Source organism: Gopherus evgoodei, chromosome 1 (genome assembly GCF_007399415.2).
Source record: "Gopherus evgoodei ecotype Sinaloan lineage chromosome 1, rGopEvg1_v1.p, whole genome shotgun sequence".
Classification (NCBI taxonomy): domain Eukaryota; kingdom Metazoa; phylum Chordata; order Testudines; family Testudinidae; genus Gopherus; species Gopherus evgoodei.
The window spans coordinates 227,240,108-227,357,670 of record NC_044322.1 but is presented as its reverse complement, the minus strand read 5'-3'; the positions used below and the strand labels follow the sequence as shown (position 1 = coordinate 227,357,670).

Genomic DNA, 117,563 nt, shown 5'->3' with positions numbered 1-117,563 from the left:
TGGGTACACGTCTGGCTCTGTTGATCTGTTTCCTTATTTCCTCATGTGGGTATTGTAGTTTTGAGAATGCTTGGTAGAGATTTTGTAGGTGTTGGTCTCTGTCTGAGGGGTTAGAGCAGATGCGGTTGTACCTCAGTGCTTGGCTGTAGACAATGGATCGTGTGATGTGTCCGGGATGGAAGCTGGAGGCATGAAGGTAGGCATAGCGGTCGGTAGGTTTTCGATATAGGGTGGTGTTAATGTGACCATCACTTATTTGCACCATGGTGTCAAGAAAGTGGACCTCCCGTGTAGATTGGTCCAGGCTGAGGTTGATGGTGGGGTGGAAGCTGTTGAAATCGTGGTGGAATTTTTCCAGAGTCTCCTTCCCATGGGTCCAGATGATGAAGATGTCATCAGTGTAGCGTAGGTAGAGAAGGGGCGTGAGTGGACGAGAGCTGAGGAAGCATTGTTCCAGGTCGACCATAAAGATATTGGCATATTGTGGGGCCATGCGGGTGCCCATAGCAGTGCCACTGATCTGGAGATATATATTGTCATCAAATTTGAAATAGTTGTGTGTAAGTATAAAGGCACAGAGCTCAGCAGCCAGTTGTGCTGTGGCATCATCAGGGATAGTGTTCCTGACAGCTTGTATTCCATCTGTGTGTGGGATGTTTGTGTAGAGAGCCTCTACATCCATGGTGGCTAGGATGGTGTTTTCTGGGAGGTGACCAATGCATTGTAGTTTCCTCAGGAAATCAGTGGTGTCACGGAGATAGCTGGGAGTGCTGGTGGCATAGGGTCTGAGTAGAGAGTCCATATATCCAGACAGTCCTTCAGTGAGAGTGCCAATGCCTGAGATGATGGGGTGTCCAGGATTTCCGGGTTTGTGGATCTTGGGTAGTAGATAGAATAACCCTGGTCGGGGCTCTAGGGGTATGTTGATTTCTTCTGGTGTTAGTGTAGAGAGTGTCCTGAGTAGATGCTGTAGTTTCTTAGTGTATTCCTCAGTGGGATCTGAGGGAAGTGGCCTGTAGAATTTGGTATTGGAGAGTTGTCTGGTGGCCTCCTTTTGGTAGTCAGACCTGTTCATGATGACAACGGCACCTCCTTTATCAGCCTCTTTGATGATAATGTCAGGGTGGTTTCTGAGGCTATGGATGGCATTGCGTTCTGCATGACTTAGGTTGTGAGGCAAGCGATGTTGTTGTTCTACGATTTCTGCCTGTGCACGCTGGCGAAAGCATTCAATGTATAGGTCCAGACTGTCATTTCGACCCTCAGGAGGAGTCCATGTGGAGTTCACTTTCACAGGCCTTGGGTGGCAGGCCAGTCCTTGCCCACAGACAACCTGCCAATCTGAAACATATTCTCACCAGTAACTTCACACCGCACCATAATAACTCTAGCTCAGGAACCAATCCATGCAACAAACCTCGATGCCAACTCTGCCCACATATCTACACCAGCGACACCATCACAGGACCTAACCAGATCAGCCACACCATCACTGGTTCATTCACCTGCACATCCACCAATGTAATATACGCCATCATATGCCAGCAATGCCCCTCTGCTACGTACATCGGCCAAACTGGACAGTCTCTACGGAAAAGGATAAATGGACACAAATCAGACATTCAACCTCCCTGGCCACACTATAGCAGACCTTAAGGTGGCCATCCTGCAGCAAAAAAACTTCAGGACCAGACTTCAAAGAGAAACTGCTGAGCTTCAGTTCATCTGCAAATTTGACACCATCAGCTTAGGATTGAACAAAGACTGTGAATGGCTTGCCAACTACAGAACCAGTTTCTCCTCTCTTGGTTTTCACACCTCAACTGCTAGAACAGGGCCTCATCCTCCCTGATTGAACTGACCTCGTTATCTCTAGCTTGCTTGCTAGCATATATATACCTGCCCCTGGAAATTTCCACTACATGCATCTGAGGAAGTGGGTATTCACCCACGAAAGCTCATGCTCCAAAACGTCTGTTAGTCTATAAGGTGCCACAAGATTCTGTGCTGCTTTTACAGATCCAGACTAACACGGCTGCCCCTCTGATACTTAACATTATTAAGGATCACTGCTATTCATTGTTTGCAGTGATGTTGTAGCTGTGTTGGTTCCAGGATATTGGAGCAACAAGATGAGTAAGGTAATATCTATTACTGGACTAAATTCTGTTGGTGAAAGAGACAACTTTTCAAGCTACATAGAGCTACTCCCTAATTCCGCCCCACCCCCCTTTTTTTGTCCTATGATTGTAGAGGTGTTAACAGGCCACTTCGCCTTGAATGATCCCTCAGAACATATGTTAACTATTTATGCTAAACAATCTATTCCACTATGTATTTAGCTCTGACATTCTCAGCCTGGCCTACACTAGGAAATTAGGTTGGTTTAACTATGTCAGTCAGGGGTGTAAAAAATCCACACTCCTGAGTGGCATACTTACTTAGCCAAACAAAATCCTCATGTAGACAGCACTAGGTTGATGGAACATTTCTTCTGTCAACCTAGCTACCACCTCTTCGGGAGATGAATTACCTACTCTGACTGAAGAAACCCCTCACCCATCAGCGTAGGTAGTGTCTACACTGAAGCACTACAGTGGTGCAGCTGTGCCACTATAGGGTTTTAAGTGTAGGCAAGCCCTGAGTGTCTTTCCCAGACAGGAAGAAGAGCTCTGAGTGTCTCAGAACCTAGTCTCTCTCACCAACAGAAGTTGGTCCAATAAAATATATCACCTCACCCATCTTGTCTCTCTATTGTTATTCATTGTCATTTAGCTTGGAGCTGACAATGGCTTCATCCCAAGATCAGAAGTATTAGAGACAGAGGCTTTGGACGAAGCTAAAGCTGAAACTGCTAGATTCAAAAGTCACGGAAAAGCTGGATCCGGGATTGGCCAGTGCTTTTAAAATAATTTTTAATGCATTATAGGGAATATTTTAAAAAACTAAATATAGGTGAAAATATCCCAAATTATTTTTCCTTTGTTTCCTCCACTCCTTTCCTTAGCTGTTTAAATTACTCAATGAGTCCAAAATTGCTAAGTCTTCTTGGGCCTCTCTGTGTTGCTCTACGTTTGTTTATATCAAACTTGCATTATATAAGCATGTTACTTCCCCCATCGAACTTAGTTTTAGATATAAACAAAAAACATATGAGTATAGCTGTCTTTATTTTTCTTTACATATACATTCTATTTCCTAATAATAATTAGACAGTCCAACTGCATATTCAAATCTGACTATTGTATCTGTCCATTAATTTAAACTACATTTGCCATATATCTTACACCTCATATGGCCATACCAGACATGATACGATTGCCAAGAAATGCAATCCCTGATTTGTTTTGTTGGTTGAATCTTGATTTCCTCCAGTTCTGGAGTTTTAATAGGATATGAAAGATTAACATTTTCAGGTTTTTGCATGTGTACTTTGCAGTTTCCTGTTGTTCACTATGAATTGGTGCTTAATTATCTACTTTGCTCAAGCTTTACATTTGTAGCTTAGCTGGACTATTTTGAAAATGTTATCTCTATTGTTAAATCTGATCATTCAGTAACTTTCTCGAAATGCTTCTTGCTACAAAACCCTACCAATCAACCATGGCTATGCATGTGGTAAGATGTGATTGCGTCTTACTGTGAAAAACTTAATTGTTTCATTATTACCTCATCATCCTCCCCATCCCACCCTTCTGTTTGCCTCATCCTTACATTTGTACGTGAGATTGTAAATTTTCTGGGACAGGGACTTTTGTATTTGCTTAATGTCAATATAGCACCTAGCAAAAGTGCCACTGTAATTCAGAGAATACATAATAACTCCAATCAATCATAATAAGTGAAATTAAATAAAAACTCAAGAAACTTGGACAGCAAATCAAATGCAATATAGGCCATAATACACTGAATGTATCTGAATTACTTGTGTGTGCATTCCTTATTCCACCATGTATTTTTATGAACCCTACCACTATTATTTTGTTAATTATAATTATTTTATTAATTGTTTTTGCATCACCCAAAAGTGTGCTAGGTGTTTTACAGTATAAATAAAAAGATGCAGTCTCTGCCCGGAAGCACTTACAACCTCATTTGAGACACGACTTGACAAGAGGGACTAGCAGACAGTAGTCAGGGAACTGGTTGAGGAAGAACAGTTATATAGTAATAAAATCCCCTGGTTACTGCTTTTAGACATGAGTACATATAGCTATCCACCTACCAGAGAAATGAGTTTGATATAATTCCCTGTGTAACTTGAGTGCACTATTATTTCACGTTGTTCTAATGAATTTAGTGCCCTCTGTATTGATATTCCATCCAACAGGAAGGACTCCTAGGGGAGATGTGTGTCATTCAGTATGCAAAGGAAAAACAGATCAAAACCCCTCAAGTGAGACAGACTGTATTCAAGTATCCTTGGTAAGCAATGAAATTATAACAGCTATACACAATAATTCACTGGATACATGACCAACCATAAGAGCCTTACTTCTGTCGCTTATCCATACAGAAGAAGCACATTCCCTCAAAAGTAAAACAACATGTTTTTGTTCATTTAATAATTTGGAAATATATGCATAGAGATACAGATACAAAATAGTGTGATCTGTTCTCATTACAGTCTCTACTAGACCAGACACCTGCAGTCCAAAGACAGAATCAGATAAAGTCTTATATCAATGAAGACAATTACCCGATATACAAAATCAAAAAAGGAATCTTGCTGCAGACAAATCAGAAGTACCTACTTGAGAAGGTTAGAGAGAATGGGAGATCAGTGGGCCAATTCTACTTTCAGTTACATTGGTTTAAATCCAGAGTAACTCATTTGGCTTTAGTGAAGATATTGTGGATTTACACAGGTGTGATTTAGAGTAGAATCTGGTTCTCTGAGATTATATATAGCTTAAAAGGACATAATCAACTGAAATTTGTCCCAAATTTTAAATTGTCTAAACACAATTTTTTTTATAAAACCAAAGACCAATAGAAAATGTATGTCATTTTTTAATCTAATGAAAACTTGTATTTTAAACAAATAAGCTCTCCTCTGCAGTATTTGAAACACAAACATTGCAGTACTGAGGGCCTGATCCAAATCTATTGACGTCAGTGGGAGTTCTTCCATAGATTTCAGTGAGTTTTAGACTGGACCTTAACAATGTGCAAGTGAAAATTACCAGAAACAAATATGACACTGACTTAATTTCTTTTTATTTTCCACCTAGGGGTAAATGCAAAAAGAAACAGAGAATAAGCAGTGATATGTAAATTGAATTTTAAAAATATTTCATTTTTAATAAACTAAGGTGATAATATAATAATAGAAAGATGTTTGTTTAAAGTATATACAATTTAAACTGACAGCACCCCTTTAAAACTTTCCATATTCTGACTAGGCATAAGGTAGATACTCTAGTTTGAAAGCAGTCCCTTAGAGTTCCTGGGATCCGCAGTATAGCCACAGTTTCTCAGCCCTACTAGGGCATGGTTTGTCCTACCAACATTTGGTTACAGAGTGACAAGCGGCATAGATTTCCTGAAGGGGTGGCTCAGCTTTCAAAAGTTTGGAAAACATTGGCCTTAGGGATGGAGCTGACTGGGAGTCAGGAGCTCTGGATTCTGTTACCAACTCTGGCTCTAATTTGCTGTGTGACCATGGGCAAGTCACACTAAGTTAGATTTTCAAAACATGTCAGTTCCCATTAGGCAATGAAGTGGTAGGATTTTCAGAAGTGCTCACCACCCAGCAGCTCCCATTATTTTCCTATTGGGAATGATTTCAGTTACAGCAAAATATGATGTTATGTCATTGTCATATGATAGAGTTTCTGGTATGGTAGAAGTCCATGTAGACTCTTTGACTTACCGCCCCCCCCCCAAAAAATCTATTTAACCATTTTGATCAATAGTCTGAAACTATAGATTAATTCCATCTGGGTTCATTTGAGAGATATTATAACCTATCATGAGGTAATCAAACCTGGTCTACACTACACATTTAAACCGATTTTAGCAGCGTTAAACCGATTTAATGCTGTACCCGTCCACACTACAAGGCCCTTTATATTGATATAAAGGGCTCTTTATATCGGTTTCTGTACTCCTCCCCAACGAGAGGAGTAGCACTAAAATCGGTATTACCATATCGGATTAGGGTTAGTGTGGCCGCAAATCGACGGTATTGGCCTCCAGGCGGTATCCCGCAGTGCACCACAGTGACCACTCTGGACAGCAATCTCAGCTCGGATGCAGTGGCCAGGTAAACAGGAAAAGCCCCGTGAAATTTTGATTTTCATTTCCTGTTTGCCCAGCGTGGAGCTCTGATCAGCACAGGTGGCAATGCAGTCCCAAATCCAAAAAGAGCTCCAACATGGACCGTACAGGAGATACTGAACTGATCGCTGTATGGGGAAACAAATCTGTTCTATCAGAGCTCCATTACAGAAGATGAAATGCCAAAGCGTTTGAAAAAAAAATCTACAGGCTACACAGTGCTGAGTGACAAGCATAATGGGAAGCCAGAGACTCAAACAGACGCTCATGGAGGGAGGGAGGGGGTACTGAGGACTCCAGCTATCCCACAGTCCCCTGCAGTCTCCGAAAAGTATTTGCATTCTTGGCTGAGCTCCCAATGCCTGTAGGGTCAAACACATTGTCCGGTGTGGTACAGGGAATAGCTCGTCAAATTACAGGGAAAGAAATTGTTTCTTGATTTTTTCAATGTCACCCTATGTCTATTGAATGCTGCTGGTAGACGTGATGCTGCAGCAGTGAAGAGCAGTATCCACTCCTCTCCGCTCCCTGGTGGCAGACGGTACAATATGACTGATATCCGTCGTCACCATCAGCCCGTGAGTGCTCTTGGCTTGCCTCAGGTGAGGTCGGCTGGGGGCGCCTGGGTAAAAATAGGAATGATTCCTGGTCATTCCCAGTAGATGGTACAGAACGGCTGGTAACCGTCTGCATCATAGCAACTGGGGGCTGAGCTCCATCAGCCCCCTCCCTTTCCTGTGTAAAGAAAAGATTCTGTCCTGCCTGGACTATCATAGCAGTGGGATGCTGGGCTCCTCTCCCCGGCACCACTTAATGTCCTGCCTGGACTGTCATAGCACGGGGAGGCTGCCTCCCCCTCATTTTATCTCACTAGCAAGTCACTGTTTCTTATTCCTGCATTCTTTATAACTTCATGACACAAAGGGGGGGACACTGCCATGGTAGCCCAGGAAGGTTGGGGGAAGAGGGAAGCAACGGGTGGGGTTGTTGCAGGGGCATCCCCCGTGAATGGCATGTAGCTCATCATTTCTGCGGGATCTGACATGGAGCAGCTGTACTCTCTGATACACTGGTTCTCTAGTACACTTACCCCAAATTCTAGGCAGGGCTGACTCTATTTTTAGAAACCATAAAGGAGGGATTGACTCAGGGAGTCATTCCCAGTTTTGCTTTTGCGCCCCTGGCCAATCTCAGCCAGGGGCACCCATGATAGCAGCAGACAGCACAGAAGGACAGATAACCGTCATCTCATTGCCAAATTACTCTGGCAGCAGACGGTACAGAACAACTGGTAATAATCTCCGCTATCATGCAAAAGCAAATGAATGCTGCTGTGTAGCGCTGGAGTATCGCCTCTGTCTGCAGCATCCAGTACACATACGGTACGGTGACTGTAAAAAAAAAATGCAGAATGGGCTCCATGGCTGCCGTGCTATAGCGTCTGCCAGGACAATCCAGGGAAAAAGGGCGCGAAATGATTGTCTGCCTTTGCTTTCCCGGAGGAAGGAATGACTGACGACATTTACCCAGAACCACCCGCGACAATGATTTTTGCCCCATCAGCCACTGGGCTCTCAACCCAGAATTCCAAGGGGTGGGGAAGACTACGGGAACTATGGGATAGCTACCCACTACAACACTCCGGAAATCTACGCTAGCCTTGGACCATGGACGCACACCGCCGAATTAATGTGCTTAGTGTGGCCGTGTACAATCGACTTTATACAATCTGTTTTATAAAACCAGTTTATGTAAAATTGGAATTATCCCGTAGTGTAGACGTACCCAAGGTACACCAGAGTTTCAGCAGCATCTTGTTGTCAGATTCATAAAGAACTTGACACTTTTGAAACATCCCACTAAGAAATGTTTTGTGTCATGGAAAATTAATGTGAACCTACCCAGACTGTCAAAAGCTCCTTTTGAACCACCTAGTAGGTGTGAGTTCAGATTTCTTTCGTGGAAGGTTAATCTCCTGGTGTTAGTGAATTAAGCTCATAGTGTCAGGGCCAATCAGAGGTGGGGGCCAGGAGGGCTATTTGGCCTGGGCCTCAAGCTCAAAGGGAATCTCAAATTTAGATACTTATTAATTTTTTGGCATTTGATAAGTTTCACAATTTATTTTTTATGCATATCCGTATCTGACCAAAATGTGACACACTCTCTCAGCTTAGAGCTGCAAATTTAAGCAAATAAGAGATGCGATTTGGTAAAAGACATAATTTTTTTTTGTTAACTGGTATAGATATTGTCATATTAAAGAGTTTAAAATGTTCATAAATATTAATAAAAATATATTGGTTCTGATGGCACAAGATTAGACCATGTGTCATCATTTGTTATTTTTATTATGTCTAGGAGCCTCAAAAGCTGGAAGTGGCCCGGGCTCTCTGGAGCTCTGAGAGGGCCTGCATAGAGTCAGTTTGCTTCAAGCCCTATTGATTGATCCACCTTATACTAAATATGGTGTTACAGTCATCCAAGATTCTTCTCCAAGATAGTGATAGAATTCCACTTTAGTTAGTCTACTGTCCTGCCAACATTCTTACGACAACTATGTGCACATCCCAGAGGTTTTTCTTTACTATACTCAGCTCTGGAGAATCCTTATGGTTCTATCTGGAGTTGGCTAGAGAGGACTTTAAACAGATAGCAAAACAGTTATCTTCATCATTGTCCTGTGTGAGGGAATCATATCACAGCTCATTCTGGCAGAGGCAGAGCAGCTTCCTCTGTCAAGTTCTGATGATAAATAGGCAAAAAGAAACTTTGTGTTCTTCTGTTCTGCTTTTGCAAGTCTTAGTTTCTTTCATCTGAAGGCTTCTGGATTATTGCCTCTTAGACACAGATGTCATTAACTCAGACCTCCTAGACAACAGCTTTCCTTAACTGAGGCCTGCTGGCTGTCTCAACATTTTCTGGGTCAGCTACAGGCTCAGAATGTTCTCAAACTCAAGGCTGTCTCAAGCTTGAGACAATCTCAAAAGCAAAAATTCTATCAAACTGCCTGTCAACTCAAATACTTATTTCAATTGTGTCTTTACAATGAAATACTTAGATCCTTATTGGGACAGGCGTTATATCTTTTGGGATCATTCATTTTTTCCCCATTTTTCCCAGCTGTTTTCCTGACCTCTTCCAAACCCCAAATACTACTTTTTGTGGCACAGAGCACCCACTGACTTCAACTGGAGCAACATGTGCATTGATAGGAGGAATCTGGTCTTTATTTTGGACCTTATAGCTTACATCATTGCATTTGTTATTTTTCATTAGTAACTTTTCAGTAATGTAAAGGAATTAGATTTCTAATCCTCTAAAATGTTTTGCATGATTTGAGATTCCACCTGTCAAAAAAATTCTAAATTTGTTTTATGGAAAAAATGTTGAAAAAATTAATTTTCTTGGAATATTTCAATTTTTTATAATAGTAAATAGTAATTTTTTGGTTTTCAGATTTTGGATTTTCCCTCCTTTCACTCCCTATTCTCACCACTTTTCTTTTTTTCCTTCCCCACTCCCCTTTCTTTGATTTTTTTCCATTGCAAAAGGGGGAAGTAAGACAGGGAAAGACAAGGGGGGGAAAACAAAACAAACAACTTTCTTGTTTTGGGGGTTTCATTTTTTCATCAAAAGAGCAGATCATTTGAAAAAATATTCTATGAAAATTTTCATTTTTGACAAAAGGCCATTTTTTGTTGAAAAAAATAAAGTTTTGAATGGAATATTTTGACAGCTCCAATTTCAACATTTCATAAAGACTGTCCATGTGACTTGGATATTTTGTTTTTAATCTAACCTAGAAATGAGCTCAGAGTCACATTATTTGTGTTGATGTTACCCTTTTTTTGGTTTTGTTTTAAAAAGACCTTGTCCATGCATTGTCACCTTATAAAATTTGCTATTATCATCTTCAGAAGGAAAATACAGGGACAAGATGAACTGAGACTGATAGTTATTCCCTGCTGGATCCTGCTGAGAATATAAAAATAGATCTCAGAGATTTGCTAAAAAGATCACTGAAGTCTGTTTCCTTAGTATTCCAAACCTAAGCTGCTTGCTCTCTGCAAGCATTTGTTTTGCTAATGGAAAGCCTAAAAGGCTGTCAAGGCTGGTGGAAGATTAAACCATAAGCAGAAGCGGGACTACTGAAAAGCAGTCATTTCAATTTTCTGTTTTAAGGGCAAGTGGGAAGTGATAGATGGGATGCTGGAGGGGGGTGATAAATTATTTGAAACTATGAATCAAGGAGTTTTTGTTTACAGCAGTAGAGCCAAAGCTAAGGATGCTTTTAAAAAAAAAATGGAAAGAAATTGATGCACCTTGCATCTCGAGGGACAATTTTGCAATCATGCTGAGCCTAATTGATGAACATGTTGTGCTGGCACTAAATCCTCAAAGACTTCCTAGCACCTCAGCAAATATGCTAATGTTCACAGTTGTGTTGGATACTTGGTTCATGGCACTGCTGAGGAACTGTAGTAAAGGAATATATAATTGATACCAAAGAACTCTGCTGTAAAAGTGGTCAAATTATTAGTTGTAGGGATGGGCCTGCTTGACAGATTTGGATTAGGCAAATGATGGTATGGGATTTAAATGTTAAAAGTGAAAAATGTCATGGAGACAGGTTTAAAACATGGAGAATTGCCAGTATGGGGGGAGAAGGGAGTGGCAAAAACTGTTGTGATCTCAGCTTCTTCAATGAGTGTTGTTTACAAATGAGAAGAAACAGAAGAATACAGCCTAAGGTAACAGCAGTGGCATTTGTTTATCTTTTATTCTACAATACATGTGTTTGCATTATGTTTTGATATAGCTATTGTATGGAATAGACAATAAATGACAGAAGAGGGGAAGAAGACAGTTTTATCATTTGTACTGTGTACAGTCAGTTCTGTATGTCTTTTCTAATGGGTTAATTGTTACACATATTTCATATAGATTGAGGAAAGGGGAAATTGAGAAGAGGCAAATATTTAAGAAAAGTATTCACACTGTTAATGTTGGAAGCTCAGGCAAGGTTTGCATCTTTAAATAAAGATTATTTCAAAGGGGTTCTGCTTAAGCTGTAGATAAATTATTGATTTTTCAGGTTCCCAATCAGTGCAGGGTCCTGCAAGATCATTTCAAATTGTTCTTGTGGCTTTCACAAAGAGTTTGTGGCTAAGAAAATGTTTTGACAGCTTCATCTAATATTGTATTGGAGGGAGAAGTAAAGGGGAAGTATAGAAACCCCAATGTGTGAAAGCAGTCTGAAATCAAATGGTATGCCTTTAAAAATGATATCTTAAGTGTTTAACTTTTAAATATAACTTTTTATAGTTGTATTGACTTTCTGGCTGTCTAGAAGGAAACTAATGTGGGGCCTCATTCACCAGTGCCAGCTCAAGTTTTATGCCAGTGTGTACCTCCACTGAAGTAATTCAGTGGTCAGTCAGGCCTGTTGTCATTAATTCTGCACAACTGAGCATTTTAGGAAGTCATCTAGGCATACAGAAGCAGCTGACTGGCTGAGGTTGGCAGAGTCTGTGATGGCCCTGTGTAAGGATATGGTGGAAGGATGGTAAATACAATGGCGAACCTGACTGGGACAGAGAGGATTTGGCTTCACTGGGTCAGCCTCTCTAGCTCCCCCTTCAACTCATTACAAAGGTGATATTTGGCTTCAAGAGTAACTGTGCCTCTGTATGAACTTGTGCTTCCGTGAGGGGAAGGAAGTTCTTTTAAGGCTCGTAGATCTTGTCAGGAGGGTGAAGGGTGCCTTTTCCTTTTGGCCTATCTTGCCTGCCGTCTCTTTCCCCTGCATTCCCACATCTCCACAGCATAGTCAGATGCTGCACTGCAGCTCCTACTCTCTATTCTACTCAAACCAACTCCCCCCTGTCCCTTTCCACTGCCTGTCTCTCACTGGACATTTCTTTAACTTTTGCCTCCTGACACACTCCTGCCTCAGGAACTACTAATTTTTGAGGGCCTGGAACAGTTCTTGAGAATACCTTGATGCTTTTGAGAATGCTGTTTGTGCACTGTTTCTCCAGACCAGGCTCTTCACCCATTCCTGGAATGATCAAGGTGCTGGGCTCTCAAAAATACTGGAACAGCCATATTCCAGTTTGGAAAATCCACTAGTTGCCAGCTCCCATTTGAGCCCCTTGCTGGGCACCCAGATGGTTAGAGGTACCTACCCAAGCTTTTGAAAATTGTGGCCTTTCTGTGTCTCAGTTTCTTCATATGTAAAATGGGAATAATGATACTTATCAGACTTAATAAAGTTCTTCAGGCTCAACAGATGAAAAATGTTCTTGAATTGATAAATATTATTAATTTATTACTGTTGTAGGAGTAGAAGCGACTTCTAGTTGTAGCAGGCATTGTGAGTAAGTTCTATAGGAATGGGTTATTGGCAAATAGTTTAAGTTTTACAAACTTTGCTTTTATTTTGTCATATCCAACCCATCTGCTGGCACTCTAGAACATAGCTGGGCAAGTATTCGGAAATCTAGTGGCTGGCAATTCTTTTTCAAAGTAGCTGGGATTTATTGACAGCATTTTGTTTTGGATTTTGTGTTTTGTTTTTGTTGAGGTAAATCTTAGAATTCATGGCTCCCCTTCAAAAGCCCTAAATTACCATTTATTTATATTTTTGCTTGGGCTAAGAAGTGGATTTAACATTCTTGTTCACATATTCTATTACAGCTAATAGGATAGCAGTAGTTTTAAAAGCATTGCCTGTATTCTCTAGCAGCTAGGCTCATGACACTCTATGAGGAGTGTTGTTTTTAACCTTCTCTGCTTCACACTGTGGTCTGAGTATAATGGCAGTGGCAGCATTACAATACAGCAGTGATCACATCCATCTCTCAGCTTGCTGTGGTCCAGTTGGTGCCGATGGACCTGATTCATTGCTACTCAACACCTCATGCAATCATTTACACACTGCAAAAGAAGTGCAAAGTGGGTGTAAAATGCTTTCAAAAGAATGGAAGCATTTCATATTCACTCTGCACTGGAGTTAATGACTGCGCAAAGGTCAGGACCGTGATCAACTGGGCTCAAAATTTCAGAGAAGGATACAAAATGAGTGACATAAAAACTTACATTACCTCTAGGTGGTCCTACCTGGAGGCTGAATCTCATATTTCAGGCTCTGTACAATCTTCCCTTTGAGTCTAAGATGGAAGTCCTATTTGCATTTTTAACCTATAGATCACTTTTTTTGGTAGTAATTATTTCTACTCTCTGGGTTTCTGAACTATGAGCAAATATGGTGCCCATATTTTAAAAAGGGAAGAAAGAAAACCCTGAGAACTACAGACCAGTCAGCCTCACTTCAGTCCCTGGCAAAATCATGGAGCAGGTCCTCAAGGAAACCATTTTGAAGCACTTGGAGGAGAGGAAGGTGATCAGGAACAGTCAACATGGATTCACCAAGGGCAAGGTCTAGGTTAGATATTAGGAAACACTATTTCACTAGGAGGGTGGTGAAGCACTGGAATGGGTTACCTAGGGAGGTGGTGGAATCTCCATCCTTAGAGTTTTTTAAGGTCTGGCTTGACAAAGCCCTGGCTGGGATGATTTAGTTGGTGTTGGTCCTGTTTTGAGCAGGGGATTAGGCTAGATGACCTCCGGACATCTTCCAACCCTAATATTCTGTGATTCTATGAACTAACAGCCCTTGCTTACAAGCCCCCTGTTTTACTTTTCAGTAAGCACAATGCTATCCTATCTTCAGTATCATCTTTTGTTCACACATACCCCACTGAATCCCATTAGAATCAAGAGCTTGTCCTTCCGACAACCCTTTGCCTCCAATGAGGCTGATGGATGTCTTCAAAATTTGGATATAAGAAGGTATAATAAATTAGATCTGAATAAAACATAAGATTTCCAAATGTCTGAAAGTTGTCCAAAGAAATATCAGATGTAAGGCCCACACAAAATGTGCTACTGTCATAGGTTAGGTTTTTACATGTGCTCTGAGCTTGAAGGAAGGTCATAAATATACTCTATAAGGAGCACATGAATCCGCTGGGTTGAGAGGGAAAGTACTTCACAAGAAAAGATTTTCATTGTTTCCATTTGGTCCTTCACAAACACTTCTACTAAATGTGAATGAATAGAGACGTGCCTCTACAGATGCACTGTTAGCCAAGACTGCTGTAGCTTCTAGTTTTGAAAAGCAATGCTACACTGTTGGTTAGTTTGTAATATTCTATCTATCTATCTATCTAATTCTAGCTCAAAAGTTTGTCTCTCTCATCCACAGAAGTTGGTCCAAAAAAGGGTATTAACTCACCCACTATGTCACTTTAATATCCTGGGACCAATGCAGCTACAGCAACACTGCAAACATCTAATAGAAGCTGATCACGTCCACTTGGAGGACAGGCAATTATTTGTACTTGTACATAGCATTTCTCCAATGGCAGATGGCAGTTTCTTACATGTTCCACTTATGTTCTGTACTGTGTTACTGTCACTGCGTCAGTAATGTTGTTTTCTTACTATTGTCCTGTTTCTGACAGGTTATCTTTTGAGGACAATTTCAGGGGATGAAGGATGAGCTTGTGCTTAAGGCACACTCCAAGGAATCAGGAAACATGGCTTTATTTTTGTTATTTCACAGACTCCTTATGTGATCTGGGCAAGAAATATAACTTCTCTGTGCCTCAGTTTCCTCATTAGTAAATGGGGAATAATAACACTACACAAGAATAGGTGCTCCGATATTGCAGTGGTGAATCTCATCGAAGTATCAGTAAAACATTTATTTAAAAATCTGTTGATAGTTTATAGTTTGCTCTTTCTGGAAACAACTTTTTACTTTAATGAAGCTTGTGTGAGAATCAGTTTTATTTCAAGCAGGTGCCTGTCACCTGCTATCCTCTAAGTATAGCTCTTCATGGTAAGTGTCATGACATTCGCTACTGAGGAAGGGAAGAGCAGTCTTGACAGGACCCATTTGATGGTCAAAAAATCTGCTGTACATTTGGTGACTTGTGTCTTTTCAAGTTTGATTGAAGAATCTATCTAGGGAATGACTTTGTCCACTGGAGAAATACCACATATACATCAGAAAATTGTGTGTTCTGTCAAGAATAATGTAAAATAATAAAATGTGAAAAACAAAAGGGTTTATGTGGTAAATCAAGATAATACCACAGGAGACATCATTTATAATGAGAGACAGTTGAAAGGCATGTCCAGATCCTTTATTGTTCACTTCTTCCTAAACAGCCCCTTGAGAGTCCTGTCAAAGTATGGACATGTTAAGGGTCAAAATTTGGGAGAGGAAGGTGAGGCTTTTGATGCTGTGGAGACCTGTAGAGATGTATTATAAATCGTTCTAATGACACTAAGTAATGTGCTCCAAACAAACTGGGAGGAAATCAACATGTGATATTTTTTGATCACTTGCCCTGCCTGATGTGCCTGGTATTGTAGGTCACAAACAAAATGGTGGCTTATAAAAAAATGTTCTTGCAAATAACAGCTGTGAGGGGGGATAAATAGTATTTACCCTAATGTTAATGTAACCCTTCTGCCCCTCTGAGTTGGCAGCAACAAGGGCCGGGTTCAGTATCGAGGGGTTCCGTTTCAATAACCCAATGCCAAACCAGCTCGAGCCCCCACCCAGTGACCTGGGAAAATCTTACACACACCCCTAGGCGCCTCAAAGAGGCAATGCTTCCCCTCTCGCAAGCACAGAGTCTCGGTGTAGCAGAAAAGATTTAATACATGAGATAAACAACAAACTCTAAATTGGGAAAAACACCTCAACTAGAGTTCATAGACCAAACCGTGAGCAAAGACCCACCCCAGGAAATTGGGCTGTGTCCTCTTTCCTGGGCTCTTGAGTCCAGCAACCCCTCAAATCACCCACAGTCCCAAAAGTCTCTGTCCTGGGTCAGTGCAGCCCCAAAGTTCGAGAGTCTATCTGCAGAGGTCCCCCCCGCCCAGCCTGGTAGAAAGGGGCACCTTACATGGTCCGGGGCCAACTGCCCTGCCTCTCCGTGGGTTCTGCTCCCGCCTTCTCCACGAATTACTCCGCTTTACCAGCCGCTCCACTCTGCTCCTCCAGCCGTCCTCAGAAACTGCTCCGCTCCGCCAGCTGCTCTGCTCCACCAGCTGTCCTGTGAGCTTCTCCAGTTGTCCCTGCAAACTGCTCGGCTCTGCTCACTCTGTGGGCCACTCCACCCGTCTCACAGCTACTCTGCTCTGCCAGCCGCTCCGCTGCCACCAGCTGTCCCGTGATCCGCTCCAGCCGTCCCCACAACTGCTCCACTCCACCAGCAGCTCTGTTCCACAGTATAGCTTTGGGCTCCCCACTAGTTAGCACAATACTCAGTGCTCTCAGCTCAGTGATTTTAGCTTTTTAGTGATTTTCAGCTCTTAGTGATTCCAGCTCATAGTAGGGGAGCCCCAGTGCTAGTGCACCATTAGCCCAAAGCGATTTCAGCTCAGTAACCTGTATTTAAATTCTTGAGGGAATAAAAAAATCCACTCTGACATTCCACAGTGGAGAGAGGAGGGGCTAGAACTGGTGCTTCTGGCTCCACAAGGAGACTGCACCACCAGGCACAGATACCTGTCCCCAGCCTCTCTCAATTCTCTGGGTTTTGGAACCCATGTCCCTTGTCTAGCAAGTACCACCCAACTGAGGGTGAGCAATTTGTCACCAAGCAGTCCCACAGCTTGGCAGTCTGGGATAGGGTAGGCGTGCCTATGCAAATACACTCTCTGAAATTCTTTCCACCAGATGTCAGTGTAGAGCTTATCCTGACTCTGCTTACATTAAAAATACATTACATGTATACAGACCTTTTTCTCTGAGGCTCACGACCTATTTCACATCAGGAGGGGTACTGCACAGGTGCCAGCCAGTATCAAAACTGAATTTTTCACTATTAAAATAAATGCTGAGCTAATTTCTTTACTGAGTAGCCTTAATGGAAGTTACTTATGTAAATCCTTGGTACACCAGGGAGAGATGAGATTTGGAGTCTAAATACTCAATGTGTTAATGTACATATAAGCGTGCTTGTTTGTGTGCACACATTTGTGTGTGCAGGTTTGAAGTTAGACCCACCTGTTGTGTCTTTTTACCATTTTCTTTGAAGCCTGCTATTTGGATTCTCTGTGTATTCTCACTGGTGTTGAAATTGGATTACTATAATGACAGCACATGTTCTAATTGGAGTGTAAATTAGGGAGATGTGTCCCCTTTGAATGAGGATTTTATATTGGTGGGGATTTTGTTGGCAGGAGAGATGGAAGAAACAGAAGAGAGGTATGCCTATAGCTTAGTGTGAGTGCTTTGTTCCCAGGGGGCACCTGATAGAGCTGTGTATACAACAGTGAACCTCAAGGATAGTACCTGCCATGGGAATTGCTTAGACCTCTGAGAATATGGAAAGACATGTGCTTGTTCTTTGACTGTGTTGTCAGAAAATAATTTGGGGCGGACTGGTAAAGATGATAGCTGTTCAGAAGAGTAGCTGTTGTAGATGACTGCGTATTTTAAGTTTGAAAGACCAACCCCTAATATTATTACAGGTGATACCTGACTGTTCCTGTGGTCTTTAGGACTGATGCTATGTGTTATGTCCTCTAAATAAAGAGTAATGGGGTGAGGTGGAATTTGTGCATACATAAAAAACTGCATCATTATTTGCTAAAGAGTAAAGGAAGGATGCAGGGCCAGCTCTAGGTATTTTGCCGCCCCAAGCAAAAACATTTTTGGCTGCCCCTCACCCCAGTCCTGGGCTCTCACCCCCCCACCAATGCCCTCCCCCACCCACACCCCCTGCCGCCCCAATACTGGGCTCTCCCTCCCCACTCGCACCCCCTGCTGCCCCAGCCCTGGGCTCCCCCTCACCACTGCTAACTCTGCCCACTCCCCATTTGCCTCCTGCCGGTCCGGCGCTGGCAGGCTCGGGGTAAGCAGTGGGCCTCCCGGGCCATGCATCAGCCCAGGGTCCCTCCAGCCGGGGCTCCGGCCTCCAGAACCAGCCTGGACCCGGGAGGGCAGAGCCAGGGGACAGGCCCGGCAGGAGGCTGAGGAGCCAGGGCACAGCAGCCCCAGAGGGAGCGGAGCCCCAGAGAGCAGGACACGGGCCCTGCCCGGCAACGCCCCGCCCTCTATGACCCCGCTGATGATGATGATGATGATGATTCTGAGTGGCTGGAGCTGCTTCGCCCAGCCCTGGCTGCAACACTGGGGGGCAGCCACCCTGCGGCACCTGCAGACGGCTCTGTGTGCCCCGCGGGGCAGCCCCCCAGCCTGAGTGTCCCCCGCTCAGAGCCTGCCCAGCCCAGCCACAAGGTGCAGGTGCTGCTCCCCCACGGTGCGAACCGCAGTGGCCCCAGGGCACCCCCCGTTCACAATGTGCTGCTGCTGCCAGGGCTGGCTCTAGGCTTTTGCTGCCCGAAGCACTAAAAAAAAAATTGCCGGAATGCCACCCCTGAAAATGTGCCACCCCAAGCACATGCTTAGTTTGCTGGTGCCTAGAGCCGGCCCTGGAAGGATGGCTAGTTTTGATACAAGAAGTGCTGTTCTTCTTTAATAATTCTTGGCCTTTTAGTTCTGTAAGGTACTTCTTTAGCTCCCAGGAATCCAGGTGCCCAGGGGACAATGGCAACAACCTTCACATAGAAAAGGAGTATTATTATTCATTATTTTTATTATATAGCACTATAAATATGCACAGCCTTTACAGAAAGAAGAACAAAAAGACAACACAACCTAAGAGACAGATGTCACTCCCACAGAAGTCAATGAGAATTGGATTGGGCCCTAAATTTGACAAGAGTCAAAATAGGGTGCAGAGAAAGAAAGGGTGAGTTTTTAAACAACCGAAGAGAATATGTGATCTCACATATGCAGTGTATAGTTTTGCAATGGATTATTAGATGCAAAAAGCTGGAGTTTAATATTTTGAAAATTCTCAATTGGTATTAGTAGAGATGGGTCCCCATTAGCTAAACAATTGAAATGGTGGCGTGTGTAGGGCAGGAATTGTTCTGTACTCACTGCGAATGAGAGATTGGGTTTTATGTACGTTGATTTAGTCATTGATTTCTAAGCAAGAACCAGTTCATTCTATTTTGTTTACAGAATCAGAGTCATACTGGGAAAGGCCATTACTTGGAAGTGTTGGGGGAGGGGGAGTGTATACAGATCCTTCCCCATTTCATAGCGCATCAAGAGACACTCACAATTACAACCTCTCCTCTGGGCGGAGTGCAGAAACTCCTCCCTCAGTGAACCCACAAGGGTTCATGTCACCCCAAGGGGGCAGACAAGAGATGGGACCATGGTCTATCCTCTTCCCATCTTGAAATGGAAGAAGCAGGCTGCACCATTCCCAGCTTGTAACACTAATTAAATGCAACAATTTGGTCCTCGGTAAACAAAGTACAATGCCAAATTGGAAAGACCATTCTGAATGTACTAATTGACAATCATCATCCAGGCAGGCAGTCTTGATGAAGAAAGCTCTCTGTGACTGAAAATTTTACAAATAAATTACTCAGATACAACCGCTTTTCAGTGTCACAGGCTCTAGATGATTATTCACTGAAGAACAAAGTTGGAAAGCAAATATAACAATTAATTCTTTTCTATTTGCCCTTCCTGTTACGGTTTCCTTGCCATAATAAATATGGAGAATTATGTTTGGTCTAGTGAGAGGTGGAGAAATGGAATAGGTGGCCCCTGAAAGAATTCTGCAGCAGCTAATAGTCACTGTTGGCACATTTTAGAAAGAAAATTTAAATCTGAAGCCAAGCAGAAGGCTTATCCATTTCAGATCAGGTGTGGTATGTAGATGAAACTGATCTTTATATGCCCTGACTAGATGAAGGTGGATTTTCTAAAATCCTTTTTGAAATGGAATGAAGAATCTGTCAGGCAGTTAGCAGCTCTAACAATTTTGCTGCCACAAATAACTGACAAGGTAGGAGAAATTTTTGTATTCCTGCTGCATTTTGAGTGAATGAGTGGCAGTGCATTTGTCCTACTTTTAAATGCATTGCTGGATTTGATATTTTCTGTATTATGTTGGCTCTGTGTATTCTTACAGTCTTCATTCGGCTTTGATAGAGGCCTTAGTGGATAAAACACCCATTTAAAAAAGGAGAAAATGGATTATGTATTTGATGCAGCTGTATATTTTATATGAGCTGTATAATTCTAGTATGTTCAGGGTTTTTTGTACTAGAATTGACTTGCATTTTAATTATTGTGCTTGCAGAAATTTCATTATTCTGCTTAAAACAGTACTAAATTATATGAGTTAATGAGAATAAGCCAGTCTTTTAGACTATGTACAATTATGTTGCAATTGCTGTTAATTTTTTATCGAATGAGAGAATAATCAGTACACGAGTCTCTGTGTTATTGGTGCAGATGGTGGACAGCACCATGACCCTCTTTAGGTAACTGAATGTGGCTAGGTGAAAATCAATAAGATTTGATTTGAAAGGGCTGGAATAGCAGGAGGGGTATGGGTTGGGACTGAAGTTCAATAATAGAGCTGCATTGTGGCTTAGTACTAAAATAGCAGAGTAGAACTGAAGTGACGCCAAGGGAGTAGGAACGGGAATAATGGAAGCTAAGAATTGTTGAGTAGAGCTAAGAACTTGATGACATCTGGAAGGCTGAGGTGTTTAATGCCTATTTTACTTCAGTCTTCACTAAAAAGGTTAAAGGTAACTAGATATTAACACAATTAATATTATATACAATGGGGGAGGAACGCAAGCCAAAATAGTGAAAGAACAGGTTAAAGAATAATTAGATAAGTCAGAAGCATTGAAGTCAGCAGAGTCTGAGGAAATTCATTCTAGAGTGCTTAATGAACTACCTGATGTGGTCTTGGAACTGTTAGCAATTATCTTTGAGAACTCCTGGAGGACATGTGTGTCCCAGAGGACTGGAGAAAGGCAAACACAGTACCTATCTTTTAAAAAGGGGAATAAAGAGGACCTGGGGAATTTATAGATGAGTGTACCTAACTTCGATACCTGAAAAGATACTGAATCAAATTATTAAACAATCAATTTGTAAGCACCTAGTGGATAATGGTTATAAGGAATAGCCAGCATAGATTTGTCAAAAACAAATCACCTCAAAACAGCCTAATTTCCTTCTTTGACAGAGTTACTGCAGTAGACATGGTATATCTTGATTTTAGTAGGGTTTTTGACACAGTCCCATGTGATATTGTCATAAGCAAACTAGGGAAATGCAGTCTAAATAAAATTATTATAAGGTGAGCACATAACTGGTTGAAAGACCGTATTAAAAGAGTAGTTATCAATGGTTTGCTGTCAAGCTGGGACGGCATATCTAATGGGGTCCTGCAGGGATCAGTCCTGGGTCTGGGAATGTTTAATATTTCCATTAATGACTTGGGTAATGGAGACAATGCGTATAAAGTTTGAAGATGAAACCAAGTTGGGAGGGGTTGCAACCTCTTTGAAGGACAAGATTAGACTTCAAAACAACCATGACAAATTGGAGAATTGGTCTGAATTCAACATAGTAACATTTAATAAAGACAAATGGAAAGTACTACATTTAGGAAGGAAAAGTCAAATGCACACCTAAAAAATGGGAAATAGCTGGCTAGGTGGTAGTCTTGGGGAATAGGATTTCGGGGTTATAGTGGATCACACATTGTCAACAGTGTAATGCAGTTGTGAAAAAGGCTAATGTCATTCTGGGGTGAGTGTCACATGTAAGGCATGGGAAGGAGTTAATTGTCCAGCTCCGCTTGGCATCAGTGAGGCCTCAGCTCCAGTGGTGTCCAGTTCTGGGTGCCGCACTTTAGGAAAGATGTGGACAAAGTGGAGCGAGTCCAGAGGAGAGCAATAAAAATTATAAAAGCTTTGAAATCCTGATTTATGAGGACAGATTGAAAAAACTTGGCATGTTTAGTTTTGAGAAAAGTTGACTGAGGAGTGGACCTGATAACAGCATTCAGTTATGTTAAGAGCTGTTTCAAAGAGGACAGAGATCAATTGATCTCCATGTCCACAGAAGGTAGGACAAGAAGTAATGGGCTTACTCTGCAGCAAGGAAAATTTCTGTTGGATATTAGGCAAAGTTTTATAACTATAAGGGAAGTTACGCTCTGGAATAGGTTTCCAAAGGAGGTTGTAGAATCCCTGTCACTGGGAGGTTCTAAGAACAGGTTGGACAAACACCTCTCAGAGTTGCTTTGGGTTTACTTGGTCCTGCCGCAGCACAGGAGGCTGGACTTGATGACTTGTCAAGGTCCATTTCAGCCCTATATTTCCATGATTCTATGTATAATAGCGGTTGCTGCATGTTGGCTTTAAAGTGCATGTGCCAGCACTTAGCCAATTGTTGTTGCCCTTACTATCTTACTTTCATTAACTCCAAATTCAAATTCTGGCTCTTACAGTCGAATTGCTTGTTCATTTATTTTTGATAGCTCTTGTTTTGATTTAATTATGTATGAGAATACTTCATAATGTGTTAGTAAATGTGTCATGGTGTATTTGTAAAACCAAAGAAGATTCGGTGATATGAGACTTCACTACACACCCTGCTATTAAATCTTCACTAAAAACTAGGAAAAATGCCATTTTTGTGCAGCTTGAATAGCTTGAAGATTAGAGAACTGTTGATGTGTGAGGTTCTGCTGCATCTCTGTTTCTCTCTCCTATTTTGACTTCTTTCTTTAAAATCTTGCTTTTACAGTAAACTCATGGATTGACTAATAGGTCACAAAATACGGTAGTTAAGATGTTTTCTATAATTATGACCTTTTTCTACCAACAATTGGTTTGGGTTATCCCAAGAATTTTGTTGAGTTAATAAATGTTTAATTTTTTCACTGAGTCAGGAGTATGCAAAATTGAAAATAAATGAAAATAAATTATTCCTCTTTGACTGCGTGTCAGTCTATATCCCACTGTAAGGTGCTTGTGCCCGTCATGTTCTTAAGATTGGATTCTTTTGAATAGCAGTATTTCTCACCTCATCATATTCCTTATCAATGCTTACAGCTGAAAATAAGCTGCGAGGAAAAACCAGGTCCACCATTTATTCTGAAACACGGTGCAAGCCCTGGTACCAATCCCTTGGCACTACCCATTAAGGAGGTCTATTCTTCTTCTCCATCCCTGCAACATACATTCTCACCACTTTTGAGTGGAAAACACTCTCCTCTGAGATGTGTGGTGGACATCACTGAAAGGGCTGTCTGCTTTCTTTATAGGGCTCAGCTGCTTGTATGGCAGGAATGGCACTGGATTAGCCAATATCAAACAAGCCAGCCATACCTCACAGGCCTCTAGGAGCCATTTGATAGTGCATTCAAGGAAGAGCAGGAGATTACTCTCTCCACCAGCTTCTCTGACCAGACTGCCTATGCCAGACTAGCAGGAAGAGCTAGACCTGGAGGCAGAATAACAATGTCATAGAATCATAGAACTGGAAGGAACCTCAAGAGGTCATCAAGTCCAGTCCCCTGCACTCATGGCAGGACTAAGTATTATCTAGACCATCACTGACAGGTGTTTGTCTAACCTGCTCTTAAAAATCTTCAATGATGGAGATTCCATAACCCCCGTAGGCAATTTATTCCAGCGCTTAACCACTCTAGCAGTTTCAAAGTTTTTCCTAATGTCCAACCTAAACCTCCCTTGCTACAATTGAAGCCCATTTGCTTCTTGTCCTATTCCCAGAGGTTAAGAAGAACAATTTTTCTCCATCCCCCTTGTAACAACCTTTTATGTACTTGGAAACTGTTTTCATGTGCCCTCTCAGTCTTCTCTTATCCAGACTAAACAAACCCAATTTTTTCAATCTTCCCTCATAGGTCATGTTTTCTAGACCTTTTATCACTTTGTTGCTCTTCTCTGAACTTTCTCCTATTTATCTACATCTTTCCTGAAATGTGGCATCCAGAACTGGACACAATACTTCAGTTGAGGCCTAATCAGAGTGGAGTAGAGCAGAATTACTTCTCGTGTCTTGCTTACAACACTCCTGCTAATCCATCCCAGAATGATGTTTGTTTTTTTTGTAACAGTGTTACCCTATTGACTCATGGTCTTGGTCATGTTATGGTCCACTACAACCCCCAGATCCCTTTCCACAGTACTCTTTCCAAGGAAGTCATTTCCCATTTTGTATGTGTGCATCTCATTGTTCCTTCCTAAACAGAGTACTTTGCATTTGTCCTTATTGTATTTCATCCTGTTTACTTCAGACCACTTCTCCAGTTTGTCCAAATAATTTTGAATTTTAATCCTATCCTCCAAAGCACTTGCAATCCCTCCTAGCTTGGTATTCTCTGCAAACTGTATAAGTGTACTGTCTATGCCATTATCTAAATCATTGATGAAGATATTGAACAGAACTGGACCCAGAACAGATCCCTGTGGGACTCTACTCATTTTGCCCTTCCAGAATGACTGTGAACCACTGGTAACTACTCTCTGGGAATGGTTTTTCAACCAGTTTTTGTCCCACCTTATAGTAGCTCCATCTAGGCTACATTTCCCTCATTTGTTTATGAGAAGGTCACACGAGAAAATATCAAAAGGTTTACTAAAGTCAAGATATACCATGTCTACCGCTTCCCCTCCATCCACAAGGCTTGTTACCCTGTCAAAGAAAGCTATCATCTTCTAAATGTTTGCAAATTGATTGTGTCATTATTTGCTCCATTATCTTTCTGGGTACAGAAGTTAAACTGACTGGTCTGTAATTCCCTGGGTTGTCCTTATTTCCCTTTGTATAGATTGCACTATATTTGCCCTTTTCCAGTCTTCTAGAATCTCTCTCATCTTCCATGACTTTTCAAAGATAATTTCTAATGGCTCATATATCTCCTCAGTCAGTTCCTTGAGTATTCTAGGATGAATTTCATCTGGTCCTGGTGACTTTAAGACATCTAACTTGTCTAAGTAATTTTTAACTTGTTCTTTCCCTATTTTAGCCTCTGATCCTACCTCATTTTCACTGACATTCACTATGTTAGATGTCCAATCACCACCAACCTTCTTGGTGAAAACCAAAACAAAGAAGTCATTAAGTACCTCTGCCATTTCCACATTTTCTGTTATTATTCCACCCCCGTCATTGAATAATGGACCGATCCTGTCCTTTGTCTTCCTCTTGCTTCTAATGTATTTGTAGAATGTTTTCTTGTTCCCCTTTATGTCTTTAGCTAGTTTGATCTCATTTTGTGCCTTTCTAATTTTTTTCCTACATACTTGTGTTATTTGTTTATATTCATCCTTTGCAATTTGACCTAATTTCCATTTTTTGTAGGACTCTTGTTTTATTTTTAGATCATTGAAGAGCTCCTGGTTAAGCCAGGGTTGTCTCTTGCCATACTTCCTATCTTTTCCTATGCAGTGGGATAGTTTGCTCTTGTGCTCTTAATAATGTATCTTTGAAAAACTGCCAACTATCTCCAATTGTTTTTTCGCTTAGACTTGTTTCCCATGGAATCATACCTACCAACTTCCTGAGTTTGCTAAAGTCTGCCTTCTTGAAATTGTCTTTATTTTGCTGTTCTTCCTCCTACCATTCCTTAGAATCATAAACTCTACCATTTCATGATCACTTGCACCCAAGCTGCCTTCCACTTTCAGATTCTCAACCAGTTCCTCCCTAGTCGTCAAAATCAAATCTAGACCAGCCTCTCCCCTAGTAGTTTTCTCCTCTTTCTGAAATAAAAAATGTTTCACCACCAAAGGCCTGTCATCTTTGTCGCCCAATGAGGCGGTGTACTCAGCACTGATATCAGCATGAGGTTATTTTGAGGCATTCCAAGAGCTGTTTAAAAGAATTGCTGAGACTTTGGAACTAGAAACATGGGTCATATCAGAGAAATCTGATAAGTTATTTGACATCCTAAAAACTCTTGGTCCAATCAGAATCACCCTCCCTATAAATGAGGCACTGTGTGACCTAGCTAAGGGTCTGTGACAAATGCTGGCCATGAAGCATCTGTCACCAAGAGCAGAATGGGTAGAGAACAATACCAGGTCCCTAAGTCTGGGTTAAAGTACTTCTATGCCCACCATAACATAGAGTCTGTAGTCATTTCACTGATACAGGAGAAATCTAAATCAAACAAGAGTACCCCTAAGGAGAAGGACACAAAAAGGGTCAAATACTTGGGAGAAAATCTTACTTCTCTGTCTCATTACAACTCACTGTGGCAAATTGCCAGGACTTCCTGGACAAATTGAACTTTTTAACCTAGTATACAGAGATGCCCTTTCTCTGGAAATTCCCACATGACAAAGGGGGTGGGAGGACTCAGGAGAACAATGAAGGAAGGCCAGTTGGAGGCCAGGATGGCTACACAGGTGGCAATGGGCACCTCCAACACTGAGGCGAGATCTATGGTGTGGCAGTGACTATAAATTGAGTATCCTGGCTCCAATCCTCAGGCATCCCTAGGGAGGTACATGTAGTGATCAAGGACCTGTCCTCTGAGGGCAGTGAATTATTTAGCAAGTGAGCTGACAGCACTCTCTAAAAGACTGAAAGGCCATCTTGCACTCTTTGGGGATTTACACACCAGCCCTGTATCTCAAGCCATGCTGTCCTCAGCCCAGTCATGATAACAGGTGCCATGTTATCACTCCATGTAACCTGAGTACCATGCCAAGAAGATGATGTACAAGAGGAGTCTCCAGGCTTCTTCCTCCCCAGTGATGCATCCTACTCCTATGGCATAGCAACTAATTTGACAGGACTCTTTGGAGCCACACCAAATCCACGCCAGAAAGCACCACCTTTGAAAGCTGCCTTACCCCATTCCAGCATTGGATGGATGCGTGTTGAAAATCTTCACCCATGGCTATCTCATACAGTTCCACTCTTTAACCCTACTGTTTACCTACCACCCTTCAGGGACCCTTCTCACAAGCAGGGCTTTAGAGCTGTGCTCTGGCTCTGCTCCGGCTCCTAGTAAAAACCTGCAGCTCCTCTGCTTCTGAGCTGCTCCGTGCTCTAGCTCTGGGCTGCACTCCAAAGCCCCGCTCACAAGAGGCTGTTACAAGCAGAAGTCGCCTCACTGGGGAGCAATAGAGAAGGTGTCACCACAGTTCAGGGGGAAAAGGTTTCTACTCCCTGTATTTTCTGATTTTGAAGGTGAAAGAGGGTCTTCATCCTATCCTAGACCTAAGAAGATTCATCAGATCCATACATCATCTCAGGTTCAGGATGGTAACACTTACCTCCATCATTCCATCTCTTCAAACTCAGGACTGGTTCATGGCTCGGACCTTGCAGGATGTGTACTTCCAAATAACCCACAGGAACATTCTAAGATTCACAGGGGGACCCAACCATTACTAACCCAGGGGTCTGCCTTTTGGACTCCCCCTGGCAAGAGTATTTGTAAAATGCCTGGCAGTGGTGGAGGCACACTTAAAGAGAAAGGGAATTCATATCTACTTATGCCTGGATGGTTGGCTGATCAGGGGCAAATCCCAGAGGAGACCACAATGTTCCTGTACTATGTCTTCTAACTTTTCTCCAGACTAGGACTCCTTGTGCGCTATGAGGAGGCACTTAGATATTCCTGTTGTGATTATTGGACCTACTAAGTTACTCTAAGCTAAACTATAAAAAGTATGTAAAAGTTCATAAAATGTTACAATAAATGTGAAAAATAGGTCAAGCTGTTTACAATGATGAATGTGCAAGAAAACCAGACTGAGAAATTGTATTAGTCCAAACAATGTGGCCTACTAATATAAGTCTAGGACTGTGTTGAGATCATACTTGGTAAACAGAAGAAAATTACCTATGTCAACTTTGGCCTCATGGAAACAGATTTAATTGATGGACAAAATAACGAGGACATAATCTGCCCTGCTTTTACCTCTTTTTGGTTTCCTTAAAAAGACAATGAAAAAAAGAATCATCATCCCCCAGCTCATGTCCTGACTTACCAGCAGTTGGTAACTCAATTCATCTTGATATATCTAAACAACGTTCTTCCTAAGAAGAAGGTTGGCTGGGCTTGCTCTTCTTTAAGGAATTTTGTTTTCACTTGTGAGTGCTGGAAGTTATCCCACTATCGTGACATCCAGTCCTCCGCCCAGCAGTGAGGATATCTAATTGCCAGCATGACAAAAGCATGTAAGATCCTGTATAGTAATCCCTTCCCTTGTTGTGTGACTTTCTGCCTTCCATTTCTTTCCTCCTATCCTGTCTCGCTCTCTTGAATTTTCGAATCCTGAAGTCAGATATACTGCACTCATCCAAACCTGCTTTGTCTAAAGAGAAAAGATCCAACTAGATGATGGTCCTCACCAGATTGTAACTAATCAAGGTCCAAGCAGCAAGTGTCTTGGTAAACTTTCCAGCCAAAGCATCCACTTGTAACTAACTAGCAGTCCCGTGTTCCAAAAACATCAACAAAAACCATGTTTCACCCATATTTTCTCTCCTGTCCCTCCTTACCTTGTGTCTGTGAATGCCCTGCACATCAGGACTAAGAATAAAATTAACCATTTCCTTTTCATCAATGAAAAGTTGTTCTTAAACTAAAAGACTCCAATACTTTAACTCCAAAAGGAAAGAGACTTTAATAAAATCTGAAGTTTGTTTTGCATAATCACTCAATCATAGTGTCAGTATAAATGCTTGTTTTAATTTCCTGTGGGTTTCTGTGGGTGTATTTAATCAATAAACTTTCAATACAAATAGATGCTTTTAGGTGTTTGCTAAGCAACAGGGTAAAACCAAGGTCTCTATTTAATATTAGCCCTGAATCCCCTATCTATCACTGTTTCATGGTAGACAGTGAAAGTGTTTATAAACGCCTTTAACTTTTTAGGCTTTTGAAATGTATATTGATATAGCACTCCCTCCTTTCACTTCATTATTTATAGGGCAAGTTAATCCCATGTGATGTTCATTTTCTTATCCTCTCCTCAGGGAGAGAACTGTGTGCAGTGGCATTTCTTGTTTTGGTAGGGTTTTTGTTTTGTTTTGTTTTAATATATATGTTGCTCTGTATTTATGTTAGAAAAGGGCAAGATCAAAGAAATGCACCTTGTACTTGGAGCAGAGGGTGGTGAGGTTTGTGACGGTTCTTAGTTCCTGGGGGAATTCATTGGACTGACCCTGGAAAAAGTTTTGTCTCCTGCACAATAGTTGTTGACCACTGTCTTCATCCTGGGGTTGAAGATCTAAAATCCATAAAGCAGCAACATAAAGCAATCCATTGACTTTTGTCAAGCATTATGCCCTTGATATGGCAGCTGGCCTGATGCCAAATTCCAGTGAACAATACTTCAGTCATTATTTGTCTAATACAGCTGGCAGTCTGTCAAGGTTTTTTTCCCCACTTTGAACTTTAGCGTCCAAAAAGTGGGGACCTGCTTGGACCCTACTAAGCTTAATTCCTAGCTTAGATCTGATAACGCTGCCACCAGCCAAAAATATAGTGTTTGGCACACTTCCTGTTCCCCCAAAACCTTCCCTGGGGAACCCAAGACCCGAACCCCTTGGGTCTTAAAACAAGGAGAAATAAACCATCCCCCCTCCTTTCCCCCCAGACTTTCCCCTCCCTGGGTTGCCTTGGGAAGCTATACAGATCCAAACTCCTTGGATCTTAAAACAAAGAGGAATTAACCATTCCCTTCCTCCTTTTCCCCCCACCAATCCCTGATGAGTTCAGACCCAATCCCCTTGGGTCTTAAAACAAGAAAAAAAATCACTCAGGTTCTTAAAAAAGAAAGCTTTTAATTAAAGAAAGAAAAAATAAAAATTATCTCTGTAAAATCAGGATGGTAAATGCTTACAGGGTATTCAGATTCATATAGACTAGAGGGACTTCCCCCCACCAGCCTGAGATTCAAAATTACAGCAAACAGCGGTAAAAATCCTTCCAGCAAAAAGACACATTTACCAGTTGAGAAAAACAAACTAATCTGCCTTGCCTGGCTATTACTTACTATTTTGAAACATGAAAGACTGATTCAGAAATATTGGAGAACCTGGAATGATGTCCTGTTCCTCTCAGTCCCGAGAGCGAACAACGAGCCAAACAAAAAACACAAACAAAGACTTCCCTCCACCAAGATTTGAAAGTATCTTGTCCCCCTATTGATCCTCTGGTCAGGTGTCAGCCAGGTTCACTGAGCTTCTTAACCCTTTACAGGTAAAAGAGACATTAACCCGTAACCATCTGTTTATGACATAGTCCTCATTCCCAGCATATAGAGGGTATACTGCTTACTGTCACAGTGGGAAGAAAGAATGGTTACATATGCTACAGTCACTGTGCTTCTTTGAGATGTTGTACTCTGTGTGGGCCCCACTACATGCTCTCCATCCCTGCTCTTCAACGTCCACAGCAACATGAGCTTTGAATTGTGAAAGAAATGAGAGAGGGTCAGCCATGCCTTTATGCCCTCGTATGGGAGCACACGGAGGCACATGGTGCATGCATAGCCCCGACAGACACTGCTATTCAAAAGAATCCAATCTAACACACAAGGCACACCTGCACCCTACAGTCGGAGCCACATTGACGACAACATTTTGAAGAACCACAGTTGCTGTAGGATATGTAGCCATTCTCTCCATGTTGTAACATTGTTTTTTTATGAGAGAAGTTCACGCAGTAACATAGAAGCTCTGGAAAGCCTCCTGTGGCAGAAAACTTGTTGTGCTCGTCTCCTGCTGGGTGAGCAACTGTGTTGTGTGATTATGTGGGAAAACGAGACTCTGATCCCAGCAAGAAGAGTGAGCTGGTGCAACAATGGGACTATGGCTGATAAGTCTGCTGCTATACAAATCCAGTGGGGAAAAAATCCTTTGTTTGGGGGCGGGACGAGGGCTGCATGGATCCCAGTCCCTATTCCAGCCCATCTGGATTGTTGAGTGAATTCCATTACTCCCTGACCCTACGTTGCTCCATCACACAAAGGTCATTTACTTGGGCTTTTTGTTGAATTTCACCCAGTTTGCAGCTCTCCGAGTATTTTGTGTGGAACATTAGGGAAGATAGTACCCATTTGTTGGTCACACGAATAAAAAATAGTGCATTAAGAAAGTGCCTTTGTGCAGCTGAGCACAAGTAGTTACTGGAGATTCAGCCTATTGACATATATATAGACCCCCTGTTCCACTTCCATCAAATAGGATCAACTTTCCATTAAATATGGTGAAGTGAAAAGGAGAAAGTTTTAAAGAGAGAGGAGACAAAAGGAGATAGTATAAGAACAATTATTTGGCTGCCCCTCCCCCATATATCAACCACTCAAGGGGAAATAAGCTGCACCCCACTGCTGAATCCAGTAACAGGCATGTTGTCGCTGCATTTCCAGTGCTGGGAGGCATTGCGCCACAGGGAGGTGACGGGCTAGAATCTTGTCTCATTTATACCAGAAACTCCACTGATGTCAAAAGAATGACTCCTGCTTTACATCAGTGTAACTGAGACCAGAATCTGGCCTCATAACCTACACTTTTAAATCTGTTGTTAAACAGATGTTTACAACAAAAGTATTTAATGTTATTTTGATAAAACGACTGCTGAAAGTCCCATCAGAAAATGAAAAACTATTAGCTGCTTAGCACCTTACAGGCTGTTTTTTTCAAAATGCAGTGACTGGTAATCTAAATAGCTGTGCTATTTTCTGAATGACTAATGGATGGTATTTTATACGTCTGAATAAATGGAGCAGTACATGCCCTCATTACATTTTTACTATAGATACAATTATTGTAAGCAATTTAGTACTAATAGTGCTGATGACACCAAAACATTGTAATGTAACCTTTCTGAATCACTTTATTGAATAAAATGTCAAACCATCTTTTTCAGTCTTCCCAAGTAGATTCATTTTCTCAGTCTCAACTGCCAGCTCAAGAGAGCAATCATCTGGGATCCAGCAAAGTCTTCCGTCAGGTACGTGAATCTTCCATCAATGTTAAAGAATGTCCTGCTGCTTGTTTTCCAGGAGAGCACCTCACATATAATAAACCTAAGTAGATGATTTCCCACAATGGGGGGGGGGGCAAGACAAATAGTCCTTTTCTTCCTCACCTTCCCTCCCCATGCAGCTGTGAAATTTTGTGTCTAGCACCTGTGAGCAGTCTGTGGTTCCACTAGTCATTCAGTAGTATTTTGAGCTATGTCTGCTGCACACTGGGGGACAAACATCCTCTCCCTGCCCCATACGTTCTCATGGGAAACTCTATGAGTTTCAACTCTTAAGAATTTCCAATCTCTTCCATAGTATTTTCTGTGAAAGGGACAACTTATTCATCTCAGAAGCTTGTTTTGGGTTTTTTAAGAAAATACAAGAAAAACCCCTTGTCATTATAAACGCCATAGGAACCAGACTCTCTCCTTCTTCAGAGCTTTGACATTCTACAGGTGTATAAAACTTTGAATACAGAATCTATGGTCCTGATCCTACTATTGATAGCACACAGGCATCTCTTTCAGGATCAGAACCTATTTTTACACTCAAATCTGTCTACAAGAGGAAGGTTTCTTCACTGACAGCATTCTTTGCAGATATCAGATTGGGTGCAAACCACTTGGATACCAAATATGATAGCTCCCACCAGTCACAAAAGTTATTACCACACACATCAATAACTGAGTTTAAAGCACTTGTGATGCAGCAGTGTTTTGCAAATAACAAAAGGACCTATACCTGGATGTACAAAAGGCATTAGGCACCTAAGCCACTTTTTAGGCACCTAACTCCCAGTGCGATACACAACTCTTATGGAACCCTGTAGGTGCCTAAACTCACTCAGTGCCTATATTTTGGCCCCTGGGCATTTGCACCGTTGCCTCCTTCTAGGGTTCAAGACACTTAGCCCCTGCCTAAATGTCACAGCAGTTCACAAACCAGGGGAAGATAGGCATTTGGCTACTTAAGTCACGAATGGGGTCCAATCCTGTAGGCATGCTCAGAGACTGCCTACTGGATTGGGCCCCTCAGGTGAGTTCACACAAAACTGGGGAGGAGGGACCTCAACCTCCCTCATAGCTTTTAGCCCAGTGATTTAGGTACTCACCTGGGATATGGGAGACCCAGGTTCAAGTTCCCCCTCCACTTGGAGGGGGAGAAGGGATTTGAACAAGAATCTGCCACATCTTAGGTGGGTGCTCTAGCCCAGTGGTTCTCAAACTTTTGTACTGGTGACCCCTTTCACATAGCAAGCCTCTGAGTGCAAACCCCTTTATAAATTAAAAACATTTTTAAATATGTTTAACACCATTATTAATGCTGGAGGCCAAGCGGGGTTTAGAGTGGAGGCTGATAGTTTGCGACCCCGCAAGTAATAACCTCGTGACTCCCTGAGGGGTCATGACCCCCAGTTTGAGAACCCCTGCTCTTGCCACTGGGATAGTCAGAAGTGAGGCTTCCGCGCTCTCTCCTTTTGAAGGTATTGCACTCTGGATAAATAATGAGAAAGTTGTTAGAGTGGGGAGATTGGATCCTCCCGCCTCCCAGACGAGTGCTCTAACCACCAGGCTAGAAAGCCATTCTGATGTCATTGGCGATGGGAGAGGGAGGGAGGATGGAGAGCGAGAGCGAGCACAGTGGGTATTCACCCATGAAAGCTCATGCTCCAATACGTCTGTTAGTCTATAAGGTGCCACAGGACTCTTTGCTGCTTTTACAAGCATAAGAATGACTCAATAGTCTGGTGGTTAGAGCCAGGATTTTTTTTCTACACTTAACTCAGAAATTACTGACTGAATTTTGCTCTGGTCTTCCAGAAAAAATATAACATTTTGGCTGAAAACATATAGCAAAATTTCAATTCAGAAGGTGAAATTTAAAAGAAAAGTTACGAGAAACTAAAATTAGGTAGTTCTTAAGAAACTCATGACATGAATTTATAGTGGAAGCTAGTGCTGCTGTTTTAATGTATCTGTTCATCTATTAATAATTGTGGTCATGTACATTTTTATATGTTTTTGACAAATCAATTTTAAAAGCTTAGAAAAGCTATAGAGGTCACTCCTTCAAACTAAGCTGTTTTTTTAAAAAAAAAATCTTTACCAACTTGCCATGTAATTTTTATTTATTTGACTGCAGAAATTCAATAGCAGTGTCAGTTCACTCCCTCATCTGGAAGGCCAAACGAAGAACAATTTCATTGTAAATGCCACCAGACCTCATCCACAAGACAGCAGCCTTCCTCACATAACAAAGAACCTGTCGAATGTGAACCTATTGCTTCAGGTGAATTAAAGGGCATTTTTATATGGAGTATAGTTGTAGACATGTCTGTTCCAGGATAGCAGAGAGACAAGGTGGGTGAGGCAATATCTTTTATTTGACCAATTTCTGTTGGAGAGAGAGACCAGCTTTTGAGCCACATAGAGCTCTTCTTCAGGCCCTGAAGATATTATCTCACTCACCTTGTCTATCTGATTGTTAAACACTTTTGTTTCATGTTAACCAATGTGTTTCTAATGGAGCTAATGGAATTTTAGCGAATCTGATTAGTGACCTATCTGGATGTTTGTATATGTGGAGATAGATATAATTTACTGAAGTTTTTTTTTTCAGTTTCTGTTTTCACTAGCACAGCTCCAGTTTAAGAAAAAAAAAAGAATTAGTGATGGGTGAATACCTAAAAGGTGTGGTAGCTAATTTGGGATATCCCTATAAGTTTTGATGATTATCCAAAGTTACTTCAACCTTTTGAAGTCATCTTCAGTGTTGGCATTTAAAAATCCAACCAGTTCCTTCTCTCTTCCTCATTCTTCCCAACTGCTCTGTCCTTCTCTGATCCCTGCTCTCTAAATTCCTGTCCTTTTTCTTCAATAAATCAGATCTCTGATCTGAAGAGGTGCCTCACATTCTTTACGTCTACCATGTTGATCCTTTTTCCTTCCTATCTGCGATGTTACTGTAACAAATCTATGGTGGAGTCTCTGCAGATTTGGCAGGTTCTACTGGTCCCTGTTCTGGTCTATCTTCAGATCTTATGGGCTAGAAGTATTTCTGGACATAGGTGCTGACTCTCTGGGTGCTCCAGCCCTGGGCTGGAGCACCCACAAAAAAGAATTAGTGGGTGCTTAGCAGCCAACTCCACCCCTCCCCCCAACTCCTCCCTGCCGCCAGCAGCCTCACTGATCAACTTCTCCCCCTCCCTCCTGGCTGTTCTGCAGCGTGCAGGAGGTGCTGGAAGGGAAGGGGAGGAGCAGGGATGGGGCGTGCTCAAAGGAGGGGGTGGAAAGAGGTGGGGAAGAGGCAGAGGGCAGGGGTGGGAAGAGACAGGGTGGGAGTGGGGACTTGGGGGAAGGGGTAGAGTGGGGGTGAGGATGGGGCGGAGTGAGGATGGGAAGAGGTGGAATGGGGGTGGGGACTTGGGGGAAGGTGTGTGGTGGGGGCAGGACGTGGGGCGGAGGGAGGGGTCAAACACCCTCCTCCCCCCGAGTAGAGAGGAAGTTGGCGCCTATGTTTCTGGATCAGAATAACCCCAGAATGCATTTTGCCTGAGATGCCATGGAATGCCTGGAGAATGCAAGCTTTATAAACAGCAGCTTGTTAGGTAGAGGTTTACTGAGACACTGCCATGGGTTGTATAACCTGTTTAGAAATGTTTGCATAAGGGTTGATTGTAGCTCTAGGGCTCACAACAGCATACAGAATGGGGTAGAGAGGCTGCTTATCTGAAAAGATTCGAACTATCAAAAATGTTAAATTTCATGGCCTGATGCAGCCAAACATTCCTGCACAGACACGTGCTCAAGTCCATTGCAGTCAGTTCTTACGTTTCAACTCTAAGAATTTCTGGTCTCTTCCCTAGCATCTTCTGTGAACAGGTTCATTTACTAATCTAAGGGTTTGGAGAGATTGTCTTGTGTTTTAAGAAAACACTTAAAAGCCATTGTTATAAGAAGATACATAAAGGCCAGACTCCTTCCTAAAGCAAGGCTTAGAAATTTTACTGTAAAACTTCCAATATACAAATCGTGTTTAAATGCTTTGGTAAATCAGGGCCCCTGTTAGGATGAGGTTTGAGCCAGTGTTCTTTTGTTTTTTTCTAAACCCGTTTGCTCAAGCTTAGAAGTAAAGAGGCACACTTTGACTCCTGGAATCACGGAAGTCAGAAACGAAAAACATCTCTTAGATCATCTTGTCAACCTCCTCAGCAGAAAGACCAGGGCCAGATCCTCAACTTGTGTAAATTGTCATAGCTTAATTGAAGTCAGTGGAGCTATGACAGTTCACACCAGCTGATAATTGAGCCCCAGGTATTGAATAGACATGTAAACTGAATTCCCCCTTTTCCCTTAAAGGTGTCTCTCTCCATGTCAGAATGAAGGCACATTGTAAGGGAAGTTTCCACTGTTGTTGCCCAAGCTGTACCTGTTCTGTGGATAAATGAAGGACTATAGTCTCCAAGGCTTCCAGGCCTCTTTTCAGCCCTAAATTAACTTTAGAATATAAGAATAGCCATACTGGGTCAAACCAAAGGTCCATCTTACCCAGTATCCTGTCTTTGGACAGTGGCCAATGCCAAGTGCCCCAGAGGGAATGAACAGAACAGGCAATCATCAAGTGATCCATGCCCTGTCACCCAAACTCAGCTTTTGGCAAACAAAAGCTAGGGACACCTGTCCTGCTTGTCCTGGCTAATAGCCATTGGTGGACCTAACCTCCCTGAATTTATTTAGTTCTCTTTTGAACCCTGTTATAGTCTTGGTCTTCACAAGATCCTCTGGCAAAGAGTTCCACAGGTTGACTTTAAACTTTAAAATCCCTAATCCAAAGCCTCCACAGCTTACTTCTAAGTGGGCTACAAGCAGCAGTTTTTCTGTAACAATAGGGATGAGCTGAAAACGAGTGAAAATACAAGAAAGTAATATGAAAATCTTTGTTGTTTGGCAGGAAAACAGATCTCGAGGCCAGCCACATGTTTCCAGATTTAACCTTGCAGAAAACCTGCCTGAAGGTGCTACTAGAGTCCAGCCCAATAGGCCTGAAATAGAAGGAACCAACACCAGTCTCAAGTTGCCTCTGACAGCTCCAGGTACAATATGAGCAGAAACAATGCATGCTAGAGAGAATGATGTAACAAAGAGCGCTCACTAAGAAGGTGAATTGCTGTTAGAGTTCACTGAAATGCCTTTCTTGGGGAGGGGATGGAGAAAGGGATGCATTAAAGGATTTTTAAATATAATTTAACTGTTGATATTAAACAAAATGTGGAACAAATAGATTAGTGCAAATAAATAAGTGACAAGAGGATCATAGAATCAGTCACAGAACCATAAGACTGCAAAGGACCTCGAGACATCATCTAGTCCAGTCCCTGCAAAGAAACCATGGCATGTGTGACCTTGTTGTGTGAAGGCAAGTCACTAAGGGTCTCTCTACACTTGGAACTGGGAGTGTGATTCCCACCTTCAGAAGACATACTTACTTGCACTGCTCTCATTGAGCCAGCACACTAAAAATAGAATTGGCAGTGTGAGCTGCAGCACGCTCTAGCCTCCGTGAGTATGTGCCCAGGGTCTCATTATTTTTTCAGGTATTTGTTAACCTTCACAATTATTTTTAACAGGTTTCTAAGTGAAATGTCACTTTGAAATGAAAAGTCAAAATGTTTCATTTTGAAAATGTCAAAAGAAACAGTTTCAACTTTTTCAAAAAAATCTATTTTTACATTTTTTTATTTGGCTAAAATTATTCACTGAATTCTACCCTTATTTGTGAATAATTCCATTTAAGTGACAAATGCATTTTTTGGCAAATAAACCATTTACAAAAAAAAATTCACTTGGTTATGGCTGCTAGTTTAATCTCTTTACAAAAATATTCCCCCTAACAAGGGAGTGGCAGAAGGACAATATTCTTCTGGAAATCAATCATCAGTGACTAAATAAAAATAAGGGCATGGTAAAGCAAATACATCCCCACACTGAACTGAACTCACTGCTGAACCTTTGTTATATAAACAGTGCCTAGATACTACTAGACAATAATTATAGCCTGGTGATAGATCCATTAAAATATACAAACAGATAGTCATAAGCAAAACTAACTGTCCAGTATATGAGGTCAAGTATCAGAGTACCTGCCCCTGGAAATTTCCACTACATGCATCTGATGAAGTGGGTATTCACCCACGATAGCTCATGCTCCAATACGTCTGTTAGTCTATAAGGTGCCACAGGACTCTTTGCTGCTTTTACAGTATATGATGACTAACAGTAAATTCTCCCTTCTGATCAGAATGACAGATCTCAGCTCTGATATTAGGATTTCCTCAGGTTCAGGAAGCCTGTCATATATGGCACAACATAAACGTACAAGACATGGGGACTGAAATTGCCCTGTTTTTTCAAGGAGAAGCTCAGCCTCTTTACAGTAAAATTCCATGTGCAGTTGTCAATAGAAAAATATGAACCTGTATTCCCTTTTATTCAAAGGCACTGGTACCAGTGATTTTGAATGAATAGGGTAGGTAAGCTATAGTCTTTCACCTTCTGCTTTCCTTAAGTTTAGACTTGCTGAAGTAAACTTTTTAAACAAATTGACTTGGCACAAGGGGACAGGAACAATTCTAGGCTCTTCATAGATTATTAGGGTTGGAAGGGACCTCAAGAAATCATCTTGTCCAACCCCCTGCTTAAAGCAGAACCAACCCCCAATGGCCCCCTCAAGGACTGAGCTCACAACCCTGGCTTTCGCAGGCCAATGCTCAAACCACTGAGCCATCCCTTCCCCCTTCAATTCCTGAGAATTTTACTTAAAGTAATAAAGCTGGCTTCAGACCAATATGCAGGCAAAATTAAGACAGCTAAAATAGCCCATTGATTTGACAGTTCAACAGAGTTCTTCTGTAGCACTAGAGCAGTGGTCTCCAAAGTGGGGTGCGTGCACCCCAGGGGGTGTGCTAGAGGATCCTTCAGAGTGCGCGGCAGGAGAAGCGCCGCCGGTGCAGCGCCGCTTTGTTTTTTTCCCTTTGGCAGTTTGGCCGGGAGTCCAAGCGGCTTTTTTTTTCTTTTCCCCTTCCTCGGCAGTTCGGCTACATTTGGACTACATTTCTGCAGTGCTGACAATTTATTGCCACATCATGCAGTATATTTAGATTCAAACCCCATAAAGGAAATACCTGAGAAAGGAACAGGGCTGCTAAGAATAAATTCTACTTGATAGTACAAAATGGTGAATTTCAGAAGTAAACTATTCATCATAAATCTGTTCTGTTGTCATTTTGTTAATGATATGGTTAAAACGAAAGCTACCATGTCCAAATTTTGACACCCTCACTCATGTTGCTTATCACTTTACTCTAAGAACAGTCCCATTGCAATCAATGATGCTACAAAACATAAGAGCTGAGTAAGGGGATCAGTATCTAATCCTCAATAAACATCAGTATGATAGTTTTGTATTCAAATTTTGATTAAAATTAATTAGATAAATTTAAGAAATTACAAAAAGCCGCCGTAAATTCTTAAGATTTTGCTGTTTTTTTTTAAACTAAACAAGAGGATCCTTCTGGGTGCGTGGCAGGAGGAGCACCGCCGGAGCAGCGCTGCTTTCCCCCCCACCCTCCCTTGACAGTTTGGCTTTTTTTTTTCTTTTTCTTTTGCTTCGACAGTTCGGCCAGGAGCAGGGGGTGCGTGCTCAAAATTTTTTTTACTGATGGGGTGTGCGATCAAAAAAGTTTGGAGACCACTGCACTAGAGGACTGATGCTAGGCTTAATCATTATAAGGACTAAATCCATTTGTTTTCTGAGTCCTTTGCCTGAGGGATGGAAGACTGTTGGACTATGCATTTAGCTATTTCTAGGAGGTGAAAGCATCTGACTTTAGTCAATGTGCTATTGTAAATATGCCTAGGAACAACTCTGAAAGATGCTTTTTTTAGAAATTCAGGCTGGGATCTTCAAAACTGCTCAGCTTTGGCCTTGGTCTGCTCACTCTGAAGTCAATGTAAGTTATACCATTGAGCTCCATGGAGTAGAATTAGGCCAGTGCTGCGTGGATTTGAAATTTCTGCCCCTAATAAAGAAGCTAAAGCATAACACAAAGCAATATTACAGTACCTTCTTACAATATAACAGATCGCTGGGCTCCTGTTTTTCAGGGTTTATTAATTTTGTTTGGGAGAAGGGAGTTATTGTTACCAATTTTTGAGTTTTATGTAGATGGCTTTTGGGACTTTCTTTTTGTATATACTGTAATGAGTAATGTATATTATTTACTTTACTCGTTACAGTAGTATATATTGCAATAAGTAATATCTTTGTAATGCTCCCTAATGCTCTTTAACAGAGCACTGTTTCTAATGATACTTCATTAAAGTGCCCTTAGTGTGTACCAGCAGGATCTGCACCGACTAATTAGTGCTCAACACATTTGTGCACTTCAAAAATCACACCCCCGTAGTCCGCATTACTGCTCCGTATAGACAAGCCCTTAGATACAAGTAACCATTTCTGGTGTTTTTCCAGGGTTTATTGGATAAACATCAATTTCATTTATATTACATTATATTATTTATGTATTTATTTGTATTGGGGTGTTTTATTGCTATTTATGAGTTAAAACCAAAAAATCAAAGCCCTACAGATAGAATAAGGAGTGTGCAAATGAAGACAAACTTCCAAAGACCAGCCACTCTGTGGACACACGTTGGCCACCCACATTTTCCACCCACAGGTGCATCCAGACACTTAATGAACCCACGGTTCAAAAATGGGAACCAATCACACTAACCAAACATCTGCCTATTTAACTGTGGGTGCAGATTAAGTAGTTAAGGCCAAAAAGGAAGATCAGGCAGCAGTGGCAGCTGCGGCTCTCTTCCTTCCTTGGCCACCCAAGAAGAAGTATTAGCGGGTCTCCCAGATACTTCCCAGAGCACCCGGGCTAAATCCATAGAGCCCTTCTGTGGAGCGCACTGCTTCAGCATGCTCCAGGCCAGGCAGACTAATCCTCCAGCTGCAAATGATGTCAGTGACCTCACAATGTGACATCAGAATGGGGGCTCTAGTGCGTAATCAAGAAATTTGCTTAGAAATACAGGGGATAGGGCTGACTTCTTTCCTCAGCTCATGCACAACTTCTTTCTAATTAATACATTTAGCAGTTTGCACTTAACATCATATTTCCAAGGAGCAACAAATACTTTGCAAACTTTACTTAGCTGAACCTTGCTCATGGGAAGTACATAAAGCCATTTTACAGGTAGGCAAACCAAGGCATTAAGGGCCCAATTTTTAAAGGAGATATTTAGGTGCCTAAAGAATCAGATAAGCACCTACTGGGATTTTCAAAAGCATCTAGGCTCTTAAATCCCATTGAGATCAATGGGAGTTAGACACATAGGTGCTTTTGACAATTCTACCAGGCACCTAAATGTCTTTAGAAGTCTGGTTCTAAAAGAATAAATGATTTGCAAAGGGTCGAACAGCAAGGCAGAGTCAAGAAAAGAACACAGTTGATAGGGCAGAATAAAAATAACAATTAATCACTTTACATTTAAAGAAAACTTTTACTGTAAGAATCACAATTGAATTGCGTGATCAAGTTATTCCACATTTTCACTGTTTTTTTTTTCAATGTAGAAGCCTTGAAATATTTTAGAAACCAGTTAACAGTTTATGAGCAAGAAGAAATTCTCAACTATGCAGAGCTGTGGTTTCTTGGGCTGGAAGCTAAAAAGATTGAAGGGTTACCTGAAACACAGAATAATAATTGTTATGATGACGAACACGGCACTTACATAAAGGTAAGAAGGAAAATCATGGTACCGGTATTCTGGGCAACAATATTTGCAGTGACTATTTGTCCACTGCTAGCTGGTCTAGATGAGATAAATGAAGGTCTAAGATGACTTGCTAGCAGTTAAATGTCCACATTGCAAACCCATCACTATTGACAACCTGTTTGAATCTCAAAAGAGTAGCTCTGAATGGAGACCCACCTTCCCTTGACACAAGGTGCATTAGTTGAGGGCTTGTACCACTTCTGCAAGTGCACTTCTGTGGCCTCTCTCAACTTGTCCTGTGGGCAAAAGACTTCAGGTTTTGCCAGTCCAGCACCTTTCATGAGCAGTGAATTCACAGACATATACACCCCTCTAGAATATGAATCTTGAATTTGTGCTGGCACCAGAACCTTGCATTTTGTTTCCTTGTCTACTGCAGGTCCTACATGACCATATCGCATACCGCTACGAAGTGCTAGAGGTCATTGGGAAAGGGTCATTTGGACAAGTAGCAAAATGTTTGGATCATAAAACCAATGAACTAGTGGCAGTGAAAATAATAAGGAACAAGAAAAGGTATATCAATGGCACGACTTCAAGAGGTTAAAGAAGTGTTTGATAGGCTGTTACTTTTCTATGCATGAGAATGATCATCCCCTGCATTATTAGGGATAATTTACAAGTAATGATCTGTGTATGCTGTAAGAAAAACGATGCTTGCTTATTCCATTTTTATAAATGCTTTTAAAAATTTTGCATGTGTTTGTTGGCAATAAAATTGGAAGGATGCTACATCTTGGCAGAGTCAGGCGTGATGTGGGTGGGAGTGGTGCAAGTTCCCTGCACGTAGCTTGGCCAATGCACCTCATTTCTGACCAACTGCATCCCCCACAATTCCAGTTATATTCCCCCCACTTCATAACTCTGCCAATTCACTTCTATCCTGACTTGCAAAACTGCATTTTATTCCAATATTGGGCTCCCAAAGAGCTTTGTTATAGAGTTATCCAGTGCTTAGGGCTTGTTTACATGGGGAAGTTAGTGTGAAAGGGTTAGGATGTGAATTTAAAGCACAATAGCTATTCTGCACCACCTCCCCATGTGGGCATTCTTATTCTGCACAAAGAATGCCTCTTTGCAGTTTATCTTAATCCACTTCAAAGTGAATTAACCTAAACCACAAAAAGGCACTTTAGTGTGGAATAAGAATGTTCACACAAGGAACTAGTGCAGAATAGCTGTTCCATACTAACTATTCTAGGCTTTTTTCCCCGGTACACAAATCCTTAAACCAGGACTACACTACAAAGTTTTGTCGGTATAGCTATGTCAGTCAGCGGTATTAAAAAAACACATCCCTGACCGACTTAGCTATGCTGGCAAACCCTCCCCGTCACCAGTGTAGATTTAGCTCTACCAGCAAAAGAGTCCTTTGTCCAGTATAGTTTATGTCATGTGGGTAGGGGGTTTAACTATACCAACAAAAGAACTCCTTTTGCTGGTATAAGCTGAGTTCCACTTGGGGGCTCTGCCAGGATAGCTATACTGGTATAGCTGTATTGGCAAAGCCTTTGTAGTGTAGATTAGCCCTTTTAGTCTGGAAAAATCCAGAAGTGCAGAAAAAGCATAGGAATGGCAGACTTATTTGTAAAAGAGATTAAAAACCTTATAACTATTAGTTTGGAGAGGAGAAGAATAAGAAGAGGAAAATGTAATAAAAGGAATGATATGCGGAAAACCGGGATGGTGCTTTTATTCATTCCTCCTCGTAGCATAAGAACAAGAGAGCACAATCCAAAGGTAGCAAGTTTAAAACTGACAAAAAGGGAGCACTTTATTTTCCCAGTGTAGAGTCAGTTTTGTGAAATACGAGCCACAGGAAATCATCCAGGCAAACAGCGTAGTGTGATTTTAAAGGGTTTAGCTGTTGATACAGAAATGTATAAAATGTACAGGGAATATCCATGCCTATGTGAGGGCAAAGCAGAGCATCTTCAGAGGCTGAGAAATTCCCCCCTCTTCCAACATGATATAATGTTGCATAGTTAGAAAATATGTGCGGGACATCAAGCATTGCTTGATGCTTCCTATGAAGCATCAAGCAATGACCCATTGTTGGAGACGGCATACAGCATTAGGAGGACCAATAGCTGGCTTTGGCATAGGAAATTTTACAGTATAGTCCTACAATTTTTCTTTCCCTCTAACTAATGGCCAGGCTTGTTCTACTAAGCAGTGCTGTTGGATCAGGCCCAGAGAAATGTTACTACTAAAATTCTTTGGGCCTGATCCAGCAGCATTGGAGTCAGTGGGAGTTGTGCTATTATCTTAAGCAGGAGATTAATAGGCCCTTTCATTGCATGCTTTCTTCTTGCTTCAGTGAGCCTCTTGTACAGGTACTATAGAAAACTGAAGACCTTGCTACTCTTGGGGTGAAATCTTGGCTCTGTTGAAGTAAATGGAAAGAATCATAGAATATCAGGGTTGGAAGGGACCTCAGGAGGTCATCTAGTCCAATCCTCTGCTCAAAGCAGGACCAATCCCCAGACAGATTTTTACCCTAAATGGCCCCCTCAAAGATTGAACTCACAACCTTGGTTTAGCAGGCCAATGCTCAAAAAGATTCCCATTGACTTCATTGAGGCCAAGATTAAACCCTAGATGCTCAAACATGTATTGTTTGAAACATTTTTTCATTCAATTATTTTGCCAGCCAGGTTCAAAATAACCAGAATAGATAGTGGTTAGCATTGTGAAGTCAGCATTTGCCAATAATTACCACACAGTATTTCTCTCTATTTAGACTAGGAAATAACTCTTGTAGCTCAGATTCCACTGTGTGGTAATTACCAGTCACTACTGATTCTTTAATGAGAGCCATTTGTTTAGTAGCAAGATAATATTGGTTGTAGTATTCCATTTACAATTAGATTAAATTAATCAGGTCCTCACCATATCATGTGACTTTGTCCTGTGCATGTAGATTTCACAATCAGGCTTTGGTAGAAGTGAAGATTCTCGATGCTCTTCGGAAGAAGGACAAAGACAATACTCACAATGTTGTCCATATGAAGGAATGCTTTTACTTTCGCAATCACTTCTGCATTTCTTTTGAACTTCTAGGGTAAGGCACATAAATATTCTTCTACATATATCATGACCAAATTATATAGGATCGCAGACCCATACATGTTATGAAGATAACTTGGCTGTTATTTTCTTTCTTTTTAGTGTTTTTGAGTAGGGTTGCCAACCCTTCAGGATTGTCCTGGAGTCTCCAGGAATTAAAGATTAATCTTTAATTAAAGATTATGTCATGTGATGAAATCTCCAAGAGTACATCCAACCAAAATTGGCAACCTCATTTTTAAGTTGGTCGGTTGGGTTTTTTCTGTTTCACACCATGTAGTGTTTAGTTTACAGACGTCTGTGTTAATTTGCACATCATTTCCTCTCCCCACCCAATATCAAGAGCCCTCAAAAAAGGATGGGGAACAAAGTAGAGAAAAATGGCCTGAGAATGTAGAAAGGACACAGCTGATCTGTTTACTTATAGGACCAGATTGTGGTACTTAGCCACAGCTCTGAGAGGGATACTTTCTTGTCCCAAGAGGCACAATCCTTCCCCTAGCTCCCCAAAGCATAGAGGGAGCATACCTGATGCACCATCCAATAAGATGTGCTGAGGCCCCTCCCCACCCTTTTGGGGGGCAATTTGCATCCCTGAATGGTGCGAAGAAGAAGCAATCTCTCAGCACAGAGCCTGGGATTGACCTTAGATCTTGGTGCTCACGGGCAGATTGGAAAAGGCTCCTTATTAGAGTTCCCCCACCACACACATGCATACACACCATGTGCACCATTATTAGAACCAGGGACAACCTGGTGCATAATTTTTGTTATGTGCGTGTTACATTTCTTTAGCTGATGGAATGAAATGGAAAAAAATTAAAAAGTGAATGTAGGGGTTGGTGAACTTTAGAGTTTGTTATGCTGATCTGCCCTCTTTTGTTTCCCTTGAAAACTCCTGATAATATATGGAGATATACCTATCTCTTAAAACTGCAAGGGACCCTGAAAAGTCATCAAGTCCAGCCCCCTGCCTTCACTAGCAGGACCAAGTACTGATTTTTTGCCCCAGATCCTTAAGTGGCCCCCTCAGGGATTGAATTCACAGCCCTGGGTTTAGTAGGCCAATGCTCAAAGTACAGGGCTATCCTTCCCTCCTTAAGGGCCTCCCCCTAAAGAACATATAGTTTAGGTTTGTCCTAATATTCAGTCTAATGTTATATAAATAGTGCACAGCATTGTAATTGTTAGCAAAGGAAAACAAGCCGTGACAGACTCCCATAGGATACTGAGCTGAAAAAATCCCATGATTCCCTCAATAGTAAGCAAGTGGAGATGATAGAAAAATATAGGAACCAGCAAGTGAACTTGACCTTTATAATTGCATGTATTGTCTGACAAACATGATAACCAATATCAGGAATGTGAGGTGTGTTTTAAAATGATTATTCCATTATTTCAGCTGTTTATAAAGATACTGTACATCAGAAGTTAAAAATACAACAATTGTGATTGTTTTGTGAATGTACTTTATAGGAGAAAGTTTGGAGAAATCATGGACATTTTTATTCTTCACATTTCTTGTAATCAAATGTCAAATGGGAGTTCAAGCAATTGCTTAGCTTTCTGTTTTCTAAAAAAATATCTCCCCCAACTGTGTATAGCTGTAGCAGGCTTTTCTTCCCATTCATTCTAGTGTGCTCAGCATCCTGAAGATCCAGCAAATTATTAGATTTGATCCCTGTCTCTGACCTAATCTCAATGTCACATCCAGCTCATACTGATACATGTGAAAATGTGAACTCTGACATGTGTGCAGATTAACATGATGTAATCAAAGGCCTCTTGGGTCCAGTAAAGGCAGAAGCCTGGGATGTCAGAAAGTCACTGTGGGAAACTGAGAGGAAAACAACTTCTGGCTATCCAGCGCGTTCACCCCCCTTAAAAGAGACCTGGAACCTCTGTCCATAACATAAAAGCATATTTTTGCCTTATTGGTCCAATGGTAATTTAAATTATTAAATAAAACAATAACTTGATTGATTAATGTTGTTTCCTACAGAATGAAAACATCATGTACTAGCTAGTTTGTTTTCTAATGGCTAGACTCTGCCCCTGCCTTGCGTGGATGTGCAAGAGAGGGAGGTGAAAATTTCTTCCTCCTACATACACAGTCTTTCACCTATGCTCAGTAACTGGTCAGAATTCCATTGGGGAGCTTAGCATCATCTCCCTGCTAGTGCCTGTATAGGTCCCAGCTGTCTGGGTGAGGGCAGGGCAATAGCTGTGTCCCCGGCACAGCTGGTCAGATATGTAGCCGGAACCATGCTCCACCATCTCCAACAGTGATGGAGCTACTACTATGGCCCACAACCCATGAGGAGAAATCTGCCTAACTCAGCCAGAATTATTTCTGGGATTCCAATGGCAACACAGCCCCATCCACACATGCCACATCAATGTGTCTCCGGCATACAGGAAAGAATCTAAACCCAGGATCTATCAGTTATTCTGAAAATTGTGTCTCAACGTTCTACAAAATTTACATGCTGATGGTAAACCTTTGACACCTACTAGCAAGGTTGCCATTTTAGTTCACTGCCAGGCCCTTCTCCTACTCCTATGCCTCAGTTTCCCAAACTGTGAAATAGTAATTATAATCATAGTTACCTGCCTCAGAAGAGAGTTGCTTTATCATTGCTACTTAGGGGTCCTCGATTGAAAGGCACATCTATAGAAAAGAGGAGTAAGCCAGTGGTTAGTGCACTAGTGTGGGACTTAAGACATCTGGGTTCAATTTTCTGCTCTGCTACAGACTTCCTCTGTGACCGTGGGCATGTCACTTTGCCTCTCAGTACCTGAATTCCCGTTTGTAAAATGGAGATAATAGCACTTTCCTTGGCGGTGTTGTGGGGATAAATTTGAGATTGTGAGGTGCCCAGATACTATGATAATGGGGGCCATCATTGTAGATATCTAGAAATGAAGACAATGCAAAACTACAACCAGGTAAAACAGATTTCACTGCAAACCTGAAAGCTGGCCCAAGTTCATGGGCAATTTTTTGAGTAAACCTGAGTTGAGCTTCCAGCAACACTGGAGCAGTTTGTGATTTCAGGAGGAAATGGAGAATTTGGTGTTTTGTCCCAAAAGCAAACCATGGCATTTTGGGGTAAGGGCTGCTTTGAGCTTTATGAACCCATAACTCAAAGTGAAACTCACACAAGTACAAACCTGTGCAAAGTGAAATGGGAGAAAAGTTTACCCGCATGACCCAATGTACATTGACATTGCTGAGCTTTTCAGTGCTCTAGTGAACAGCATCATCCTAATTCTTATTATCAGCCCTACTGCAGCAGTACCATTGCACTTCCCACCTTCGTTCTGCTCATGGCATTGTCTGATGGTGACCGTGCCTTGCTGAGGAAGGTTGAAGGAAACAGCTAGTAAGGGAAGCCTCTTTTTCTGTCTTATGTTTGTTTACTTATTTTGCCCTTCCCAGTCCCATCAAACCACATGTGGCAGAAGTTAGTCATGTCACTTAATACACCATTGAAAGGTGCTCATACTATAGTGATGAGGACAGTATAAGAGCAATAGAATCTATACAAGTATTTTTATGAAGGATGATTTCCCTTGAGCGTCTGACCACAGGCACTGAGATACAGAAAAATTTATGGAAGATGCCAAGTCAAAGGTCAATTAAAAAGAATGGGAACTGGACCAAACCTTTCTATCTCTTATTCCCCCAATGAGAACGCTATTCTACATGGTGAAAAGCAATGCATTTGTGACACCTGGTTCAATAAATTAATGTGTCCCACTGTCATTACTTACCCATTAGATCTGGGGGATCAAGGAGGTATTTATGCTTATTATATGCAACATAACATTCCCAAGAAGGAAAACATACATGTTGTTTTATTCTGGGTGATTCCTTTCTCACATATAGGAAAAAAACAAGAGGCTTTCTAAAGTGCTTTAAACTATTCACACCATAAACCCAAAGTGCCCTAGTCTTTCTGTCTCTCATCCCACAGAATAAATTTGTATCAGCTGATCAAAAAGAACAAGTTCCAAGGTTTTAGTTTGTCTTTGATTCGACGATTCACTCAGTGTGTGCTGAGATGTTTACAAATGCTCTACCGGGAAAAAATTATCCACTGTGACTTGAAACCTGTGAGTACTGTCATCTCATTATAAGCCACTTTGTACAGTTCTTGTAAGGTGCATCTTGTCTTTCATGGATAGAGAACTTCTGAAAGGATTTTTAAAACTCAACAGTGATAGGTAGAACCTATGATTCCTCTAAGGATACTTGTAGCTGGAGGGTGTTATTCCCAGTTCAAGTAGACACACTCATGCTAGCTCACTAAAAATTGTAGTGTAGCAGTGCTGAGTACATACTCACAGAGTCTGAGTAGATTTGTACTCAGGGTGGCTGGTCCAGGATCCCAGCTCTGCAGCAGGGACCATGAAAGCCCTGAGAGCCTTGGCTTGAGCCAAGGTTCTCAGGGCTTCCAGGCTCCTGTTGTGGATCCAGGAGCCAAGCCCCAGTTAGAGAAGGGGTTTCTGGGACTTTGGGACTCCCAGCTTCATGGCAGAGAAGTTGGAAGCCCTGAAATGGTGGAGTTGCCCCAGAGCTGCAGACCCTAAAAGCATAGGGCCCTGGCCCCAAGGGGGGTCCCTATTTCCTCCTCTTACTCTGTCTCTCTCATAACTTTCATTTGGAGTTTTGCTTTATTTCAAATAATTGGGCATGATTGCCCTCCAGTATTAGTAAAGTGTATGAACAGGCAAGATAAAGTGATGTATATAACTATTACAGAGTTAAACTTAACCTCATCATATTATATGTTACTTTTACCAAAGAGTTCACTAACCTACTGGGGTGTTATTGTCTTTCCTCCTTTTTATTTTTCCTCTTTAGGAGAACATATTGCTATACCACAAAGGTCAAAATTCAGTTAAAGTTATTGACTTTGGATCAAGCTGCTATGAACACCAAAGAGGTTTGCAGAAAAGTCAAGTTGATGTAATTTTCTTAATTAGATTTCTTAATTTTTAAAAACTGGAAAAAATGTTTATTTCATTGAGCTAATACAATGACACATGCCCATCATTTGCATCTATTGAACTAGTAAGCCAATGGGGTTCTCCTTGTGTCACCTACCAGCACTTTCCCCCACACTGCTGAGACTGATCTATCACCTTTGATGATGATATAGAAATTGCTTTTAGCAGGTGTAGGGAGTTGAAATGGATCCAAGTGAATAGCCCCACTGACTTCAATAAAACTTACCCTCTTCAGTGGAGGTTGAGAGGATAAGACCCTGAGATCCTTTTTTATTAGTTAGTTAAGTTACAATTCATGCATTTTTTAACCAAAAAGTATTCTTTCCCTGAGTTGCAATGGAATGAAAACATCTCAGGGCACTGGAGATTATACAGCCATTTTAAAGAGATTTTTAAAATATTTTTTCTTGATAAGGTTTAAACAGAATGTACAGCGAATAAACCAAACAAAACCAACAAACAAGAAATTAAACATAAAATGTGTCTTATAGCTGAATTGATGATGAAGAACTCACAACACTAAGAATAAACATGTCATTCAAGAGTGATATAAATGTGAGGAAGGCTGTAGCACTTGTTAAATGGGAGAAATCTATACAACATTTTCACTAAGCATGGAAAAAACAAATCATGTTCTATGTTCTTCTCTTTCTTCCATTAAACATGTTTCTCCACTCAGACAATATATAAGAATTCAGCCAAGCACCCTGCTCTAGATTTTGGAATTTCTCTAGATTTCAAACAATGCACAGTCAACCTGTGGAACCCCTTGCCAGAGGATGTTGTGAAGGCCAAGACCATAACAGGGTTTAAAAAAGAACTAGATAAATTCACGGATGATAGGTTCATCAATGGCTATTAGCCAGGAGGGGAAGAAATTGTGTCTCTAGCCTCTGTTTGCCAGAAGCTGGGAATGAGCGACAGGGGATGGATTACTTGATGATTACCTGTTCTGTTCATTCCCTCTGGGGCACCTGGCACTGGCAACTTTTAAATATTGGGCTAGATGGACCTTTGGCCTGACCCAGTAGGGCCATTCTTATGTTCTATGTTCTTAAGTTGAGTTTTAATCAATTAGATTTATACAATCTGCTTTTGAAAGAGAGATTAATCATTTTAGGCTTTCTGATGTCTGGGTACAAAACAATAAGAGATTCACCTTGGAATGTATCTGGAGAAGAATAATTTGAAACAGAGAAATTCAGTGGAAGAAATGTGGAGCATGATTAGTCTCCTGTTAGCTTAAATAAGAAGTTTTTTTAGACGCCTGGGAAGCAGTAACTGAAAGATACCTAAGGGCAGGTAGTAGAAGACAAAGTTAGATATTATTTCATAGTATGATATGGCACAACAACAACAAAACCCCAATGGTGTGATATTGGTCAAGCATACAAAGAAACATGCCATGTGTCGTCCCTTCCCATGCACTTCTGGAGAAACTGCACCTAGAATACTGCTTATGTTGCTGAGCACCTTGCTCCCAGAAAGGTGTTGAATGAGAGGGCATTAAACGAACAAACAAATAAATAAAAGGGTCCAACAGGCTAGTGGAATTGATGTAGGAGGGAAAAGTGACAGAGGTAATGTACCATCATTATATTTGGTTTGGCTGAATACCAATTAAAAGGGGTTAGTTTACTCACTATGGTCCCAATCTTGGAATGTGACCTGTTGGCACAGGTCCTGCACATGTGTAGAGTCCCAATTAAGACATTGGATGAAATTCTGACCCTATTGAAGTCAATGTGAGTTTTGCCATTGACTTCAGTGAGGCCAGAATTTTGCCAAATAGGTCTCTGAAGGTGTGGAGTGCTTTGCGCTGGAAAATCCTATTGCAGGACTGGGGCCTATAGAGGGGGAAGAATTGTTCGGACTGGTTCAAGGGGTATAATTGCATGTAAGGGAATGAACTAAGGATATTTGGCTGAATATTATCAGGAAACATTTCCTAAGAGCAAGATCTACTGCTCTGTGAAATAGTTCCCAAAAGACCCATCACATGCAATTCAATATGGAACTGGATGAAGTATTAGAAACATATACTAGGGAACAATCCCTCTCTGGCTTATCAGGGAAATAATATGTATTTGTCTTTTCTAATGTCTATGGTTCTCTAATGTGAATTGCTGCCCTGACAACACTATGTTCCTTAGTGTCCAATTTTCTTTCCTCATGCAGTGTATACATATGTTCAGAGCCGATTTTATCGCTCCCCTGAAGTGATTCTTGGTCACCCATATGCTACTCCTATTGATATGTGGAGCCTGGGATGCATCATGGCTGAACTTTACACAGGCTATCCCCTTTTTCCAGGAGAGAATGAAGTAGAGCAACTTGCCTGCATCATGGAGGTAGCTTCTGGGATTTTTTTAGTCATGACATCAAGGTGCTGTTCCCTCCATTCCTTACATGCATGTCTTGGAAACAAAGCATTTTGTAATTTGATGAATTGTTTGAACGGTTCCTTCCCCAGGGGTTCATTGACATGAATTTTTGAATGACAGGTTGGCTGCAGTTTGCTAAACTGCACTCCCAGCAACAGAATGACACATGAAGAGAGACAAACATTTTTTGGAGCTGGGTGGCCTGTGAGAGGGAAGCTTATCACAGCCAGGGGACCCAGTGAGAAGGAAGAGGCAGAATGTGAAACTGCTGCCTCCTCTTTGTGTGGCAAATCGGCTCCGTGTGGTGAAGGTTGTTGGTTTGTTCAGTCACTGCGCTGTTTCTGTCTTTATGGGGAGCACATTGTATTCTGATCAGAATTGTATGGAGTGGTTCTGACCAAAGAAATATGCTTTAGTCTAAGGGGGAAGCAAAGCAAAATAGAATATTTTAATTTTTCTCCTTCTAATACATTTGTTGTTTTTCTTTGCACTGCTGTGTAATGTACCTGGGGTCAACTGTGAACATGAGGCAAAAATTAGGTCAGGTACAACGTGTTGCAATCAGTCTTCTAGGCAAGTCTGACTAATGAAAGCATATCACTTTGCTGCCCAGCATCCTATGCTAGCTCCGTGTCTGATTTCCAATCCAGGGCAAGCCCTGAATTAGCAGGTGCAAAGCTGCTGTATGGTCCCTCTCTGCAGTCTCCCACAGCATCTACGTCGATCAACAGGAGTCCTATTCTTCAGAGACCCCAGGGAAAACTTCCAGGGCTGGGGAAATAGCTGTCTCAACAGAGGGCCGTAGGTGTTGTAGATGCTATTAGTCAGATCAGAATGAGCCCAACTGTGAAAACAAATCTGTTTAAGTAAGACCTCCATTAATAACAGAGCAAACTAGCCTGGTGGCATTCTTTATGGAAGACGACAACCACCAAAATTTATCTCCTGTGAGAAAACAGCTTAAAATGGATTTTTAACCAATTATAATGGATCCCTTGGTTCTGTATATGGACCTTAGATACTGTATTACAGTGAGATGCACATTAAAATGAGGATGGGTTAGAGAGAGTTGTAGACATTTCACTCCATGCATCTGAAGAAGTGGGTTTTTTACTCACAAAAGCTTATGCCCAAATAAATCTGTTAGTCTTTAAGGTGCCACCGAACTCTTCATTGTTTTTGTGGATACAGACTAACACAGCTACCCCTCTTGAGACATTTTACTGTAAATTGACACATGTAAATAGGAGAAGGAACAGCACATCCATCTTTAGCCAAGGCTGCTAGAGATGTTGAAGAAATACTGAATAACTCCTCGTATTAATTTTCTGTCTTGAAGATATTGGGTCTTCCGCCAGCTGATTTTATTCAGACTGCATCAAGAAGACGAACATTCTTTGGTAAGCACCTATGATTATCTTTCTTTATTGTATCACTTCCACAGCTATTCGGTGGGTGGCTGGGAAACGCTGGGAGGTAGGCAGAGGAATGGGGACGCGGCACACTCAAAGGAGGGGTGGGATGAGAGGAGTTTGGCTGCACCCACTAATTTTTCCCTGTGGGTGCTGCAGCCCTGAAGTACCCACTGAGTCGGAGCCTATGCATGGCTTGCCCTGCTGTGTGCGTAATCCCTCTAGCAGAGCTATCTGAAATTATACCGATTGAATGCTGAACTGTGTTATCAGTTTACTCTGCATATTTTTCAGGATGAAAGTATAATCAGTTCTAGTAAAGTGTACTTAATACAGATTTGTTTCCTAAGTGGTGGTGTTTCCTTTCATGGTTTTAGCAATGAGAAAACAGCAAGCTCCGGGAGGTAGACAGGAGGAACGGGAATGTGGCGCACTCAGGGGAGGAGGCAGGGAAGAGGCGGGGCCAGGTGGGGATTTGGGGAAGGGGTGGAATAGGAGCAGCGGGGGGGCGGGGACTTTGGGGAAAGGTTGGAATGAGGGCGGGGCAAGGCAGGGCCTGATGGATGGGGTGGAGTGGAGGTGGGGGTCGAGCACCCAGGGGAAAGCAGGGAAGTCGGCGTCTATGAAGCCATGTAGTAGTGGGATGGATGTAATATGGGAAAACTCATTTCATTCCTCTCATAAGATGCTGTTCAGGACCTCTTATTCACACCTTTTTCCCCACTGACTTCAGTAAAGATTTTACCCTAAATAAGGAGTCAGAGTTTAAGGCCAGAAGAGACCACCAGATCATCTAGTGTGGCCTCCTGTGTATCACAGGTTACCAGCACCTGCACGCTAAACCAAACAACCAAAATGAGACCAAAGAATTACAGCCCTCAGGAGAATAGACTGTTATATGCCACAGGCAGAGACTAGGAGGGACCAAGGTCCTTGCAATGAGAAGAAAATGATTAAGAGAGATATACCAAGATAATCTTGGCAAGTGACCTGTACCTGCATGCTGCAGAGGAAGCAGAAAACCCCAGGGTCCCTGCCAGTCTGACCTGCAAGAAAATTCCTTCCCATCCCCACCTATTGTGCTCAGACCCTGAGCATATGAGCAAGAACCAACCAGCCAAGCACCTGAGAAAGAGAGAATTCTCACTGCCACCTCACAGGCCTGGCCCTGAGTAGGGCTCATTGTGTTCTAGCTAAATGCCAACTGAGTAATTATGTTCAACCTACCTATGATTCAACAAGTTTCAATGGGTCATGGCATTCTTCACTTCCTGTCCTAAACAGCTGTGTAGTGCATTTCTGTGTTGTTAAACAGTTGTCATGTTTCATGAGAGGTAGATGCAGGTCAGTGGATTTAAGTTTGTGAAGAACTTTGGGGTCCTTTTGGATGAAAGTTGTTATGTAACTATAAGTCATTTTCCTTGTGGATTTAAATCTCCTCGTAGGACTCTATAAAGTTCACACTGCTGAAGGGCAACATCATGACTACGGCTAAACTGTTATTGTGCAAAATATTTACATGACATAAAAGCTATTTTGTTTTAAAAAGATTCCAGAGGTTTTCCTAGAACTATAACAAACAGCAGGGGGAAAAAAAGACACCCAGACTCCAAGGATCTAAGTACGGTATTAAAAACCCATGATGCCGCTTTCCTGGATTTTCTGAGAGGCTGCCTAATGTAAGTTACTTTTTACTTCTTTATTTTCTGCAGACTTGTTTGACTTTAAGTCCCTGCTTTATTTCTCTTAGGGCTTTAAAAATTTTAGTATCTCCGTTTTTTCACCAATGTTTATTTTACAGGCCCATCCTTGGAGCATTTGAGTGCCTCACAAACATTAATGAACTTTAGTCTCACAACAAGAAAGTATTATTCACAGCTTATAGAAGGGAAAACAAACACACACACAGATTTAAGTGATTTCCCCAAGGTCACACAGGAAGTCTGTAGCAGAGCCAGAAATAAAACCTAGATCTCCTGCTCCTGAATCCAGTACAAACCCAAAAGTATCCTTCCTCATTTACCCACTAATTAACCACCTCAATCTGATTTAAGGTAAAGTTAAATATAGGTAACATGGGTGGTGTCAGAGTGGAATCACACTGTACACCTCCCTAGATCAATGCTCAGTTTTGTATTCAACAACTACTGTAACAATCCAGGTCTCATTGTAGCAGATAGAAGTCTTTCCTTTCACTTTAATGAGAGTGACTTTGGGCATTGATTTGTGGTTCTGGACTACCACGTCTATGGTGTACCCTGGAAGAGGCCAGCAGAGAATGTGTCATGTAAAATACTTGGTTCTTCTTTGAGTTTTTGTCCACATAAATCCCACTCTTGTTGGGCGTGAGTTTTATGTCTGCAAAACTTTATTCTTTTGGCCACCAGTGCCTGTTGGGGACAAGCCTGCACACTAAATGTCCTTGCACTTCTCCCACCCTATAAAGGATGGAATAGTCCCAACCCAACCATTCTTCAGTTCCTGCTTACCATCAGTGAGAGTGAGTTGGAACCCCTGCAGTGCCGTCCTGCTTCTCTGTGACTCTGTTGCCGTTAGTGTTAGTGGTTAGTTAGCATAGTGTTGGGTAGTTAGTTTACTTTTACTTTGTCCCTTGGCTTTTCAAGAAACTTCTTAGGAATTTTTCATAGATAGTGGGCTCTGAGAGTGAGTCTATGCTTCTCTCCCCCAACTACCAGAACTTTAACTGTTATGATGGAATCTCAATCTCTGGGGTTTAAGACATGCCCCTCCTGTGGTCATTAAGTGCTTTTTTTTTTTTTTGTTAGGCAAATGCAAAGGCATATCTTTGACCAGTGCTCCACCTGCTGCTCTTTTTTCCAAGTGGACTGAGAAGGCTAGGGATACACCGTGCACGCCTAAAGCTATTTCATCTGGAGGTCTCCTTGAAAGCCCTGTCAGATACAGAGAAAGTTGTAACTAAGGCTCAGTCCCTCTCAGCTAGTGCCCCAATGAACTGTGATTCATCTCAAGCTCCAGGGCAGAAATGTCTAACAGACCTCAAAAACAACAAGGAGACCAGTGGCACCTTAAAAACTAACAGATTTATTTGGGCATAAACTTTCATGGGTAAAAAACCTCACTTCTTCAGTGGTTGCATCTGAAGAAGTGTTTTTTTACCCATGAAAGTTTACGCCCAAATAAATCTGTTAGTCTTTAAGGTGCCACCAGTCTCCTTGTTGTTTTTGTGGATACTGTTAGAAGAAGGAGCAGGTTGACCCAGAGGTGGATGTGAGTACAGGATTCTTTATTGTGATACTTGTTCCCCTGGACCCAGTTGTCCAGTAAGCACATTCTTTTTGTTTAAATTAGTATGTACACGCCTACATCCATTACAACACCCCAAAAACCCTTATTAAGTAATAAAAACACCCATTCTGTTAGTAAACCCATCTCTATCTATTGTGCACAGCATTATGCATATCACACTGGCATTTTTACCTTGAAAATACATTTCTTTGCAACAATCTGTTGCCACAAATCTCCTGGTTAGCATTTCTTAGGGGAGGGAGGAAGGGGCCATGAGCAAGGGCTCATTTATGTAGCTGGGAATGGAAGGGAGGGAGAAATAATACTGCTTCACACAAAAAGTATCTTTCGATCCCCACATTCCTTATGCAGCTGCGAGCTTATCTATCTCCAACAAGCTGAAGGGGAGGGCAAGGGATGACACTTATTTATCAAGCAAGAAAATGGTGCCTGCCTGTGACTTTACTCCCTAATACCATACCATCACACCAGCAGCTCCCAGGTCTCTACTTAACCCTTACAGATCCCAACGGATACAGACTAACACGGCTACCCCCGATAAGAGACCTCAGTAGTCAGCTTCAGTCCACATGCTGACTTCTTCACAAAGGGATAGGAAGAAGCATAAGTCTCCCTCTCTGGGACCCTCAGAACTGAGACCCAAGTTGACATGCATTAGTCTTGTCTCTAGCTCTACAGCAGGATAGCAGCCTACAGCGGGTATCTCTGCCACCTTAGTACCAGCTATAAAAAGACTGCCTGCACTACAAGCTAAATCCTTCCTCCGTCAGTGGCTCCTCAGCAATCTCTGTACCCAGCACATTGGCACCCAGCCCTTTGGTCTTGTCCCTTTTGGCTCCTATGGCCTATTTGTCACTGAGTGCCCTGTCTTTGGGCCAGGTATCAGAATCCTTCTTATTGGCTTGTACAACATCAGCAGTGCTAACTAGTCTTTTGGTCACCCAGATCACAGTACAGCAGTCAGCTGTTGATACATCTGTGCCATCTACTTCCCCTACCCATGTACAGAGGATGCAGAAGCACCCTAACACACCCAAAAGTGGGGAATCCACCCCCCACTTAAGGAGGTGTATTCCTTTTCATCTTCTCCACTGGGACATAGTAGAGACTCATCTCCTGCTCATCCTTCCTCCCTCCCCTGTCAGTTGCCTTTCTTATTCCCTGGGCACTGAGACTGATGCATGCCTTCCTGCTGATCTGCATGATCCCAAGGGTCCTGAGGAATGGGGAAACAATATCCAGAATGGATGATGATTACAGCCCCAGCATGGGCCAGACAATTCTGGTATTTGGATCTGGGGAACATCTCATTGCAGCTCCCAGTCACCTTACCTGCTCTGTCTGACAATGCTGACAATACCTCCATCAGAACAATGCTCAAATCCTACTCCTGGATCCAGTGTCATTACACTTGACAGCCTGGATGCTGATTGGTTGATGTCTACCAAAAGAAGCTGTTCAACAGAAGCTCAGAACATTCTGCTCCAAAACAGAAAAGCCTCAACCACAATAACTTATAAAGCTGATTGAAAGAGATTTTCTGTTTGGGCATCTCAGCACCAGCTGTCTCCCTGGACAACACCCTTGACAACTTACTAACCTGGAACCATCTGGACTTTCTTTTAGTTCCATAAGGGTCTGTCTAACAGTGAAATCTGCACATTATTTCTCTTATTCAGGGCCACACTTTTTTCTCACCTGCAATGGCAAAATTCTTTAAGGGCCTAACTCATGTTTTCCTCCCAGTTCAGTAGCCTCCTCCCTCTTGGGACCTCAGTATAGTATTAACAGGGTTAATAGGACCCCTTTTTGAGACCTTAACAACCTGTTCCCTATACCACGTGTCAATGAAGACTGCCTTTTTAGTAGTCATTACCTCAGCTTAAACAGTAGAGGAGATGCAGGCCCTCATGGTGAATCCCTTATATCATGTTTCATAAGGACAGGGTTACTCTCAGGCCTCATCCCAAATTCCTGCCCAGAGTTGTTTCAGAGTTCCATACAAACCAATTCATTCACCTGCCAGTCTTTTTCCCTCCCAAGTCTCACTTAACCCCGAGGGAAGCAAAACTTCAAACACTCGATGTACTACAAGCATTATTTCATTATCTTATGTGACAATATACCTCTTTCATCACATCAGGGCTGTATTTCTCCTTCTGGCTTTGAGGGGGCCTGGGGTAAATCAGTTCCACTCTAGAGGTTGAATACTTCATGTTGGTTTATTTACAATATTTACAGGGTTGGCCTGAGGGCTTCTTTACACATGCGCACGCACACGCATGCACACACACAAAATACATTTCCTAACTCTAGGTGGAGTACCGCCTCTTCTTGTGTGGGCTACAGATCAGCAGCTACCCTCTCTAAACCACTGTGGACTCATCTGTGCTGGGAACAAAAGCCCTCTCCCCAACCAGAAATAACCACAAGATTTCCCCTTAAAGGAAAAAGCAGCTCTTTACCTAAGGGCTGGTCTACACTGTGGGGGAAAATCAATCTCAGATACGTAACTTCAGCTACGTGAATAACGTAGCTGAAGTCGAAGTATCTAAGATCGAATTACTCACCGTCCTCACGGTGCGGGATCGATGTCTGCGACTCCCCATGTCGACTCCGCAACTCCGTTCGGGTTGGTGGAGTTCTGGAATCGATATAAGCGCATTCAGGGATCGATATATCGCTTCTACATGAGACGCGATATATCGATCGCGAAGCAATCGATTGCTCGGCGGGTAGTGAAGACGTAGCCTAAGAAAAGCCTTTTCCCCTCACTATGCACAGCCCTTCTGCAGCTTGCCTCTCATCCTTCTTCCCTTTTCCTGCTCACTAGAAGAGATTTTTAAAAGCCACAGGCTGCCTTTAATTAGACTCAAGTGTCCATAATTAATCTGAGGTAATCTCTTTCAGTTTGGTACAAAAAGGGCTTTTTAACCATTCTAAGACTGATATACCTGCCTTCAACCACCCTCCAGAACTGTCAGGTCTGATTTTGTCACACTTAGCAGGACAAAATCATTCAGGAATACGTCTAGACCAGGAGTGGGCAAACTATGGCCCGGGGCCGCATCCAGCCCTTCAGATGTTTTAATCTGGCCCTCGAGCTCCAACCGGGGAGCAGGGTCAGGGGCTTGCTCTGCACAGCTCCTGAAAGCAGTGGCATGTCCGCCCTCTGGCTCCTACACATAGGGGCAGCCAGAAGGCTCTGCACCCTCCTGCACCCCAGAGCCCGTACCCCCAGCCGGAGCCCTCACCCTCCACCTGCATCCCTGCCTGAGCCCGGAGGCCCCTTCCACACCCTGAACTCCTCATTTCTGGCCCCACCCCAGAACCCACACCCCCAGCCAGAACCCTCACCCCCACCCCCAATTTTGTGAGCATTCATGGCCCACCATACAATTTCCATACCCGAATGTGGCCCTCAGGCCAAAAAGTTTGCCCACTCCTCTTCTAGACTGTTAGTGTCCTTTGCTGATAGGTTTAAGAATCAGATGGTATCCTCATAAGGTTATCTATGTGGGTTCCCAGGTGCACAAGGCTATATTATGAGTTAACCAGAGTAGATCCACCTAGCCATGTTTGAGATCATTGTGCTAGAACTCAGGCAGCCTCAGCTGCCTGTTTGAGGAATGTCCCTATTTCCAAAATGTGTAGGGTAGCTACATGGAGCTCAGCCCATGTTTATACAAGATGCTATTTTTTGGTAGAGGCTTCCAGATTGGATTTCCACTTTGGTAGGGCTGACCTATAATCCTTGTTCCAGTAGGACTCCTAGCACCCATCTCTGAGCAAACAATCATTACTTGTTAGACTCCAAGACTGGGATCCATGTGGACAAAAACCGACGAAGAAAGGATATTTACTTTATGGTAACTGTGGTTCCTCAAGGTGCTTCGTAATCATGGATCCCACAACCTACCCTCCATCCTTGCTACTAGAGAGTCCTTATTCCTCTGGAATTCTGTACTGTCAAAGGAACTAAGGGCCTGCTCTCTGCCCTTTATGTCCTCAGGTGGGGAGGGGTGCAAGGACTTCTAGGGTGAAGGCACACTGCCAGCAGATACTGCTGGCCAAATGACTCCAATCTTGCATGTGTGGGGCACATGCATACCAAAAGTGGAATCCATGTGCACAAAACATCTTGAAGAACCACAGTTACTGTTAGGAAAGTAATTGTTCTTTTTTGGAGCAAATTTAAGATTCTCTGCCTTCATGCTAAAGTACCCTGGAAGCGTTGCAGAGGTAATCTGATTTGCTGTGGGGAGTGAGTCAGGTCCTGATTTTCCAAGGTGCTAAGCACTATCTCTGAGGCGCTAAGTACTTTAAACTCATGTTAACTTCACTGGGAATTTATGGTGTTCTGCATCTCACAGGCTGCACTCAGCACCTTACAGGATCAAGTCTTGGGTGAGCATTGCACATCATTATGGACACAGAATTGCTTGTGATAAAGTAGCTGCACTGGCAGCAAGGAGAACAAAGATCTTTAATGGGGAAAAATATGAATCCCAAATGAATAAATTAGAGGAATCCCTATAATTGAACATGCACTGATCTGTACTTCTTGAGAAACCTGATTCAGTGCAAGACAAAATGATGAATAATGCCTCACCTGGTGAGGACCAAAATTTTCACACTTGAATGCCCAAAGTTAAGAACCAAAATCCATATTTAAATAAGTAGCTTGATTTTCAGACGTGCAGAGTACTTACAGCTTCCCTGGGACATAAGTGGAACTTCCTGGAAGCTCTGGTTTCTGAGCAGCTCCTGTAAATCAGACCCCTTATTAAAATTTGGTACACAATTCTGGGCACCCAAAATAAACAACATAGAATTTGTCACAGTGAATAACGTGTTGATCCACCAATTCCAATACCCTATCTGCAACAATGGCCACTAGCTGAAGTTGCAGAGGAAGTTTAAAATCATCCATAATGAACTGTGGCAATTGCACAGGGCTGTACGAGAGGAAGAAAATTCTTTTCTGAGCCCTTTGGCAATCAGAGCATGAGCATGAGCATCAATTTTCATAGTGTAAATAATTGCTCATTTATTTATTATCCAGTTCATTAAACCCACTTCATTAAACAACTTCAGTCTTTGACTCTGTGAACTTCTGTGGTAGAGAATGGTGCAAACTGAGTACATGTTATGAAAAGTGCTTGCTTTTAACTGTATTCAGAATACATACCAATTCATTTCACTGAGTGACTCCTTGTTCTCATATTATAAGAGGAACTGATCAGTTATTACTCTGTGCTTCGAAGCTTCAATACCACAGTCAAAACCCCTCTGGCTTTTGCATTTTCAAAATTCACTCCACATCTATACTCTTTCATATCTATGTCCTTCTGTTACGTCTCACGATATTTCTAGCCCTTCCCTGAACATTTTCAGTCTTAGCTATTTGTGTCTCAAAGAGTAGTCCCACTTGTACAACACTCCCTCTGGACAGAAATATGGTGGGATGCAATAATAATGTTAATGTATGTGGGAATAATAAGTCTGTCCTGTTGACAGTGTGGGGGCTAGGGACACACATGCCTAGGGAGAGATCGAACCAGGAGTCAGAAGCTCCTAAGTTCTTTTATCTTTTAAACACTCTATTGTATTTAGTATGAAGTACAGTACAGATTGGGCAAGACACATAACTAAAGGTCTACTAAATTCGTAGCCATAAAAATCTGTCATGGACTGAGAAATCTGGTCTCCCCCATGAAATCTGGTCTTTTGTGTACTTTTACACTAGGGTAAGAGTATACAAAAGTACACAGCGTTTCTCAAACTGGGGGTCCTGACCCAAAGGGGGATTGCAAGCCTATTGTAGGGGGCGTTGCAATATTGTCCACCCTTACTTCTGCGCTGCCTTCAGACCTGGGTAGCCGGAAGGAGGTGGCTGCTAGTCAGATGCCCCACTCTGAAGCCAGCACTGCAGCTAGCAGTAATGTAGAAGTAAGGGTGGCATGGAATATACTATATGAATGCATCTCAAAATTTGCTACTTATTCTGTGATCAACCCGCAAAAAATGTGTGATTTCTCCACAGTGCAAGTAGACCCTGGCACAAAATCTCTCTGCACATTAGTTTTCCCTGTCTTTAAATTGGAAATACTAATACTGACTTTCTTAACTCATTGGGGTGATGAAAGGATTAATTAGTAAATGTTTATAAAGCTCTACATCCTGTGTCTGTCTTCTTTATTTAGATTGTAAGCTCTTTGGGGCAGGGACCATCTACTATTCTGTATGCTTAGCACAATGGGGTCCCATTCTTGGTTGGTCCTTAGGCACTGTTGTAAGAAACATGTTAAATAATAATAGTAAATCACCCTGGCCTATATCCCACTCCTGGGGCAACCACCTATTAACCTCTCTTTGTTGTGAAAATCAGTCATTTAATACAACTCTTGTTCCTTCCACCTAACAATTTTTTAATCCCTGACAAGTCTTTGCCTTTTGCCCTGGAGGTATTTTTTTCTTTTTACTACTTCTATTTATGAAAAAATGAAACATTGTTCTGGGCCACTGTAGATGGAAAGGTTTCAAAAATTATTCAATAGCATTTTTTTCATGCCAGTTATTCGACTAGATTCCTATCGGCCAGGGGCAGGGCCGGCTCTAAGCTTTTTGCTGCCCCAAGCAAAAAAAATTTGGCTGCCCCCCACCCCAGCCTTGTGCTTCCCCCTGCCCCAGCCCTGGGCTCTCCCCCCACACTCCCTGCTGCCCCAGCTCTTGCCCACCTTCACACCCACACCCTCCTGCGGCCCCAGCCCTGGGTCACTGGTAACTCACTCCCAGGGCAGGTCATTCAGCAGGAATTTTGGATGTGCACAGAACACAGACAGGATTGGTTCCCATATGGTTACAGAGCTGCAGTAAAGTGGAACAATTTTCAACTTGTGTGATTGGAGGATACCTGGATGCATATTATAAGACTGTCCTACATAAATGAGGAAAAGTTGAGGTGCCTTTATTATTCTTTTGTTCCACTCTTTCTTTCTATGGGGAATTTGCCAATGCAATGTCACTGTCTTCCTTTTAAACAAATAAAACTTTAAAAAAAAAAGGCAATGGCTGTTGAAAATAGGAATTCCAGTCCTAATAACCACTGGGAAGCATTTTTTGCTCAATTTTATCCTACTTTTTCTACAGCAAGTTACAGTGGATCAGTATATTTGATTTGGGAGAAATGAAGTAACAGCTGTCCAAACTGAGCTTGAGCACTCCTGAATTTTGAGATGTTCAAATCTGGAAGGCAGGTGCTAGATTCCCTTTCTGAATATTAGCTAAATCTGGAAAGGAAAAGTCAATTTCTGCTTCCATGGCTCAGAAGTGGAAATCCTCCTGCGCGCCTAGTACTGTATCTAAAGCCGCCCAGCTCCTCTAGCACAGCCTCCCCTTCCTTACTTTTCATTTAAAATTCTAGTGGGATCCAGGTACCTCCCTTGCTAGGCTTCAGATAGAGAGGGGCACTGTCCATTTAGTCCACCCTATTCTTTCTTTGGGGGCTGCAAGGTGATATCACACCAGTATCCCTAATCCAGTCTGGGAATGTCTTCTGAAGGGGATATCTGGGCCAAAGCCTTCTACTCCTTGGGCATATTTGTTCCCCCGTTCACAGTGCCACCCTGCTCTAGCAGTGAGCTCTCCATTCACAGTAAGCTGCAGCATGAGGTCTCAGCTACCTCACTCCCTCCCCCTACCTTTCCCATTGATCGCTGCCAAGGGAATGCTGGTTGTTCTTTACCTCTAGTTCTTTCCCTGCTCCAGGGCTGGAAATGTAGTTCTTTCCCTGCTCCAGGGCTGGTTCTATAGGCAGGGAGCTAACCAAGGAACTACAGCTCCCAGAGCCCTGTTGGTTTCCTGCCGCCCCTGCAAATATGCCACCCCAAGCACCTGCTTGCTTTGCTGGTGTCTAGAGCCAGTCCTGCCTCTAGGTTCCCCTGGTCGAGGTTGTTCTCTTAACCGACACTGATCAGCTGCAAGTTTTTCATTGCTGGTGAATGCAAATAGCCAACAATTTCTGTTAATCTTCAAGGAAGATACAACTTTGGTAGGTTATCTAGATCATAAGCCCTTTGAGGACAGGTTTCAGAATGGTAGCTGTGTTAATCTGTATCAGCAAAAACAATGAGAAGACCTTGTGGTGCCTTAGAGACTAATAAATTTATTTAAGCATAAGCTTTCATGGGCTAAAACCGGGTTTTAGCCCACAAAGGTTTATGCCCAAATAAATTCGTTAGTCTCTAAGGTGCCACAAGGTCTCCTTTGAGGATAGAAACCTTCTCTTCATGCCTCACAGTAACTGTCTTGCACATTGTGGGTGCCATGCAAATGATAAATAAGTACTAGCAAATATCATGGCTACCTTCCATTCTTTTTTCTGAAAAAACAGCAACAACCCTGTACGTTCCTTTGCAACTGAAGTGCAGCACTTGACTTTCCAGCACATTGCCAATGTGTCCTGTTATCACAAAGTAAAGGTGACCTATTATGAATCAAACTGAGGCAGAAGACGCAAAACTCTTGAGAGCTGAGAATGCTGAGCACTTCCCTGGATTGCACCTCACAGACATGCTGGTGTGTAGTGTGATCTTTTACCTAGAAAAATAGAAGTGGTGGAGACTAACAAAAGTCGCTAGGAAGGTGGATTTAGTAGTGTCCTGCTGCAAAACTGTTATGAAGATTTACCAGCCTACACATAAAATACTTACCTGCTTTTCACCAGAATGATGGATGTTCATAATCACACTAACAATGTTTTATTCACCAGCCAAAATAAAAAACTTGAACCAGCAAAGGATTGAATTTTGAAAACAATGAACCAGATTTTGCTCTCACTTACATTGATGTAACTTGGCTCCAGAGGAGTTACTCCTGATTTTCACCCATGTAAGTGACAGCAGTATCAGCTCCCTTGCCTGTTTTATTGTTATCTATGCACTATGTCAGGTTGGAATTCTGGACCATGTTCAGCACTTTCTGTGCAGGATCCTTGTTACCAGTTATTATTACTTTCCTGAAGAAAACCTCAAAAACAGCTTCAGGATTTACTTCTCTGTTTGTAGGGTTGCTCTTCTGTAAATATCAACTTGCAGTTATGTTGTTTTAAACGGTGATCTAGTTACAAGAAAAATCTTTCCCTTAACAAGGAACATCCCTTTAACATTCCAGTGTAGTGGCCCAGTATCTTTCTTACAATGGTTCTGTGAAGTTCTAATGAACACCATGGACAGTTTTGACATTAGGCTAGTCAGAAGAATGGAAGCTGACACAGTTTGTATGAGGTGCAACTAATTGAGGAAATACCTATCTGCAAGTGGATTGCAACTGCTGCTCAATTCTAACACCTTTTTTTGGAGCTAATGTCATTTTAGGATTTTAAGGCTCTTGGGCACATATACAAAATGAGTCCTCTGATAATACGGTGATCTGCATGTGAGGATCTGTGGTAAGAATTTGGCTGTTTGATACTGCACAGAATTTGATTAGTAACTCAGGCAAATTTGCAGAAAGCAGAAAAAGGGTTTTGGCAAATGGGATTATGGATAAAGTCAAACAGGTTTTTTTTACTTTTTGTCAATTTGAAAAATGTCTTAGTGGCTCAATACTCCTGAAGACAATGAAAGTATTTTCTGGCCTAACCTAAGTTTAACGTATTTTTAAATTTTAGTATTTTAAAAAAACTGTTCAATAATTATTTATCGTTTTTATATTTTAAGGTGGGAACCTGCCCTTCGCATGACTCCAGATGAAGCAATGCAGCACGTATGGATCCAGGAACCAAGAATACATCAATCAAAACAAAATCCTGACTCTGCAAGTGAAAGTTCCTTCTTCAGACTAGAGAAGAAGCAGAATGTACATAAACACACACTGCCTGGACAAGGAGGTGCAGTAGTCTGAATACCTGAAGTTCTTTATTCTTAATAATATTCATCTCTTGTATGTGTTGGCAGTTATGATTTCTAGAGGCCTTCATGTTTGAGAAAATTGCTTTGTTAAAAAGAAAGGATGAAGTAATGTAAAATGGTGGAATGCTCCATAGAAGCATTGGCCATACCCACAGCCACAGCATCCTCCATTGGCCACACTACTTCTTTCCTGGTTACCCTGTGGGTCATGTAGTTTATCTGCAGCCCAACAAGGTAAATATAACAATTAAAGTCCCATAGGTTCATGCAGAAAGAGCCTTAATACAGTTATGTTGGTAGAAAAATAATCAGAGACAGCATCTACAATCCGTCCATGATGCACTTTAGTTCTTAGGGCAGAAAAAAAATGCATGGGGTTTGGGTGGTTCTGCTCCTTTGAAATGCTGAGGAAATAATTGATTGGCGCTTTGCAAATTTAATGTGGGCCTGCGGACACATTACAGTTTCACACTGTCATTTTATTTTATTTTATTTCGTACAGAAGAAAACACCTGTCAAGATATGGTTGATAAAGCAAAATGTGAAATGACTGAAAATCTTACTGCTGCAAGTGAAAGACTAACTCTCAATGCATCTTCCTCAGACACAATGGAAAATAAAGTGCAGAACACAACCAAACAGGTTATTCCAGAGGAAGATCTGGAAAACCCAGTGGAAAAAGCTATCAAAAGAGACAAAGCAGGACACAGCAGTGAAACAGCTCTTCACAAAAATTCAATGTTCTTACCACCAATTAAGTAACATTCTGCACAGGCAGCTACTGGTCTGGTTTCTATACCTGCCTAGTATGTTTTGTAGGTAACCATTTAACTGTACAATATTCAAGAACATCATTTTAAATTGTAACTCTCCACACATGGGCTGTGCACATTTGTAGACATTTTTAACCTAGATTAGTCCAGGTAACCAAAGCAGAATGTGCATTGAACGTTCCTGAACATTACCAACATTCGTGTTGTGATCAGAGATTCTTCACAACCCACAGCAATATTTTTAATAAAAAGGAGACTCTAGAAGTGGATAGAGACTTATTCTTGATATTATACTGGGCACTTGCATTTAAGGACTCCTTTTTCTGGGGAGTTAAAAGCCTAGAAGAATCACAGAGATTGTAGGCTCTGAGTCTCATCCCATTTAAACCAATATAAATCAGAAATAATTCTACACAGGTTAGTGGATTTATACTAGTGGAAATGAGAGGAGAATCAAACTCATAGTGTCTCCCATTCTGAGAAGAGAGAGTCAGATATGGGCCATTGACAGCACCTCTGAACAGAGTTAGAAACCCAAGTTAAGTTCTATAGTGAGGTGAAGACTGCAGGCCTGGTATTTATAAAAGGCAACAGGAGAGAAGGCTAACAAGCCATGGTGTGCATTACACCCTTTTACAGGGATCTCATTCCTTTTTTATAACAAACCAGAAGGGTGGATGAAAGAGAGAGTCAATGTCCAGGTGAATGAGCCCTCAAAGGGAGGCTGACTTAATTCATTACAAAATCAGATTTATATGACTGCCAGCCCCAGTCATTAGCCTAGCTTTTGACATGTCTGTACAGCACCCAGCACAATGGGGATCTTATCTCTGACTGAGGCTATAGGTATTACAAATAAGAATAATAAGGGAGTTGTCCTGCAGGATACAGGGAATACCATCTCAGTGATCACACAGTGTTTCCAGAGCAGAAGAGCAATTGGGGGGTTACTGGAGTCACAGTATCACACATAGGTTCTACTGGCAGGGAAAAAGTCCTGCAGGACATAGGAATGATCACATCAATGACCTCACAAAGGACCAAGCCAGGCAAACTGTCCTGTAGGATACAGGGTGACTGTATTAGTGACTTCCCAGAGGCTCTATACCAGATGAGATGTCCTACAGAATAGAGGGTTGACTATATCAATGACCTCACAGAAGTGTTAAATAACTAATAGTTGGAGATGTACCTATCTCTTAGAATGGGAAGGGACCTTGAAAGGTCATTGACTCCAGTCTCCTGCCTTCACTAGCAGGACCAGCTACTGATTTTTGCCCTAGATCCCTAAGTGGCCCCCTCAAGGATTAAGCTCATAACCCTGGATTTAGCAGGTTAATGCTCAAACCACTGAGCTATCCCTCTCCCAGATAAACTCTTCTGGAAGCTACAGTATGCCTATATCATGTATCTTAGAAGATGTTTGTGCTAAGGGCAAGGGTGCAAGGAACTGCTAAGAGCCAGCAAAGGCATGAAGGCAAGAGTATAAATTCGATGTCAGAGATAGAGAGAGCACAGAGTTCAGCAAGTGGAACTGTTTGAGGTACGCTCTACATACCATCAGGTTCCTGCTTGATACTGGAAACTATGGGAACCCCATGAGTATCCAACTGAAATGCTGATTACCTGTCGGACGCTCCTGATAGTTCTCACAGATTACTACCTGAGACATCCCTGTAATCAAACATTGAAAAACAGACTATCACCACCTTCAGAACTGTAATTGAATGGCAGAGGGGGAATTCAGGCTGTTTGAATTTGATTATTATTCATTCTCCCTAGCTATTGTGCTTAGTGACTTAGATGCTTAGATTACTCTCATCTAAAATATCTGTTCTCCTCTCAGAGGTACACACTTGTGTATTTGTCTGCTCCAGTTTGGATCAAATTGAGATTGCAGCCATTCTTGACTGCACTGGAGTTCCCAGAATGAAACTACGGACACATTCTCTAGATGATCTGATTTGCAGAGAACATCTTCCAGTAGCTTTATTATATCCTCTGGCACGTAGACTGGTATCTCAGTAAACCTGCTGTTGAATATCTCAAGAGCATTCTCAGTGCTGAGAATGATGTGACATAGAAAATCATCTGACACAGGAATTCAGTCTAACCATCCTCTCACTGATCAGAGGCAGAGTCTATGTTGATGGTATTTGAGTATAGTTGCATGGCTCCATATTTGTTTCTTATTTTCCCTTCCTTGTTTCCACATTTTTCATGTTAGGTCATCAGCCTTCACATCCATCTTAACCATGGTCAGCTCCTTCACTCTCGCCAGGCAGTGTATCTTTTAGTTAAGGATCAGATTCATGCTCAGAGACAACAGTGATGAACATTGGGTATAAATCCCTAGAGAGGCAGTCAGTCAGCTCTTCCCTTCAGGTGCCTCCACGGCTCTCAAGTTCTCCTGCTGAACAGAAAAGAGTGGGTGTGGCCTATCATGTACATGTAGCCCTCCTGTTCTTCATGCAGTAAAAGGAGTCTCCAAAATACAGAGCACACCTGTGGTCAGTGCTCTGCTCATTCTACCTAAGAACAGGCAAAGTGACAAATTGTTGCAAGCCAAAAGAACACCTGAAGGACCCACAGTTTGAGAAGCCCAATTTACAGACCTTTATCCCTATAGGATTAAATGTACATTATCTTTCCTTTTTTATAGTTCTTTCTTTAAAAATGCATTATGGAACCTGTTGTCTGTAAATAATACACTGTGCCCTTTTGTAGCACCTTGTACTCAAGAACTAAAGGCATTTTGCAGATATAAATTAAGCACCACAACACCCCCCCATTAGGCTGCATAAGTATTATTATTAGGGCTATCGATTAATCACAGTTAATTCACGTGATTAACTAAAAAATTTAATCGCAATTTAAAAAATGAATCACTATTAATCACAGTTTTAATCGCAATGTTAATGATAGAATACCAATTGAAATGTATTAAATATTTTTGGATGTTTTTCTACATTTTCAAATATATTGATTTCAGATACAACACAGAATACAAAGTGTACAGTGCTCACTTTATATTATTTTTATTTTTATTACAAATATTTGCACTGTAAAACGATAAACATAAGGAATACACCTCATACAATTACTGTAGTGCAATCTCTTTATTGTGAAAGTGCAACTTACCAATGTAGATTTTTTTTGTTACATAAATGCACTCAAAAACAAAACAATGCAAAACTTTACAGCCTACAATTTCCATTCAGTCCTACTTCTCATTCAGCCCATCGCTAAGACAAAAAGTTTGTTTACATTTACAGGACATAATGCTGCCCACTTCTTATTTACAATGTCACCAGAAACTGAGAACAGGCATTCGCATGGCACTTTTGTAGCTGGCATTGCAAAGTATTTATGTGCCAGATACGCTAAACATTCATATGCCCCTTCATGCTTCGGGTATCATTCCAAAAGACATGCTTCCATTCTGAAGAAGCTTGTTGAAAAAATAATGCATTAATTAAATTTGTGACCAAACTCCATGAGGGAGAATTGTATGTCTCTGGCTCTATTTTACCTGCATTCTGCCATATATTTCATGTTATAGCAGTCTCGGATGATGACTCAGCACATGTTCATTTTAAGAACATTTTTGCTGCAGATCTGACAAAACGCAAAGAAGGTACCACTGTGAGATTTCTGAAGCTAGCTACAGCACTCAACCCAAGATTTTAGAATCTGAAGTGCCTTCCAAAACCTGAGAGGAATGAGGTGTGGCGCATGCTTTCAGAAGTCTTAAAAGTCTTAAAAGAGCAACACTCCGATGCAAAAACTACAGAACCCGAACCACCAAAACAGAAAATCAACCTTCTGCTGGTAGCATCTGACTCAGATGATGAAAATGAAGATGCATTAGTCTGTACTGCTTTGGATTGCTATTGAACAGAACCCGTCATCACCATGGACGCAAGTCCTCTGGAATGGTGGTTGAAGCGTGAAAGGATATATGAATCTTTAGCACATCTGGCATGTAAATATCTTGTGACACCAGCTACAACAGTGCTATGAGAACAACTGATGTCACTTTCAGGTGACATTTTGAACAAGATGTGGGCAGCATTATATTCTGCAAATACAAACAAACTTGTTTGTCTGAGCGATTGGCTGAACAAAAAATAAGATTGAGTGGACTTGTAGACTCTAAATTTTGACACTGTTTTATTCTTAGATGCAGTTATTTTTTTTACATGATTCTACATTTGTAAGTTCAACTTTCACGATAAAGAGATTGCACTACAGTACTTGTATTAGGTGAACTGAAAAATACTATTTCTTTCGTTTTTTATAGTGCAAATATTTGTAATAAAAATAAATATAACATGAGCACTGCACACTTTGTATTCTGCATTTTAATTGAAATCAATATATTTGCAAATGTAGAAAACATCCAAAAATGTTTTTTAAAATATTCTATTATTGTTTAACAATGCGATTAATCACACGATTAATCACAATTCATTTTTTAAATCGCTTGACAACCCTAATAATTATCCAAAGTCACACAGCAAGTCAATGCCAGAGCCAAGAATAAAACCTAGGAATTCTGACTCTGACTCCCTGTTCTCTCTCCTACTTGATCTTAAATTAAATTGTGTATAATTTACTTAATGTTGCTAAATATATTGTCATGTTACTCATGTAGTATTCTTAAAGCACTACATTCTTAAAATAACAAAAGAAGCAGTCATTTATGCCGTAGCACCCTGGTTGTTAGATCCTCATTTAATACTCTGAGACACGGGTGCCAGATTTGTATAATTTTTGGTGGTGCCCAGAGTCAGGGGCAGCTCCAGGCACCAGCACAGCAAGTGCGTGTCTAGGGCGGCAAGCTGCAGGGGGCAGCATGCTGGTCGCCCTGAGTGCGGGAGTTAGCTGTTTCTACAGGAGGTCCGCTGGTCCCATGGCTTCGGCGGCAATTTGGCGGAGGGTGCCGAAGGCACGGGACAATCAGATCACCCACAGAAACACCGCTGAAGACCGCCTGACTGCCGTGCTTGGGGCAGCAAAAAACATAGAGCCGCCTCTGCCCAGAATGGGTCCAAGCAGAGCCATCCTGTCCATAGGACAGACCAGGGCAACTGCCTCGGGCCCTGCACTTTGGCATGCCCTGCGCTTCAGGGGGATGCGGGGTCCAGGGCAGCCTGCAGGGGTTAGCGGGGGGCCTGGTGCCAGCAGCAGCGAGCAGCCCGGCCCCAGCCCTCCCCATTCTGCTCTGCCCCGCCCTGCTGGCTCCCAGTGTCACTCGGAGTAGGGGGCAAAATCTGGAAAGAGGCGGGGTGAGGGCAGTAGCTGGGGGAAGGGCAGAGTGGAGGCGGGGGCAGATCAAGGGCAGGGCAGAGCGGGGCAGGCTGGGGCCTGATCGCTCGCTGCTGCTGGTGCCAGGCCCCCCCACTAACTCCACAGTCCGTCCTGGATCCCGTGTCCTCCACAAGTGCAGGGGCACCCCAAAGCACGGGGCCCCCAAAGGGCGGAGCCCGGGAAGTTGCCCCAGTCCGTCCTATAGACAAGAGGTTCTGACAATGTAAGCCCAACATTGCTTGGAGCTGGGCCCATGTTCCTGAATATTGGTGGAGCACAGGCACCACAGGCCCATATAACTCACTGCCTATGCTCTGAGGCCATCTAGTGTTGGAAGTGGTTTCACATTTGAATTTTGAGAGGTGTATTATTTACTGCAATTCTTCAGATTCTTTGTTTAACAATATTATACCAGTTGCTCCCCGCAAAATAGTATTCTAGCCAGCTTAGTAGTCTGAGCACAATGTAACATCGGGAAGGTCTCTGTTTGTTTCTAGAATCTGGTACTTACTTCACAAGCTAGCAGCGGCAGGGTGTGATGCATAAGCAGCATGCATAGCCCTGAATTAGAAAATGTTCCCTTTGCTGTTGTAGGAGCAAAGTTCACCACTGGCCAGAAGAGAACCCATGAGTCCTGAAACCCAGCCTCCCCTGCTCTAACTCACTAAACCTCAACCCACTAAACCTGCCTTTACTGCTGTCTCCTCCCTGAAGGCAAGGTACAGGTGGCTGGGGAGAGGTGTGGGCTGGCAGAGCTCCCCTGGGGGAGGAGGGCTGTGGATACCTGAGGTCGCAGCTCATCCAGCCATGCAGGTGGGTGGGAATGTGCTGCAGGGGAAAAATGTGACTCAGAGTTGATTTTGCAATGCTCAGAGCTGTGAAATCTCCCATCTGCCCCATGGGGCAGCCTTGGGTGACTTCTCCAGGGCAGGTATTTGCCAACCTGCCTGCCATACCCAGAGCCAGCTACTTCATCACTGCTCTGTTCACGGCAGCAAACACCTGGGCACCAGGTGGGTAACCCTGGCCCTCTGCCTGCTGTCTGCTCTCCTGACCACAGGTGAGTCCATCCATCTCTGGACACAAGGAGCCGGGCACTGGAGGGGGCGGGAATTCACCTGGGGAGCATGCCTCTTTCAATGGCAGATTCTCGGGTCAGGATGGAATTTGTGGCTAAAACCAGTGAGAGGAAAACCTAGGGCAATGTCTCCCCCGGCTGACTTGGGGAGCAGGGGTTTGACCCTGGGACTTCCACATCCCACACAAGGGCCCTGTCTAGTGGGCTGTGGGTCACACTGGATGATGGATTCGGGATGTGAATCCATCTGTCCTTCTAGTTCCTCCTCCATGTGTGACAAGGAGCCGGAAAAGTTTGGAAATCACGTAAAATTCTCAGGCTCCAGGAAAATCGTCTCCCACCCCTCTCCACCCGTAATCATGCTTGGAAATGTTAGCCTGCCCATCTCGCACTGAGCTATCTGCCAGGACTCCTGGGTTCTATCCCCAAGTCTGGGAGGGGAGGGTGGTCTAGTGTATTAGAATGGGCTGGGAATCAGGACTCCTGAGAGGTATTCTTGGTTCTGACTTAGAGCTTCTTTGTGCCTCAGTTTCCCTACTTATTAGATGGGGATAATATTACCTTCCTACCACCTAGAGTGATGGCAAAGTCAGGAAGAAGGGGTTCTGAGGTTGAAGTGATGTTTCCAGATCAAAGCTCTGAGAAAACTCAAAGTGGACCAATTGTTTTCTTTCTTCCTTCAATTAAAAATTATGTTTATTTAATGAATGAAAAGCATTTAATGAATTCAGACTCTCCCAAAATCTGAACAGGAAAGAGTTAACAATCATGGGATCTCTTCAGCCAGCCCAGATTTCTTAGCATACATGAGGGTGACGTAAAGCCATATATGGAAATGGTTAACGATCATAAATCAGATTCCGAAGAAGATAATTGACACAATCACAGACAAAAAGTGGGCCAGGAACTCGCTCATGGGTGAGGTAATGTTACTCTGGGAGGCAGAGTCCCCAAACAGCAAGTCCGAAAGGGGAGCAGATGAAAGGTTTGCCCAAAAACCAGGCAGAAACCCCTCTCTAAAGAAGCATAATTCTGTTTTGCTGTTTATAAAGTCATGTGGTGGTTGTTTGCACATGCGAGTTATAGCCAGCTCTGCAGTTGAAAATTTACTCTAGCCACAGACAGGCAGCAAACAAATGTGTCTGTGGCTTTGAAGAAGATACAAATAATCAGCTAGCAAGATGCCTTTCCCCATACATTGAGTTAATTGGAATTGGACAGAATAGTTGCAAAAACACATAGAATTTCTCTAATATCTACCTGTCCACACATTCAGTGAGGAGGCATTAGTGGTAGGAACTACCACATTGCCACCACTTGGTTCCTGGTGGTATTTATCCCTTGGGCACTGCCTGGGGAGGGGTGAGGAGCTTGGGGGTTGCATTGAGGAGGGATTTTCCCAGTTCCCAGGGAGCACCCTGTTATGTGAGGTCCAAAGAGAAATTGTGCTCTGGCACCCTTCAGCTCTGTGCCCACTTGGGAGGGTTCAACAAGATTCCTATTAAGTGTAGATGAAATTGTTCTCCCGGATGCAGGGACAGAACCCAGGAGTCCTGGTGCCTAGCCCCCTTGCTCTAGCCACTAGACCCCACTCTCCTCCCCTGGAGCTGGTCTACTCAGTCTGGGAAGATAATGTAATAGATGAGGGATGGGAGGAGCAGGGGGAATTGCAGTGGGTGACTTGGGGTACTGGATAGGATAGAAGAGAGGATTCTGTCAGGGGAGTGGTAGATGCGATTATATGGGGGTGGGATAGGTAGATACAAAGGGGGTGGATGGAGAAGCTGTGGGAATACTGGGGAGCTAAAAGGTGATTCTCCATTTCCCTTAGCAGCTAAGTCTTGCCTGTCACCCGAGAGCTATGAGCCTGGTCCCTTTACAGTGCCTTTCCTCTCAATATCACCGTGCGGGTGAACATCGCCTACTGTGACACCGATGGCTGCAACACTGGGGCCATCCCAGGTGTGTGTCTGCTGCAAACCTAGACCCCCTACTCTGACCACACCTGCATGGAGAGAAGTCAGGAGTCCTGGCTCCCAGATCCTGCCCCCACTCCAACTACTAGACCCCATTCTCGTCCCAGAACCAGCGATGGAACCCAGGAGTTCTGGCTCCCAGCCCTCTCACTCTAACCACTAGACCCCACTCTCAGTGCTGGGATCGAGCCCAGCATCTGGTAACTCCCCTTGCCTGGCTGACTGTGTGTCTCTGGCTGTTCTCTGTGCCAACTGTAAGTCTTGTCCCCAATGGCAGGCAGTGCCCATCATGCTACGTCGCGGGGGCAGATCGCTGCAAGGACATGGAGCCCTTACCCTGCACCGGCGCCGAGGATCATTGTGTTGAGATCACTGGGACATTAACAATGGACAATTCCACCAAATCTGGGAGGGGTCTGGAGCATACAGTCTCAAGCAGGTAGATACCCAGAGTCATGGCTCCCAGCCCCACCCTCCTCTGACCCATTAAACCCTCCCTGAGCCAGGAACACAACCCAGGAATTTAGGCCCCTAACCACTGGACCCCACTTCCCTCACATAGCAGGGAATAGAATCCAGAAGTACTAGGTCTCAGCACTCCCCCACTCTAGGGTGACCAGACAGCAAGTGTGACAAATCGGGACAGAGGATGGGGGGTAATAGGATCCTATATAAGAAAAAGACCCAAAAATTGGGACTGTCCCTATAAAATCGGGACATCTGGTCACCCTACCCCACTCTATCCACTAGACCCCATGCCCCTCCACTCTGGGGCATCAATAAAACCCAGGAATCCTGGTGCCTAGTCCCTCTGCTTTAATAGCTAGACCCACCTCCCACGGCCAGGTGCAGTCCTGCTGGGAGAGAAGTGTGTGACAAACATCATGGGAGTTGGGTGAGGATGTGGGAGCCCCCAATCACACCTCTCTCCCCCCATCCAGGTGACATCTCTATGACGAAAGCTGCGGCTGGGTGTGGCTCCCCTGGAGCCTGCACCCTGAGAGTGGGGGTGAAAAAGTATGCCAAGAGTGTGGTGGAAATGTTAACCCGGGCCAAGTGCTACCCAGCTTCTAAGGCCAGTAAAGTCATCCAGGAGCTCAGCATCATCCCCTTCTGCTCATATGGGCTGCAGTGAGCCTCCCCCTGGAGAAACTAGCTGCTGCTTCTTTTTGGGGTGCGGGGGAGGGAGGGCTGGGGATTGCAGTTTCCTTTTGTGCATTGACTGAATAAAACATGTGATGGGCCAAAGAGGTGGCCTCTGTTCTGTGCACAAGAAGTACTGGCAGGAAGAGAATCCAGGAGCCCTGAAACCCAACCCTCCATGCTCTAATCCACTTGATCCCACTTCTCTCCTGGAGCTGGGGATAGAACCCAGGAGTCCTAGCTCCCAGCCTCCTCTACCCTAACCCATTAAACCTCAACCCACTCCCAGGGCTACTGCTACTGCTACTGCTACCTCTTACCCCAGGGCAAGGCCCAGGTGGCTGGGGAAAAGTGCAGACTGACAGTTGCCTCTGGGGAAGGAGAGCTGTGGGCACTTGAGACCGTGGATTTCCCAGCCATGCCAGCGAGCGGGAACATGGCAGAGGAGAGCAATGCGCCTCCAGGTTAATTTCACAATGCTTAGGGCTGTGAAATCTCCCATCTCCATCATGGGCAGCCTCAGGTGACCTCTCTGGGGCAGGTATTTGACAAAGTGCCTGCCACACCCTCAGCCAGCTGCTTCATCGCTGCTCTGTTCATGGTACCAAATGCCCGGGCACCCTGTGGGCGATCCTACCCTTCTGCCTGCTATCCGCTCTGCTGCCCACAGCTGAGTCCATCCATCCCTGGGCACAGGGAGCCAGGCCCTGGAGTTTAGGACTGACAGGCATCTGGTTTTCCACCAGAACACGTGGTTGAAAAGGGACGTTGGCGACTCAGTCAGTTCTGCTGACCAGGCCGTTAAAAGTCCAGTTGGCGGGGCTAAGGCAGTCTCCCAATCTGCGCAGCTCCCGGAAGCAGCTGGCACATGCAGCCTCTAGGCACAGGGGCAATCAGGGAAGCACTGTGTGCTGCCCCTGCCCCCAGTGCTGCTGTGGGTGAAGCTGTGGGTGCAGAACCTGCAGGCGCAGAGCTACCTGATCACCTCTGTGCCTAGGAGCTGGACATGCCAGCCACTTCCAGGAGCTGCGTGGAGTCAGGGCAGGCAGGGATCCTGCCTGAGCCCTGCTGCGCCACCAACCAGGAGCTGCCTGAGGTAAGCACCAACCGGCCAGAGCCTGCTCCCTGAACCCTAACTCCCTCCCAGGCTCTGCACCCCCACCCCAACCCACTGTCCCAGGTTGGAACCTTCTCCCACATCCTAACTCCCCAAGGCCGGCAGGGAGCTGTGAGCCCCGGCCTGGTATCCTCCCCTTGTGCTTCTCGGTGTGGGAGGGAGGGCTGCAGTTCATCGCCTATGGGCAGCCTCTGGGTGCTGCTTCTGTTTGGGGAGGTGGGTGTTGTGGTTTCCTTTTGTGCATTGCATGACTGAATAAAACATGCAGTGGGGCAAAGAACCATCTTTTTTTTTTTGTTCACAAGAGATTATTCCTGAGGGAATACAGTGCCAAAAAAATTAAAATTCTATGCACAATATTTTAAAACTGCAAAATTCTGCAGATTTTGTCAATAACTAAATGTGGAGGCTCCAGTGTGGCAATGGGACGCATAGGTCACTGGCTGCATGGAGCTGGGAGATCACCCTGCAACCTCCCCTCCCCCTCCAGGTCAGGGATTCAGCAGTGAGGCTGCACCTGACCTGACACAGTACAAGGGCCAGCCCTGCCCCAAAAACATCCCCAGAAAAAACAGGAGTAGGCAGGTAGGCTCAGCCCAGCAAGATCCAAGTGTGAGGGGACTCAGTGTGATGTGATCCAGTGTGGGGTGAGAAGGTTCTGTGTGGGGCAATCTGAGTGTGATTAGCTTAAAGAGGGGTCAGGTGTGAGTGGGAATCTGTATGCACAGGGGCTCATTGGGGGATTCTGGGTGCAGGGGCAATGGACTCTGCAGGGGAGTTAGGGCTCAGCAGGAAGTCTGGGTGTGGTGGGCTCAGCGAGGGGATCTGAGTCTTGGTGGGGTGAAGATCCAGGGGCAGCTGGTTGGGGCTGAGCAAGGTGGGGGTCTGGATGGTTCATCAGGCTGCTTCAGGGTTATTTTAGCACATTCTGAAGTCCCGTCCTCCTCCCCCCCGCTGCAGCCCAGCCAAGACTAGTAGCTGAGCCTGGCACAGGGTAGGAGCCATCAGCCAGTGCGTTCTAGCCCCCTCCACCCCGCAGTGATTTACCTCTCTGCCAGTTGTTCTGAGCACCTAAAACAATGCCCCTGCACTGCTGGGGAGGAACATGTGACCACTTTTGTTGCTCCCTTTGCTTTCCCATCAGAAAATCAGTTTTTTATGGGAAAGCAAAGAAATCTGCAGGGAACATGAATTCTGCATGCATACAGTGGCGCAGACTACCCCCAGGAGTAACCAGTGTTAGATGCCCTTTCCCCACATCAGAAAGAAAGACTGAGGCTAGTTAGTGCTCCTCTGGGATGATGCAGATGAGAAGCTCTCACAACAAAGCACAAGAAAGCTGAAGAAAGAGCATTCTTATCATGAATTCTTCTGCTGCCATTTCTCCTTTTACTGTGATTCTTCAGAGAATAAAACTGTCTGGAAAACCATGAGTGTAACATTTGCCACAGGCATCAGTGGATACTGACCTCTGTCATGCAATAGGGGTGATAAGCATTTGTAACACTAATGCTAATGCCAGGAAATAAAGACCAGTCTCTTAACAATAGTACTGTGTGTCAAGTATTTATTATACGGGGTCAGAAGAAAATAGAATCTTTGGCAAAAATGGACCTAATGAAGCCACTTGAATACTTGAGACTGGCACAGAAACAGACAAGTAAGGTGGTAGTACTGTTTCCATATTTTCCTTGTAGAAATATCAGAATGAAATCCACCATACTGCTGCAGGTGGCAGACACAGAGACACTGAAGATTTACAGTGTTTTCCAGGAAGAGAATGAAGGAATACCTAACTGCTAGACAAAGTCATTCTACAATTTCAGTACTGTGATCCATGCAAGAATGTCACGTGTGTTGTGGGAATTAATTATTTAATGTTTAAGTGCATTGAATGTGTAAAGTGCTAAGCATTATTATTCATGATAAAGACACTTCAGTCCTGGCCCACCCAGAGGATTCAGGGGGCCTAGGGTCTTTGACAGTGGGGGTCCCCTGCTTTGGCGGTAATTTGGCTGCGGGGGGGTCCTTCCACTCAGGGACCCACCGCCGAAGTGCCTCGAAGACCCGAAGTGCCTCGAAAACCCGCGGTGGGGGCCCCCTGCCGGACTCTCCGCTGCTGAAGACCCACAGCAGAAGAAGCTCTGGGGGTCCCGGCCCTGCGAGAGTTTTCCGGGGCCCCTGGAGCGAGTGAAGGACCCCGCTCCAGGGGCCCCGAAAAACTCTTGTGGGGGCCCCTGCGGGCCTGGGACCTGGGGCAAATTGCCCCACTTGCTCCTCCCCTCCTTCCCCGGTGGCCCTGTCCACACAACTCTTGTTCTATCGGTGGGGAACAGGGAGCTGGGAGCCTCCAGGCAGCAGCCAGGCTCCCTGCAAGAAGCCAGGAGCCCAGGCCTTAGAGGAACACGCAGGGCCAGGTAGGCAGGCAGAGCTTCAGAGTCTCAATGCATGGATGAGACGATGGTGTAGAGAGGAGGGGTTTACATTCATTAGGAACTCGGGAAACTTTTGGGATGGGAGGAGCCTGAACAGGAGAGATGGGCTCCACCTAAATCAAAGTGGAACCAGGCTGCTGGCACTAAACATTAAAAAGGTTGTAGAGCAGTTTTTAAACCAGGAGCTGGGGGAAAGCAGACTGCTGCAGAGGAGCATGTGAATCGGATACAGACTTCTCTTAGGGGAGAGTGTGATACAGAATCTCCAGGTTATAGTCAGGAACAAAGGACAGAAGAGGATAATGTAAAGGACGGATCAGATGATAAACAGTCACATAAAAAAGAATCTGGCACATCAGAAAAGGGCAGACAAATAAACAAGGACAAGTTTTTAAAGTGCTTGTACTCAAATGCTAGAAGTCTAAATAATAAGATGGGTGAACTAGAGTGCCTTGTGATAAAGGAGGATATTGATATAATAGGCATCACAGAAACCTGGTGGACTGAGAGCAATCAATGGGACACAATCATTCTGGGGTACAAAATATATCGGAAGGACAGAACAGGTCTTGCAGAGGGAGGAGTGGCACTATATGTGAAAGAAAATGTAAATTCAAATGAAGTAAAAATCTAAAGCGAATCCACATGTTCCATAGAATCGCTATGGATAGAAATGTCATGCTCTAATAAAAATATAACATTAGGGATCTATTATTGACCACCTGACCAGGACAGTAATAGTGATGATAAAATGCTAAGGAAAATTAGAGAGGCTATCAAAATTAAGAACCCAATAATAGTGGGGGATTTCAATTATCCCCACATTGACTGGAAACATTTCACTTCAGGACGAAATGCAGAGATGAAATTTCTCTATACTTTAAATGACTGCTTCATGGAGCAGCTAGTTCGGGAACCCACAAGGGGAGAGGCAACTCTATATTTAATCCTGAGTGGAGCGCAGGAGCTGGTCCAAAAAGCAACTATAGCAGGACCGCTTGGAAATAATGACCATAATACAATAACATTCAACATTCCTGTGGTGGGAAGCACACCTCAACAGCCCAACACTGTGGCGTTTAATTTCAAAAGGGGGAACTATACAAAAATGAAGGGGTTAGTTAAACAAAAGTTAAAAGGTACAGTGACTAAAGTGAAATCCCTGCAAGTTGCATGGGCCCTTTTTAAAGACACCATAATAGAGGCCCATCTTCAATGTATGCCCCAAATTAAGAAACACAGTAAAAGAACTAAAAAAGAGCCACCGTGGCTTAACAACCATGTAAAAGAAGCAGTGAGAGATAAAAAGACTTCCTTTAAAAAGTGGAAGTCAAATCCTAGTGAGGCAAATAGAAAGGAGCACAAACACTGCCAGTTTAAGTGCAAGAGTGTAATAAGAAAAGCCAAAGAGGAGTTTGAAGAACGGCTAGCCAAAAACTCCAAAGGTAATAACAAAATGTTTTTTAAGTACATCAGAAACAGGAAGCCTGTAAAACAACCAGTGGGGCCCCTTGACGATCAAAATACAAAAGGTGTGCTTAAAGACGATAAAGTCATTGCGGAGAAACTAAATGGATTCTTTGCTTCAGTCTTCAGGGCTGAGGATGTTAGGGAGATTCCCAAACCTGAACTGGCTTTAGTAGGTGACAAATCTGAGGAACTGTCACAGATTGAAGTGTCACTAGAGCAGGTTTTGGAATTAATTGATAAACTCAACATTAACAAGTCACCGGGACCAGATGGCATTCACCCAAGAATTCTGAAAGAACTCAAATATGAAGTTGCAGAACTATTAACTAAGGTTTGTAACCTGTCCTTTAAATTGGCTTCGGTACCCAATGACTGGAAGTTAGCTAATGTAATGTCAATATTTACAAAGGGCTCTAGAGGTGATCCTGGCAATTACAGACTGGTAAGTCTAACATCGGTACCGGGCAAATAGTTAAGAACAATAGTCGAAACAATAGTTAAGAATAAAATTGTCAGACACATAGAAAAACATAAGCTGTTGAGCAATAGTCAACATGGTTTCTGTAAAGGGAAATCGTGTCTTACTTCTATTAGAGTTCTTTGAAGGGGTCAACAAACATGTGGACAAGGGCGATCCAGTGGACATAGTGTACTTAGATTTCCAGAAAGCCTTTGACAAGGTCCCTCACCAAAGGCTCTTACGTAAATTAAGCTGTCATGGGATAAAAGGGAAGGTCCTTTCATGGATTGAGAACTGGCTAAAAGACAGGGAACAAAGGGTAGGAATTAATGGTAAATTCTCAGAATGGAGAGGGGTAACTAGTGGTGTTCTCCAAGGGTCAGTCCTAGGACCAATCCTATTCAATTTATTCATAAATGATCTGGAGAAAGGGGTAAACAGTGAAATGGCAAAGTTTGCAGATGATACTAAACTACTCAAGATAGTTAAGACCAAAGCAGATTGTGAAGAACTTCAAAAAGATCTCACAAAACTAAGTGATTGGGCAACAAAATGGCAAATGAAATTTAATGTGGATAAATGTAAAGTGATGCACATTGGAAAAAATAACCCCAACTATACATACAATATGATGGGAGCTAATTTAGCTACAACGAGTCAGGAAAAAGATCTTGGCATCATCGTGGATAGTTCTCTGAAGATGTCCACCCAGTATGCAGAGGCGGTCAAAAAAGCAGACAACATGTTAGGAATAATTAAAAAGGGGATAGAGAATAAGACTGAGAATATATTATTGCCCTTATATAAATCCATGGTATGCCCACATCTCGAATACTGTGTACAGATGTGGTCTCCTCACCTCAAAAAAGATATTCTAGCACTAGAAAAGGTTCAGAAAAGGGCAACTAAAATGATTAGGGGTTTGGAGAGGGTCCCATGTGAGGAAAGATTAAAGAGGCTAGACTCTTCAGCTTGGAAAAGAGGAGACTAAGGGGGGATATGATAGAGGTATATAAAATCATGAGTGATGTTGAGAAAGTGGATAAGGAAAAGTTATTTACTTATTCCCATAATACAAGAACTAGGGGTCACCAAATGAAATTAATAGGTAGCAGGTTTAAAACAAATAAAAAGAAGTTCTTCACACAGCGCACAGTCAACTTCTGGAACTCCTTACCTGAGGAGGTTGTGAAGGCTGGGACTATAACAATGTTTAAAAGGGAACTGGATAAATTCATGGTGGCTAAGTCCATAAATGGCTATTAGCCAGGAAGGGTAAAGAATGGTGTCCCTAACCTCTGTTCATCAGAGGATGGAGATGGATGGCAGGAGAGAGATCACTTGATCATTGCCTGTTAGCTTCACTCCCTCTGGGGCACCTGACATTGGCCACTGTCGGTAGACAGATACTGGGCTAGATGGACCTTTGGTCTGATCCGGTACGGCCGTTCTTATGTTCTTATGTTCTTATGTTCTTAATATATTGTGCCTTATTTGCCCTGCCACTATATATATTGTATCTACTACCAAAAACAATTTTGTGCAGGAAAACTTGAGTAACATCCTTCATGTAGTAAATAACAAAAGAAGATCTGAGTCTTGAAGCAAAAAACAGCTGCATCAGTTAGATCACTTTGAGCTTTGTTGAAACACACAGATTAAGATCTACCACATAGAATATTAAAGAACAGTGCTGCTTTGAAAAGTGATTCTAAAAAGTGATATAAAACTGTTCCAGGTTTATTGTGTCTCCATGACTCTAGAGTAAATCTGCTGAATTTATAAGCACAGAGATGGATTGTCTGGCTGCTGTCCTTCCAGATTCATATGGGAAATGTGAGTCAAGATAGGTTTTTCTTCCTGCTCAAGCATCTCCAACAATAAAGGTTCTGCATTTAACATTTGTTAACAAGGCAGTGGTCAATGCATGAGGCAGAATGAATCCAGCTCCTTTTTCCCAAGCTGCAGTGGCTCTACAAGGGAAACAGGAGTAAGAAGTAGCAAGATCTTATTTGTCCATGTCTATACTACCACTTATGTTGGCAAAATTTATGTCACTCGGGTGTGAAAAAAACACACAGCTGTGTGACATAAGATATGCTGGCAGAAGTGGTAGTGTGCACAGCGCTGTGTCAGCAGGAGATCTTCTCTCACCAACATAGCTACTACCTCTTGTTGGGGGTGGTTTAATTATGTTGACGGGAGATAGAGCAGCTGCATGAGAGATCTTACAGCAGTGCAGCTGCATCGGTACAGCTGTGTTGCTATAAACTCTCTAGTGTAGACATAGCCTTAGTCAACAAACTTAGCAGATTTGACTCAGAACACACACACGGAGATCTGCCAAGTAAGCGCCCATTGTCACAGTGACTTTTCACCATTTACCCACATTAACACTCTTGATCCGGGAGGCAGTAGGTAAAGATAAAAAGCCTTCTTTTATGTGGCAACTCCATCCTGCAGATAAATGTTTTCCCACAATTGTGAGGTAAGGCAATCCCATGAAACTGCCCATTGGCACATCTCAAGCAAAGCAATCTAAGGGCTCCACTAGCACCAGAAATTTGTCAGATGAGACACACATAGGAACCCCTTCAGGCACCAGGCCTAGGGTAAGAGGGATGCAGGGGGATCGTGGGGCAGGGGTGACAGGCCTCTGGGTGAGAGGGATGGGGAGTCACGGGGCGGGGCGACGGGCCCCAGGGTGAGAGGGATGTGCGGGGATTGTGGGACAGGGGCGACAGGCCCCAGGGTGAGAGGAATGGGGGGGGTCGTGGGGAAGGGGCAACAGGACCCAGGGTGAGAGGGATGGGGGGATCATGGAGTAGAGGCGATGGGCCCCAGGGTGAGAGGGATGAGTGTGGGTTGTGCGGCAGGGGCGGCAGGCCACAGGACAAGAAGAATGGGGAGGGTCATGAAGTAGGGGCGACTGGCACCAGGGTGAGAGGGATGAGTGGGGATTGTGGGGCAGGGGTGACAGGCCCCAGGGTGAGAGGGATGCAGAGGGGTTGTGGGGCAGGGGCGACGGGCCCCGGGGTGAGAGGGATGCAGGGGGGTTATGGGGCAGGGGCTATGGGTCACAGGGTGAGAGGGATGCAGAGGGGTTGTGGGGCAGGGGCGATGGGCCCCGGGGTGAGAGGGATGCAGGGGGGTTGTGGGGCAGGGGCTATGGGTCACAGGGTGAGAGGGATGCAGAGGGGTTGTGGGGCAGGGGCTATGGGTCACAGGGTGAGAGGGATGCAGAGGGGTTGTGGGGCAGGGGCGACAGGCCCCGGGGTGAGAGGGATGCAGGGGGGTTGTGGGGCAGGGGCTATGGGTCACAGGGTGAGAGGGATGCAGAGGGGTTGTGGGGCAGGGGTGACGGGGTGAGAGGGATGCAGAGGGGTTGTGGGGCAGGGGTGACGGGGTGAGAGGGATGCAGGGGGGATGTGGGGCAGGGGCGACGGGCCCCGGGATGAGAGGGATGGGGGGGTTGTGGGGCAGGGGCGACGGGCCCCGGGATGAGAGGGATGGGGGGGTTGTGGGGCAGGGGTGACGGGGTGAGAGGGTTGGGGGACGGGTGGTCAGTCAGGTTCTTTGTTAGGCAGGCAGGTGGGGGTGTGGCCTTTCCCAGAAAGCCCCGCCCATCACAACTTTAATTTGCATATGATCCGCCCCTCCCCCTACTGTGACCCCCGCCCCTCTCTTTTAGCATCTGTGACTGTAGCTCCGCCCCCACCGCTGTTGACGTTGGCGGAAGGAAGCGCCCAGCTTGGGGCAGTGACGTAGTGGAGCGCCGGGGCCTGGCCCCGGCCTGAGGCCGGCAGCATGTGGGGAGCGGCCGAAGCGGTGAGTTCGAAGGGGGCGGCGCTTCCCGCTTGGCCCTCGCTGGGGACTCGCTCGCGCGCGGCCCCGCGACAGCAGCCGCCGGCCCCCCCGGCCCAGGGGGGGGGGAAACGCCCCTGCCACTGGATTGGTCCCACTCCCCTAGCTGCGGGCGGTGCGGGGCAGACCCGTGCCGGGCTGCGGGGCGGGCGCTGTTGGGGGAGGGTGTCTGTTTTTCTGCCTGCGGAGAGGGGTTTTACACACACCCCCGTCCGGCCCCCCCAGTCAGCGCTGCCAGGCCAGCAAAGGGCAGGAAGTGATGCTCCCTGCACGTAGGGGGAGCTGCAAGGGGGGACATGAGAACTGGGTCAGACCAATGGTCCATCTAGCCCAGTGTCCTGTATTCCCACAGTGACCAATGCCAATGGGCAATTATGGCGTGATCCATCCCTTGTCCTCCACTCACTGTTCTTTTTTGACCCTTGTTATATATTTGGCCTCCTGCAACAGCCCCTGACAACAAGTTCCACAGGTTGTGCTTTGCATGAAGAAATACTTCTTTTTGTTTGTTTTAAATCTCCTGCCCATTAATGTCGTTGGGTGACCCCTGGTTCTTGTGTTCTGTGAAAGGTAAATAACGTTTCCTTATTTACTTTCTCCACACCATTCATGATTTTATAGATTTATCATATCCCCCTTAGTTCAGACTGAACAGTCCCAGTCTTTTTAATCTTGCCACATATGGAAGATGTTCCATACCCTTAATCCTTTTTGTTGTCCTTCTCTGTACCTTTTCCAATACTAATATAGCTTTTTTGAAATGGAGTGACAAGAACTGCATATGGACTTACCATGGATTTATATAGTAGCATTATGATAATTTCTGTCTTATCTATCCCTTTCCTAATGATTCCCAAAATGTTCACTTTTTAACTCTGCTTTGAATTCAGAGGATGTTTTTGGAGAACTATCCATAGTGACTCCAAGATCTCTTTCTTGAGTAGTAATAGCTAATTTAGATCCCATCATGTTATATATAGTTAGGATTATATTTTTTCAATGTCCGTTACTTTGCATTTATCAACACTGAATTTAATCAGCCATATTGTTTTTGCCCAGTCACCCAGTTTTGTGAGATCCCTTTGTAGCTCTTTGGAGTCTGTTTTGTACTTAACTAGCCTGAGTAACTTAGTATTGTCTGCAAATTTTGCCATCTCACTGTTTACCCCTTTTCCCAGATTAATTATAAATATGTTGAACAACCCTGGTCCTACTACAGGTCCCTAGGAGATGCCACTATTTACCCCTCTCCATCTTGAAAACTGACCATTTATTCCTACCCTTTGTTTCCTGTCTTTTAATCAGTTACTGATCTTTGAGAGGACCTTCCCTGTTATCCCATGACTGCTTGCTGAAGAGTCTTTGGTGAGGGACCTTGTCAAAGGTTTTCTCAATGTCCAAGTACACTGTATCCACTGAATCACCCCTCAAAGAATTCTAATTAGATTGGCGAGGCATGATTTCTCTTTACACAAGCAGTGTTGACTCTTCTGAAAAAAATCGTGTTCATCTATGTGTCTGATCATTTTGTTCTTTGTTTAGTTTCAACCAGTTTGCCTGGTGCTGAAGTTAGGCTTACAAGCCTGTAATTTCCAGGATTGCCTCTGGAGCCTTAAAAAAAAATTGGTGTCACATGGCTATCCTCCCGTCATCTGGTACAGAAGCTATCAGTGATAGATTACATACCACAATCCTGCTTTTTCATATTTGAGTTCCTGCAGAACTCTTGGGTGAATACCATCTAGTCCTGGTGACTTCTTATTGTTTAACTTATCTATTTGCTCCAAAACTTCTTCTGTTGACACCTCATTCTGGGACAGTTCCTTGGATTTATCACCTAAAAAGAATGGCTCAGGTGTGGAGATCTCCTTCACATCCTCTGCAGTGACGACCAGTGCAAATAATTCATTGTGTCTCCATGATGGCTTTATCCTTGAGTGCCCTGTTAGCACCTCTTTCTTCCAGTGGCCCCCTGATTGTTTGGCAGACTTCCTGCTTCTGGTGTAGTTAAAAAGTGTTTTACTGTTAGTTTTTGAGTCTTTTGCTTATTTTATTTATTTATTTTTTGAGTCTTCCTAGGGATTTTTTTATATCTTCTGACTTTAGCTCATGTGCCTTATGCATCCCCAGTGCACTGACCAAAACAACCCACCTCAATTCAAAATTGCTTCTACAGATCTTTTGAGAAACCCTCCCTCATACTACGCTCTCCCATTCTTCCTTCAAAATAGGATTCTTCCCATGTAACCCATTCCCTAAGAAAAGGTCATTATTATCTATTTATATTGCGATAGCTGTCAGGAGCCCCAGATATGAACCCCATTGTGCTTGGTGCTATGCAAACAAAGACAGTCCATATCCCATGGTGACCGGAGACAGCTGGACTATTGATTTGGTTATTTAATTAATTTTCATGGGAAAGCTTTCGCAAAGAGGCAGATCTAGGTGGTTAAGCTCCAGGTTAGTCTGAATTCCTCTTGGAGATCTTTCTATAACTCTCAGATGAGAGCGCTATATTTCTGCAATTCATCTTGTGAGCTGCATTGTCCCAGAGATGTGCAGCTGTCTTGATGGGGCATGGATGGAGATGTGATCACAACTGTAGCTGGTTTCTAGTCCAGTAATGACCTTTAAGACCAGTGCCAAGGCCTTGATCCAACACTGGAAATGTGCTGGGAGGACAGTGGTGATGTACGTAAAGTTGTCCCTCCCAGTGAGGAGGTGAGCAGCTGCATTGTAAAGAATTCGGGGAAGGCATTCTTTTCATGTTAGCTCCCAGATAAAGTGGATTACAGTAATCCAGTCTGTAAGTAACAAATTCATATCACTGTGACCAAATCTTTATCAGGGACCAAGGAACAAACTGAAAGAGAAGACTTGCCTTTACCACCAATGTTACTTGGTGATTTAGCATCAATGATGAATCATGCAGGACCCTGAGACTTCATACCATGTTGACAAATGAGGGGGCTGTGGAGATGCCATCTGTGGATATGTCTACATTGCAATGTAAACCCAGGATTAGTGGGACTCGAGTCAGGCGTGAGTGTCTACATTGTATTTTAACCCTAGGTTAAGAATTTTCTGACTCATGTTTGAATTTAGGTGCTCTAGTTTCCACACTGCAGTGCACAGACCTGAGTCAAAGTAAGCATATCCCACAATCCCTAGTGCCACACAACTGAAATGTGGCTATTAGAGCCACAGGACTGAGGTGCACAGTGGAAATACATTACTGCCTACCCTGTACCTTACCAAGAAGCAGCTCGCTTTGCAAAAGGCTTGATTGGTTCACTCTCCATTGCAAACTAAGGATGCTCTCTGATAGTGTGCTTGCAGATCGGTGATCAGAACAGAGTCGATTAACGCTGACCTGAACTGCTGCAGTTTTCATTAGAGTGGATTGCAGATTGTTGGGATAGAGAGGACTAAGGAAGTTGTCCCATGGAATAGTGGAATACTTTTGGATGACTCCCAGGACTTGAGTCAAGCAGGGCTGCATCTATACTGCAAAGCAGTAGGGCTCGGACCCTGGCTCCAGCCCTGCAGGGTCCTGGGACCATGAGTCTGAGCCTTGGATTCGCACAATTACAGTTTAGATGCAGGAGGGGTTAGCCTTGAGCCCAGGCTTAAGCACGAGCTTATATTGTAATGTAGACTTACCCTGTGGGTATGTCTACAGTACAAAATTAGGTGGAATTTATAGAAGTCGATTTTTTAGAAAGCGATTTTATACAGTCGATTGTATGTGTCCCCACTAAGCGCATGAAATTGGCGTAGTACGTCCACAGTACCAAGGCTAGTGTTGACTTTTGGAGCATTGCACTGTGGGTAGCTATCCCACAGTTCCCACAGTCTCCGCTGCCCATTGGAATTCTGGGTTGAGCTCCCAATGCCTGATGGGACAAAAACATTTTTGCGGGTGCTCTCCTGCAGACTCCTTACCATGGCAAGTATGGAGCCTGCTCAGTTCACCGCGGCAGTTTTGAGCATTGTAAACACCTCGCGCATTATCCTGCAATATGTTCAGAACCTGCAAAAGCAGATGAGGAGGTGACGGCAGTGCATTGATGAGTGATGAGAACATTGACACAGACTTCTGTCAAAGTACGGGCTCCGGCAATTTGGACATCCTGGTGGCAATGGGGCAGGCTCATGCTGTGGAACGCCGATTCTGGGCCTGGGAAACAAGCCCAGACTGGTGGGACCACATAGTGTTGCAGGTGTGGGACGATTCCCAGTGGCTGTGAAACTTTCGCATGCGTAAGGGCACTTTCATGGAACTTTGTGACTTGCTTTCCCCTGCCCTGAAGCGCAAGAATACCAGGATGAGAGCAGCCCTCACGGTTGAGAAGGGAGTGATGTTAGCCCTCTGGAAGCTTGCAGCACCAGACAGCTGCTGGTCAGTCAGGAATCAATTTGGAGTGGGAAAATCTACTGTGGGGCTGCTGTCATCCAAGTAGCCAATGCAATCACTAAGCTGCTGCTATCAAGGGTAGTGACTCAGGGAAATGTGCAGGTCATAGTGGATGGCTTTGCTGCAATGGGATTCCCTAACTGTGGTGGGGTGATAGACGGAATGCATATCCCTATCTTGGGACCGGACCACGTTGGCAGCCAGTACATAAACCACAAGAGGTACTTTTCAATGGTGCTATAAGCACTGGTGGATCACAAGGGACATTTCACCAACATCAACGTGGGATGGCTGGGAAAGTTAGATGACGCTCGCATCTTCAGGAACTCTGGTCTTTTTGAACAGCTGCAGGAAGAGACTTACTTCCCAGACCAAAAAATAACTGTTGGGGATGTTGAAATGCCTAGAGTTATCCTTGGGGACCCAGCCTACCCCTTAATGCCTTGGCTCATTAAGCCATACACAGGCACCTTGGACAGTAGTAAGGAGCAGTTAAACTATAGGCTGAGCAAGTGCAGAATGGTGGTAGAATGTGCATTTGGCACAGTTTACTGACTCGGTTAGACCACAATGAAACCAATATTCCTGTTATTGCTGCTTGGTGTGCGCTCCACAGTCTCTGTGAGAGTAAGGGGGAGATTGAGGCAAATCGCCTGGCTGCTGATTATAAGCAGCCAGACACCAGGGTGGTTAAGAGCACAGCAAGGTACGCTGGACATCAGAGAGGCTTTGAAAAACAGTTTCATGACTGAGCAGACTGCGGTGTGAGGGTTCTGATTGTTTCTCCTTGATGAAAACCCGCCCCCTTGGTTCACTCTGTTTCCCTGTAAGCCAACCACCCTCCCCCCCGCTTCGATCACCACTTGCAGAGGCAATAAAGTCATTTTTGTTTCAAAATCATGCATTCTTTATTAATTCATCACACAAATAAGGGGATAACTGCCAAGGTAGCCTGGGAGGGGTGGGGGAGGAAGGAAGCACCAGGTGGGATGGTGGAGGAGGGAGGGACAAGGCCACACTGCACTTCAAAACTTATTGAATGCCAGCCTTCTGTTTCTTGGGCCGTCCTCTGGGGTGGAGTGGATGTGTGCCCGGACCCCCCCCTGCGTTCTTGGGCGTCGGAGTGAGGAGGCTATGGAACTTGGGGAGGAGGGCAGGCAGTTACACAGGTCTGCAGCGGCACTCTGTGCTCCTGCTGCCTTTCCTGCAGCTCAACCATATGCTGGAGCATATCAGTTTGATCCTCCAATCGCCTCAGCATTGCATCCTGCCTCCTATCATCATGCTGCTGCCACCTCTCCTCTTGCTCCTGCCACCTTTTCTCTTGCTTGTCCCTCCTGTCCTCATGTTCATTTTCTCCTTTCCTGGACTCTGCCATTGTTGGCCTCCATTTATTCTGCTGAGCTCTTTCAGTGCGGGAGGACTGCATGAGCTCAGAGAACATTTCATCGCGAGTGCGTTTTGGTTTTTTTGTGTGTGTGCCTTATCTGCACTAGCCTCTGGGACGGAGATGATAGGGGGAGCATTGAAACATTTGCAGCTGCAGGAGGAAAAAAAGGGGAAGAATTCTTTAAAAAGACACATTTTAGAGGACAAAGGATAGACTCTTTCACGGTGAACCAAGCTGTTAACATTAGATAGCACATTTGCTTTCGGTACAAGGTCGTATTTTGCCTCTTATATTGAGGGTCTACCAGTTTTTGGGTTAACATGGAGCACAAACCCAACTGACTCCCACCCCCCCCCCACACACACACCAAATTCTCTGGGATGATCGCTTCACCCCTCCCCCCACCACGTGGCTAACAGCGGGGATGATTTCTTTTCAGCCACAGGCACATAGCCCAGCAGGAACGGCCACCTCTGAATATCCCCTTAATAAAATTCCCCTGTTTCAACCAGGTGACCGTGCATGATATCGCTTTCCTGAGGATAACACGGAGAGATAAAGAACGGATGTAGCTTGAATGCATTACAGTAGCTGTACTGGCCTTGAATGCATCCCAAGTCTTCAGGACAATTTAATCATTGAACATGCTGGCTTTTAAACCATGTATTGTATTTACAAAGGTACACTCACCAGAGGTGCTGTCTCTGCCTTCAAGGTCCGGGAGCCTGCTTTGGGAGGGTTGGGAGGGTATTGGCTCCAGGGTTATAAACAGTTCCTGGCTGTCTGGGAGAACTGTTTCTCCATTTGCCTGCTGTGCACTACCCTCCTCCTCATCATCATCTTCTTCGTCCCCAAAATCCTCATCTCTGTTGCATGGAGTCCACGAACAGAGGTGGAGTAGTGGTGGGGGCACCCCTTAGAATTGCATGCAGCTCATCATAGAAGCGGCATGTCTGGGGGTCTGACCCAGAGCAGCCATTTGCCTCAGCTCCTAAAGTTTCATGCGGCACTGCTGCGGGTCCCTGTTATAGCCTCTGTCCTTCATGCCCTTAGAGATTTTTTCAAATATTTTGGCATTTCGTCTTTTGGAACGGAGTTCTGATAGCACAGATTCATCTCCCCATACAGCGATCAGATCCAGTACCTCCTGTTTGGTCCATGCTGGAGCTCTTTTGCGATTCTGGGACTCCATGGTCACCTCTGCTGATGAGGTCTGCACAGTTACCTGTGCTGATCAGCTTGCCACGCTGGCCAAACAGGAAATGAAATTCAGAAGTTCGCGGGCCTTTTCCTGTCTACCTGGCCAGTGCATCTGAGCTGAGAGTGCTGTCCAGAGCAGTCACAGTGAAGAACTCTGGGATAGCTCCTGGAGGCCAATATCTTTGAATTGCATCCACACTACCCCAAATTCGACGCGGCGATGTCAGTTTCAGTGCTAATCCCCTCATTGGGGAGGAGTACAGAAATTGATTTTAAGAGCCCTTTAAGTCGATAAAAATGGCTTTGTTGTGTGGACGGGTGCAGGGTTAAATCAGTCTAATGCTGCGAAATGCAACCTACACTCGTAGTGTAGGCCAGGGCTGTGAAATAGGATGACAGCAAGTTACTCAGAGGATATTCCCCTTTCAACCAGTATTTCTTGATTTTGCTCTGATTTAATCTGAGTCAGCTATACTTCATCTTGCAAGCATTGTGACATCCTGGTTATATCTTAGAAAATGAGGTATACAACTGGATTTACAACTGTGTTGAAAGTTAATGAGTCTTTATTGAGTTGTAGCCTTCATCCATTGCAGTGCAAAAGTTTGGGGGGTTTTAAACCACCACTAAGGATTTTATCTCTGTGCTGTGACCTGAGAATTGATTGTGAGGCATTCAAGATGTTAACCATGGTCATGTGATTTTGGAGTTTGGTTGGCACTAGTATTTAAATATTTTTGCATAGAAATAGGAGTTTGGGAAGGTCATCTGAAACACTGGATGGGCTATTGCATTTTTCAGGGAGGATGGTATGTTCTCTTCTCTGAAGGATGCATTTATTATTTATAAATTTTACAGTTACTTTGCACTAGCTTTCGCAAGCCAAGAGGGGTATATATCACTTTTGCATGCAGTGGGTTAAATGTTTGTAAGGGCTCCCAAGCATGTCATTGTGTTTGAAGGATTCTGTTAGGGAAGGGTGTGACAGTTAATGTTGTGTGGTTCAGTTCCAGATTTTCAGCCTTCGCAAGTCCTCTCGTTGATGATTTCTGCAAAGTAGGATGAATGCTCTGCCAGTGGTTGGTGCTTGAGTACAATGTTTGGATTAATGGTAAAACAGATTCTTTCAATCTTATTCCACATCATCAAATTAAGTTGTCAATTCCTATGACTGTTTGTTCTTTTTTATGCTACCAAGACTTTTAAAGTCTCTTACTGACATCTCTCTATAACTACACTTAATGATTAGAATAACACTTCTGTTATACTGGAGACGAAGCGCTGATTCTGTTGCAGTGAAAGAAATTAGGACTGTATGTTCTTGTCCCCAGATTCCCTAACAGATGTTGTAAGTAGTATTGTTTGGAGACTTACAAATTTTACTGGCATATCTAGCAGACTGAGGCCATGTCTACATCTAAAATTTTGCAGCGCTGGTTGTTACAGCTGTATTAGTACAGCTGTATAGGGCCAGCGCTGCAGAGTGGCCACACTTACAGCAACCAGCGCTGCAAGTGGTGTTAGATGTGGCCACACTGCAGCGCTGTTGGGCGGCTTCAAGGGGGGTTCCGGGAACGCGAGAGCAAACCGGGAAAGGAGACCAGCTTCGCCGCGGTTTGCTCTCGCGTTCCCGGAGCCACCCTGCAAACCGCAGGGAAGGAGACCTGCTTGCTCGGGGTTCCGGGAACGAGAGAGCAAGCCGGGGAAGGAGACCAGCTTCGCCGCGGTTTGCTCTCGCGTTCCCGGAGCCACCCTGCAAACCGCAGGGAAGGAGAACCGCTTGCTCGGCGGTTCGGGGAACGAGAGAGCAAACCGGGAAAGGAGACCAGCTTCGCCGCGGTTTGCTCTCGCGTTCCCGGAGCCACCCTGCAAACCGCAGGGAAGGAGAACCGCTTGCTCGGCGGTTCGGGGAACGAGAGAGCAAACCGGGAAAGGAGACCAGCTTCACCGCGGTTTGCTCTCGCGTTCCCGGAGCCACCCTGCAAACCGCAGGGAAGGAGACCTGCTTGCTCGGGGAACGCGAGAGCAAACCGCGGCGAAGCTGGTCTCCTTTCCCGGTTTGCTCTCGCGTTCCCGAACCCCCCTGCAAACCGCAGGGAAGGAGACCTGCTTGCTCGGGGTTCCGGGAACGCGAGAGCAAACCGGGAAAGGAGACCAGCTTGATTACCAGAGGCTTCCTCCTTCCACAGAGGTCAAGAAAAGCGCTGGTAAGTGTTTACATTGGATTACCAGCGCTGGATCACCAGCGCTGGATCCTCTACACCCGAGACAAAACGGGAGTACGGCCAGCGCTGCAAACAGGGAGTTGCAGCGCTGGTGATGCCCTGCAGATGTGTACACCTTCAAAGTTGCAGCGCTGTAACTCCCTCACCAGCGCTGCAACTTTCTGATGTAGACAAGCCCTAAGATGTCTTTCAAATTGTTTGCAAATAAAACAGAAAAGTTCAAATATATACAAAAATGCTAACTGTAAATATACCTAAATTCAAGAGTACTGAATTAGTTTTCTTTCAACTTATCTAATGACATCTGTGGTACAAACCAGTCCAAATTTGACATGTCTAGCCTCATCCGTTTTAGAGTTACCCAAGTACAACATTTATGATAGAGCTGTATAGAGAAAATGTGTTCTGTTCTCCCTTTCCTCCTTCCTTAATCCCGCCCCCGCCCCAATAAAAAAATAGCTTGTGTTGTGTTTGGCCCATCCTCCTTCCTTCAGGTTCACCCCAACCCTTCCTCCCCATATATATTTTTAAAAATATTTTAACGGATTAGGTTCAACTGAAAAAGAGGTTGTTAAAATTAAAGCTGGAATTCAACCTTAACTTCAGACAAGACCAAGGAGATGCCTGTTGGCTGATTTAAAAACAGTTGGAACAATAATCTGATGATTACATGTCCCTCAGTAGGAAAGTGTTCACTGTTCATGATAACGTGTTCACAGTCTGAGGGTATTGATAGAACTCCATATGCGTTTGGGTGCCCAAGTAGCAGCTGTGACCAGAAGCAGTACTTCTTTGTGTGTGCTTGGCTAGAAGGTTGTGACCTTTTCTTTGGACTCTGCTGCTGCTATCTGTGCCTCAAGATTAGATTACTTTAACCAGCCTCTTGGTGGGGCTAAATTTTGGAGACTATTTAAAATCTTCACCTTGCTTGTCAGTGTGGATTGATTTAAATCAGAAAGACTGAAACCTTGATTTAAATAATCAGTTTTAATCTTGATTTGTGTTTATACGTTTTAGTTATTTTCCTGAAGAAAGGTTGATTCGCATTGGTTGATAACTACTGCCACTAAATACAGCCTTTACACCAAATGTAATACTGTTTTTTGCTAACTGAAAGGATATCTTGTATCTATACACATTTACTTAGGCAATTTATATAGCTTAATTGACATTTATTCAGATTCTTAATTTTTATATTTATATTATGTTAGAAAATGGTGAATGATACATTTCTTATTTACTAGTTCATTTACTTTTAATTTGCATCAATCTCTATTTGAATGGAAATTGAGTCAATTAAAATGCACAAAAGCAGCATTTTAAAATTATTTGAGTTAAATAAAACTACCTTAATGTGCTGAATAGATAGGGGGAAAAAACGTTTATCAAAGCATGTTTTGCATCTAAAACTAAAACAAAGGCAAGTATTGTTTGTAGTTAGTGGATTGATCAGATTTTCTGGTCAACATGTCCTTTAGGGTTTTAGAACTAGTAGATCTCATCCTCTCACACTTGTTTTTTTCTCCCACTCTGTGAATAAAAGTTAAGTTTTCCTGAATTGTCAACTGCCACTGGCTCCTTAACTGTGAATGAACTAGTCATTGAACTGAATTAGTTGAATAAATTGAAAGTAAGAAAATATTTTCTCTGTACCTGCGAAAGAGGTTACTGCTGTTAAAAGCTAATTTAGCACTTCAACAAACTCTGGTTCCAGGTGCTTAGTCAGTGAGTTCTGCTAGTTTAGTAGTATGACATTCTTTGAAACTTGGCAGCTAACATACTGCTTAATATATTTAATTTAATTTAAATTATTATAGTTATATTTTAGTAAGTTTAAACTTTATGCCTTAACATAGGTTGTCATAATTGCAGATTTAAATAGGTTTATTTATTTTTTTTAATCTCTATTTAATTTACATAAAAATATAAATTGAAGTCTTGAAAAATTATATTTATATAATATAATTTTAAATCTTGGGTGTTTATTCATCCAGTTGCTTGTTCAGCAATGCTTCTTAGAGGGAATATATTACACCTGTCCTGTATGGTTTGGGTTTGATTCTGTTTGTTGCCCAATGAAATTTAAGAGCTTGGTTTTAATCAAAAGGTTCTAAATGGTTTGGGTCCTAGTTTCTGAAGAAAGTTTCCCTCCCCTTGTCTGGTAGTGTAGCAGGTGAGATCTGTGGAGGTGCTTGAGCTAGCAGTACCCAGGTATAACTGGAATGGGGTTGCTGGTAGGGCTTTCAACTCTGGAACTCACTCACTATCTTTCCTTATTTGGGCACAGCCTGAGTCTTTTGTCCTTGTGGGCATTCTGAAGGCCTGTATGTTTTTTTTCAGGCATCTGAGAAAGGCCTGAATGGGAAGGGTTTAAGCCAGTTTATGGGGTACTGTTTACTAAACTGGACAGATAGAAGAATGAGGAAATGTCTAAGGGAGCCTGGTCTCCAGAGTATTGTACCTGCCTTTCTTGTCCCATATAGTAACTTTTTAAAAGTCAGCTTTTTTTTTTTTTTCAAATAAGAGTTGTATATTAATTTTTAAAAAATCAAGACAAACAAGTGTTTCTGAAATAACAGATTTCTATAAATAATGGGTTATCACAGAAGATATTTTTTGTGACTGTTTCAGGAAATGCTTCAAAGAGCATCAGAAGAATTCTCTCCAAAGATGGAGATTCCTGAGGAGGAGATGGATACAACTGATACCCAATGGGGCTGGTTTTACTTGGCTGAATGTGGCAAATGGCATATGTTTCAGGTATTTAAACATGGGATTATATTATCTATAATAACTTCCACACTGTCAAATGTACTGTATTTAAACTTGTCCTTTCTGGTTTGTGTTGAAGACTGATTCAAACACTCAGTGTTCAGTTAGCAGTGAAGACATTGAAAGGAGCTTCAAAATGAACCCGGAAGGCTCTGTTTCTTTTACTACTGCAAAATTTAACTACAAGTTAGACTTTTCAGGTATGTCTTTCTCTAACAATGAAATATTTATCTATTTGTAGGTTTCTAATGACAAGAGTTGACCTATACATTTTACTTGCTGTTGGCCTCAACTATCTCTTTTATTGTAGTGCAAAAAAGCACAATTGGGAAGGCCTTCATAAAATGTCAAATGTACATTCATATAGAGACAGTTACGTGGTTCAGCCTTTTAGCTTTGTTACTGTAAGTAGCATACCCTGTTCAGTAACACTGGTGTTTGTCCTGTCTCCTCTCACGTGAGATATAAGTGGTGCTGTACCATATACTCAGAGAAATGAGAACACCAAAAGTTTGTTTTCTTCTAAATATTCAAGCAGCAAGCGTTGTAGAAAACGATTTTCTGTCTTCACAAACTCTATATAAGTAATGCTGATAAAGTAACAATATAATTCAGCTGGCAGATACGGCAACAATCCAACTCTGATATGTTCATCAAAGTATCAGATATCATTTTCTAGAAAATGACTTTATGTAAAGATCTCATATATTCATATTGTATGGGCTCTTTATCACAGGTTACTGATGGTTTCCAGTGTAGTTACTATGTAGTTAATTTTAAATACATTTTACTTATGTGGAAAGTTGCAATGTAATAGCCTCTTATTCTGAGTATTTCAAAGATTGCGCTTATAGTTTCATTTGTGTTTTCATATTAAACTGACCAAAGACCTGTCATGCTCCCGTGATGTGGGTGTTCCATTTTGTGGATAGCAGTCTCTGTATTCTAATCTTAGTCTACAGTTGTAGGGTAATACAGTGGTGGACTGTATGAAAATATGTACGTTCATGCAGAATTTTGTATTTTGTTAAATACTTTTTCAAATAGCTTCTTTAGAGTTTACTCTTAAAATGGATTTTGTAAACTATATTTAAATCTTGAATCTTTGCTTAAAAATGCTAAAGGCAGCTGCTTAAAAATGCTAAAGGCAGCTGTTAAGCATAACATAATTTTCACCATACTGTTAACTTTGTGGTACAAAGATGTTAGCTTCTGCACTGCATTAAAATTAGCATTTATATGCAGAAGTCTACAGTGTAATCCTGGCCTTATTAAAATCAATGTGAGTTTTGTCATTGGCTTAAATATGCGAGGATTTCACTATAAGTGAATATGTCCTGTCTGTCTTAAGTATGGTACTTATTTAGTACTAGTTACCATGGTATGTGGGAGCTCTGCTAGTGTTTGTGCATTTTAGTAGTAGTAGTGTTGAAGAATAATATTTTTAAATGCTTCTCTCAACACTTGAGACAATAATTCCTATTTGGCAACTCTAAAAATATCATTTTCTGGATACTGTGCTATGTCAAAACACTTTACATTTCTGTAGATTGAATGTGTCTGGTACTCACTTAATTTTCATTTTATATACAGTGATGAAACAAACCAATCTGACTACTGGAAAACAGCGTCCAATAAAGCGAGCTCCCTTTTCTATCAGTGCTTTCAGGTAAGAACTAAAGGTGGTTCATTGTTGGTTTAATTCATCATTCCTCTAGTAAGATGAACTAGAAACATTTTAAAATTTCTTCATTATTTTTTACCCTCTTCAAATTAAATCTGGGGACACAGATTGGAGCGGGAAAGCGAAGGAGGAGGAAATCTCTCCTTGCCCGTTAAAAATAACTACCCACAGCTTGAATTCCCATTCAGGACCCAAGCGATGTGTCAAATTATAGATTAGTAGGAATCCTATTGGAGGAAAAGAAAAGCTTCAACTCTTGGGTGTGATTGTTTTAACTTATATTTTTGTGTTTGAAGTTATATCTGTGAAAATGAGGCTATCCCAATGCCTTCACACTGGGAGAATGTAAATACAGAGGAACCATATCAGGTAAGAACTATTATGACATGGAACAGACATATGATGAAAGACCAATGGACTTCAATGAAACTATACTAACCTCTCTTTTTCCAGCTTATTCCTTTGCAAAAGCAAACAAATGAATATAATGAAGTTTCTAGTCTCTTTGGGAAAACAATGGATAGCAACCGAATTAAAAGAATTCAGAGAATTCAAAATCTAGACTTGTGGGAGTTTTTTTGCAGGTGAGATTATTTCTTAAACAAACATTGTACTAGGTCTGCTAATAGAATACATCTCTTTTAAAGGCATGCAGCAGAAATAGTTAATTGCATCTAATTATAAAACTGTCGGAATACTTATTGTGTGTCTGCACCCTTTCTGCATCTGGTCTCTTTCCTCTTTTCCCTAATTGGTCCTGCCCTTGTGTTTATAGTCACATATCAGCATTCCTATTAAAAATCCTGATTTATTTTATGGATTTGGAATTTAATGATACTTCTGTAACAACCGTAAGCTAAAGATCACAAACTGCTTAAAACTTGAAAAACAGTGAGAAAATTGAAAAGCACTGTTGCAGTAAAAGTTTCTTTGGGGCTGAAATTTGATATGCAATTTCAAAGGTTTTATATTTAAATTTAAACTAAAGAAGAAATTATTTTTTAAAGGCATGTAAAGCAATCTTTGTTTCAAAGATCAAATTTTTATTTTGGTCACTAAGGTTAGCAGGTACAACTCAATATGCACATGCAGCAGATTTTTGGGGTAAGAAGGTACCATTTTTGCAGAATCCCTTTTCAGACTAGAAATGCACTTTAAATTGATTTAACAGTTTTTAATTTCCTGATTTACCAGTTGTGAAAAATACACTGTCTTTGATGTAGAGGGAAAAGCACAACCGCACGAATTGTAGATTGGCATTCACAGCCTTTGCCATTTACTGTTTAGTCTTAATATTCTCATAATGTATCTTTTTTCTAGAGATGGGTCCAAATGCCTTTGAACTTTTGAAGAAGTGCACATCCAAATCTGAATTTAACTTTGCAGTTATTTTTCAATTATTTAAAAAAACAAAAAGATTTTGAAAGGCTTTATCAAAAGTTGTATTTTTCTGAAACAGAGAAACTGTCTCTGCAGTTTTTAGTCTCTTGGAGAAATTGACATTGAAAAATGTTTCTAATTTTGAAGGGTTGTATGAATGGTTTGATGTGAATTTCTCCGTGGTTATTAAAGGGATTGAATAGCTGAATGTCCCTACCCCATGTTGCTAGAAACATAATTTTTCCTGATGGACAATATGGTACCAGACTTGACCACAGTTTCATGGTCATTTTTAACATATCAAATCTTTGAACAGTAAATAATCATCCAACTGGTAAAGAATGTGTGGCAACTTCAGCGAGCTCCCTCATCAACATATGGAAAGGAAGACCACAGGCATAGCTACTTAGTCATGAAGGTTGACATTGGACTCTCTTCTAATCCTGTCTATGTGAGCTGGCTGGTAGAGGTGACTACAGTTATTGTTCTCAGAAATTATGTGTGGTGGACCCCACAATATTGTTATGATGGAGTGAATGGGTCACAACAGACTCGTTGTAAAATGAGCCTTCACAGGGTTGTATTCGTTGCATGTCTAGTGACTCAAAACAAATACTCCCAATTTGTCAAATTTCTCATCTTACCATCTTCTCTTTATGAATTTTAGTGTAGGGTGAAGTGTCTGTGTTGGATCCAGCTCTATGCAGCAAATCCAAGTTTAGTCTGTCAGTATTGCAGAAGCCATTGCTGGCTTGAGTGTTCCTGCTTTCTTTCCCACTAAATATTGTATGGGGCAGGGTGAATTAGGAGTTCTTGAGTTTTGTTCCCACCTCTTCTCTGATCAGTCTTTATTTAATATTTGCATTTCAGAAACATTATGTATCACACGGTTGCCCTTGGAAATGTCAATACCTACCTTTCTAGAAAGGAAACTTATAAAAAGTCAGCATGAAGAAATATTGAACCATTGTGACAATAAAATCAATAAGTAAAAAAATGAAAAAAATATTAAGGTATTACATGGGCTTAAAAGGTGCTATGCTGTAGATGAAATTGTATGATATATTGTATTTGAGAAATACCTTGTGATCATGTAATTGCACGCTTATAGTGAATATTTACAGAGAGAGGTGTCTTAAGATTGCATATTGAATCTTAATTTTCTCATTTCCTGGCTTATGAGGTGATTAATTTTTGCAACTTTAGCCTTCTCTTAATGTATTGGTATGGAATGTATTTAAGTATATAAATACATTATACAATTAAAAAGTTTATTTGCTTTGATTGGTGCTTTTGTAACAGTCTTGCTACTTTGAAGTTTGTATATCTAACAGTGTCCCTGTTATAACAATTTATTGCTTTAAAGTGGATTTCTATAGAGGTATCTCTGAAGTTTTTCAATTTGTGGCATACTTCTATGAATAACAATATCAAGAAATGATACTAGATCCCCACTGACTTCTGAGTTCGCAGTGCAGATTTGTGTTCTCTTTGATTTTCTACCTTTTGCTGAAAAAAGGAATTGATGGGCAGCAGGTACTCAACAGGTACAGAACTGCTCAACGAAGTGTGTGCTTTAAGAACTCCAAAGCTATGGAGTTCCCACTACCCCATTTTTGGAAACATGAACTCAGAAATGGGAATCTGTAATAATCATACTGCACGCAATAACAGTATTGCAATATTACTGTGTGTGTTAATTGCAAAGTAATATACAGTATTAAAATTCCATGCACAATGGAGTATAAAGGCATCAGGGGAATCTTCTTAGTCCAGAAACTGCTTGCCCTTATTTTTCCGCGGGGGGGGGGGGGGGGGGGGGGGGGGGGGGGGGGGGGGGGACCTAAAGATTTGTATCAAAGTCACAAGGATGGCTGGCAATGGTCTCAGAGGCTCAGCTGTTTTCTGGGGTGAAATAATGTATTTGTGTGTCTGAGCCAGTCATTTGGAACAGATGAACCTCATCACTAAGGTGCTGATTTTGTCATGGATATTTTTAGTAAAAGTCATGGAGAGGTCATGGGCAATAAACAAAAAGTCACGGAAGCCATGACCTGTCCCTGACTTTTACTAAAATCATCGCTGACAAAAATGAGGAGGGAGGAGAGTCCAGTACCCTGCTCTCCCTCCCACTCTGAAGCAGCTGGGAGCTGCAGGGACTTCATTGCCCAGTGGCTGGGAGGGGTCCCCCGCTGCCCTGTGGAGCTGGGAGCTGCAGTGGGGGGTTCCCCGCCTCATGCAGTGGCAGGGGAGCTGCATGTGGGGGGGGATGGGGGGGAACTGTTGAGGCTGATTTCCCACTCTGGCACTTCGAGTGCAGAAGGTGGGGCCCACAAGGATTCTAAAAATTAATACTGGCCACCCCAGGCTTGTATTAAACTCCCAAGGTTACAGCTTTTCTCTGACCTTGGATGGGTAGATGCTGCCACCACCCAAGTGCAAAACACCTTTCAGAACCCAGGAAGATGCACCTGGGAATTCCTTTCTGTGGGGTACCCTCAAGCCCTTTCACCCCCCTACCGGGGAAAAGCTAAGAAAGAAAAACAGAGGAAATCAGCTCTTGCCACCAGCTAATTAAGTGATGTGCACAAACCTCTTAGGAACCAAAAATCCAATTCTGTTCTTTAAAAAAGGTAAATTTTATTAAAAAACAAAATGAAGAAAATACATCTGGAAACTTAGGCCATTGCTAGATTTAAAAAGAGCAACTACCTTCAGGAATAGTTTCCTGAAGTCCAGCTTAAAGGTTACAAGCAAAACAAAAGCATCTGGGGTTATCACAGAGGAGTCCACGAAGTCATAAAGAGATAAACCTAGTTGCATCTTCCTAGACATTTCCTGATCTACTTACATATCTAGGGTTTCAAATAAGTAGTTTCTAGGTATGATACCGATGATTTTTCATATAGGATGACCAGATATCCCAATTTTGTAGGGACAGTCCTGATATTTGGGACTTTTTTTTATATGGGCTCCTATTACTTGCTACCCCGTCCCCATTTTCACACTTGCTATCTGGTCACCCTATTTTCATACCTGGCCCCAAGCTTCTTACAGGATAGTTGCTGCCCTGTTTGCCTCTCCTCGAGAGAACAACCACAGACAGACAAATGGCAGTCTTATTTCAATTTTAAAAAGTTCTAGCCTTCCCATTGGCTCTTTTGGCCAGGTGCCCTCTTATTTCCTTTTACCTATGCATAGCAGTGAGACTTTTTTAACCCTTTACAGGTAGAGCAATTAGAGAACAGCCACTGAGAGGGATTTTATAGCTACTGGCTGGCTGGCTACTTGGTAGAACTTTGAGCTGTATTTGAGGAGCAGAATCAACTTTCGTCAATTCTCTCAAATTCAGCTGTTGCAGTATCATTTCTCCTCTCAGTTTCTGTGCGATTCCAGTTTGATTACAAAAGCTTTTGTAATGCTATGCTTTTTTTTTTTTTTTTTTTTTTTTTTTGGGTAGGAAAAAATCTCAGCTAAAGAAGAGAAGAGGTGTCCCTATCATTAATGAACAAATGTTATTTCATGGTACCAGCAATGAATTTGTAGAAGCAATATGCATTCATAACTTTGACTGGAGAATAAATGGTATGCATGCTGCTGTGTATGGAAAAGGTAAGCGGTAATGACTCCTTTAATACCACTCCATGTAATTTTTGATTAATACACTTATTTTGCTCTTCCCTCTCTAAACATATAATGGTGTCCCACAAATGCATTTACCATACTGTGGTCTGTAGGGCATTTGCTGGTGGTCTGTGGAGAATTGTTTAATCTGTCTCTCTTCTTCTTGCAAAATGTGATAAAAAGACAGCTAAAATGTGTTAAGTAAGCAATTCCTGTAGTTGCCACAGTTGGATGTTATGCAGTGGGGTGGGGGAAAATGATAGTCCAGTGGCAGAAGGGTAAGCTGGTCATGGGACAATCTTCCTACTACAATGTGGCTCACACTGAAAAAGCTTGAGAAGCACAGCACTAGTATAATTTTGCTGGGTTGATTATGAATATAAAACTGAGAGATATGGCCTGATTCAGATCTTACACCGTTTTGATTTCATAATGAGACTGTTGTCATCAGGTATAATTTTGCTGTTTGTTTTTTAAGGGACCTATTTTGCAAGAGATGCATCGTACTCCAGTCGTTTCTGCAAAGACGATATGAAGCATGGAGACACTTTTCAAATCCATGGTGTCAGTCTGCAACATCATGTGCTCAGAACGTATAAAGTTATGTTTCTTGCTCGTGTTTTAACTGGAGACTATGTCATTGGAGATTCCAAATACATGAGACCTCCTTCAAAAGATGGGAGCTTTGTGAACTTATTCGACAGCTGCGTGGATAGTACTTGGAATCCAAAGATCTTTGTTATCTTTGATACCAACCAAATCTACCCTGAATATTTAATAGAGTTCTGTTAAGTTTTGCAAGGAGCCAAACTGAATATTAGGTTGGTTGTGATGGATGGGCACTATGTCTTTGCGAAGGAAATATAACTTGCAATTTTTTTTAAATACATTGTGGTGAACAGAGATGGAGATGTGAAAGAAAATCTGGCTTACATCTGGAAAATCCTTTTGGCTTAAGGTTGGTTGTCCATCTGTTATCCTGTAAATAAACGTTGATGCTTTTCACATTTAGGGTTTATAAAAATTTTTAACGTGGCTTAGCTGAGCCTTAATTAAATTGGATATTTAATGTCTTCAAAGAATTCTTACTGCTATACATTTTAAAAAATAATACATATGTATTATCCATGTGTAAAATATATATTTATGCATATGATACAGTATGTGTACAGATGAATAATCTTTTATAAAGATTTTATTTATAATTTTACAAAATGTGAGGGGCTTAGTTATTGGTATATTGCAGCATGTATTATTTGTAGATTGGAGTTTAAATCTACAGAACAATCCATCTAGGGAAAGCAAAGGTCTGGAATCATAGAGTATCAAGGTTGGAAGGGAGCTCAGGAGGTCATCTAGTCCAACCCACTGCTCAAAGCAGGATCAATCCCCAGGCAGGTTTTTGCCCCAGATCCCTAAATGGTCTGCTCAAGGATTGAACTCACAACCCTGGGTTTAGCAGGCCAATGCCCAAACCACTGAGCTATTCCCCCCTCATTAATCTGAACCTGCTGCTAGGACTAAATCTAGGTCTGATACTGCTTCAAGCAACCTTGCAATAATGCTGTGCAACCTATAAGTTGAAGTCTGGTTGTGACAGAATAATATACCTGACAGCAGTTGTGGTCAGTAATTAGGTAGGTATTTAGCCCTAAAGTCCTGTGCTAGGATCTCTTACGTGATCTAGAAAATTGTTATTTAATAGTAAAATGTGTTTTTTGCCATCTCTCTTCCCTCCCCTCCCCCCCCCGAAAACATATGTGTATATAGCCGGCTTCTGTTTGTATGCTGCTGTCTTTCTATAGCTTGTCTGGAATTTTAAGATGCACTCAGTGTTGACATGACTCTACTTCCATTGAAGTTGATGATAATACTCTATTGAATTCAATGGAAACAAGAATTAAACCAAAATGAAGGGCTTCTAAAAATTCCATCCCTTAATTTTTCCCTGTGTTTCGTGACTGGTTTTAGTAAAAAGTGTGTGCTGATTTTATGTAAACCAAGTTTTCTTTCCATTTGCATAGATGCAGAGTATGGACTGTTTTTACCAGGTAGAATCTGATTGGGGAGGAGAAGAGGGACCAGAAGAAAGATCAGAGAGACCTAAACTCCTGAAGAAGGGGAAGTGAGGTGTTAAATGAGTAAAAACACATTGGCTTTCCCTCATGAGACTGCCTCTTTGGATCCCTGCTCTTGGATTCTTGCCCTGTCACACAGACCTTAGATATACTCAAAGCTGTGTTAGTTTTCTGGCATGGGAGGGAGCATACTACTGCACGTGCACAGCTTGGCATTATGACCCAGCTAATAGAGACATTTATCCCGTCCTCCCTAAGTCCTTTATCTGTGTCTGTTCATGGATTCTTGCAGTCACACCACGTGTTGGTTGTTTGTGGTGGTTGAAATTTCTTGGAAATTTTTTTCCTCAACTTATCTTCTTCAGCTGCTCAGGGCAGGGACTGTGGCTTCCTTTGTGCTTGTACAGTACCTAGCACAATGGGTCTCCTGAGTGGGATTTCTGGGTGTTATTGCAATGATAACCAGTGATTGGTGCTACAAAACGGTAAACCTTCACTGATCCACAAGCCTTGTAATACACACATGCATGCACACTCAATAAGGCAACATCTACACTGTGAGCTAGGGGTGTGAGTCCCCTGCTCATGTACGCATACTTGAGCTAGCATGAGTATAAATAGTGTAGCTGTAATAGCATGGGTAGCAGCCATGGAGGAATGGCTAAGCCATCCCGGTATGAGTATGTGTACACAAGCAGAGGGAATCACCCTTAGGTTGTAGTGAACCCTCCCGACTTCTCATCAGAGATTTACTAGCAAATGCGGTAGGGTGTCCTCAGACTAAGTTCTCTTTATTTTTATAAAATATTCTACAATACATGTACTTGGACATTATGAAATTATAAGAAGTCAAAATAAAAAAAAGTTGTACCCTTTTGTTTGTTCATTCACTAATTTCCAAAATCCAGTAACTATTTTCCTCAAGTCTTACTGGGCTGTTGTGGCTAAAAGTAACCAACACATCTGTTTTTTAAAAGGTATGTATGTTTGGCATGCATACAATATCTTCAGAAGATCAATATGATTTATGTTTACCCTGCTTGTGTTTACTTACGCCTCTATAGCTTGTCCACTCTGTGCCTTATTTTCTATTTAGACTCAAGGGAATTGAGTGGAAAAACCCTTAATCTCACCAGTCCAGAGTGCCATGGAGGGTGGTTTCAGCTTTTCATCTAGTGTCCACTCTATCAGCTTCCCTGGTACAATCGTCTTCATCTGTATTGATAACTCTTGATACTGAAGCTGTTTACACCATGTAGACAGCTACTATGCAACGTCTCGGGCTTTAAAAAAGTTGAATGGTAGTTCTTAGTTCTAAATCAGATAAATTACAGGGAGGAAGTTGGTGTATTTTTCATTTGATTGGAATAACTGTAGCCACCGAGAGATTCTATTTTGTGGTTTTTCATAGTGTGTCCTTACCAAGTCCAGTTTCAGCCATCAGTGTTCAGAGGTGACATCTAGATATTTATACTGTATCTCCTCTGGCAAGGCCCTCCTGTACCTAGACTCTTTCCTTGACAACCAACACTATGGCATTGAGGCAACTGATTCAGCATGTCCCCAATACTGGTTGTCACATGGCTGGCTGAGTGGGCATTTCTGTCTCTTTTGGGTTCTTCTCCTCACTTATAAGAAGTGAGGAAACGATCAACTACAGTGGATAACTCCTTGCATCCAACCTGTATTGAGGATGGTGGGGCTTGCTGTCAGATGAAATAAAAATGGCAACTATGTTCATAGCATTCAGAGCTATGATGTAAACCCCGCACCTCTTTTCCCAAGCTTTTACAGAACATCATCCTTGCTCATGACAACACTCCTTCTCTTCAAATTCAGTAATAATGACATTTTAAACAAGCAACAACCTGCTAAACTTACCCCTTTCTGGCAAAGTAAAGAAGAGGAGAAGAGGGAGAGAAAGATCATTGATGTTGTTATTCTTAGGAGGCACTCAGCTACTATGGAGAAAGCAACCAGTATTAGAACCCATTTGGATAAAGAAAGGAGATTATAGTGTCAGTTGGTCTAGAGAGAAAAACAAACAAGAGGATATTCAGTCTCTTTCTAGGGGGGACTTCACCATTTGTTGATTCTCCACCATGTGCCTTTCCAATCTTTTGTATTATAACTAGATATTCAATTTTTGATTTATCAGGAGAGCTCCTACAAGCTGTTTAATATCTCAGTTGCGGAGCAAAGCAGAGAAGCTCTTATAAGTGATGGTTTGAAGGACTCAGCCAGAGATTTTAAGGTCTTTTTTGGATATTCTTGCCCCAAGTATCTGACTTTGTCATGATCCTTTCCATCTTGCTGCTGGCTTGCTTCTCCAGATATCAGAGCCTCCTATAGCAGCCATTTTGCAGGACAGTGCTATGTGCTCCATTACCTAGATAGATCTCAGTCTTTCTAAAAGGCACCAATATTGTGTATGGGAGAAAAATTCTCCCTTGGACCTATCTCATTCCTGAGGTGTTCTGTACAAATTGACGTTTGTTTTCAAACTTGTTGCTTGCAAGCAAGCATTTCAGTAGATAAAGGCCTTAACGCCCATGTTGTAGGGGCCATGGCAGTTTCTACAGCTTGACAGAATGTGTCTGAGTGAGACATTTACTGAGTGCTTATTGGAACTAGATATTTTAAATCCAGCATTACACTTCACAGCAAGGTCAGAACAGATTCCATTTTGGGGAAAGTTGGCTTGCAGTCCCTTTTTAAAAGATGCCAGTAAACCACATGCCAGGAGGTGGGCTGAAGTGTGCTTAATCAGTCTCCATGAATGGAGTTTATTCACAAGGAATAAAATCGTTGCCAGTACCTGATGGTGGTCTTCATGTAATTGGCCATCTGGGTACCTCTCTTAATGTGCATGTGGCCAAGATTGGGTTATTTTAGGGAGTGGTGTTTATTGGGGCTGCAATTGCATCCTAGATGTCCTCGTGTCATTCCACCTGAGGGCACAAACGATGGAGCAGACCCAAGTCTCCCTCAGTCCCTTTTTACCACCCATGGCAGTGAGATGGAGCCCTGCAGTATTCACCAGCTTCTCTGAGACTCTGTTGTTGCTAGTGCTAGTCATTAGTTAATACAGTTGTTAGGTAGTTGGCTTTAAAAAATGTTTTTGCCTTTTTTAAGCCTTATCTGTGTCATCCTCTCCACCCATCGTTCTCTGGGACTTGAGTTGTTATTGGCAACACTAAAGGTTCAAGATTTAAGACCTGCTCCCCTGTGATACGTCTGTGTCACTCAAGGATGCGCATTCAAAGTGCCATTTCTATTTAGGCAAAAGATATGTTTCTGACCAATGATCCATCTGCTCTTCTTTTTCTAAGTGGACTCAGAAGACATGGGATGTCTGCCTAACAAGAGTTTTTTTTCTTTCTGGAGTTCTCTATGAAAGCCTTCTCCGATAAGGAGAAGGATGTAGCTAAGACTCAATCCTCCTGCCACCCTCCTCAGTTCATGCCCTGATGAGCTGTGATTCCACCTCCACCTCCAGGGCTGAGATGGCTGAAACCCCTGTGGTGTACTTCTTCAGAAAGGGGTAGGAAGGATACGAGATGAGACATAGGTCTCCCTCTTTGAGGAGCCTCTAAACAGACCCAAGTTCACATTTCTCAGAGGGGTAGCCGTGTTAGTCTGGATCTGTAAAAGCAGCACAGAATCCTGTGGCACCTTATAGACTAACAGACGTTCTGGAGCATGAGCTTTCATGGGTGAATACCCACTTCCTCAGATGCATGTAGTGGAAATTTCCAGGGGTAGGTATATATATGCTAGCAAGCAAGCTAGAGATAACGAGGTCAGTTCAATCAGGGAGGATGAGGCCCTGTTCTAGCAGTTGAGGTGTGAAAACCAAGAGAGGAGAAACTGGTTCTGTAGTTGGCAAGCCATTCACAGTCTTTGTTCAATCCTGAGCTGATGGTGTCAAATTTGCAGATGAACTGAAGCTCAGCAGTTTCTCTATGAAGTCTGGTCCTGAAGTTTTTTTGCTGCAGGATGGCCACCTTAAGGTCTGCTATAGTGTGGCCAGGGAGGTTGAAGTGCTCTCTTACAGGTTTTTGTATATTGCCATTCCTAATGTCTGATTTGTGTCCATTTATCCTTTTCCGTAGAGACTGTCCAGTTTGGCCGATGTACATAGCAGAGGGGCATTGCTGGCATATGATGGCGTATAGTATATTGGTGGATGTGCAGGTGAATGAACCAGTGATGGTGTGGCTGATCTGGTTAGGTCCTGTGATGGTGTCGCTGGTGTAGATATGTGGGCAGAGTTGGTATCGAGGTTTGTTGCATGGATTGGTTCCTGAGCTAGAGTTATTATGGTGCGGTGTGAAGTTACTGGTGAGAATATGTTTCAGGTTGGCAGGTTGTCTGTGGGCAAGGATTGGCCTGCCACCCAAGGCCTGTGAAAGTGTGGGATCATTGTCCAGGATGGGTTGTAGATCCTTGATGATGCGTTGGAGGGGTTTTAGCTGGGGGCTGTATGTGATGGCCAGTGGAGTCCTGTTGGTTTCTTTCTTGGGTTTGTCTTGCAGTAGGAGGCTTCTGGATACATGTCTGGCTCTGTTGATCTGTTTCCTTATTTCCTCATGCGGGTATTGTAGTTTTGAGAATGCTTGGTGGAGATTTTGTAGGTGTTGGTCTCTGTCTGAGGGGTTAGAGCAGATGCGGTTGTACCTCAGTGCTTGGCTGTAGACAATGGATCGTGTGATGTGTCCGGGATGGAAGCTGGAGGCATGAAGATAGGCATAGCGGTCGGTAGGTTTTCGATATAGGGTGGTGTTAATGTGACCATCACTTATTTGCACCGTGGTGTCAAGAAAGTGGACCTCCCGTGTAGATTGGTCCAGGCTGAGATTGATGGTGGGGTGGAAGCTGTTGAAATCGTGGTTCACATTTATTAGACTCATCTCAAGCTCTTCAGCTGGTGGGGCTATGATAGGTTCCTCTGGCACCTTGATACTGTCTATAAAGAATGCCTGTGGTACCAGTTAAATCTGCTCACTCCCTTTCCTCTGGCTGTGACTCTTCAGCAATCTTTGTACCAAGCACCTTGGTACTGTCCCTTTCAGTGGCTTTGCCCTATTTGACACCAAGTGACCTATCTGAGCCCAGTACCAGAGTCTCCCTGATTAGCTCATATGTCAGCAGTATGAGCTCGGCCTTCGATCACTGAAATCGTAGTACCACATACAGCTGTTGAGACATCTGTGCCATCTACTTCCCCTATACAGGTAGAAAGGGTGCAGGAATGCTACAGCACACCCAGAAGGGTAGCTGTACTCCTGGAGGAAGTGGATTTCTTTTCATCTTCTCCATTGGAATATAGTTAAACATACATCTGTTCATCCCTCTTCCCTTCCAGAGGCACCACCTTGGAAGTCAGGGAGGGATTCCAGGGCTATTCTTTGAGCAGCAAAAATAAGAATTAAGTTCTTGGCATCCTGATTTTCTTAGGTTACAGCAGAGAGTAAATTCCACTCACTTCACATGCCATTTATAGGACTTGGCTACTCTTCATCTAAAAGACAAAGTAAAAAGACCTGCATTTTTAAGTACAGGCTGCAGCAGTGGTCAGGTGGTTCAGCAAATAAAACAATGAGATTCAAAATGCCAGATGGTCTTGCTGGCTAATACATGTCTTAAATGCATGTGGTGATTGTGAGGAGCACCTTGTATCTCTATCAACAATACTGTCACCAGGCAAACAACTCTTTTGGACTAATTTTCTATTAACTTTTTATTTTAAAAAGATTAGAGAGTTTAAACAAGTTAAACAAGCCAGAATAAATAGAGAATGAAGTTTGGCTCTGTAGAGAGACCTGGATTTGAACTAGGAGATAGGGCTTAGTTCCAGTACCTGCCATTGATGTGATATGTAACCTTGGACAAGTCACTTCACTTCTATGTCTGTTTCCCTCCATGTTTTGTGTCTCTTGTCTGTTAGTTTATAAGCTCTTTGGATCAAGGATTGTCTAATGTGTAGTTCCTAGCACCACACACCATTATACAAAACAAAAATACAGGTACCGACTGCATTATTATGCGAAGGGTATTTAGGTCTTCAGGTGATCTTGGCAATAATTGAACAGCTGGCAAATTGTTCAGAAATCATCTAATTTTGATCATCAACTAAGAATAGTCTCAGGAAGTACTCTTAAGACCCCAGCAGAGTTTTGAGACTCAACTAGACATGTTCCATAAAGAGAACATGGGGTATGTTTTATGTCAAGGTCAATACTTATTAACCAGCGAGAGTGACTTTTAAAAAGCTTTGTCATGTAATGTGGCTGCCTTAAATGTTTATAAATGCAAAAAACAAAGTTATCAGTATTTGTATTAATATTTAACCCTTTGAAGATCTAAAGTGCTGTCTGCGTGTCAACGTAATTACTTTTTTTCCCTTTAAGCAGTGGCTCCAGACTGAGTTTTGACATTGAAGAAAGTTTAGTGAAAGAAATGTGACCCAAAGCAACATGTGTGAGGTAAAGACTGAGGGGAAGACTAAGTGGAGGAGAAAAACTGAAGAAATAAAGCTTTGAATGGTGGATGTGAAAGTAAATTAAAGATAGGGGTGAGGAGTGTAAAGAAAAAAAGTGACTCCAAACCCACCTTCTTTGCAGGCTTCCTGAATGCTCAGCTCCTACTCAATATGCTCTGCTGGAGATGGAGAGCTGCACTGATATCCAGGAAGCCTGATGTGGGTCACACTCCCTCTCTGACCCTTCTGTATCAGCTAAAGGGCTCAGAGTAGTGTAAAGAGACTCTAAAAGCCTTTGATCTAACTGGCAGAGAGTTCTCCCAGGGCAGGAACTGAGGAAGACATTGATAGACCCCTTGCAAGCCCTCATATAAGGGGTGTGTTGGGGGCAGGGCCAAAACACACAACATTGTGTAGCTTCTGGGTGGCACTGGTGTCCCTGGGCAGCCCAGGGTTAGGTTGCCATAACTGCGTGCGCGCACACAGTCTAAATTACACTGGTTGCCTGTTGGGCCCCTGCAGCAGCCCAAAACTGGGAACACTGAAAGCAATCTTATCCTCACTCACCCTGGGGTATGAGTTCTGAGCTGGGCAACATGTCTATGACAATTGCAATACCCATGTTATCACCTTGTCCTAACTGACCAGTCAATGCTGCTGAGAAAAGTTCTGTTTTATGCTCGGGAAGTCAGAGCAATCAGGATAATATTCTTCCAAATATTTCTGCTTTCAGACAGGCCAGTTTTATTCACCTATGCGTGACACTGTTTGGAGAAAATAGTGTTCAGAGCTTAAATATTTAGCTTCCGTGGTTGTACAGTGCAATAACTAGGTTAGTTCTTAGGCACACATGTAATAAACATGATCAATAACAGACCCCAATATAATGAACTTCCTCCTGCTGTTTTGAAAAAGTATCTTACCAAACAAGTTGGTAAGATTGTCAGTTTCCCTCTGACCCATAAGCCCTTTAATAAATACACTGCATTGTAGAGACAGTATCTCCCTGAAATATCTTATAGCACCTTTCATTTAAAGGTCTCAAACCACTTTACAAACATTGACTGACAACCTTACTTAAGGTCCTATAAGGTAGGTAAGTACTAGAGAGAGATGGTGTGAGACATGAATATGAAAATGTATGTAATTTTTTTTCAGCTCCCAGTGGAAGTCTTTTGGTTAACTTCAGAGGGAGTCTGATTAGGCCCGAAGAGAAGGGGATCAGAGCAGCATGGAAGAAATGACTAACAAACTAAGTGACATACAAAGAGGGAACATTCAGCTTTTTGTAGCATTAAGAGGGGGAATAAATAAGCCACAGTAGATCAGATGGTTAATGTCATTTTGCTTTGAAAAACTCAAGTGGGAGCAAGCAGTGTTTTCGAGCACCCAGAAGCGTAAATGTACGTTGAGGAACAGCTTTGGGGTACTGAGCATTAGATGGTGTGAGACAAAAGGCCATAGCTTCAGGAAGGGACACAAGATAAAGCACACTTTAAAGGTCCTGATTTTTAAGCTGTTGATTTGCACAAACTTACACTGTATGTATCCATGCTCTTTATGATTCTGAAAAGAAGTGCCAGTTTATGCAATAGTCCTAATTAACTGCACAATCTTGTGCCAGTTTTGACTAATTACAATACAAGGTTTTTTAAAAAGAACAAAACACTTTCTAATCCAAATCCAGTGTATTGAATCTTTCATGGTTATTTATTTTTTGTACATTAAAGACTGATTGATTTTAAGAGTGTTTCTGGTATTATTTAATAGTTTCAGTGCAACCTAATTAAACATACATACCCCAAAAATCTCCCAAATCACAGCTTGGAAAAAAACATACTGCATTGTATATTACTTATTCAGGATCAAATTAATATTCAAAGAACCTGGCTAACGATTCTGCCTTGCTGGCTATACCATAATTCCATAGAAGTCAAAAAAATTTCCAGTAGGCAATATAAAGTACAGCTGCTAACAAAAAAATTAATTTGTCTGGTTTAAAATAAGGGCTGTCAATTGCAGTTAACTCAGGCAATTAACTCAAAAAAATTAATTGTGGTTAAAAAGATTGTGATTGCAGTTTTAATTGCACTGTTAATAGAATACCAATTGAAATTTTTAAAATGTTTTGGATGTTCTTTCTACATTTTCATATATATTGTATTCTGCGTTATACTTGAAATCAAAGTGTATATTATTTTTGTTACAAATATTTGCACTGTAAAAATGATAGAAGAAATAGTAGTTTTTAATTCACCTTATATAAGTACTGTAGTGCAATCTTTGTTGTGAAAGTGCAACTTACAGAGTTATGTTTTTTGTTCCATAACTTCACTCAAAAACAAAACAAAACAATGTAAAACTTTAGAGCCTACAAGTCCACTCAGTCCTCCTACCTGTTCAGCCAATCACTAAGACAAACAAATGTGTTTACATTTATGGATGATACTGCTGCAGTCTTATTTACAATGTCACCAGAAAGTGAAAACGCATTTGCATGGCACTTTTGTAGCTGGCACTGCAAAGTTTTTATGTGCCCCTTCATGCTTCAGCCACCATTCAGGAGGACATTTCCATTCTGATGTTGCTCATTAAAAAAATGTGTTAATTAAATTTGTGACTGAAGTCCTAGGGGAGAATTGTATGTCCCCTTCTCTGTTTTACCCACATTCTGCCATATATTTCATGTTATAGCTGCCTTGGATGATGACCCAGTAAATGTTGTTCATTTTAAGAACACTTTCACTGCATATTTGGCAAAATGCAAAGAAGGTCCCAATGTGAAATTTCTAAAGATAGCTACAATGCTCAACCCAGGGTTAAAGAATCTGAAGTGCCTTCCAAAATCTGAGAGGGATGAGGTGTGGCACATGCTTTCAGAAGTCTTAAAGGAGCAATACTCCGATGCAGAAACTACAGAACCCGAACCACCAAAAAAGAAAATCAACCTGCTGGTGGCATCTGGCTCAGATGATGAAAATGAACATGCGACAGTCTGCACTGCCTTGGATTGTTATCAAGCAGAACCTATCATCAGCATGGAAGCATGTTCTTTGGAATGGTGCTTGAAGCATGAAGGGACATATGAATCTTTAGTGCATCTGGAACGTAAATATCTTGCGACGCCGGGTACAACAGTGCCATGAGAATGCCTGTTCTCACTTTCAGGTGACATTGTAAACCAGAAGCGGGCAGCATTATGCCTGCAAATGTAAACAAACTTGTTTGTATTAGTGATTGGCTGAACAAGAAGTAGAACTGAGTGGATTTGTAGGCTGTAAAGTTTTACATTGTTTTATTTTTGAATGCGGGTTTTTTTGTACATAATTATACATTTGTAAGTTCAAATTTCATGATGAGATTGCACTACAGTACTTGTATGAAGTGAATTGAAAAATACTATTTTGTTTTTTGAAGTGCAAATATTTGTAATAAAAATAAATATAAAATAAGCACTGTACACTTCGTATCTATGTTGTAATTGAAATCAATATATTTAAAAATGTAGAAAACA

The 117,563-nt window shown here is 42.7% G+C and overlaps 2 protein-coding genes across 4 annotated transcripts; both read left to right on the top strand.

The window, feature by feature from the left end:
* Window positions 1-32,150: 32,150 nt before the first annotated feature.
* DYRK4 (dual specificity tyrosine phosphorylation regulated kinase 4) lies at window positions 32,151-68,093 on the top strand. Its single transcript, XM_030553139.1, has 12 exons — window positions 32,151-32,219; window positions 34,378-34,524; window positions 37,186-37,327; window positions 41,881-42,044; window positions 42,463-42,599; window positions 49,133-49,271; window positions 50,023-50,104; window positions 52,347-52,519; window positions 53,892-53,952; window positions 55,514-55,643; window positions 66,975-67,144; window positions 67,669-68,093. The coding sequence occupies exons 6-12, from the start codon at window positions 49,230-49,232 to the stop codon at window positions 67,926-67,928; spliced, it is 918 nt and encodes a 305-aa protein (XP_030408999.1). The 5' UTR covers window positions 32,151-32,219; window positions 34,378-34,524; window positions 37,186-37,327; window positions 41,881-42,044; window positions 42,463-42,599; window positions 49,133-49,229; the 3' UTR covers window positions 67,929-68,093.
* An 18,562-nt stretch (window positions 68,094-86,655) lies between these two features.
* On the top strand, window positions 86,656-111,253 carry PARP11 (poly(ADP-ribose) polymerase family member 11). 3 transcript variants are annotated; one of them, XM_030538580.1, is made up of 10 exons: window positions 86,659-86,759; window positions 94,810-94,913; window positions 98,659-98,787; window positions 98,879-98,999; window positions 100,393-100,468; window positions 100,780-100,852; window positions 100,937-101,067; window positions 105,324-105,475; window positions 105,966-106,445; window positions 107,512-111,253. In XM_030538580.1, exons 2-9 carry the CDS (start codon window positions 94,899-94,901, stop codon window positions 106,277-106,279), a joined length of 1,011 nt encoding a protein of 336 aa, XP_030394440.1. In that variant the 5' UTR covers window positions 86,659-86,759; window positions 94,810-94,898; the 3' UTR covers window positions 106,280-106,445; window positions 107,512-111,253. The 3 variants fall into 3 exon arrangements, with proteins under 3 accessions (XP_030394435.1, XP_030394440.1, XP_030394447.1); XM_030538575.1 differs by lacking the exon at window positions 94,810-94,913 and having other exon boundaries at window positions 86,656-86,759; XM_030538587.1 differs by lacking the exons at window positions 86,659-86,759; window positions 94,810-94,913; window positions 98,879-98,999 and having other exon boundaries at window positions 98,666-98,787.
* The last annotated feature ends 6,310 nt before the right edge of the window (window positions 111,254-117,563 follow it).

Coding starts and splice junctions, on each gene's coding strand:
- DYRK4 (XM_030553139.1), top strand. CDS start 49,230: ATGCTCTACCGGGAAAAAATTATCCACTGTGACTTGAAACCT. Junction 53,953..55,513: donor AAGAAGACGAACATTCTTTG/GTAAGCACCTAT, acceptor TGTTTTAAAAAG/ATTCCAGAGGTTTTCCTAGA. Junction 67,145..67,668: donor CACACTGCCTGGACAAGGAG/GTGCAGTAGTCT, acceptor TATTTCGTACAG/AAGAAAACACCTGTCAAGAT.
- PARP11 (XM_030538575.1), top strand. CDS start 86,739: ATGTGGGGAGCGGCCGAAGCG. Junction 98,788..98,878: donor GCAAATGGCATATGTTTCAG/GTATTTAAACAT, acceptor TTTGTGTTGAAG/ACTGATTCAAACACTCAGTG. Junction 100,853..100,936: donor ATACAGAGGAACCATATCAG/GTAAGAACTATT, acceptor CTCTTTTTCCAG/CTTATTCCTTTGCAAAAGCA.